The 144,179-nt window shown below is 34.5% G+C and overlaps 6 protein-coding genes across 11 annotated transcripts; 5 read left to right on the plus strand and 1 right to left on the minus strand.

Moving 5' to 3' along the window:
- The first annotated feature begins 662 nt into the window (after window positions 1-662).
- On the plus strand, window positions 663-4,639 carry Nep7 (Neprilysin 7). Its single transcript, XM_014234960.3, has 3 exons — window positions 663-2,153; window positions 3,356-3,973; window positions 4,037-4,639. Exons 1-3 carry the CDS (start codon window positions 825-827, stop codon window positions 4,403-4,405), a joined length of 2,316 nt encoding a protein of 771 aa, XP_014090435.3. The 5' UTR covers window positions 663-824; the 3' UTR covers window positions 4,406-4,639.
- A 5,728-nt stretch (window positions 4,640-10,367) lies between these two features.
- Window positions 10,368-12,236, plus strand: LOC106617638 (mucin-22). Of its 3 annotated transcripts, none has more exons than XM_036368743.2 (3): window positions 10,368-10,461; window positions 10,530-11,778; window positions 11,866-12,236. In XM_036368743.2, the coding sequence occupies exons 2-3, from the start codon at window positions 10,554-10,556 to the stop codon at window positions 12,135-12,137; spliced, it is 1,497 nt and encodes a 498-aa protein (XP_036224636.2). In that variant the 5' UTR covers window positions 10,368-10,461; window positions 10,530-10,553; the 3' UTR covers window positions 12,138-12,236. The 3 variants fall into 3 exon arrangements, with proteins under 3 accessions (XP_036224636.2, XP_036224637.2, XP_014090450.2); XM_036368744.2 differs by having other exon boundaries at window positions 10,530-11,774; window positions 11,866-12,026; XM_014234975.3 differs by having other exon boundaries at window positions 10,369-10,461; window positions 10,530-12,236.
- Window positions 12,237-12,365: 129 nt separating this feature from the next.
- LOC138855691 (uncharacterized) lies at window positions 12,366-13,479 on the plus strand. The gene is made up of 2 exons (XM_070105498.1): window positions 12,366-12,574; window positions 12,637-13,479. Exons 1-2 carry the CDS (start codon window positions 12,486-12,488, stop codon window positions 13,469-13,471), a joined length of 924 nt encoding a protein of 307 aa, XP_069961599.1. The 5' UTR covers window positions 12,366-12,485; the 3' UTR covers window positions 13,472-13,479.
- Window positions 13,480-13,529: 50 nt separating this feature from the next.
- LOC138855729 (mitochondrial transcription rescue factor 1) lies at window positions 13,530-14,405 on the plus strand. Its single transcript, XM_070105499.1, has 3 exons — window positions 13,530-13,941; window positions 13,998-14,070; window positions 14,141-14,405. Exons 1-3 carry the CDS (start codon window positions 13,610-13,612, stop codon window positions 14,342-14,344), a joined length of 609 nt encoding a protein of 202 aa, XP_069961600.1. The 5' UTR covers window positions 13,530-13,609; the 3' UTR covers window positions 14,345-14,405.
- A 1,866-nt stretch (window positions 14,406-16,271) lies between these two features.
- On the plus strand, window positions 16,272-19,859 carry LOC106617641 (116 kDa U5 small nuclear ribonucleoprotein component). 3 transcript variants are annotated; one of them, XM_014234983.3, is made up of 7 exons: window positions 16,272-16,407; window positions 16,492-16,697; window positions 16,752-17,420; window positions 17,479-17,570; window positions 17,630-17,821; window positions 17,887-19,389; window positions 19,451-19,859. In XM_014234983.3, the coding sequence occupies exons 2-7, from the start codon at window positions 16,584-16,586 to the stop codon at window positions 19,806-19,808; spliced, it is 2,928 nt and encodes a 975-aa protein (XP_014090458.1). In that variant the 5' UTR covers window positions 16,272-16,407; window positions 16,492-16,583; the 3' UTR covers window positions 19,809-19,859. The 3 variants fall into 3 exon arrangements, with proteins under 3 accessions (XP_014090458.1, XP_036224633.1, XP_069961601.1); XM_036368740.2 differs by having other exon boundaries at window positions 16,279-16,407; window positions 16,542-16,697; XM_070105500.1 differs by lacking the exon at window positions 16,272-16,407 and having other exon boundaries at window positions 16,476-16,697.
- A 2,810-nt stretch (window positions 19,860-22,669) lies between these two features.
- betaTub97EF (beta-Tubulin at 97EF) lies at window positions 22,670-118,042 on the minus strand. Of its 2 annotated transcripts, none has more exons than XM_036368738.2 (7): window positions 117,573-118,042; window positions 56,166-56,400; window positions 55,742-55,971; window positions 33,348-33,515; window positions 30,959-31,223; window positions 23,363-23,685; window positions 22,670-22,973 (listed from the first exon to the last, which is right to left on the minus strand). In XM_036368738.2, exons 1-7 carry the CDS (start codon window positions 117,627-117,629, stop codon window positions 22,881-22,883), a joined length of 1,371 nt encoding a protein of 456 aa, XP_036224631.1. In that variant the 5' UTR covers window positions 117,630-118,042; the 3' UTR covers window positions 22,670-22,880. The 2 variants fall into 2 exon arrangements, with proteins under 2 accessions (XP_036224631.1, XP_014090445.1); XM_014234970.3 differs by lacking the exon at window positions 33,348-33,515 and adding an exon at window positions 33,938-34,105 and having other exon boundaries at window positions 117,573-118,041.
- Between the last annotated feature and the right edge of the window lie 26,137 nt (window positions 118,043-144,179).

Raw genomic sequence — 144,179 nt, forward strand, 5'->3', positions numbered from 1 at the left:
ACTGGGTCTCTATTCAATCATTTATATGATATAATATATTAATATGTATAATTTTATAAAAATTTATTTATAAATATCATAGAACTTTATATATAAATATTTATAAATATTGTTCCAATTGAAGTTTTCAAATATTTATTCGACCTTTTTCTTCCTTAATACTTTTCATAACATCAAAAACACCACCACAACAAAATAGAGCAATAATCAAATCCCTAAGTATGTACAATAGTTTCTATGGGCAAATATGAATCAAAATTAAGGAACTGAGAAGCAACGATTGGTTCACTAAATAAGATTCCATTTTAACCCCTAAACCTCAACAACGCTCACTTAACGTTGGTTTTTTATTCAAAAACGGATATAATATAATTTATAATATTATATAATCCACACTCGGAAAAGTGTGGTATCTTCATGATTTCAAATTTAAACAACTTACATATGTACAATTTCGACTGACTGCGGATTATCAGAAAGAACATTTATTAAACGATATTTCACTGTAAAATATATATATATAATATTTTATATATGTAGGTATATGTACAAGTATAACATGAGAACAATGTCTGACGATTAGGTACGAGTATTTAATGCGCTTGAGACTTAGGGACGCAAACTGCAAATAATACCGAGCGCAAGTGCTTTGCGATTGATCTGAACCATTAATTTTTCGACAAGCGTATGCTCAGTGTGAAAGCGACTCCACGCACAGACGGAGCGTAGTATTTTAAGTCAGTGTTTAGCAGTTTTGGGGTGCCGAATAAATTAATGCAAGTGCTAAAGTGTTTATTTATTTATGTAATAATATCAATAGGTATATGCGCTTAAGCAATACATATACATACTATATATGTATAAGCAAGATGAAAGTAAAGTGCCCAAGTATATCTTCGACTGAGATCACAATGAAAGTGAAAACATTGTGGCATTCATTTTTACCCATCCTGCTACTACTGCTAAGCGTACTCGCAACGAGCACTGCAAAGCCCGCGAACACAGCTGCCAGCGAAGTCATAGCCGCCAACACCACCGCAGCAAACGACAGTTCACAGCATCCAACCGCAGAACTCATTCTAAGTGCCGATAATGGCACAGCAGCGGTGACAAAAGCGTCTGCAGCGAATGCAGCGGATAATGGACTGAACGAAATCGTAAGCGAATATCGCGCCGAATATGCTAACAAAATGCTCACGTATATGAATCTATCCGTTGAACCGTGCGATGATTTCTACGAATATGCCTGTGGCAATTGGAAGAATGTGATGGTCGAACATCAGTCGAAACATAAACGTAGCAATCTGATTGATATTTTATATAGTTTAGGCGAAGCCATACAACAATTACTCTTGGATGAAAAACAACCGAAAGATGATTTCGCTTATAAATCGGAATTAAATTTGACAAAGCGTATTTATAAAGATTGTCTAGCGGCTGATTTGTATCCGTTGAAAAAGTCCGAAGTATACTTGGAGGTTATCAAGTCGATCGGTGGCTTTCCTGCAGTCGATCCCACATGGAAACCGGATAATTTCAGTTGGTTCAATATGAGTGCACACCTAACTAATTATGGTGGTATCGGCTTGATTAAAGAGGAAATATTGCCACAATACCCATTCCCGCCATATTTCAAACTACCCGATTTGGGCTTTGAATACATCGTGCACTCCGACAATATACACACAAATAGTTCCCAAGAGTTAAATGAGAAACGCATGCGTAATTATCTGCGCTTATATGGTGTTGATGATGAGCAGAAAATCGATCAGATCATTGCCGATATAGTCAACGTTTGGTCAGCAATACTCAATATTACCAACAAGTTTGATGAGGATCTGGCAAAATGTGAAGTACTCTCAACAGTAGTTATGGGAGAAGAAACATTTCCGCTATGGGACAGTTATTTGGAAATAGCTTGGAATGGCACGAAATTCGATCTGGATGATGACGACACTTGGCCATGCAATTACTTTTACAATGCGCTGGATAAAATATGCAATAAAAATAAAGAGGCGATAGCTAATTATTTTGCTTTGAAATTTATCTATTACATGGATGCACGTTTGCAAGATAAGAAATTTCAAACGGAGCATTGCAACATGATGATTCAGTTTGTATTGCCGCATCTGCTGGATGAAATCTATATGGAGGTAAGGAAGACTGATACAAGAACATATTATATTTATTAATTTGTGCACGATTACAAAGCTTATAAAATATATTGGGCTAGGTCAGGGAAGGCTGGGTCGAAAGAAATGGACGACTGTATGCAAATTTTTTAAATGCTACATACTAAACATCGAGTTTTTTCTATCTGTGATAAAATACAGTTACAGTTAAATGTTGTATTCCCCAAAGAATGTTTAGACAATGAGACTGGTTTTACAAGGTAAATTACTATTGAATTGGATGAGAAGTTCTAAAGAGTGGATCATATGAGAGTTTATTTCATCAAAAGTGTTTTTACCCGTCAGATCCATATTTTTGCGTTGATTTTGGAAATCAGCAGTCTCGCCTAAAGGAGCAACGATTTTATGCCTTTAGGCTATTTTTTGGTATAGCAAGGACCGATTTTATATGGTTCCTTATGATTTACGCTGTTAACCCGGGTAGCAAGCCGTAGTTTGGGAAGTAGAGTCGGTTCAAGTTCTTGGAAAACAAGGATAAGTGTAGGAAAATACAAAACACGGCTTTTTATGCAGTGTATTCGATTCCTGCGGATAAAATTAAATACTTAATTTATTTACACTGTACAACACTTGGCTAGGTATTGGACGAAACCGATTTTTTTCGAGAATTCAGTCATAAGTAAAAAAGTTATGTCTTCGAAATTGAAGTTATTAAAAAGATTATTATTAATTAAAATATGTAAACTCGTAAAATATTAAAAATATGGCTATTATCTTCGTTTTTCTCTTATTACAATGGTGTATAACATATTTCGGGCAAGCTTATAAAACAAATGCCATAAATGGTCAAAATCCGACGAGTACTTTTGAATTAGAGAAATTGTTTATTTCGAAGATCCAACTTTGATCCCTTATTGCAACTGTCACATCGATTTGAACGGAAAATATTACACGCTTTTGAAATTAAGGAACAATATAATATGATTAATAGTAATGATTTTCAATGAGTTTTTTTTAAAGCTTCGAAGGCAGGTGCTTTGAATTTGGAGGCTAGCTTTGAAAAATGAAATAATTATCTTTTTACTTATTATTTACATGTTAAGGCTCCCTCGAAAAATAGTTGTTTGGTCCCATGCCAAGAAAAAGAGACGGGTTTATTTGTGATTATAATACTAAGTATATCTTAATGTTTGATAATATTATACATGCATTAATTTTTTTAGGAATACTTTGACAATGAAATCCGTGGCGAAATTAGCGATATCGTCAAAGAGGTGCGCAAGAGTTTGCGTGAAATATTAGAGCAAGCCGAGTGGTTGGATGAGAAAACGCGAGAGCAAGCGCTGCTTAAGGAGGCAGCTATCAAGCCATACATTGGAAGTTACAAGAATAAGAATGTAACAGACCGTTTGATAAAAGAAATGAATGAGTTTAACTATGTGGAAGGCAACTACGAACTAAATTTAGTGAACTTATTCAAATTCAGAACAATGCAGCGACGCTTCAACGGACTACATCACAAAGAATATGACAACTACACAATGAAACCGTTAGAGCTGTTGAAGGGAATCCAAGTGAATTCCTTTTACTACAATGTCGATAATTCTATTTATGTAATGGCTGGCATTTTGCATCCACCCGCTTATCATAAGGCGTGGCCAGCAGCGCTGAAATTCGGTACCATTGGCTATTTGGTGGGACACGAATTCACACATGGCTTCGATTCGGTAGGCGCGCATTACAATAGTGTTGGCGAAGAGAACTACTGGTGGTCGGCGAAGGCTGGCAAGGTGTTCAACGAGCGCGAAGAGTGCTTTGTTAATCAGTACAATGCATTTGAGGTATTTATATACATACATTCTTTAAAATCATACCGGTAAATCATTTCGGTAATCCACTTACAGATATCTGAAATCAAACGTTTTGTGGATGGTAATCAGACCAAGGACGAAAATATTGCCGATAGTGGTGGCTTGCGAGAGGCATTATCTGCATATTACAGGCATGCGAAGGAATTGAATTTATCGCCAAAGGACGAAAAGATGCCCGGACTGGATCTAACGCCCGAACAGCTGTACTTTATGGGCTTCGCACAACTCTGGTGTGCTTCCTATAAGGAGCGGCACTATTGGGAGGAGCTAAAGAATGAGCATACAGTGGATAAATTTCGTGTTTTGGGCGCCGTAACGAATATTGAAGATTTCAGCAAAGCTTACAACTGTCGTGTTGGCAGTAAAATGAATCCAGCTAAGAGCAAATGCCGCGTGTGGTAGCCCTTGATTTAATACTTAGAGCACATGGAATTAATTTAAACTTTAAATATTAAACTAAAAAACTACTTATGTATATGTTTTAATACATGTACATGTGTTTATGTATGCATATAATTCTAAAACTTTCACAACTTTGGGAATTTAAAAAAAATATGTTTAAAAACCGGACAAAAGAGTAAATGCTTATGTGAACGACCGTTAACGCAAATAAACGAACGAACGCTATTGACTTTATATTGAATGTGTCATCAATCTGGTTTTAATAATTAAGCTGCCGATCTTAGAATTTAGTCGGCTACTGGAATTCGTATATATTATTTAAATATGTGCATGTTAGTGGTGTAGATACATATCTAGACTTATTTTTATATAAATAATGAAGTGAGCAAATGTTGCATATTAGCAGCAAAACAACAAAAGTATCCATATTTGAGTTTAATTGTGATGGGTCATAACCCCAGTTCACAGACATGCTTTTTGTTTTTAAATATTTGTGGAATAATACATTCTTATTACGAGGAGATGTGCTAATAGTATCTTACACATTCATACTTATATACAGAGAATAATAAAAGGTCTGTTTACTTTTCAGACGATGATAAAAAACAAGAAAAAACGTTAACTTCGGTTGCGCCGAAGCTATAATACCCTTCACAAAAACAAAGGCCCCTTACAAGAACTTGATTCCGAACGTTCAATTTGGATGGCAGCTATATGATATAGTGATCTGATCTGACCAATTTCTGTGGAGAATAATTTGTTGCCTTAAGCAATAACTCGTGCCTAATTTCGTAAAGATACCTCGTCAAATAAAAAAATGTTCCATGCAAGCACTTTACTCCGATCGTTCAGTTAATATGGCAGCTATATGCTATAGTCATCCGATCTGAATAATTTCTTCGGAGATTACATTGTGGCTTTAACTAATAATTCGTGCCAAATTTCGTGAAGATACCTCGTCAAATGAAAGAGTTTTCCATACCAGCACTTCATTGCGATTGTTCAGTTTGTATGGAAGCTATATGCTATAGTCATCCGATCTGAATAATTTCTTCGGAGATTACATTGTGGCCTTAACTAATAATCCGTGCCAAATTTCGTGAAGATACCTCGTCAAATGAAAGAGTTTCCATACAAGCACTTCATTCCGATTGTTCAATTTGTATGGCAGCTATATGCTATAGTGGTCCGATATCGGCCGTTCCGACAAATGAGCAGCTTCTTGGGGAGAAAAAGAAGTGTTCAAAATTTCAGATCGATATCTCAAAAACTGAGGGAATAGTTCGCGTATATACAGACGGACAGACGGACGGACGGACAGACAGACGGACATGGCTAAATCAACTCAGCTCGTCACGGTGATCATTTATATATATACTTAATATGGTCTCCGACGTTTACTTCTGGGTGTTACAAACTTCGTGGCAAAATTAATATACCCTGTTCAGGGTATAACTAGTTAAAGTACTTTGTCGCTCAAGCGTAAGAGAAATGAATTTTTTTGCAACAATCGCAGCTCCGGCCTATTTACAGCGACTCGCTACGCCATAAATGAATCGAACTGTCATAGTGACTTCCACCCCTTTCGTTCTTAGTGTTAAACGTACTACATAAAGAGCAAAAGGACGAAACTGTCGTAAGCTCTATTCTTCTATTTTTGGCTCCAGTAGAAAGTGTCAACATGTTACGCTTTCTATGACTTATATATGTTTCTTAATATTTCTTACATATTACATTCATTGCTGAGATCGTTGGATTGGTAAACTTTGTTTCATATCAAATACCGACATGAAAAAAACTATTTAAAGTTGGAAATAAATATCGATATTTTAAATTAATTCATATACCACTGAATTCACACATATCTTAGACGAGTTTTAATAGAAAAAAAACGATTTTATGTACTGAAAATTTCATTACAATAGGGGGAAATAGGGATAAGACAGCGTTTTCTCAATGATTTTCATGCATTTTTTATAGTATAAGAAATTGTTATTGTATAATTTAATGGCCCATAATATTAAAACGTATCGAAATTTTTATTCTAAAATTTGGGAACATATTTGTCAAGAGTCTTACTAACAACATGTGAAATAGAAAAGCTATATATTTTTAATTTAACTAGACCGCGTAGAACATGTGATTGTAAGGAAATCTTTAAAGAAAACTAATACATGAAATGTTTTCATGTTTTAAGGATACATTTATATATATATATACTTATACTATTGCTATTTATATTATTTATAAAAAACATGAAATATCCAACGTCCTCCAACGTGGTTGAAAGCAAAACAAAAAAGGATTATTATTAATGTGTAAAGTGTTGCCTATCTAATGACATGCGATTGTTAAAAGAATTTTAATTAAAAATAAACACTATTTGCTCAAAAATTAGATAATTTTTGGTTCGCCCAAATTACATATTTCATACAAACGAAAAAAATCGGAGCAATTAGATTATTTGTTTTCGTGTTAGAACTTCAAATATAGTAGATACATTTAAAGGTAGTATATACATTTAAAGTTAAACTTAATAAGCTGTTAGACTGTTGCTAGCTACACTTTAAAAACTGTAATTAAAAAAGAACATTTGAAATAGTCATTTAAAATGTTAATATGTTTTTTAAGCTATATGCTAAAAAACAAATAATTTTTTTTATTTATTTCGAAATCTCACACAAGGTGTGCCCTTTAATCTAAAACAAATTAAAATACAAAATGCGCGTTACATCACATATATATATTTTTTATGCGATTCTTAGCGTTGCATGCACTTGCGATGAGCAAAAAAAATACATATACATAACTACTGAGTCTTCAATTCCAAGCAGATATTAAATAAAACTGAACTTACGGTACAAACTTTACGAAGCGTTCAAAATATTTAAGGCACACTAATCCGTTCTTCAATTTATTTCAAATGTTGCCAGGGAATCTTTAAAATGTATATACCATATTCGTAAATTGTGAATCGATTGTGTTGAAATCCTTCTTAAGTGGCAGCCTTTAATCGACCAATTATTAAATATTCTGTAACATCTCAAGCAAAAGCACTAACACAAACTTTCTACATTGCCTGCGCAGAGCGCGTACACACAATGCATGAGCGTAGAGATTGCTCTAGCAATATAATTAAATAATATAATATAATAAACAACAAGCCATGCATATACATTTTCACTAAAAACACGCTCACTATCTATGTTTAATACTTAGCACTTTATTCCTAATGATATTTTATGCAAAAGAACACATTTTTCACTAATTTTTACGAACGAATAGGAAGCTGATACGCTACAATTAAATGACGGCGGAAACTGGAGATAAGTACAAAACACCACAGAGTTGCATTTATATCACAAAAGAATTTTAAAGTTTATTTGTAACATCACATAATATGTATGAGTATATTTACAATCATAAAAGATAGTAATAAGTATATGAAAATATATCCGATATTTAAGAAGAAACTGATAAATTTTTATTTTGATAAAGTAATAATATTGCAAATTACATATGTGCGATTATACTCGGTTACGCTAGATGGCACAATATTTCAAAATCTACATATTTGTTGTGAATTTTTACTTTTTTATTTAAATCTTTTTCCTTTATGTATATAATATTAATATAGCATAATATTTCTCATAATGTTTCTCATAATTTCGTCATTTCTACCTATATTTATTTTCAATGTTATACATAATTCTACTGGATTTTTCCTTCAAATAAAAATATTTGTATTAACAAAATATTTTTTGTATGCAGCATTTTAATTTCGTTATACGTGCATCTCTGTGTGCCTTAGTAGATACAATTATATATATTCTCGACATTTTGGAAACTTTGCATATCCCAGTTTCCGGCGCCATTTCCAACGTCGCGTATTAGTTTCCGATTCGCTTGTGAAAAATGCTAAATGTTTGGTGTTAAAAGGGAGAAAATTTAGTGTTGAGTGATTTCGGTATCTAATGTGCAAAATATTTGGTCGATTACCTGTTTTACTAATAAATTATCCACAAGTGTCTGAAATGCAGTTTCTATGCGGTTTGTGCTAGTGCTTGCAGCCGTGTCAATGTGTTACCAGAGAATGTTAATAAATAGAGATGGCGCAAATGTTAAGAAGTACTACAAGTAAATTGAGCTTTTTACAAGAAGGAAAATCGAAAAATAAACCAGAGCAGAGAATGTTAATGAATGAATATTTTACATATGCATTCAACACTGAAGATGATTTCAACATTCGATACAGTCATTAATATGGCTGACGTCCAGACAATGATAGTGAAAATTTGTCAACGGCGGATAGTTGAGTTACATATGTTTAATCTATTGACGTATAGACTGTATAAACAAGAATACGGACAACATAACATAACTTGATTATTTAAAAGTAGAGAATGTATATACAGTTATTTAAAGTAAAATAGAATCAAAATTTTATTCACAACTAAGTGCAAAAAAAAGTGTTACCACAGCTCTTAGGAGGAAACAATTATTTTTTATAGTTAACATAATTTATTTTAAACAGTTCAAAAGCAAAAATAATTTTATATTAATTTCTGTATTTTCAATAGACAACTGTCAGGAACTTCAATTAACAATAAAATAGAATTATCAATCAATAGAATTTTGTTGCAAAACCTTTAGTTGCGAGTACGGCAGTGCACCTTTTTAGCATTGACTGAAGTCGGTACTGAATACCACGCCTCTTGGATTTTTTTCATACTTACCCCTTAGTGGTTTTTTCAAAACAAAAAAAACGTTTTTTTTTAATTTTTTAAACACATGCATTAAAAATAAAAAAATTGTGATACATTAAAATGAATTCCTTTATTTTTTCCGCTGCTGAAAGGAGTTCGGTGCACAAGAAGGCCGCCAATATGGAAAGAAGTTTGACGCGATTGAATTATGAACACCCCGGTGTTGGACCGACCGGGGTTATTTTTTTGAAGTGCGGCCGAAAGCCGCCAGTGCGGAAAGGAGTTCGACGATCTTCAAAATTCGTCCATACCATCAGATCGCGGCACAAAAGTAATTGTGACTGTTACATTTCTTCAATATTTTTTTCACAAGAAAATGTTTGGGGACCTAAACTATACATTTACCTTATTTTAGATTCATCGGACCAAAGGATCTTATGCCACTTTTTTGCATTTGCTTCACCGGTCCAATTGATATGCGCTAAAGCAAAAGCAATCCTATTGTTCGCTGTCTCTTTTGTCAATATTGGAACTTTCCAGGACATTCTTCCGAAGATAAGGTTTTCTAGGAGGCGCAACAGTTCTCGAAGAAATTTCAACATTCAATTCTCTTTGGGTAACTACAGAGAACATTTAATTGTCATCTTGAGACATCGTTTTTGTTGTTATTGTAACGGTTATCTAGTCCCCGCTTGGATGATAAATGATAGTTTGGTTTTCGCCGAGTGATGTTTAAGACGTCGTTTTTCGTGGTTTTATAATTGTTTGGAGGTTTTAAAGTAGTAAACAAAAATTTTTGGGATCTTTTTATAATTTTTGCAATTTTTCTTTGGGTATAACGGTTTTTTGCTAAATTTTTATAGGCTGACTTATTTCTGGCTCATTTATTCTACAAATAAAACTTAATTACAACAAAATGACAAGTTTTAACTACAGATTATATACTTACTATATAATTTTTTACTAAATATCGCCTATAATTTATATTTATATTCCTTGATTCAATTTTTTTCGGCATGACAACAAAAGCACATTTTTGTTGTTTTGTAATTTGAACACAATGATAACAGAAAAAGTAACAGCGCTACCATCATGGTGTTTTAAGAGATAAACATTGTAAGAAACGATTACTGGCAAAACGAATCGGAAATTTATCAAATTTTACAAATAATAGAGATTGTTAATTTTTTCGGAACCATCTATTTGATTCTATTTTATTGCCAGTAACTGTATATATGCATGAATTTAGGGCACGCTCATTTGTTGTAATGAATTCCAGGTATGCAAAAAACATATGTGTGGTTATATCAGGTAAATTTTCAGAGAAGTGGAAACTGCGTGTGCTCGTAGGTAGGCAAATATTCTATTCTTTTTAATATCCTGCTTTGCATTCGGATGACAATTTTATGCCGTTTTAGTCCAATTTTATACTTTAAAACACGATGAGGTTCGTTCTGATCTTCGCGATTTGTACCACAACTTTCACAGCTGTTTCCAGTGCTGTAAATATTGAGGAATATTTGAAACAACATAAGCCAACGAATTGCAGTGATTTACGAGATCATATAGTTAGCTATCCGCCTTATAACTCATGGAAACGAAACTCTGCCACAATAACACGAGCCGAATTCGAAGTATTTGTAAAAGAAAAATTACGACATTACAAAGCACCTGTGCTAAAGAAATATGCACCATACACACCTTTGAGGAAGAAGTATGTTATAACAATGAAGCCTGACGTAACATTTACAATTAAAGTAATCAATAACACGCTTGATATTACGGATTTAACCACAGAGGCAACGCAATTTACAGAAACATCAACGATTAACTCAGAGACTACAGAAATTTCGGATACAACACCAGTATTGGAAAATTACGAAACCACTGAAGAAGATAACTTTCAGGCCACTGATGTGATTGAGTCAACAACGCAAGATTCTGTTAGTACTGTATCGGTTTCCACAGTTCAAACATCAACGGAAATATTTACAACTGAAGCCAAAATAGTTGACACTGCAACTAACAGCTTGTCAACAGTAAAAAATGATTTAACGACATCAACAACATTGGATGATTCTACAACTGAGACGGCTGATTCTACTACAGTAAATAAACAGGACGAGTTAACGGAAAACGAATGTGAGGATAGAATTACAACAAATCAAAAACCCATTACTACCGATGCAACTATTTCCATAACTACAAGTATTTACGGAGTAAGGGAATCGAAGACAACATTGGTCGACTCTACAACTGGGGCGGCTGATTCAAATGTGGTAAATATACAGGACGGGTACACGGAAAATCGAATAGAAGAAAGAAGTACAACAAATCAAGACCCCATTACTACCGATGCAACTATTTCCACAATTTCAAGTATTTATGGCATGACGGAAACTGAATCAACGCCAACAGAGAAACCTGTTACCACAGAAAATACATCAATGACCGAAAATGACTACACAACGACTTCGGAAGAAAGCACAATAGAGAATGCTAATGAATCAACGACAGACTTGGACTCTACAACCACGAACTGGGCGCTTACTGCAAATGGAGCACCAACAATCAACACAGAAATCACCGAAAACATGTTTAACACTGAAATAAGAAGTTTTATAACAGAAAGTTCAACAATTACGTGGGATACTCAGGAGCATGTAAGTACGTTGTCTGATTTTGATAACACCACAGCTATGCAAGTTTCAGAATTTACGATAATTTGTTGTAATACCGATGAAACGACTACAGCAATGTTTGAAAGTGATGAAACTACAACAACAGTGAACACAGGATCTCCAATTTCAACAACCGAAAATAGCATTGAAACAATCACATTATCTGTTATATCGGAGAAACTTTCAGACAGTACAGAAACTAAGACCGATAGTATTTGGAGCACTGCTGAAACGACAGATCATATTGAAAATAATAGTAAAGGCATTGAGTTTGAGGACATTATAAAAACCACTGTCAGATACACTTACGATAGTGACGTGATGCCTTCATTAGATGAATTTTAATTTAATTTAAAAAAATAGTTTAATTTTATAATATTAAATAATAACGAAAAATGTATAATATACGCCCCTGTGCGTATTTAATGTCCGTTTTAATAAATTTAATTTCATTAATTAATAAAACGACTTGTCTAATAGAAAATTAAAAACGATATTCTTATTTATCGATTACACCAAATACTAAGTTCTCTAAAAAAAGCAACCCTGTCTTCTCAAATAATCAGCTGTAAATTTATGTGAATGTGTTATACTTTTACCCGCAATTATAAATTCTTAAATACAATTTAACTTCGACTGTTTATGTATATGTTTAATACCATAATTTAAGTATAAATAAAAAAGGTAAAAAATATGAGTGCAAACACGAATAAACAGAAGGGAAAGCGAAAGGTTTTGCCAAAGTTGAAAACAATTCTGGCAAATCCATTGCAGGAGAAATGGTGTGTAAATAGTTTCATATGTTTTAATGTGTTATTTAATTGGAATACAATTTCTTTTTCAGTCCTTCACTCGAAGATGAAAAATTACTAGCGCTTGTGAATTTACTAAAAAATGCCATCAGCAATAGTGGCCTGAAGCCTCAACCATTTGTGACATCGAGGCATATTCACTTAGGTTTGGAAAGCGGTCTGCGTGCCATTAATAATTCGAAATGTTCATGTGTTCTGATTTCGCGTAGTATTCAGCCACGGATTTTGGTCAGATTAATAGCGCGCAATGTTGAAGCAAAAAATGCAACAGTTCCTGTTTTTGTGCAAAATCAGTTGGAGAATGTCACCAAAGATGTATTTGGTATTAAAGCATTGTGTGTGGTATTTCCAACAGTTGAGGAAATGAAAGAGACTAACATGGATAATTCCGTTATACAGTGGATTACAGCCCACAAGAAGCAACTACAGTCCGAAGCAGAAAAGAAAAAAACAAAACTTGCAAAGAGAAAATTACAAAAAGAGCTTCCAGCAATAGAAGTTTGTAAGGAGTCGCCTGTGGTTGAAGTCCAAAAACCAGAAATTCAAAATATCTCTAAAGACAATGATGGTTTCATTTCATTTATGGGAGGAAAGGACGTTAGTAAAGCTGACGCAGTAGAAGACGAAAAACATTTGGTTGCAGTTTTAAAAAAAGTAGCTGAAGGTATTGAAAAACACGCAACTACAGAGCAAGATGTCGAAATGAGACCTGTGGACGATACACAACAAATGGAGGAAAAACGTGTTGATACATTTAGCGATGCAGATGATTTTCTGCCACATGTTTATCAACCACTTACTGTACATAAAATACAACCAAACCCAAATAGAAAACCTAAAAAGAAAAAGCAAAAAAAGAATAAATAAAATAAAAACTAATTTTTGTCCGACTATTTTTAATTTAAGTATTTCGGATGGTAGCTTTCTCACTCAGCTGTTAATTTTAGGTTATGCTTTGCGCTTTATTTTCATAACATTGTGTCTTGGTTGGTTTTACAATAAAAAATGTTCAAATTACGACACTTAAAAAATTTTAATAAAGTAACTATCGTGCTTCATGCTGCGGCTGTTCCCTGGAGTACAACAATTCATCAAAAAACGACTGATATTGCCAACAAGTTATGTAGCAGTCAACAGCTACCGTTGTGTCGGCAAATTCATATAGGAGAGGTGTTGCAGAAGTACAATAAAAATTTCAGACAAGATGACGATAAAGATAGTGACGACGAGAGGACTACTGAATTTAAAGATGAACGCGATTCTAAAGTATTGAAGGCTAGTGTAAACTCCTTACGCGCGGACTTGCTACTGAAAGCGGGGTTGGGAATGGCTAGGAAGTAAATGTATTCACCAAATAACAAATGATAGATTCTCAAGACTTTTATCATTGCAGTAAAGTAGAGACTATTTTCTATGAAAGCAAAGTACGAGTGAATGGCAAAAAAATTAGCAAGAAAAGTGTGCAGGTATAATATCACAAATGTATATGGGCATGTATTCTGTTGGGTTTCTAACAAATTTATCCCATGAACACAGCTCGATGTAGGAGATGAGATCGACGTGGTGCGTGGTTTTAGTCAGGCGAATTCAACGCATTTGGTGGTCTCCCGTGTAGTTGTTCTCGACGTCAATGAGCGTGATGAAGGATACAGCGTACAGTTGAGACGCTACAAGTCTTTACTAATAGAAAATTATTCTGGCCCCAATGCCTTCAAATCGTCCGAAAGTGCTCAACATTGATAATAATGTTATAAATTAAGTTACAATATTACACTAAGTAAATTAAAGGTTAGCAAACATATATACTGTGTTTATAAATAATTCTCAGTTCCTTTGTATTTTTAACTATAATTTACTATGTATAATATCAACGAATACAGAAATACGAATGTGCTTAGCAAAATTATTTATGTTAATATTTATAATTAAATGAATATTTGAAATGTGAATCTGTAATATCGTTTAAGGTATTGAAAATCTAAAAAGTGCCATTTTCTTAGTCCCTACTGCGAAGTCACGTCGTGACTATGGACAAAGAACGTATATCATAGAGAAGGTTCAATTGCGGACCAGCGTGTGAATTGTCAAAACCTAACAAGATTTTATTAGTGAATTTCATCACATCTGGCTCGGAAGGAGAAAGGGCGAGCGAACAGAGCTGAGCATTCAATGAAAATTATGCTCAGAGACTTGCTTTGATATTACAGCTGCATGTTAGCCTTTTGGATTATATTCTTATACGCTTATATGCAAACATATTTATTGATATGAATATCATTTTGCGAATTTTTATGAATTCATGCAAAACTGATAAATTCTATTAAATTATGGAATTTCGAAATAATATTTATAGTCAATTTGGGCATATAATAATTTTATTTAGTTTTTACCTAATATACATTCCTAATAAATATTTTGTATTATAATAATAGAGATTAAATTTATTACAATATATTTATATGTACATATGTACATATTTTATCATATTAATCTTATATAGTCATATGTATGTACGTATGTATTTGAATGTACGCATTCATAATGTTATCACTTATCAATACACTATATGTGCGCGCATTGATTTATATGTACATGCATATATCTATGCATACATAAAATTGCCGAACAAATAATGCATACACAAACCAACATACATACATATGTATATGCGTACACATGTAAATATGTCACCCCCAAAAACTACAAACATTGTTCTACAAAAACAACAATCGTCACAAGTCAATATGTCAGCCAAATAGGCGAAGCCCAAATTTATAGTAAATTACACAACAACAACATTTTCATTCATGAACGCAGACGTACTTTTAACAAGCAACCTCGCTTCATTCATAAAACAGATACCCTCACATCCCCCGAGTATGCTTTTGCCAACAAGCGTCTTTTCACGAGATGGCTAAAGCTAAAAATCATAAATTGAACAAATTTCTGATATTCCCTCTAGAAGGGAAAAGTGACAACCCCGCAAATATGAGTATTAAAATATTTTAGAATAAAAGTGACAACACAGTATATTTGTCGATTTACAATTCAAGAAATTTTTTTAAAGAAAATATTCAATATTCCTCTGATTTATGTATACAGTAAACCCCGGTTAAGTATCACTCCTCCAATTCCTCTTATCTACCTGTGTCTTGCTGCATCTCACGTTTTTTTTCTTAATTTTTTAAATAAAACGCTAATATTTTTTTAAATACATAGAACATTTTTTTTGGTACCATTCGCTTAAGTACCCCAATCGCTTATGTACTACAAAGCACAAAAAATCTGCATCTTTGGTTTTGGTACTTAACCGGGATTGACTGTATTTGTCAAAAAATGTACGTAAATATTCGAATTTTTTATACACACATCTGCCCGTATATATGCACAAGACTTGTTGACCAGATGTGGAGAAATTCACTAATAAAATCTTGTTAGGTTTTGACAATTCACACGCTGGTCCGTAATTGAACCTTCTCTATGATATACTTTCTCTGCTATGGACTATGTGGAATATCCATATTTTCATGTACCATTAGTTTCCGCTTGATTATTTTAACGTATATGTGGTTAATAATTCATGTTCACCGTAAGGAATATGTTTAAGCCTTTAGATTTAGGGTTGTTGGGCTCGACTAACATTTTGAAATGTGCTTTTAAAAATTGAAATACAACTCTGTAAACAGCCGGTGTTTTTTGCTTAAAATTTGGAAACGCGCAAAGAAAAGTAAATTTTACACATCGTGCGCTAAAATCAAGTATTTATTTTAAACAATATTTAAAACGGCGGGTTTGACTGAGTTGTAAGTAATAACACATTTTCAATTGCTATCAAAAATTGTGCTTTTAAGATTTTAAACCAAATTTTTCTGTTTAATATGACCAAGTGCTGTGCTAACGATTGATAAACGTTTACGAATAAACTTCACTCAAATAGTTGTTGCAGAAGTGTAAAATATCAAATTGGTGAAACGTAAGTATGGATGCTGATTTGTATGATGAGTTCGGCAATTATATTGGGCCCGAGTTGGACAGTGATGAAGATGATGATCACAGTATCTACGGTCAACAAGAACCCCAGGATGAACAAGATGTAAGTGCCTTAAGGTTTTAAGTATCAAAATATTAATACAATAAATTAAAATAGGAAGATGCTATGGATGAGGAAGAGGAGCATCAAGATGACGAGGATAAAGAAGTGACAGCTGTTGTGTTGCATGAAGATAAACGTTACTATCCCACCGCTATCGAAGTGTATGGGCCCGATGTGGAAACTATTGTTCAGGAGGAAGATGCGCAACCACTCGATAAGCCACTCATTGAACCCATTAAGAAACTTAAATTTCAAATTAAAGAGCAAGAGCTTCCCGAAACCACATACAACATGGAATTCATGGCGGATTTGATGGACACACCGCCCTTGATAAGAAATGTCGCATTGGTGGGGCATCTACATCACGGCAAAACAACTTTTGTAGACTGTCTAATACGTCAGACGCATCCACAATTCGAACAAGCTGAAGAGCGCACACTACGCTACACTGATACACTATTTACCGAGCAGGAGCGCGGTTGTAGTATCAAAGCGACACCTGTGACTTTAGTTTTGCAAGATGTGAAGCAAAAAAGCTTTCTGATGAATGTCTTTGATACGCCCGGTCATGTGAATTTTTCGGATGAAGTCACGGCTGCCATGCGTATGTGCGATGGTGTTGTGTTATTTGTGGATGCAGCCGAGGGTGTAATGTTAAACACTGAGCGCTTGTTGAAACATGCAGTACAGGAGAAAATGGCCATAACTGTTTGCATTAATAAGGTTAGTTTTGGGACTGGCATATGATATTGTTGCTTTTGTTAAATATTATATATTTTAGATTGATCGTTTAGTTTTAGAGTTGAAACTACCACCACAGGATGCATATTTCAAGCTTAAACATATTGTGGAAGAAATAAATGCGTTGTTGAGGTAGGCTCCTGAATATAATTGTTTGTGCATATATACAGGGTTAATGTCTGTAATTCCAGCACGTATGGTAATAGCAACGACAATTTGCTAGTGTCACCAGCTTTGGGCAATGTCTGCTTCGCTAGTTCACTGTATGGTTTTTGTTTCACCTTGAAATCCTTTGCCAAGCTTTATGCGGATACTTATGATGGTGTTAATTACGTAGAATTCGCCAAGCGTTTGTGGGGTGATATGTACTTTCACAGCAAATCGTAAGTTTAAACTATATTCATATATACTGATTTGGCCAAGCTAACAAATAAATTTTCTCTCACAGCCGAAAATTTACCAAAAAACCGCCGCACAATTCAGCACAGCGTAGTTTTGTCGAATTTATTTTGGAACCTATGTATAAGGTTATTGCTCAAGTCGTTGGCGATGTTGACACTACACTCTCCGATACCTTGGCTGAGCTGAATGTACGTATCACTAAGGAGGAAATGAAATCGAATATACGCCCACTTCTACGTCTAGTGTGCAATCGTTTTATGGGCGACTTCAATGGTTTTGTTGATATGTGCGTGGAGCACATTAGTTCGCCACTGGATAACGCTAAACGTAAGGTGGATCACATATACACTGGACCGAAAGAAGGCGAAATTTATAAAGACATGATGGAATGCAATCAAAATGGCACTTTAATGGTGCATAGCGCTAAAATGTATCCCACTGACGACTGCACATTTTTCCAAGTTATGGCGCGTGTCATTTCCGGCACGTTACACGCCGGTCAGGAAGTGCGCGTGTTGGGTGAAAATTACACGCTTCAAGATGAAGAAGACTCCCGTGTTTTGCAAGTAGGTCGGCTGTGGGTATATGAAGCACGTTACAAAGTAGAGTTAAATCGTGTACCGGCTGGCAATTGGGTACTAATTGAGGGCATCGATCAGTGTATTGTTAAGACATCCACTATTGTGGACATAAATGCGCCTGAAGACTTGTACATTTTCCGACCGTTGAAATTCAATACACAGAGTATAATAAAAATCGCCGTGGAACCGGTAAATCCTTCGGAGTTGCCGAAAATGTTGGATGGCTTACGTAAAGCTAATAAATCCTATCCATTGCTATCGACACGTGTAGAGGAATCCGGTGAGCATGTAATTCTGGGCACTGGCGAACTTTACTTGGATTGTGTGATGCACGATTTGCGTAAAATGTATTCGGAAATCGACATCAAAGTTGCCGATCCTGTGGTAGCATTCTGCGAGACTGTGGTGGAGACAAGTTCGCTGAAATGTTTCGCAGAGACGCCAAATAAGAAGAACAAGATCACGATGATATCCGAGCCGCTGGAGAAAGGACTCGCTGAAGATATCGAAAATGAAGTCGTGTCAATTAATTGGAATAAAAAGCGACTCGGCGAGTTCTTCCAAGTCAATTATGATTGGGATTTACTGGCCGCACGTTCAATATGGGCGTTCGGACCAGATGCAACTGGACCAAATATTCTTGTCGATGATACACTGCCTTCCGAAGTCGATAAAAATTTGCTGACTTCGGTGAAGGACTCTATAGTACAAGGTTTCCAATGGGGTACGCGTGAGGGACCGCTTTGTGAGGAGCCCATACGCAATGTGAAATTTAAAATATTGGACGCTGTAATAGCTGGTGAAGCACTGCATCGTGGTGGTGGGCAGGTCATACCCACAGCACGTCGTGTTGCATACTCAGCTTTCCTCATGGCCACACCGCGTCTAATGGAGCCGTATTTGTTCGTAGAAGTACAAGCGCCAGCCGATTGCGTGTCGGCTGTGTACACAGTTTTAGCCAGAAGGAGGTTCGCTATTGAGTTAAAACTGGTTGTTTATTTAAAAATAATATTATATTTTGACTTTCAGAGGTCATGTAACACAAGACGCTCCAGTTTCTGGTTCCCCCCTTTACACAATCAAAGCATTTATACCAGCCATTGACTCGTTCGGTTTTGAGACCGATTTACGTACACATACACAGGGACAGGCCTTCTGCTTGTCCGTATTTCATCATTGGCAGATTGTACCAGGCGATCCGCTGGATAAGTCTATAGTGATAAGACCATTAGAACCGCAACAAGCTTCACATTTGGCGCGTGAATTTATGATTAAGACGAGACGTCGCAAGGGCTTGTCAGAAGATGTTTCCATCAACAAATTCTTCGATGATCCTATGTTGTTGGAATTGGCGCGGCAAGATGTGCTTCTCAATTATCCGCTATAAAATATATAGTTTTGATAAGACATTTCAATAAACAAAATTTACTATTTTTAATATTCGTGCTATAAAAAAAATAAACTTTGTAATCGTTTAAGAGGGTGAAAAAGTTTCAAAAGCTAGTAACAGCTTTCAGTAGCTTATAGCCTGACAAAAGCTTTTTAACTTTTTAAAGCTTAATTAATTGGATTAGGCGACGGGAGAGTGCGCTGGTAAACTATTGCTTGGCGGAGCAATAACTTAGTTTTCTAACTAATATTTACATCTGATGGATATGGCGATATTCGACTGTTATTTGGTTGGCTGGTGGTCGCAACTTTGTCGTGAGTATTTTCGAAGCCACAGAAAATACTTCATCAGCGTTTGCTTTATACGAAATTATTTTTTAAAATCCTATACCATAGATTCACAACCTTTATGAGGCAAACTCAAAGCTCACACTACAATTTGAGAAATCAAAATTTATCGACGTAAGCGCTCTATCAATATAATTTGAGATTAATTGATTTCTTAAGCCAATATAATATATATAGCTGTACTACGATTGCAATTCAATTTCGATAACAGTCATAACATTGTCATAGCAATCTGTTATTATAGGCAAAAATGATGGTAAGTCTAATCTAAACAAGAAAAAATGTTAACTTCGCTTGCACCGAAATTAGAATACCCTTTACAATTCAAAAAGTTTCCATTGGTAGCTTGGTGTTTCAGCTATATGTTGAAATAATTTGTTTGGAGATTGTACCGGTGCCTTGGTATCCACGCCAAATTTCGTTTAGATATCTCGTCAAATAAAAAAGTTTTCCATACAAGGACTGGATTTTGATCGATTTGCTTCTTGTGGAAAAAGGACGTGGGAAAAATTTCAGATCGTTAACTGATAAATTACACCCTAATGCTACCCATTATTGATAACAGGCAACCTAGTTGCCAGTAGCCATTTTAGGTAGGCATTTATTCCTTGTTATACAACTATAGTATTGTCAAATTTATGTAACTAGCTTTGAGCAGTGTTCTGCGATTTTTGCAGTACGAATATCTTGAATATCTTTCCAGAAAATATGTAAACTTTTTTGTTTGCGAAGGTTCCTAATTGTATAATATAATTTACACTATACGACAAAAAAAGTTTTATTCTGGATATTGGACCAAACCTATTTTTTCGAGAGATTGAGCCATAAGTAAAAAAGTAACTTCTCCATTTTTAGAGTTAGGTTTAGAAATCGGAATAGTTCTTTGTCCTCTGTAACGCCAGATGGTGGTCACCTGTGACTAAGCCAACAACCGTCCGGCAGTATTTTCGAGACCTTATGAGTAGAAAGCTTGCGTGCTATAAACTTATATATTGATATTCTTTACGTATTTCCATTGTTAGTTATCTCAGTACCTTTCCTGACCGCAAAGACTTCTGCCTGAGATATATTGCAGTATTCCGGCATCTTGAAGACTCTTTTAGCGTAACTTGAAACCTTCTCTCCCAGATAAACCGTGGGGTATGTGGTCGTTTTTATCCACTCACCCCTGCCTATCTAGCTATGTCCGAAGGCAGCTGATGCTGATCGCTGCTGAGCTTTCCACTGCAATGTTAATTGGTGGCAGGTTGAGTAACCTTTCTAGTGCAGACGTTGGAGTCGTTCTTAGTGCTTCCGTTATGTAGAGAGCAGGTTGCCGCTGTATTTGCTCCAACGGTTGCTTGTATGTGATTTTACTGCCAGCGGCCCACCACACTAAGGCACCGTAAACTAAGATTGACTTGACTACTTGGTATGATCCCTAGTAGTTAACTCCTCCTCGTTGACCCTCGGGGGTTTCTATGGCGGTATTTCGTACCTTCTTGTAAAGAGTACCATAACCGTCTTAGCGGCATTTACCTCTAGGTTAGCCGATATTGCTTATTGGTGTATGGCTTTTAGAGCGCTATTGATCACGCTACTTATTGTGTCTAAGAACTTGCCCGTCATTTGTATAACTATGTCGTCTGCATAGGCTATCAGTCTGGGTGCTCTTTCTTCAAAATTTCCTAGAAATTCCTTTGCTGCATGTGACAGTACACCCCCCAGAGGAGTTAATGTTCGCTCTAATCTGAGCAATCTAGCTTAATTAAATGCTGCATTAATGTTCTTGCAGCTCAGTTGATTTTTTATACATTCTATGATGGCGGGCTCTATCCCAGATGCTTCCGCTAATGTCAAGAAACACGCCTACAGCATATTCCTTATGGGGCTCTCTCTATATTTAATACCATGTTCCGACCAAAAATTTCAAGATATTAGATTCAAATCCCCTCGGTGATGAGATTACGAAATATTATTTTTGTATGGCGAAATCTTGATAATTTTAGTACTTACTGAGTTAATCTACTCAACAGTCTTAATCTCGTGATTAAGTGTCGGACGGAACATGGTATAAGGTAAACGAGTAAAGTGCAGTCTCAGTGCATATACCCTTTTTATAGGTGTGCTGAGCCTTCGGCAGGTTAACTGATGGAGTCTTGTCCCTAATGTAGGCATGTAGAATCTTTTCGAGTGTCTTCAGAAAGAATGAGGTTATATTTGTTGGACCATAGTCTTTTTAAAAAAGGGAGATTTCTTTACCCGCCTTTGGTATGAATATGACCCTCGCCTCTTTTAAAAGGCATTAAATATTCTTCATATTTTTAAAATAATATTTATTTCTTTTAATAATTTTTTGGTTGTAAAATATTTATCGGGTTGCCTTCATAAATACTATACCATAAGTAATAAGTTTACTAGCCGAAACCAGCAGCTTCTTCTATTTCTCCGACTAGCTCTTTGGGAGTTAAGAAACGTTTTTTAACACCTTAATTAACTAATACATGCCCATGTTCCAGAATGAAAACAACATTATTACTTTTGGATTGTACAAAATATTTGCAACTTTTATTTTATTTATTTTTTATACTAAATGTTTTATGCTTAACAAAACATTACATGCAAATTACATTGTAAAGTGAACAACAGCAAAAATAATTATTGTTCTGAAAACATTACAGTTGGGCGAACAGTCGATCAACAACACTCCATTTGATTTCGACATTTTCGACGCAGTTGGTCATTAGAGGCCACCATTTTGTATGGCATTATCTTCGTACGCCTCGTGCTCGTCTTGTTCGTCGTCAAATTCAACATCATCCTCGACGCTGGCCTCCTATGGAGTGAAATGAAATGGAAAGAAAAGCAAAAAATGAACGACGATTCGACCACATTCCAATATGATCCAATCTACTCCAAACTGCTATAACTACCAAAGTATTATGAACAACAACCCAAGCAAGTAGTGGTAGCAGGAATCAGCAACGATTTTTAATTAAAAGCAATCGATTCCAGTTGCCGCTTATGCCACGCTGTTCATACAACACATACATACAAACAAATGAGCGCTTTCGCAAACATAAACAACATGCAAGAGTAACTAACATGCTTATCCATTTCCATTTCCACTAACCACAATCATCCTCATGCATTCAGCAACACACATAATCAACAACGAATACTCGAGCGGTCAGTCAGTCGCTGGCAAATGCACAAATTTCTTACCTGATACTGTTGATATTCGGAAATCAAATCGTTCATATTCGATTCGGCTTCGGTGAATTCCATTTCGTCCATGCCCTCGCCGGTGTACCAATGCAGGAACGCCTTACGCCGGAACATGGCCGTAAATTGCTCGGATATACGCTTGAAGATCTCCTGTATGGCTGTGGTGTTGCCAATGAATGTGGCGGACATTTTGAGACCACGCGGTGGTATATCGCAAACAGCTACCTTAACATTATTTGGTATCCATTCGACGAAGTAGCTGCTGTTCTTGCTTTGTATGTTGTACATTTGCATGTCGACCTCCTTCATCGACATTGGGCCTGCGAAATGAAATGAACGCAATTTGAAGAGTTGGTAGTGGTAAGTAATTAAGAATTTTGTAAATAATCTATTCAATCGAAAATGCTTTAGGGGAACTTATAGTTACTCGGAAAATTGAAAATCGTATTAAGCAGCTGTTGATTCAGCTTAATAGCGAAGTTGAGGTGGAAGAAACTTACATAGATATTATAATATATATGACTGGGAAGGAAAGATATATTCGGGGAACATTGTATTGAAGAAGGTCTGCAAAATGTTTGCTTGTAAGCCATTAGGTGCACACAGTAATATTTTGGGTTAAATAGGGGAAATAATGTGGCTGTATTTGGGGAACCCATGAGATGGGTGCGCTCTTTTGCATTAGGTTGGGCGCGTTATTGTTTTTGTAATGCATAATATTTTTATAAATGGCTTCCAAGATAAAATATGATTTCGGAACACTCCTAATAACATAGACCCAACTTTCTCCTATTCTTATGACAGTTGAGTTTTCATAAGCTGTTAGGTCAGTTATGATAGGTAATAAGGCTGACAATCGAGTAGTCACGAATGATCGCTTTTGGTTGTGAACCCAGAACTATTAAGTATGGATCAAAATGAGCGACGCATACCACCAAAGCGTTTTCGTTATGGTGCCTTAAATCAGTTAGAGCCAATTTGCCAGGTACCCTAAATATGGCCATCGACATGCTTCACCCTTGGTCCAGCTCGAAAGCTGGAAAGTGAAGAAGAAAGTATCTAAATGCTTCCACGTCATCTTTTCCCATTAGCTTTGAGAATTGGCGTCCTACAAAGTCTTTAGCATCACCGCAGTAGTACCAATAAGACAGTGCCCAATTATAACTTCTATCATTGCGGTGAGACGGACCTTGATAAGAACAAGTAATTTACTGCATTCCCCTTTAGGCTAGAAGGATTTCGCTGAACTCAAACGAAGTCCACAGATCCAGTGCAAGAACATAGAGGCCGGTACCCATCAGCTTTGCAGTTTCCAACGATTCCGCTGTGACGCGGTACACAGGCCACTTCATAACTGAATTAGCGTCGGGTTTTTCCGACCAAATTTTTAACTCCAAAGCTCCTAAAAAATATTTGAAAAGTTTTTTTTATAGTTTTAGTCATATTTTGAAGCAAAGAGAAGTTTTACGACTTATTTGTATATAATAATGACTTGAGAAGATCTGTGTGCTTTAGTCATGTTTCTCTTTTCCTCTTACCTACTTTCTATAGTATTATCAAGATAAACTAATTAGGTCTAAGGTAGGCATGCTCAGGCTGTAGCTCACTTGGTTCACTGTGGCTCCCAACAACATCACTTACAACAATCACAGCATTATTGGAAAAACAATAAGCAAAATGATCACAGCAAGGAAGTTGATTCGCGCCTGCACCGTCTGGCTTGCGGTCTTTTACTCGGAACTGCCAGGATAATCGTCATTCATTCACTGCTATCTGACATTGGCTGGCATTTAGTTAGGCGTAGTAAACTTTGCTTTGTTGTTAGTTTATTAGAAATATAGTTTTATAGAAATATATTTATAATATATGGGTTGAAATATATTTTTTCGTTTCAGAAAGACATGGCTAGATGGAGTTGGGCTGAAAGGTTTTGTAAGTTATTCTCGCTGAGTTCAACCCACTCGTATATTTATAACAAGCTTCAGACCAAAGGGGTATCTATCCCAATGGTAAAGTTTTAATAACCTTAGAATATTATTCTAAGATTTAGTATTTGTCTCGAGGTAAAAAAAGAAGTCTTAAATAGTAATATGGAAAACTTCTTTGTTCATTTCCTTCTGTAAACTTAGCACTCTGCTATTATTTACTATTTCAAACCCTAGAAATTGATTCAGCTATGGAAAACTTTAAATATGTTTCATAAAATAAGAAGAAATAAAATTCTCGGATCTATGAATCCCAGTAGAGGATATAATTCTAGAATTTATTGAAGTGCTGAGTAGAGGGTACAATAGACCATTGGTGACAGTAAACCTTAACTTCTATGTTTATTTTAAAGGCCTTGAGCAAGTGTATACAAGCATTTGGATCTAAACTAATTTTGTTAAAAAAAAAGGAATGAACATTTTTTAAAAACTAAATGTTTGTTAAAGACCGTACACATATTTTTCGTGCTGGCTTTATGTATTTTGCTCCTACAGAAAGCTTTTAATAACATATACCTATATGTGTGTACATGTGTCGGGAATGAATAAGGCTTAAATTTGGGATATAAAAACCAGTCAAATGTCAGAGCAAAGGCAGCGCAGAAAATCTACAAAAAAAAAAGAATATATATATATAATATAAAGGTATCCCTAATTCCCCAAATATGAAATGTTAAACTGTCGCTAATGTGAGCTTTTACGCTGCCATTTCCGTAGCGCTACTCCGAAGAAGCAAAACAAAAAAAGATAAAAATTTTCCAACCAACAAATTGCCGCTTCATTGCATTTATTTGTGTATTTTCTACGCCGGCTTCTGTGTAATTCCTTCGGGATCGCGTTTAATGTCTTGCACAGCGTGCGATTTGTCTGCGGTTAACTTGACTGACTCGGCAACTTGCTCACCTTTGGAAACCTAACCCCTTCCGTCCACTCTCCTCTCTTTTTGAGTTGCCTGCCAACATCCTTAGCTCGGCTCATCTAGGCTAAGCTCTAGTCACTTGGTGTTTACTTTTGTAAAATTTTACTAGCGCGTGGAAAAAGAAACTGTCGCTTTGCGTGGCGCAAATCTCCGAAGCCAACTGAAATGCTTGTTTGTTGCTATTTCATTTTTATTTTCCACACATATTTTGATTAATTATTTTGCTGCGTCTTAACCAAAAGCGCTGCAACTTTATAGTCATGTTGTGTTTATGGTCACATACATATTAAATACCGGTGCTGTGTGTTAGCTTACGAATCGTAGCAATTGAATTCCCCATGAGTTTTTGAATAATACAAATTCCATTAATGTATAGTCTCTTTGCATACTTTTTCTTTGATTATTCTCTTTGCTGTGTGTTTTGACAATAATTTACTTCGGCGAAGTTTGCTTTAGCTACTCTCAGTGGGTTAGCTCCATACAGGGTTGCTTTTTTAAAGGTTGACTGTTGAATATTTCACAACGGTCGTAAACAGTTATATACTTCCTTATATAAGTCTGAAATTTATGCGATTTTTCATGGGTTCAAAAGCAATGCTAAACTTTATTCAAAAACAATTCTTGGGAGCTTAATGTATTAGTTATGGAAAAGAATTTTAATCGGTATTTTTATGGGTTCAAAATCTTGATTCGATTTTTGGTTATGTTCAGCGCACTCGCCTAATTTACAACTGCTAAAAATCGAACTTGGTGGATTCTTCTTTGACTGCCACGGCTCCGTTTACGTCACTTGACTGGGACTTTCTTGAAATTTGGAATTAGAGATCGTCTGAGTCGATTTCATCAAATTGCGTTTCCTGAACCACACGAGGATTTGACTCGCCTCAATAGCGACAATTTTGTTTGACAAAATTATTAGGCCAGAAATTGGCCTCATCTGAGAAGATGATTTTTAGGTTTTCCCGGAGAATTGAATTTGAGTAATAATCTTGAACATGATGAAATGGAAAATCTTACTGAACACACAAACAAAATTTGACACAAATCCATAATCAAACATGGTCGCCACGAGCTGTCAAAATGACGTCATTGCTATTGGTAGCCGTTGTACTTTTTAGGGGACATAACTGTGTATTTCCTTACAGTACTATCCATTACAAATATCAGTGCGAAACAAGCTTATCGGTGACTGTTATACCTTAGATTAGATCGATCACATGTCCTAAAAGGTCCTAAGATTAAGTTCAGCCATATTTCCCCCTAAAGATCTAAATTCAAGTTCGGTAAAAGGGCAGTTTCGATATGTTCGAACTACGGAGATTAGGGTATCAATAGTATTAAATGTCTTTATAAAGTTTTGCATGCCGGCTATGTTTCCGTACGTTTACAATCTGTTTTAAGTTACAAACAAATTAATTTTGCTTGCTAATTGAAGCGCTGAAGGCGAAAGCAGAGGCATTTCATAAGAGCGTAAACAAAACTAAATATGGGTTAAAAAAACCGATCCCGTCGAAAACCTAATCACCTAACACTTCTCGCTCTAAGATCCGATCTTGTCAAAACAGGCTGATTCCCGAACCATCTGCCCAAAACGTCGATAAAAACACGAACCCATTATAGGTATGTTGGCTTTGCAATATTGCTCAGTTAGCGATGAACGCAAAATATGCACTTTGATCCGCAACATTAACTCGCCGAAATTCCTTGCGGCTGCTTGTTAATTAATTTTGTCAATTCGTTTACTTGTTTTCCCCTAAAACATACAATTTTGTCACATTAATCCGTCGGTTAGCTTAATACGGAGAAAAAGAGTAACAACAAAGAAGGATTACAAAATGCTAGCACACGCACGTGCAACACCTTTTTAACGGCACATTATTAATTATTTCATTTCCACTTTTACTTAATTTTTTTATTTTCGGAATTAGTCTTTTGATCCGGTGGAATGAGAGGCATATGCTTGTTAGCACGGTAGTTTGGCACAAGTCGCACTCTTAAAAACAATAAAAAAAAAAATTCAAACAACGTGCGTGCCGGGCTGGGTGACTGAAGAGCCGCAAGTTTGCTAAAAATTTTCAAATTCATTAATCATTTTTAGTGGCGCCCAAAAGTAGGCTTTGCCTCTTTGGCTGCTTTGTTGGGCTGTCAACGGCGAAACGTGACTGTGGGAGCAACAGAAAGTGACTATTATTTATACTTTCCTTAATATAGAGTGGTATGTGTGTTTTTGTTGTACACTCAAAGAAGACTAAGTGCTAAATGGAATGACAAAGTGGCGAAGTTTCTGTTTGCCTTATTATTATTACATTGCCTACTTTTCGGCTGCCAGACGGGAGTTATGGAAAAAACCGAAAAATATAACAAAAACGCTAAATAAATAAACGAGGTGTTTATGTGTTGTTGTTAAAAACTATTTTTCTAAACGAAATTCCTTTTTTCTTTTCAAGTTTGTATTATCTATTGTGGCGAACCACATTCTGAGTGGCACATGTTGACAACCACAACAAAGTGTGGCGTCGAGTTGAAAAGTCATAGGCCTGAGAGCGCGAAGGGGTAAGTAATGCAACAAAAAAAGAAAATGAATAGACGAGTATTTTTTATTTTTCTTTTGTTTGCTTAAGTGTTCAAAGGGATAACCAAGACTAACCGCACTATAGACGCCAATTTTTGTTTTACTAACCAATGGTCAATTGGATGGTGAAAAACAATGTTGGGGTTAGACAACAAATGTCCGCCACAAATCAGCCGTATAAAAAGAATGAAAGTTGAAATATAACGAAAATGGTTAACGGACCCTTGACAAATCGCCAGCTAATAACGCTAATCAGCTGTGCAGGCACGAACAACAAGTTCTGCGCAACAAGCGTTTTGGCAGATAGTATAGAGCATTTTTCATCCAATACAAGAGGAATATGCTCCAAAAAAAGGGTGTTCACGAATTAGTAGGTTGGTACTCCTACTAATTCGTGAAGATTTTAATCAGCAAAAGCGAGCAGTGACCCGCAGCTAGTAAATGTAAGCTGAGTGCTAAGCTGTCCACGAACCAAAGGAGTATTATACAAATATTCGATGTCATGACATGAGCGTTTGCCAGACGCATAACGTTAATTAATCATTCGCAATGAATTGCATAAATACGCGTGGCATTAAGGCGTCGCTTTAGCGACTGACACGTGGATAAGCCATTGTCAGTGTAAAGGATTTGCATGGCTCATCAAGCAATGGAAAGCAAAGGTATTAAATAAATGTTGAAGGAAATGCAGACATTTATATGTATGAGTCTGTGGGCTTTCCAAATAAATTAATCAGGGTACAACCTGTGCAGTTGAATTAAATGAGAAATTTTGTTGACGCTTCAATTGTCACGCTGCTAAAACGTAAACTATAGGTAATGTACAATATAAGAAAGGGTTAAGTGTGCACGGAATATATGCTGAAAATTTCGCATTCTCTGCGGATACATCTCGTATGGAGGTTTGGATCACAGCTAAAACAGCTTAAAAAGTGAGAGAGGGTGAGCTTAGATGTAACTACTCCAAAACATTAAACATGACCACAGAAGTTGAAGGTTTTGTCTTGGAACTAGGAATCAAGACCACATGGTATGGATACACACGTTTTTTAGCTAGCATAATCAAGTTAGGCCTAAAGCGGTCACAGTAATGGTTAAAATCAATGTAACCATATTGCTTCCTCAAGTCATGAAAATATCCTGAATTTGCCTTCGAAATTTTTTCGCTGCTGCAACAACAAAGTTAGCTCGGTGTTTTTGAAGTTTTGAACGGTTTGTTTTTATTTGAGCTCGACGATTGCGGCTGCAAATAGTTGGTTGAAACTATGCTGCAAAATTTGTTTTGTCTATTTTTTATCATTTTATCTTTTGTAAGACTAAGCTGAGTTCTGATACTTTCATCATTATATATTCTGGCTGCATTAGGCTGTTATAAGTCTCAGGGAAGCTGGGTATACAAGTTGTATGAAGGTTACCGATAGCTTTGTGATAACTTGCACCACTGCATCGCGGAATATTGGCCGAGTGGTTCCTTCTGTGATATATGCGCGGGAAGAAGTCGCAGTAGAAGAGGTGCCGTGAACTTTTCACGGATGAATCGAATATTAGGGGAAAGGAGGAGGCTTCAGACTACCAAAGCACTTAAGTGCCTTTAAAGCTGACGTAAACGTATGCGACTGCGAGGACCTTCCTAACCAAATTGGAACGCATAGGTCCTGTGAGCTACTTGCCTTAACAAGGTTCATCTCACCGCCGTTGTAAGCGTTCTGAAAGGACACTGTCCAATACGCTCGCATGCGGTGAGGCTGCATATCTTGTCAGATACAAATTGCCAAAGCTCTGTGGAAAAAGGAGTTGGAATCATTTAGTCACTATCTTTTCAACTGTCCACTTTTTGCTAGACTCTGGTTAAAACATCTCATCCTACATTATTATAACGGATAATTTCAATATATGGTAGAAGCCACTTACAGTTATTGGGAATTACTAAATTTTAACGAATATAGTAAAGTATATGCTAGTGCTTTCCACTTGCAACATTACGTAAGCCCAACTTTTGCTATGCTGTTACAGACAACTGATAATTTACCTTTTGCCAAACATTGCGCTTGGTTAAAAAAGGTTAGGTAAATACTTAAAAAGTAAGTAAAGATATATCTCTTTTGCACATCACTTACCTCTAAAGATGCACGCCACTGTTAGATAGCGTCCGTGACGGGGATCGCACGCTGTCATCATATTCTTGGCATCGAACATTTGCTGAGTCAGTTCGGATACAGTCAAAGCGCGGTACTGTTGCGAACCCTTGGCGGTGAGTGGCGCAAAGCCGGGCATGAAGAAGTGCAAACGCGGAAACGGCACCATGTTCACGGCCAGTTTGCGCAGATCGGCATTTAGTTGGCCGGGGAAACGGAGGCAGGTTGTCACGCCGGACATTGTGACCTATTTGTGATATTGTTTTTCGACATTTGACGAGGGAGTAGAAAAGGAATAAACGTGAATTTTAATCAGATAGTGGTGTTGGGTTATGTGGTGACTTGCAGGCGTCATTAGGCAGGTGTTAAGTACACGAAAAGGCGGCGGAGATATTAATGAAACGCAGCATTTGGGTATAAAGTTTTTTTAAGATGAATAAGGTGAAGATATTTGGGTGATTGTTATTTCGAAAGAACTGAGAATATATTTAAAGCTTCAAAGTGAATTTTCGGCCTTTTTGACATTTTTTAACTAAAATGCCACCACTTTTATTTTATTTTTAATTTAATGCTTCCTGGTACTTTTCTGAGGTTAACTGAAAATGCTTGTGGAATAGGTTTCCGGAAGCTTCAAACATTTTCTATTTTACTGATAAGAGAGCTTTAAGAGAACCTAGGGTGGTCAAACATGTCTACGAACGTTGAATAATCTTACTTAATCAACTAAAAAGGCGTCCATTTTATTTTTAGAAATCTTCGCCATGTGCGTGGCAAAACGAAAATTTTACTTTTTTTGAGGTTTATCGTTAGATCAGTCCACAATTTAGGTTTTTGGCTTAAAGTACACTTCAGAGTCCTCAAAACAGTATCATATTTGATTGTTAAAAAATTAAAAAAAAAACGTCTGGTCAGAAAGCTTCAATAAGTAAAACCTTAAACACGTTTTCCAGGAAACCGCCTTTTTTTAAATCGGATGATGACTCGAAGACAATGGCATGTTCATCCTGTAGCTTTACAGAAAGATTATCCATTATAGTTAGGTTTTCGGTAGAAAATTGTGTTTTTATTAAAATCACCGTTATTAAAGTTAGCAGCCATTTTGCATCCAATTGTCAATATACACTCGAATATACTTGTATGTTTAATAAAAACCGAAAGAGAGAAATTTGATTCCCCTTTACTTACCCTCTGAATAAATTTTCAAAATTATATGAAACAACGTTCGTAAGAAGAGCAAGCATATATTTTGTCGGCTTTTACATTTGATGAGTAGGAAATATGTATATTCCCTTAAACGCTCTGTATATTCTATGGTAAAAATAATATTAGCTTCATAATAAATCATTTATAAATGTTTTTATATGGCCAATAAGCTACAAAGTTCCTATGCCTGAGTGTTTCAAATATGCTTTATTGCATGCTAAGCAGGAGTTAATAAAAATCAATACCTTTGGGAAATCGCTATGCGCGCTCTTCACAAAGTCCTTGAAATATAAGCAAATTGAAAATTATGTTACGTATACGCCATGGCAGTGCACAAAGCACAAATGTAATATTCTGCAATTTCCAAAAAACTGTCAACAAATGTCAAAATATGACAGCCTTTTGCACCAGAAACCAATTAGAAATTTGTTCAGAAAAACAAAAAAGGTTGACATAAAAACGTGCGCGAATGCAAATAAATTAATTGTACATACATATGTGTGTGTGTGTGCATGAGAATTGACTAAAGAGCACTCAAAATTTGAATAAATTTTCGGAAAAAAATGCTTTTTGCATGCATTATTAAAACGTTGGACGTGGCTCGCAAATTTTAATTGCTACAATTTCAGTGTTGCCACTCAAGAGCACACGGAAAAAATAAATTAGAATTATAGTGACAGAAGAATTAGCTTTTGTGCAATATGCGCATAATTAAAAATGTTGAAACAAATTTATTATGAAGTAATATTTGAAAAAAAAAACCTTTGAAAAAAGGCTTAAAAAATATATATTGAAATGTAAATATTTTGAAAAAAAAATTTAAAACTAATCAAAAAATGAGTTTTATTAAAAAATGTGTTCGAAAAAAATTTGGAAAAAAGAAAATATTTATTAAAAAGGATATATTTAAAAAAATTAAAAAAAAATTTTTTAATATTTTCAAACAAATTTTGAAAAAAATTTGACGAACCTTTTTTGAAATAAAAACATTCGTCACTTAAATGGCATAAGCGTTTATTCATCGTTGTTTATCCATATGCAAATATGTAAATATGCTTTTTGCGGCAGCAGTTGTTGCAATTAATTTTGTGCTTTACAAGCGTTTTCTTGTTTTGCTTTGCTTTGCCAGGCATTTGCACGACCACAAACAATTCTCAATTTTACTTACGGACACCAGATGATTCAAATCCTCATAGGTGGGGCACAGCATACGCAACTTGTGATAACAAATGTCATACAATGCCTCATTATCGATGCAAAATGTTTCATCGGTGTTCTCGCACAGCTGATGTGCCGACAGTGTGGCATTGTAGGGCTCAACAATTACCTCGGATACCTGTGCCACACCGTAGCGGGGCAGAGAGGAAGGGGTGCGGTCACAAGCAAAGGCGAAAATACACCACACATGTATGTATACACAAACATAAGCAAATATAAATGTACATATGTGTGTGTGTATGTGTAATGGACGACAAACGCAACGTATTGCGGTACGCATTGGTAAATGCCATGCAATCGGCATTACCGTTCAGCCATGCAACCGGGTCATCAATTGTGAACGTTGTTATTGTTGTTGATGGTTGTTGGTTCGTTGGTTGGTCGGTTGGTTTCAACGTGCACAGGAAATGTATATGTGACGTGGCGGGGTGTGGGGTAGCGTTAAGGCGAGATAGATAGAGAGAGAAAGAGCGTGCGAGAAAGGGCGAGAGGAAAGAAGAGAAAACCCATTAGTATTGCTTGGTATATTGGTCAACTTACGGATACAAGATGATTCAAATCGCCATAGGTGGGCGATGTCAGCTTCAGTGTGCGGAAGCAGATGTCGTATAAAGCCTCGTTGTCGATGCAGAATGTCTCATCGGTATTCTCGACAAGTTGATGTATGGACAATGTGGCATTGTACGGCTCCACGACGGTATCGGAAACCTGAAAAGCGTCAATGAATCAGCGCAATGTTGCAAGCACACAAATGGACGAGCAGCCAGGCGGGCAAGTAGGCAAGCAAGCAGGGAAGCGAATAGGCAGTTAGTCAGTCGGATCCGCGAGTAGTATTCCCGATTTGGTTGGAAGTGCCACAGATGGTCGGGCAATGGATGGCGTATTGTTGGAGTTTGTTGATTTGTTGTCGTACATACATATATAATGCGCAATTTTTTTTTGGTTGTTATGTGCGGTCAGTGGTATTAGCAGCAGAAGCAGCAAATGTGGCAGCGGCAGTTGCACGTTGCACGGCCGTCCAATCAACAGGCGTTGAAGCATTATGTGGTGCAACAGGCCGCAGGCGTAAACGGGTGTTGAAATTAAGCGTGTGTCAGCATACAGCGCCGTTGTGGCGTAGCATTGTGGCATAGAAGAAAATGAAAAATAAGTGTGGGAAAGCTAAAATTAGTTAAATATAAATAGTAAGAAGTTGAATAGTCATACTTAGTATTTTTAAATGCCTTAGCTTTAAGATAAAAATTATACTTAAATAATAATATATTCATTGAAGTGGCTATTTCTTCGGAGAATGCATCATTGCCTTAGATAATAACTTATGTCAAATTTCGTGAAGATACATATGTATCTCGTGAAAAGCAGAACCATTTAATACAAGCACTGGATTCAAATTGTTCAGTTTGTATGGCAGCTATATACTATCGTCATCCGATATCGGCAGTTTTGTAAAGTGCAAATTTGGATAAAGGCAGGATTTTTCAACTACTAACTGACTTCCGGGTCTCACCTCAAAAGAAGAAAATAATGACGTATTCAGGTGTATGAGGTGAGATATTAGAGTACGTTATCGAGGGTAGAAAGAAAGAGACCGAAATACGAGTTCTAGAGTTTGTTATGCAGATAGGCAAGGGTGATTTCTGAAAATTTTACCAAAAACTCGGTTAACTCCCAGTAGTTTTCAATATCGAGAGAAACATTTGAAAGAATAATACAGAATATCTGATAGCTGATGTTTTGAGCATATTTATGTTATATAGCGAATAGTTCTTCAATCTGAACATGCATCGTGTAACATGGACTGAACAGAATGAAATAGTAATAATTATATTAATTTAAGAATTCTTAAGAATGTCTTCCACAACTTGAACTAAAAAATTTAAATACTATGTTGTAATGACACAACGAACATTCTTTTAATTTAAAAAATATGTTTTGTAACCACTTATGATTCAATTTGTATGGGGTTTTTAAGTCAAAAAGTTCTCTCGTATCTTGCACCAAATAATATTCTCTTATTCTAAAACTCACTTTTAACTGACTCCCTTATTGAAGCAATCATTTGATAACTCAATAGATATATAATAAATTATATTTCATTACCTACATACTTGTGTGCATTTGCCTTAACTCACACATTTAAGAACAAAACAAAAAGTAATAATTTTCAACTACAAGTAGACATTTGTGTTGTTTATAATATGTTGAACTTCAAATACTTGAGTGCAGCAGAGAACTGACATGACAAGTATTTGATTTAATTGAGGCGGAACAATGTCTATAACATTGTTGTTGTGTAACAACTAATACAATTACTGCATTGATAGAAACAAAGTAAGTACACGATTATTCATACACACATACATCTTTATAGATATCCATTTGGCACACAAAAACGAGAACAAACAATAAATTTCCAAGCATTTAGTTTCTGTTAATGAATGCCTTTCATCAAATTGGCCAATGGATATTTGGTTAGTAATGGGAAAACATTAGTAATTTGTTTGTTATAGATCTAACTAAATTTCGCAAGAATATTATTACATACATATGTATATCTATTCATATTTACATATGTACGAGTATGTCAAGCAGAGCAACCCCTTTAGGAAATCGAATGCAGTAAGCTATAGATTCTGTATTTCCAATATAGGGCCAGGTAGTAATAAATCCATTTTTTTCGGTATTTTGCGTTGTCTAAGTGCGATCGGGTTACATTAGAAACTTTTTATACAGTTATTTAATTGTTTGATTCAGTATTATTTGAGCACTAGCTTAAGGATAGACACAAACAATGAGAAAATACTCTATTGTTTGAAATCGCATGCCACGGCTGAAAATGTAAATAGTGTTAATGGTCCTGATACTATAACATTTGTCGATTTCGTTCCGGTAATTTGGATGCGAAGATGCAACTCTCTGGAAGACCAATTGTCGAAAATATCCGTAAAGTAATGTAGTCCGACGATTATAAGCATTGTTACGTTTTCCTAAGAGCTAAACATGGATGTAATTGTATTCCATCTGACAATGCCATACCACATAGGCAGCATAATGACTTGGGAGGTTCCTGTTTCTGTTCGTAGGGAATAATTTTGCTGGTGAAAAATTCACCTCAAGAGAAGCTCGGTAAAATCGACTGTCTTAGCTGTTTGCAAATATATGGTTGGCCGTTATTTCCCTTCCGCTTTTTTGTCTTTTGAATTTTGCGGCTATGTACAAAGCGCTACAGAGCTCGTATCTGGCAATACTATACATAATTTGAAAGGTCTTGACATAACCTACAAAACAACGCTAGGCATGATTAGTTTGGATATTGCGTTCAACAGTTATAGACGTGTAAACATGGAGTTCACTAACGCCGAAATTCGCGCTATTTTAAAGTTTTCCTTCGTTAAAGGCAAATCCGCTAGAGAAACGTTCCGTAAGATTAATGGTGTTTTGGGGGATGGCACTCTATCACTTCGAACCGCGGAGGAATGGTTTCGACGATTCAGAGCCGGTGAAAACGACACCATGGATAAGCCAGCCGGCGGAAGACCTGTGACCACAAATACCGATTAAATCATGGAATACATCGAGTTAGACCGGCATATGGCATCTCGTGACATCGCCCAGGAGATGGGAGTTAGTCACCAAACCATTTTGAACCATCTGCAGAAGGCTGGATACAAAATAAGTTTGATGTTTGGGTGCCGCATAATTTGATGCAAAAAAACCTTCTGGACCGAATCAACGCCTGCGATATGCTGCTGAAACGGAACGAACTCGTCCCATTCTTGAAGCGGATAGTGACTGGCGACGAAAAATGGATCACATACGACAATATCAAGCGAAAACGGTCGTGGTCGAAGGCCGGTGAATCGTCCCAAACAGTGGCCAAGCCGGGATTGACGGCCAGGAAGGTTTTGCTGTGTGTTTGGTGGGATTGGAAGGGAATCATCCACTATGAGCTGCTCCCATATGGCCAGACGCTTAATTCTACCATCTACTGCGAACAACTGGACCGCTTGAAGCAGGCGATCGACCAGAATTGGCCAACAGGAAGGGTGTAATGTTCCACCAGGACAACGCCAGACCACACACTTCGTTGATGACTCGTCAGAAGCTACGGGAGCTCGGATGGGAGGTTTTATCGCATCCACCATATAGCCCGGACCTGGCACCAAGTGATTACCATCTTTTCCTGTCCATGGCGAACGCGCTTAATGGTGAGAAGTTGGCCTCAAGAGAGGCCTGTGAAAATTGGCTCTCCGAGTTTTTTGCCAATAGGGACGCAGCCTTCTACGAGAGGGGTATAATGAAGTTGGCATCTCGTTGGCAACAAGTTTACGAACAAAACGGCGCATATTTTAACTAAATCCGATCACTGTAACACTTTTAATAAAGCATTGAAAGAAGAGCAAAAAAGCGGAAGGGAAATAACGGCCAACCTATACCAGAACCTTACAGACTCAAAGTCAATGCTTAAACCTACCACTGTACTTGCGCTTTTTAAATTGTGTTTTAGAATGGAAATGGTTCAGTTTCAAAGAAATTTTGTACGAAAGAAACTATTTATTCAATTATAAATTATCAATCAGTATAAATCTGAAAGCCTTCCTTCTCAAGAAGCTGCTCTTGTGTTGAACTCTCCAGTATTGTACCATTGTTATCAAAGATGTAAAAAGTACCGCATTCTTATTTTCAAAACTAGTTACAATTTATAAGCTATGATTTTCCAAAATCAAAATTCATTCCGCTGTGCTTTTGTTCATTTCCAAAAGGACATATTCCGTCATTCATTAACGCCTGAAATTACAACTGAATATAACATAAATATATGCAGTCTTATAACTCCACCACAAAACTGCGGATAGTGTACTATTTAGTTAGTTTATATTATATTTGGGTTGCTGGAAAATGCACAGTTGCAAGCTGATGGCGTGATTGGATGGCTCAGCAGCAGCAGCAATAAATGTAGTATTTGCTAGCAGCTGCAAATATATTCAATTGCACGTCTAGCACTGCTTGCCATAGCTTAGTGGAAAGTACAAATTAGCAGTACACGTCCACCAGGACGTATGAGCAACATTTATTGCACTCGCATGCAAATGACCTAAAGGCTGCCGAATATGAACGCAAACGCTTGCATATGTTATATTAATATTTATATAAGTGCTAGTTAGTGTACGCATGCATATTTGTGCATGGGTGTATGTTTGCAACCACCTAGTGTGTGCATATGCTCTTTGATTTATTGCTAATACTTTCCGTACCTGGACTAGCCTTGTTATGGCTCTTGTTTGGTGTCCATTTCCATTTCCAATTCCATTTTCACTTACACCGTTATCTATTATATGTGGTGCATAAGCTAGCATACACACAACGGTTCGGCCATACACAAATCTATCATAATTTGTAAACGCTACGACACGCACGTAATTAGAAATGAATTTCATATACAATAATACTCGGTACACAATTTGACCTCCAGCGATACTCGCTGCATAAGAAAATAAACAATCATACATACAAGTATGTATGTGTGTTTGTGTGAATTTTCGCATACATATCTACGTTTGTTGTTTGTCTGCGTGCTATTAAATATAAATTTGGGCTTGCACTTTGCTCGGCGTGTACACAAAACTTCCTCCTTCCATTTAGCTTTTGAACTCAAACTTTGGAAAATATCATTTACACATACATACATATGGTCACAAAAACGGGCATATTTATTAAGCTTTTGCTGGCATTATTGTACACTTATGTATTAGGCTAGCGGCAGTGCAAATTGTATTTACAGCGCGTTCGTTCCCAAATGGTCTCTATAATATTAATTAATATATTTGTGCATAACTAATTGTGTTAATGCTTGTGCTTATTCCTTTTGGCTACCATAATTGAGACAACGGTCTTATTGTTTTCAATGATCAACTATAATATAATTTGGTACAATATAATAATTACGATGCTACCGAAGTGCAACTTCTTTGGCAATTCCAAAAAATGAGAAGCTTCTTGAGAAGAAAGGGCGTGTGCAACATTTAAGATTGATGCCTCAAAAATTAAGAGAATACTTCGGATATATACAGGCAGACGTGGCTACATCGACTTAGCTTGTCACAATGATCATTTATATATACTTAAACTTAATATACCTTGTTCAGGGTATAGTTTGTTTAGAAATTGCATATGGGCCATGCCATATAATTTAGGATATTCTAAAGATTTCTTGATTATTAGTAAAATACCTCAAGTCTATTATTAAAACTACAATTAAATGACCTTACGACCTTACAACGACTGATCAGTAGTAAAAACACTTCAGCTTGGTCAGTTATGGGGCTAACACTAAGGAGTCTATAACAATAGAGGGTTCTATGAACAATGGCAACTTCATCATATACAAATTTATATATTTGGTATCAAGAATATGGTTTTATTTCATCATCGGAAAATCAGTTTTATGATTTCGAGTTTCAATACTCCAAAATAATTTTTCTTATGAAAGTTATCATTACTTATTTACAGTTGAAGCACACTTGCGGCCGCTGCTTGTATAAAAAATATAGATAAAATTAAAAAATACAGACATGTACACATGTCCTGTGTATTCTTTAATCAAATATGTATCTTTGGAGCTAATGATCACAGGCTACCAAATGGAAATCAAAGAATAATCATCTCATAAAAACCGAGATTAGAAGCTTCAGAAGACGATAGGATCCACACACTACATTTTTGAAAAAACTCGCTAGTAACTTTAGTAATAAGACTGTTCAAACGAAAGTCCAATTCATAGGTATGTTACTTCGATTACCCTGACCAGCTACATAAATCTCCAATGGTAATGTTAATCAGCCCATCTATTTTTGTGGTCTGGTTAGAAAAAACGCATTTTCCACTTGGACTAAGCCAGGTGCTAAAAATTGTTCAGATTCATTGTTATGATAACTTCACGCGCTTGGTTTGATAAATATTTGAAGCTTCATAATATCTAACATAACCTACATTCCACAAGATATATGAGAGCGGTCCGATAAGAACTTCCATTCCCACCATTCGATGGGGATTTAATTTCAAGGGAAATTTACTATTTGAACGAGTATAGTACTACGTTCTCAATTTGGCGATTTTCGTTTGTTAAAAGCTCATACTTCGTTGCTTGCTCGTAAATTCTTGGGAAAAACAATACTGTAACGATACCCCGCGAAATGGCTTCGTGTGATCTTTTCCTATTTCCAAAAATAAAGAGAACTTTAAAGGGCCGTCGTTTTACAATACAGATGAAAAGCTGAAAGAGTTTGAGAGGTGTTTCAGCGATTTGAAGAAGCGCTGGTATTATATCGAACGGGAACTATACTAAAAAGGAGTTATTTTTTGAACACACATCATACGTTCTCCTACACATCCGAATCAGAATCGCAGTTTTGTTTTGACCGCCTTTGGAAGCGAACGTCTTTAGAAGGTTAATAGTGAAGTGAAATGGAAAGCTCTTGGATGCTTTGTACGGTGGCTACCTAGCTTCGAAAGCGACTGTCAAAAATTATTTAACGAATCTCAACTTAATCCTTCTTTAATTTTTGATGAGCTGCGCTCAATTGCCCCAAAAATAGTTACTAAGGAGAATAATTTTATCAGACCACCGATTGAAGTTAGTCGAGACAGCTGAGAAAGAAAGCATGTTAAAAGACCGCGTGGATCATAGGATAGATATCGGCAGGATGCGTCTCGCATTAGCTCACTTCGAATAATTAGCATAATCTATTGCCTTGTTTGGCGTTATTTAAGCACAATCCGAGGGATTGTCTGGTTTCATAAAAATCGACAGAGCATCGTCTTCAGAGAACAAGGAACAGTCGAAAAAGTGAATTTCACTCGGTGAATATACTCCGATGTAGATGAAAACTGTCCTATCTGCCGCAAAGGTTTCCACTGTTTTCTAGCATATACATCTGTTACCTACAACTACCTAAAGAAGGATAAAACTGCCAAACGGATCCACTGTGACAAATAAACCGGTCAATTTGACGGCCTCAAAAATATATTTTTTCTGATACTGACTAAACAGGGAAAAAGAATTTTTGCTAACTAATTAGTAAACTGGTAAGATACGCCTCAGAACGTTTTTTTGTACTGAAAACCAATTTCTGAGGTTAGTTTTGAACAAAACAGATTATTTAAACTATTATTATTTAGTTAATATGTGGATTGATGTTAGCCTCGAACTTTCTATTTATTTACCAAAATTGTGAGGTATGAGTACTTTTGTTTTTGTTTAATCCAAAATTTTGACAACCAATGAAATTTGGTCATTTCAAATGTTAAATAATAAACATTGCCTTGTTAAAACATTCTAAGAAATCTAATTATGTGCCGACTTCTTACACCTTAAACAGAATAAGCGTGTGCTATGTATGCAAATAAGTGCTTTATTATACAAATATATTTGTTTGGTTGCTTTGTTTTTAATATCGTTGCAACATTAGCAAACGCGATTAACTAACGGCATTCTGAAAGATGCCTCTAAATTTCACATTTATATGTAAACGCTTAGGCGCTAACATAAACTAACTGCTAATATTTGCATTTATTTGCAATTAGCCCAAAGCAATGGTCATTTTATGAAGTCCATTAGGGCGTCAAAGCAACTCACTCAATGATCATTAATGTGTCCTTTTTGCTGTGTGTTTATGTACGTTAAATGAAATATTTTCTTAGCCTCACCTGTGCTAATGAAATATTTATACACAGGTTACAACAACAATGCGTATTTATGTGCTGTTATGTTTTGAGTTAAGTATTATTTGTGTGGTGCATAAATTAGGAATAAGGGAGCTATTCTTGCTGTATGCTTTTGCGAATAAGCAAAGATTTGTGTAATGCAGAGACACGCATTATTGCTTTTTTTACGATGTGCTGGACAATCAAAGAGAATAAATTAGTAAGTTTGTAGCATTAATATGCTATTTGTGCATCTTAGATGTACTAAATCCCTCTATTAACTTTATCCATATGAGTTTTGAATAGGTAACTTAGAAGATTCTTAATTATTATTATCTCACAGTGTTTTTTCTACTAAAGAAGTTTCAAATTACTGAACAATTATATTAAAATTTAATGTCCTTATTACTGGAACCTGCAGAGAGATACAGCTATAAACTAGTAATACTCTGAGACAGCGTTTTATAAGAAATGAAGAAAACTAAGTACCAATAATTTCTTCGGTATGAAAACTATACCAGCAACTCTTTATATTATCCGAATGAATCTGGAGAGTCCTTTAAGGATTGTTCGCATGCCAACTTCAAACAAATTCGCTTATCTAACTACCTGTTAGTCCAGAAATAGTACGAGCAGCGTTAATATAAGCTCGAGTATAGTGTACTCTGACAAGGTACCATATTAAATAGTGACCCACATAATACTTTATGTATGTATAATGAAAAAACGGATTCTCTTATTTCCATCGCAAGATAATTCCTCAGGATCTTCCTTTATTAAGTCGGATAAAAAAGAAATGTGAATTGATTTTCAAGATAGTAAAGGGCGTTTTAAATAGATACGAATATAGTTAAGAGGGAAGGTATATGCAAAGTCCTCAGCAAGAGGACTATCGAGAAAGCTATTGTAAAAGTCGTTAGCAGAGTGGTAATCCTTTATTTGGGGCCGAAAGGATCGAGAAATCAGGAAAAATGGTCAGACGATCGGTGCGGCTAGGCTGCTGTTGTCATTGAAGCGAAAATTATTTGTAAAAAGATGCAGAGAGAGTCTGCTTAGTGAGCAACAAAAATAAAAAGTTGGGTCTGATTTGGTCACGATCTAATAACTGATACGATTTAGGCGGCTTGATCTTCCATTTTGACATTGTATGATCATTGTACGTCTTGAACTGTAAACCTAACTCAAACGACTACCATTTATAATATACATAATTAAGCTCCACTTCGTTTAAAGGCGTTAAATTTTTGTTTTTGACAAGATTTTGGTATCTCTTGTCTAGTTGTATGGGCGTCTAAGCCATACCTATTCTTGCTAGATATTTTATAGAAAACCAGGTCCTCTAAACAGATTTTTTTCATACGTTGGGAAGCTTTTCCAGTCAAACATTTCTATTATATGTTTCCCTTTCCTCCAACTCCAACCTCTCAACTTGCCTTGGAAATATCACTGGTCGGAGCAAATACATCAGTTGCAGCTTAAGCAATTGACCAACAAACCAAACCGATTGATTTGAACATGTGCGATAAACCGCAGCCGCGAACGACCGCAGCACAGCAGAATCCCATAATCAGCACAACAGCAACAGCAATACAAGTATAATCGAAAGCATGTTTTACTACAAGCAAATGCGTCCTGACCAATCCAACTTAAATAACAGCAACAACAATAGCAACCTATATACGGTAAACTTATCGCCGCTAGAGAGTAAAATCAACAACAATACCAAATGGGAAAACAGCGCTGGCTAGCACCTTCAACAATAAACGATGCATTATATATGTATATGTATGTAGAGGGCAAACAAGTGCACAAGGCCGAACTGTGTCAGAGTATGCCTAACGGTTGTTGCAGATATATATATTGACAGAGCAACGCGCGGCTTGTGGTGAGGCGCCACGGATTTGGATGAAGATACGCGAATGTGGATCAGATCTGTGTGAACGCAAGCTATTATCATTATGCAATCGCAGCCGCAGGCCTACTAAAACAACACATACACATACGTACATGCATACAAGACTGTGTTTGAATTTAATGCGCGCCAGTGGGAGTGTAGTAAATATGTATTTGCAAACTCATGTTGACTATTGCAGCGTTGTACAAACATAAATAAGACACATTTCGTCATTTAGTGGTGAGCCGCAGCGTCAACGCGGCACTGCCGTTACATAATCAGCAACGCGCGCAACAACACATGTAAATATAATTAACTCTTCTCCACTAAACGCTTGTAAAACAACGGCTGTACTGCCAACTTGGCGATATTCGACCAAGTAATGTGCGCATGCGCCCTGCGTCTCCTACGGTTCAGCGAGTTGAACTGCGCTTTTTGTAAAGAGCAACGGTTCGATTTTTATTTCTCTTAATATTTTCTTTAAGAGCGCGACGAGCCGTGAAATTAGCAACGACACGATTGCAAATTGAACCTGACAGCGCGTCACACAAATGCACAAACACATATATATATATAGACATGACCTAACTTGAAAACATGCTCGGTTTAACGCTTGTGGTTGCCGGCCCCCTTCACTCCCGGCACACATATGTGCGCTCGCACTCTTATTTGCATATGCCACATAAATTTCCGTTTAGCGCAAAATTTTTTTTTTGCTTAAAATCATTGAAAATTTATTGCTGTTTCGCTTGATTGGTTAAGTCGTTTGCATGCTTCAATTGGCATTTTGCTTTTCAAGCACATCAACTAGCGCCCCGCACACCCTCATCGTGCCCGCCTAATGGTGGCTTTCAAATTTCGTAAGCTCATCTCACTACAACTCCCGTTAAGTCGCAGTGAAGTTGGTCGTCGAAGGCGTTATTGCATGCGGTCGCATTTACCGCTAACTTATGCTATAACATGAGCCTTCTCACACCCCAACACCCTCAAAAATGCTAATATATGCTTATATATGCAAATATATGTATATGTGTGTGTGCATACTTAAATGTCTGTTTGTATATTCATATGGTAATAGTTTCATTTGTGTGTGTAATTTATGAGTCGCCTGTATTAATAGGCCGGATAAAATGACTTGCGGTATGGCGGCTTTGTTGTTGTGTAGTACCATGTGTTGGGTGCGGCTGTTCTTGCTATCCTTGCTGCATACTTTGTAGAGTTGCAATTGCAAATTAATATACAGTTGAAAATCTATGAAAATGCAATTGTTCTTTTTTTGGTTTTTATAATTAGAAATGACTTTTAGAATCTCTAATGAAAGACTGTATATGAAAAGAGATACAATCAAGTAGGAAGTATCGAAAGCTCTAACAAACAATGATTACCGTCTAATGTAATTTATAAAAAGAACAAATGAAGACACATTTTTTTATCAAAGCCCCAAGCCCTACATTATGATCAAATATGACCTGGACTGGTACATGTTTAACCGTTCGCGCAAACCGTATCGATAACATTTGTTTTTCCTAGTTAATAACAACTATTTTATCTTATGATATTTTTATGTCAATTAAACTGTGTCGGCAGCTTTTTGTTTACTACGTACCATGGAAAAATAAATTGAGCAACGATTTTGCTTAAATGCTATTTCCAATGGAATCGCGTCTACGTAATCATTGAATATATTGCAGAAGTGTTTTGGGGATTTTAGTTTATCACGAACTCATGTATTTGAGTAGTGGCACAACACATTCAGTAAAGGTCGGGAAGTAATAGAAATCTTGCCTCATGCGAGTTGTCCATCCACCTCTTATACTGACGATAACATCAAATAAGTTAAAGAAACTATTTAAAAATCCTCGTTCTGATGTCAGAGTATTTCAACATCTCTTATGGACCGACTATAAACATTTTAATGTTATGAGAGTGGATGAAGTTCTGCGAAAATAACCGAATCTAATAAAAAGTTGCTGATCATAGTTAAAAATGGGTTTCAAAACAGCAATTTCTTTTTCAAAATTTTGTAGAAAAATATTTCCTAAAGTTGTAGAGAAAACTTAATTTAAAATTTTATAATTCTTCCCAAAGGAGTTGAGCTGTACCCTCTCCGCTGCCATAATCTACTAGTCGTCTGCAAGAAAAACCTTTGAAGAAAAAAAAATTATCTCAAATTGAAAAAAATCTTTTTCATTCAAATTCAAATCGAAATTTATTACTGGGCTTATATTCAAATCCGGTCGATATACCTGTCCCGTAGAGCATAGTTAAATATTTTTGCGCTCAATTTCAAATAACAGATAATTATAACTCGCCTCTTTTTTAGGAGAATCCTATTCAACTTCAAGCTATTGAAATCGAACTATAATCAGGCGGCAGGGCGTATTAGTAATGTAAAATATGGTTGTTACAGTTAAGCGTAATTCGAAACTTTTAGCCATTAAATATTATTGACAAATGCTTTTATTAACAGACTGAGACATATACTTAAAGTTTGTACTTAACTAGCTAAAAAATCGAGCGGTATGTTAATTTTACCTAATATATTTTTCCGAAATCCATCTCATTATGCATAATATCGCTTTAATAAAGAGGTCAAAGTAATGCAATGTCATTATTAAGGTTTTGAAAATTAAAAAAAAAAAAGTTAGATAAGGTCTTGTCTTAATTGCAAATGAAAATTTGAGGTCGTTGGAGTTATTGTGTGTGCAAGAGCTATAATAAACTAATGAAGTAGGTTTTTTGCATACTATAATATTTAAGCCAGAGTTGTCAGCAGGCATATAGACTTGGCAATAAAGTTACTCTTATTGTACAGGGTAAACCCCCTTTTATATCGGTGCGTAATATTTATGAACCTCAATTCAGTAAAAATAGACATTCAGTTGTGCAACGAGCATATCGTCCAAACATTTTGTACTGTGTGAAGGTAATAATAACAAAAATTGAAGTATTGGCGAAACACAAAATTCATTTGAAATCCACATTACATTATTCCTAATTGAGTCATATTTTTTCAAACAATACTAATCAGTCGACGGAATTGGATTGTGACGGCTGATGATATCTCATTAGTTCCATCCAAAAATGCTTGAAAAAGGCTTCATTCGTTACTGTTTTCAACTCGATACACCTTATCATACAACTCGAATCACGTTATTCAGTTTCTGGAACAAAAATACCCTGAACATCTGAAGCGGAATTTAAGTAACACGCTTCAAGTTTTTTATTGTTAAAATACCGACTTCAAAGAATGGGCAACCTCTACTTTTACAAAAAATATTCTGTGCAACAGGGAACCGGAAACAGATGGTTTAATATAATAATATATTTGTTATATCTAAGGGGTTTTATCCAGTTGTTAATTTCAAAAAATCTAAATTGCTTATATATCGATTGTACTTATATTTGAAAATATTTCCCGAAAATTGGAATTTGATCCGGAAAATAGTTTTAGAGATATTATTTTTTAGCTTAGTGTAATGAGAACTCAAAACTTTAAACGGGTTTTATCGAAACGCTGTTTTCAGGTTCAAAAGGCTGAACTGATCGGCTTGAAATTTTCACACGACTTTTTTAAATATATTTGGGTTATGATCGAAGAAATAATAATAATTTCGATTTTTTAAGGCACTCTGAGGTGTGAACTATTTTACGAAAAACGACGAAAATCAACATTTTCACTAGTCCCATGATCATTGCGTGTATTCATCTAAGGTTATAATATACTTTTTTTGTTTTTTGAATCTGAGATAATTTTAAGCAGAAAAATCTTTCTTACCGCCAGACACCTTTTTCGGTGGTTCTTCTGGAGATCGTCTGAAGGAGCAAGGGCACCCAACATTTTTCAAATTAAATCACCAATTATTAAAGTGCATTAAATTCTGTAAAAAAAAGCATTTCTTCTGACCTGCAAGTATTGAATAATTCTGAAGAGCTGTGATCTTTAAAAGATTTATGTACCTTGAAGAAGAAGTTGGGTGCCATGCTGAAAAATATGTTGAGTGGAATAATTTTAATTCAACTCTAACTCCCTGCATACTGTGAACAACGATCTTTAGGGAAATGCTATACTTAATAATAATAAATCGGATATTGTTGATTTGCCTTGCCCACATAATAGATATAAAACACCTATATTACTGTTGTTGTTTTTACAATTCTAAATTATTTAATACGATGGAATTAAAGCGAATGCTGTAAATTAAAATAATATATGTATACAATACATAAACATATATAGTATATTATAAAATTAATATTTTGTGCTCAGTAACCGTAAATAAGACTAATAACATTAAATTTGAGCCTTAAACAGTTAACCAAAACAAAAAAGGAGATTAACAAACAACAACAACAACTTGGTATTTTTTTAATGCGCACGTGAAATCCCACTTAATCCACGTAATTACAATTACACACTCATTTACATGCTTACGCAATGACACATTTGCACCGCATAAAATGCCACGCAAACGCAGTGATGCGCGACTGCATGCATGGCTAATGTGATGCATGTCCGAGGCATAACCGCACACTCACACACACATTCACCCAAGCGATTGCGCACATGTTGCATATGACACGTAAATCATTTGCGATAAGCGCGAGAGCTCAACAAATTACATTGAAGGACAGTTTTTAATCGCATCAGCGGTTGCAATGGGTGTCCAAATGTGGTTAACCGTGTTTTTGTGATACACACACACACCCTCATATGACTTTTGTTTTTTCCTATATACTGCAGGCTAACTAACGGTGTGCGCGTGTATGTGTGCGCCCATTCACACATCAATTACCGCATACACACACACACACACATATATGCACGCATACCGCTGCAAGCTGCTGTTATGCTTGCGGGCTTTTATGCAGTTTTTGCTGTTGTTGTTGTTGTTTAATTTTTTACCGCTGTCACTGCAACTCGCCGCTTATTTGTTTGCGTCCATTCATTTTATTAATATCTTAAAGCAATAATTTACAAATTGCCATTGTGCGCATATTAACAATATTCGATATGATTTCCAATTGAACTGCTGCTCAATGCAAGTGCATGCTGGTAAATAAGAGTCAATTTGTATGCCTTTCAATGCCTGCTTATTTCAGCATTCTACGATATTTGCCGTTAAATGTCCATATGCCAGATGCGTGCGTGTGTGAGCGTGTGTTGCAGTTACGTAAAATAGGCGAATTGCATGATTTTATCATAAAAAGAAAATTATACTTATTATTCCTTGTGTGTATGTGTGTGTTTTTGTGTTAACAGTAAATTAAATGCAAATATTGGTTTGAGTATGTGAAATTGCGAGTGAACTCCAGTCCTTTGCCTCTGCTCCGTGTGATTGCATTTATTATGCGCCAATTGAGGCGCAACGAATGTAAAAATTTTTGACTTGCAACCACTGATTTGTGGCGTCATAAATTGGATAATAAATGCAGCTGGTAAATATGAGAAATTTTCCAATTTTATTTTGTGAATTGTAATGATCTGCTGCCATAAATGCAACCCTGCATACTGGTGTGTATTATTGATATTATAAAATGCAATTGGTAGTTACGGAGGCATAGAAGAAAGCCTTCAGTGAAACTTAAATGGGTTCAGTACTAGATTTTTACTACGAATATATTTCCTCTATATGTATGTTAGCCCCTTAGTGCTTCCGCATATGAATATTATGGCATTTATCCAAAAATATCGCCAAAGGTTTTTTGCAAAAATTGTTTGTGTAATAATATTAACAATTTAGTTTCGAGATTCTCATCGCATTTAAAAGACAATTGATTTAACATTTAAATTTAAAAATGCCGGCTTGAAAAATTTGATGATAAAATTTGAAGTGCAGTCGGAAAAACGCATAAAAAAAATAATTCTAATCCTAACACCAGATTTAAAAAAATTTTAATATAATAAATAATCTCAAATTTACAAGTAAGAAATTAGTTCGAGCTTTACCAAATTTATTTTACTTTTGAAATGAAAGCTTAGTTTTAATAATAATAATAAAAATAGATTAGCACTTTTTGTCTCATTCCCATTTAATTCATCTTAATTGAAGTTTTTCAGTTTTTTTATTGATTTATTTTTAATTAAAAAAATCTCATCTAATATTTCATGTGCGAGCGGAATAAAATTCGAGATGTACTATCTCCTTGCACCACAGTCAGTTCTATATAATTGGAACGGACTCGAAGTTTTATGCCCACAAGGACTGTAGTCGGAAAAAGTTCCCAAAAGTATAAGACAAAATTTCCCCCGCCGCTATAACAACAACAACAACAATATGTATTTTGTATTGGAAAAGTCTACTGAGAAGGTTTGGTTACGGTAGGTTCGATAGCTGATCCTCAAGATGGGATCGCAATCGGACTACTTTATGTAGTCCTTTGTGAAGCCATAAAAATACTCCTGTATCCGATCTTATAAGTCGGAATATTTCTAAATAATCCAAATGCGGGACAATGAAGAAGGAAGCGTTAAGATATTTTCACTTCGTTTTCTTCCATGCAGCTTCTACAACTGAAATCCAGTAAGATACTTAAACTTGTTGTTAGAACCCCCACAACTAGGGACAGGCTAGCCTTATTGAGGTCAAAGAGCTCACTGGATATCCTACGATCAATTTGGGCCAAAAGGATATAGCGACAGCGCAAGAACCACAAAGCTCTGCTAATAAGTAGTAGAACGTACGAAGAGAGCAGAGCAGCTAACCCGTTCCCATTCCACTGATAGCAGAGCTAGGGTGACTTTCCGTGCATGCAATTCCGCTGTGATCTGGCAAAGTTACTGATCTTATCTTATAATGAGGTTAGCCATTCCTTAACCAGTTTTGAACGCAGATTAATTAGCTGAAGTCTAGTACCGTCGCCCTGTTATCAGAGTGGATATCTGAAGGACGCTGCACTTCGGAGCAGTGAATCAACTGCTGGTGCAGGATATGAAACAGTTTATCTAAAAAACATATTAAGTATAATGGAAAGATTGTATTTGTCAAAAAATTTTGAAAGACGTTTGCATGTTTTCAAATTATCGACAAGGTATTTTTTTTTGGTGGTGTGCCTTAGATATGTTATACATTAACAGCCGTCAGTCTTCACATAAAATCTGTTCGGTTATTTATATAAAGTTTCTAGTTGGTTCTTTGCCTTTGATACTACAATTCAACATCTTATTTACTTGGTATCGTAGCCAAGGAAGTAGGTATCCCAAAGAGCAATAACTTTTTTTTGCCACGGGCAAGGTGTTAAGCCAAGATAGCCTAATTGATGGTAGCATCCCCTGCAAAAGCTTTAATTTAACCTTTATTTCAGACTTCAAAGGTATTGAAGGCATCTCTTTCAATACAAAATAAAGTAATAATACACTATTTACGGATTATCAATAATAGGTTTTCAGCTACTCTAATAGGAATGAGCTCATTGAGAGACGTTCTCTGGCGAAAATTTGACTTTGTGAGAGAAATCAGAGAAACGGTGATCAATGCGGTTTTATTATTCTGCTGGTGAATTTCGGGGTTTTATTTTAAAACAACTCGCCACTTGGTCGCCTGCTGTAAGAATCGATCTAAACAATAATAGAACTTTTTACAGAAGTAAATCTAAAAGCAACCTTTAAAAATTCAATTTTTGACATCGCGAAATACGCCTAAATATTGAATTCGATTTGGTAGAGGTCTTTTCTTTCGAACTTATTTATTTCACAATTATACCGTTATTTTGCATATTTCTGATTGCAATTTAAGTAAAAAAAATCTTAATAAAAACAAGAATAAGTGAAAATTAATACAACACAAGCATATGTTTATATAAATAGTAGCACATAACACATACACATCTTGACACATATCAACATATTAATGGGCATATTTTTTCACATGTCAATAGCGGTATTCATGTTATGTTTATTAATTAATATCAAATCGTAATTAAAATTTAAATGATGTGCTTCGTTAGCTATGCTTGCACACATATGTATGCTATTTGATATATACACACACTTAATTACATACGAGACATTGCAAGTCCACTGAAAATACTCACTTCAGCCATGTGTTGGGAAAAAATATTTCAATTTGTTATTTATGGTGATAAAATACAATTTAAGATAATGTGTTTCAATAATTTGCAAACCAAAGTAAATAAAATGAGTTATACACCTACTATACACATATGAAATAAATGAAAATACGTATAAAAGGAAAGCAGTTGCAGAAATTATATTGAAATGGCAGAAGTTAAATTAAATTTTTTAGGCGGCAAGCAAACGATGAAAATAAGCTATAAATAATGCAAAAATTATAATAATTGAGTAATTTTTATTTCATTTAAAGGTCAGGGTGGATATCCGCATAATTTTTTTATGAGATAGGGTTCAAGGACAAAGCATTTTTTCTGTAACTTCATAGCAAATGAATTGGTTTGAAGAGATTTGAAAGAGATTGGAAAGAAGTTTACTTTAAAGTATTGACTTCACACCTTCGGTTTCTTATGGATTCGATAGATTAATTAAATAATTACTACTATGTCTTTTTAAATTGTGCTTTTATTAAATTTTGTTTTAATTGTTTTGTTTAACAGTTTATTGTTGAATTTTTTGCGAATTTTGTAATACCCAGAAAGTTATATAGAAATAATCTGCGTGACGAGTTCAGGCGATTTAGCCATGTCCGTTTGTCTGACAAGAGTATATACGCGAACCAATAACTCAGTTTTTGAGATATCAAGAAATTGACCGTTTTTGTCGGAATCGCCGTTATCGGATAATACTGCCAGGCAAACTGACCAATCAAAATCAAGTTCGTGTATGGAAAACTTTTTTTTTTTGACAAGAAGTCTTTCTTTTCGTCTTATCCGACTCTTATTGCGATCGAAATTCAATTTTGCTGTTGGAAAAGTTTTTTTTCTAAAATTTTATATTCAAACTCAGCAGGAATCTGAACCCACAAATCCTCGTAAGATAGTCGCGATTTTACTCCATTTGTCTAAAGTGTTCATTTGCAAACTTCAAAAAGTCATTCCTATCGTAAAATTCCAGAAATAGTGCACAAATGCAAGTTTGCGCCTTACGATATGCTACAGAAAGTAGTACTGCACTTCAGGGACCCACAAAGAAGTTGTTTATTTTTTAGTTTTCAAACAAATTATGCTCATAATTTGCAATTTTAATAATAAAACTAATTTGCATATTTGCAGAATTCATGCAGCTAAGCGCTAGCCAGCGGGTCGTCATGTCGTATGGGTAACCCCCATTTAATTACTGCATTGTTATTCCTTCACACATTTCGCAGCTAATTAATTTCAATTTTAATTTTTGCAAAACACACTCGACGCTCATTTGCAAGTGCCGGAGCGTAGCATAGCGTATTAAACATAATTAATATGCAAAGCAGGTGTGCAGCTAACGCAGTAACACAAACACAAGAGCATAAAATATGATATCGCTATATATGGGTGTGTGTGTATTTGTGCGTGAGTGGGTGTCGTTGAGTCGTTTAAGCATTTCTCATATTTATGCGCATACGCACTTCAATCAATCAACAGCTAAATTAAGGCCAAAGCTAATGTGCATGCCTTAATTAAATTATGCTGAAAGTATAACAACAACAACGAAAACTTAAATATAAAAAAAATAGCAATTGCGAATCTGTGCACCAAACAACAAGAAATCAATTGGCGGACGAGTGCCGATGTGCGTGTGTGCGTATGTAATTAATTTCAATTACACAGCATATAACAGTTATTGGTATTGCGCATAATTTTTTATGCCCCATACACACATATATATCCGCGCGCATAAGGTGTTTACGTGTGCGCTGACAATTTGTGGTTTTACATTTAATTCAATTTATTTTTGTTTTGCCAGTCAATTGCGTCACACAATAATTAACACATATTTCTATATGTATAATTTAGTTGCATTGCAAGGCCTTAAGTGTGTGAGTGTATGGTTGCTTTTGATGTAGTTTTTGTGCGCTTAAAATTTTCGCGAAACTAATTCAGGCGCGTTGACATTTGTGGTGCATTTGACAATTAGCCGCCGCGTGACCAGCTGGCCCTTCACACATACACAAACACCTATGCACTCTCACACAGCCATACACCTGCATACGCAATTGCTCCCTTTGTTGACACACTAACGGTTAAGCGATTTACAAATATTAGCATTGCTGATTGCTGCCGCCTGAATTGGTAAAGCCGCCAGCGGGCTCATTGCGGCCGAACAATATAAATGTCAATAAATTAAGCAAATTTGTCAAAGAATTTGTAAAAATTAATAATCATCAGAAATTAGGCGCTTTGTACTAATTAGCTGTTAAAATATATATTTTATTGCATTCAATTATGCAATATGTTGGTGTTTTCATTGTTGTACCTTTTTTGCATATTTCACTCGGAATTGCAGCGCGATTAATTTTTCGCACTCAATATTAGACATATTTATTGTAGTTTTCATACAAATTTATTGCTAAGTTAACATTCGACATGACTAATTATGAGAAAATGCAAAGCGGTAAAAGTAATTACAAACTTTGTTTTTAATAAATGTTAGGATGTGTAGTATGGATTGACAATTTGCTTTAAAAGTAAAATAATTACGTGTAATTAATTGTAAATGCCGATCAATAATAAATAATATATCGAGTTTTCTAGTTAAAATATTATTACAATAATTATATGAAATAATTAATGAACGGTTATAAATTTAATAAAATAATTGATTAAGAAAATTGTTTTAGTTTAAATAATTAGTAACAAATAATTAAATTAAATTTATATAGGAAACTAAAAACCAGTAATTAATTAATTTATGAAACATAATTGATTTAACTATGATATAAATGAGTATGTTACTACATTTCTTAAAAGCTTGATCAATTAATTAAATTAATTATTGAAAAAATAAATTTAATCAAGTAATCAATATGTAATAATTTCTTTATTTGAAGTAATTAATAAAAAATTAATTTAAGTAAACCATAAATTAATTTAAAGAATTAGTGATACAGGAATTAGTTTGATAGCTATAAAATAATTGAATAATTAAAAAAACAATAAAAATTTAATTCGATACTTTATCAAAATGTAATTGATTAAGCGAAATAATAATAAAAAAATTAATTATTTTATTAAAATATTTATAAGGAAATAATTAACGTAAATAATTGTTAAAAAATTATTTATTTAATTTAATCAATAAATAATATTTAATTAACTATTATTGGTATAAAGTAATTAATTAAATCAAATTACTTAAACAATTAATTAAAGTGGATAAATAATAAATTATTTAATTAAAGTATATGTGAATAATTAACTTAAATAGTTTACAATAATAATTAATATAAAAGTTATTGACTAAATGTATAAATAATAACTAATTAATTTAAATAATTACTTTAAAGAAATTTATTAAATCAAATTAATAATTAAAAAATAATGTAATTGGATAATAAATTAATAATAAAAATTAGATAATAATAAAAACTGATTCAATTAAAATTATTAATCTGGATAGGTACAAATTAAAAAAATACTTAATTCAATTAAGTTACTAACAAAAAAGTTTATAAAATTAGTTTAAGCAAATTAAAAATAATTTCATTAAAGCTATTTTTTTAATATTTATTTATTTTAAACACCACTTCCACGCATTTAAAAAAATACTCCATTTTCTTCTTTTATTTTTAATTACATTCTCCTTCATCTTTCACCTTAAAAAATTACATAAATAGTTGTATTTTTTTTACACTCACCTTTGGTGATGGCACCACCGAAAATGTATTCATTATCCTGTCGGGGTACTCTTCACGTATTTTGGAAATAAGCAGAGTACCCAAACCGGAGCCGGTACCGCCACCGAGAGAGTGTGCCAATTGGAAGCCTTGTAGGCAATCGCAACCCTCGGACTCTTTACGCAGCACATCCAACACAGAGTCAATTAGCTCGGCGCCCTCTGTGTAATGACCTTTGGCCCAGTTATTGCCTGGAATTAAAAAAATCCACGTATATAAAAAATATTCTTGAACTGATTGCTCTGTATTGAATTCAAATAAATTGAAATTATTAGATATTTTATTTTTTAAAGCGGTGCTTAGCACAAAAATCATTTGGACCAAATTTACTTTCAGTTCAAGTATATTATATTATATAATTACACTTAGCTTGGTAATTACTCACCCGCTCCGGATTGGCCGAACACGAAGTTATCTGGCCTGAATAGCATACCCATTGGCGATTGGCGAACAGCATCCATTGTGCCTGGCTCCAAATCGATGAGTACAGCGCGTGGCACATATTTACCACTGCTGGCCTCATTGTAGTACACATCGATGCGTTCCAATTGCAAATCATTCTCACCAACGTACATGCCATTCGGGTCGATGCCATGCTCATCGGAGATGATTTCCCAGAACTAAAAAGAAAAAAAAATATTAAATTAATTTTAGAAATTTAAGTAAGTATAATTTTTTTAAAATAATGATAGAATAAAATACATAATAATTAGTATGAAAAATATTTGTACAGGGGAAAAGGATAAAATCTGAAATTCATCACAAAAATAATAAAATGGGAAGAAACGTCGTATACCTAAAACAATATATACACAAATAAGTGGCCAGAGTGACATTTGGACATGTCCCTCTGTTCATCCGTCCGACCGTCTGTCTGTCTGACTGTATATACGCGATCTGAAATATACACGTATTACACACGTCCTTTTAATTCCTGCTAATTTATAGCATATATGTAGCTGCCATAAAAGCTAAGCGATCAAAAACGAGTCCTTGTGACAAAAACCTTTTTATTTGACAAGATATCTTAACGAACTTTGGCATGAATTATTGCCGAAAGCAGTGGTAAAATCGTCGAACAAATTTCCACTCTAGCATAAAGCTGCCATACAAACTGAACAATCAAGATCAAATTCTTGCATGAAAACTTTTTTATTTGTAAAGGGTATTATAGATTCTGTACAACCGAAGTTAACGTTTTTATCTTTAGTAGCTTAATAATTTTTCATACATTTTTTTATAATATTTACAAAATTATTCGTTATTTTTTTTTTGTTGTTTGTGAGTTTACAACCCGTTTAACAGCATTGTTGCATACTTCGTGGCGCAAAATAATCATTTCACCTTTTTACAAATAAATAAAAATCTGCTTGGCTACAAAAACATACACATTGTAAATTATTGTATATATACATATATATACTCTAGAAGCGAAGAAAAAACTCACCTTACTCAGTATTCAATTCATGAAAATGCAAATATTTTTGATGGCGCGTGAAAATCATTGAAATAATACATGCAAAAATCAATATATGTGTACAGTGATTGCCAGTTAGTGCAATTTAGCGCAGCCCATAATTGAACGTTCCTACATTTTTGAAAAGGTTTAATTCGGATATCTATAGCTTATAATCTGCTAAATCTATGCCCACCTCTCTCAACTCTCCTTAATTGTAACAATACAGTAAAAAATATCTATAACTGCCAGAAGAATAATATTCGAATATGCAATTAAAAGTATGAAAATCGTTCAGTTATTTGTATGATAATATATATGTATATGGCAACGCCCACTTTTAAGAAAAAATGCATGCCTCACAAATTAACTAAACGACGTTAATAATATTTGTTTCAAAATATTCACATAATGTTCTCTTAAAACTGCTAAAAGATGACAAAATCGGAGTAAAACCACGCCCACATCCATTATAACAGCATTGCGAATCCCACCAGCTTCTTTAATAGATAATATCAAAATTAAAAAAAATTAGAAATCTGTCCTTACTTTCTCTACCCCATACATCGATATCGGTGAATTTTTAAGGTACATTAACGAAACAAAGGAGGCCTCGTTTTTTTAATAATATGAGTTTCTTTAGTTTGTGATAATTTTCACATTTCACATTTCCTCTTTCATAATAATCACAAGATACAATATTTATATTAAAAAAATCTGTCGTAACAATCAGCGCCGTCAGTGTACATATTATATTACATATACTTATATGCACATAAATACAAGCATACGTGCTCATATAACTGTATAAGCGCATAATTCGATCGGTAGCAAAATCGGTAGCGCAAAAATAAAGAAACGTAAAACGAGTGGAATAATTATTTCACGCTGCAGAAATTCATATCCTTGTAAAGTGAAAAAAAGCTTGGAAAAATTGTACACCGCGGGCATTCATTACAAATTCCAAGTAACAAACGTTGTAACACAATGAAAATGTTGCTGGAAAAAATATCATTGCAAAAAATTACGTACACATATAGAGCAAAGAAAAAGAGCGCATAGATCAATGAATTTTAACAAAAATTTCCATTTTGCTCCGCTAAAAACACAGACAACTGCCAGTGAGTTGAGCGGGGCGCGGATTCTCAAGCAATTTCGCCGCCGGCATTTATAGTTCAAACGGTGCTTGCAAATACCCGCACATATGTTTATCCGCTTGCAACACACACACATACTCATATATCTAGCTAGCCCACATACCTCTATTTGATGCTTTGTCGCCAGTTGAAAATGCACGAATTCGCGCCCACAACTATTTTGCCACCATTTCCATGCGGTGTTTCGTTTGGATGCAAGCAATTTATGCAGCTTCGTTATTGGAAATTGATATTCATTTTGTTATTCTATTCTTTGGAATTTTTTCAATTTTTTTTATATTTTTCACTCTCTTTTGCGATAGAAACCAACTTTACGTATTTATGAAAATAGAAATTCCTATTTTGATGCTATTTGTCAGAGGGTATTGTTGCATAGCTTGAGGAGAGAGGCGAAGTGTCCTCCTTTGTTGGAATGAGTTCAATTTTATGCACTCAGAGCTGCAAGTGTGCTTTTAAAGCAAAAACAATACCTACAAATATACCTATACTTTTTTTTTTTTTTTGTATTTGTTCACCCCTAAGTAATCTATGTACAAAACTATAGCTGGTGTATCAGAATTTTGGTTGGCTAAGTGCCTGCTTAACGGGAAACGATCTCTGATTTGAGTGTAAACAATCTTAATTATGTGAAATTATTTGGGAAAATCGTTTCTGATATACTTTGCTTGAGACAAAGTCTAAGGCTCTAAATTTATATAAGTGTTTAGAAACTCAATTTGGAGTTTTGGTATGTGAGTTTTAGAAATGTTTGTGTGCGTTTCAGGTTGTTTTCTTTCCGAAACTGTCTATATCAAACTGATTGCAGATGTGTCGTTGTTTGCATTAAAGTGACAACGGCATTGGTTAACGTGTGAGAACTTCTGATGTACATTACATTCCGAATAGATTAAAGAGTGTGACTATAAAATAGGCATCAATATCATAAATTCCTATTTTTGCATGAGTTCTTGCAGATTCGTGAGATTGAATATCTCTTAAAAAATTGCTAGCTATTCTTATATGATTTGAAACTAGTAGCACTCTCGACTTTGTCGTAATGTTACAGTTTAAGTGTTAGTAAGAGAACCTTCTTATAATTGTTATTAGTTACCTACGGAGGGACCCTATAAAGTATATACAAGTACATAAATGATCAGCGTGACGAGCGAAATAAAATTCTTGAATGAAAATTTTTTTTATTTGACAAGGCATGTTCACGAAATTTGGCATGAATTATTCTCTAAGGCAACAGTACAATCTCCGAAGAAATTGTTCAGATCGGATCAGTATAGCATATAACTGCCATACAAGCTGAAGATAGTTTCACAAAATTTGGTATGGATTATGGTGCAATGTAACAATACAAACTGTCCGATCAAAATAAAGTTTTTGTAAGAAAACTTGAACCTGTGAATTTTTGTTAGAAACCAGTATCTATATAACCAGTTCTGCGGAATATTTTGAGAATTGTCAGAAACTCTTAGATCGTAACATATTTGTAAATCACCTAATATTTTGTTGAAGATCGTTTTATTCGGCTTTTTTTTTATCATAGAAACAGGTTAGGCGACTAGTCAGAGGCAATGTATAGCGTCGTCATATCTAACGTACTTTTTTATATAAATAAGTAGACTAATTATATTAATTCTTAGCCTTTAGAAAATTTGGTTGTTTTGGAGTCTACTTAAGAAGCATATGAATGCGAAAGGGAGTTAATGGTGATTGTGGTCGTTGTTATAGCGATAGCCAACAATCTCCTAAGCATTTTGAGCCCTATTTTTTAGGTAAAAACTGAATTTTCAGGTCTGTTTACAAAAATCAATCAACTCGCGAAATAAAGGACGCCCTACTGTACAGTCAATTGCAAATAAATGTTCTCAGGCGCTCCGTATATATACCTAAATATAATATTATATTATATGTGATATATAAAACTTATATCGATGCTTAAATTTTTTGGTTTCCGGAGTCAAAAAATTCGAGTTATTCTTGATTCTTTAAGTACCAGATAAAGTTTAAAGTGACTAAGGGTTTTTCATTTTTCATTGATCTGGGTAATATGTAAGCTATAAAGGTTTTTGAAATCTCTTCATTGTGAATCAATTAAATAAAAAATATTATGCTTTAGGCCACACACTACACCACAAGATACCACCCTCTTGAATCTGCTGATTCCACTCCACATACATTTATTATTATTTTTTCACAAATTCCATTGTTTTGCTTTTATTTCGGCGACGTATGATTTTCTTGCGCATGAATATGAATGCCGCGCATATATAAATTCGTAAATATTTCGTGAAGCAGCAACAAGTACAACATGTGCGCCACAATTTATACGCGCTTATGTTTTTAACCAATTTTTGCGTTGTTTGTCTTCGTTGCAATGTTATTTTTGTTGATTGTAAGGTTGTATTGTTATGGTTTTCAGCATAACCTTGATGGCTCTTACATTGTTTTTTGTTGTTTTCATTACTAGAAGTAAAAATGTTAATTGTGAGAAAATCGCAAGCTGCTGTGACACGCTTGATTCACTCCATTTTAAACTGTCTTCTTTAGGTTTTTGTTTTTTTTTAGATTACCGTTACCTCTGCACTGAAGTGGAACGATATGGTCGAAAGGATGCGCCTATCCTTTTGCTAATTTGCTTTTAACTTAAGAATTGCAAAAAGGTGCGCTGAAATTGAAGTGCCCCGCACAATCAGCTGTCATCAATAATGTAACGGTGTTATACTGTAATGGTGTAATAATGGAATGGCCGATTTTATGATTCTACATGTGGACGTTAAATGGAGCATATAAAATCGTAAGTAGTTCATAAATATTTAGTGTCAAGCCACTTTGTGGCTCACAGAATATTCTAAAAAAATATGCTGTAAAAAAATTGATATTTATTTTAATACTTAATTGTGCATCCAGCACACTTAGCGTCACTTTACAACTGTCAAAGTATGAAAGAGTTTATGCTGAGTGTTGATAAAAGCGTTTAGAAAATGATTAGGTATTCACAAATAATTCAAGCACATATTTTGTTTGTGTCACTTTATTGTTGTCAGCCGAAATGAAGAAGCCCTCCAAAAATCCTCAACAGTAAAGTGAATGAAAAACTCTTGTCGAACTATGAGCAAAAGGCAGCAGAAAATATGTGAAGGATATGAAATTTACGGAAAAACAAACTTTGCTATGCACATGAGTGTGCGTGTGTTGGTAGAAGTATGTATGTGTGTGTGTAAGTGTGTGCACTTAAAATTTCATAAAACTTTTTCATTGTCAAAACGACAATCATGAAATTCTAAACATTTTCAACTAGTAACTTTTGAATAGCAATAACATAAAATAAAGCAACAAAAACAACAAAAAGCAACAAAAACTGTTAACTTCGGTTGCACCAAAGCTAGAATACCTTTCACAAATAAAGAGTTTCCCATACAAGAACTTGAACGTTTAAGGGTTCAGTTTGTATGACAGCTATGTATTTGCTATAGTGGACCGATCTGGAAAATTTCTTCAGCTATTTTAGCGTTGCTTCGGAAAAATATCTATGCCAAACTTCGCGAATATTACTCGTTAAATAAAAATGTTTTACATACAGTAACTAGATTTTGATTGTTTAGTTTGTATGACAGGTGTATGCTATAGTGATTTTATCTGCCAGATTTTGGGAAGATATCTCTTCAAATAAAAAACAATTTCATAAAAGAACTTAATTTTGATAGTTCAGTTTGAATGGGAGCTATATGCTATAGTGGTCCGATATCGACAGTTTCTACTTTCTCTTGAAGAGAAGAGGATGTGTGCAAAATTTCAGATCGATTTCTCAAAACTGAAGGACTAGTTCGTGTATATACAGACGCACGGACGGACATGGCTAAATCGATTTAGCTCGTCATGCTGATCATTTTGATATATGTATATTTTATAGGCTCTCCGACGTTTCTTTTTGGGTGTTACAAAAATCATGGCAAACTTAATATACCCTGTTCAGGGTATAATAACAAAAAAATAGGAATGTGGGTAAAAAAATGCTCTTCATAGCGGTTGTTGTAGTTTTTGTACGGTTAGTTGAGCTGCAAACTTTCAACGTCTCTTCTTATCTGGGGCACAGCGCGTGAGTTTTAAGGCCAACAGCAAGCGGCTAATATCCTTTACACACATACTCGCGCACACACGTAGTTGTAGTTGTGCATATGCAAATTTGCTTTATTGCCAGTTAAGTGCACAAGTGACCAATTGACTGCCACTTTGTCGCCATGCTTTTACTTCCAAGCAAATCAGTGAGTTTGTATGTCGTCATGCATGCATACATGTGTGTGTTGTCTGTGTATGTGCACGCGTGCGTGGGTGTAGTTTTACCTAACGTTTGCTCATTCATAATTCAACGCGTCTGAGTAATGCAGAAGACGCTTTAGCTGACAGTTGCTCAAGCAGTATCCAAGAAAAGTGTGTAGTGGCAGCAAATTTCTGCTGTTGTTGTTGTTTTATACAAAAGTTTTTTTCTCGTCTTCTTATCAATGTTGCATACTTAAAAGAGTGCTCTTGGTTATAGATATGCACACTTTTTACTTTTATCATATTTGTGAATTATTGAGAAGTTTCAAAGTAAAATTTTTAACAAAACATATTTCATGAAAGAATAATATACAAATAAACAAAAAATGCTGAGAATTTGTAGATATATGGAGAGGCGTTAAGCTATATGGCAGTTTTCAATACGTTGTCTGTTGGATGGTATAGAAAACTTGCTGATTTTTCATATTAATTTATTCATTAAAATACTTATTTGTAATTCTTATAAGGTTTATGTAAAAAGGTCTTAGTCATTCAGCGCTTTATAATGCTATTAAACTGAATAAGTGTTGCAAGGAAAAATATTTGAAAACCTTGGTATGGAGTGCAAATTTATCTTATACCTATAGTGAGAGTAATACTAGCAGTATTTGTTTAAATGGTTTACCTTTAGAGTATCTTAAAGTTCCTCTGGACTCATGTGGTTGGATAAAGATTGAATTGTACTTGAAAAGACAGTTACCCAATTTCTAGATACCGGAAAATTAAGTCTTAAACTAAGCTAGCTCTACGCTCAAAATGCTGATTTTATCTGTGAAGAACACTATGTTTACGGTTTCTCAAACGCCAGACAATTTCGATATTGATAACATTTGCTCTCTTGTCGTTGTTTTAGTATGATTTAGAGACAATTATTAATTGGAAACTGGAATTACTCTCTTAAATTACGTTACTTACTCTGAGCATGCCGACTTTGGCATAGCAAAAAGGCTGCTTGTTTTTGTATAAATTTGTGGTATGGAAGAACCTTTCTAACTTTTCGGAATTATAAAAAAAGAGCTGTGGAAGGTTGACACCCACTGCACAGTTTTAAATTCCAGGGCTACGCCTTTGGAAAAGTACATGGACGCGAGGTGGTAATCGTAATTGGTGCTCCAACCAAATGGAACGGAGAAAACTCTTGTGTATTTTGAAAATTGGAAAATAATCCTACTTTTTTTTTATATGTTGACTATAAATATTTTTGAGTTTGTTCTAGACCTTCCATCATTTTATAATCACAGCCGACTAATATTGTAAGAATTCAGACAATCTGTTAACAGCCTCCACAAAAATTTTACTTAAACTCAGTGTCTTAAAAGACCGTTATATACCCTATATGAGTACTTGCAGAGCAATGAGTAAATAAGCCAATAGGCGCATATAAATCAAAATAAACCACAATATGATAAACAGCCAGCAAAGTATTTTTAAAAAGTAAATTACTTACGTCATTACATATTCCTATATTTTGCCGATGCTCAATTCACACCAAATTCACACCCTCTATTATTAAATAGAAACGCATGGCTTTGAATGCTGCCAATCGTGATTTCCACCTTATATATACGTTTGGATACATATAAATATGTATGAACCAATATATTTATCCTTATATGCCAACAGCCACACTCCCCCTCAACAACTTGCCCACAGAAAAATTGACACAAGCTTACTACCCTCCACCGTCATCGCTCATACGATTATAACGGTGCTTATGGCATACTGCAGAGCTGGATCGGTGCGGTAACCGCATATCTATTTACAACTCTCGTGTTGGGCCGCAAAATGATTTTGTTGAAATCGCTTCCGCTTGACTGTAATAAATAGGCATTTCTATACGTGATTTCAATGCAGGCGTTAAAAATCATCACACACATCCATTGGAAATGCCCATTTATGCGTGCGTGTGTTTATTTGTAGGCATGTGTTTGTTAAGCAAATAAATATCGAATACCGTATACATTTGTTTTCACACTTGTTGGAATGCGTATCCACACATGTATGTTTATGTATGTGTTTATGTAAGTGATAAAAGTTGGTTTGCTTCGTCAATACCCAATACCGTTTTCGGATGCAGGCGCGACTTAACATATGTTGAGCAAGATAAATGAGCTAAGGAAGTGCGCAAAGAATGCGGCTAATTTGACTTAATATATTTGCATAATATTTTGTTGCATTTTATTATGTAAGCTGTGTACAATACGGGCAAAAACACATTCAATAATAAGAAGGATATGGAGTTCATATGGTTTGAGCCTTGTCTTATACAGAAGATATTTTTATCAATCAGTTTTTGGATTGCCGCTTCTTTGTTTTATTTGAAACCGATTTCGACTGCTTCTAATAGTAGTTACAAAAAAATATATTTACAGTAGTAATTTTTAAACTACTTCAGTCGAGATTTAAATGTTCTTGGTACTCTATTATATTATTATATAAAAGCTATGTGAATTATAAGTTGGATTGAAAATAAATATATGTATATTCCTAAGTTAAGTAGTTAGTCTTTGAGACTGCTCCTTTTTACGGAAAATTATGTTCGAAGATTGTAGCGTGGTCTTAGACAATAATCTATGCCAAACTTTGTTAAAATAATTCTTCAAAAAAAGTTTTCCTAATAAAAAAAATATGATTTTTATATGTTAATATGGCAAGTTTACGCTATAGTAGTCCGATCAAAGGAATTTAGTTGAATATTGTAGTGTTGCATTCGAAAATAATATATGCGAAACTTCGTGAAGATATCTTGTCAGATAAAAAAGTTTTCCTTACAAGAACTTCCTTTAGATCGGTCAGATTACATGGCAGCTACTTGCTATAGTGGTCCGATATCACTGGTTCCTTCAAATGAGCAGCTTCTTGTAGAGAAAAGGACGCGTACAAAGTTTCAGATTGATATCTCAAACACTGAGGGACTAGTTCACGTATATACAGACGGACATAGCTAAATTGGGTGCTCAAACTTCGTGACAGACTTAATTCATCCAGATCAGGGTGTAAATATCTGGTCCATAACGCTATATTTTGAGAAGAATCTGGTTTTGTACCAAGAATTCTTTGTAAGTAATCAAAACGAGAAATTAAATTTTTTCTACATATTATTTTATTCTAAGTTTCAAAGGAGTTTGATAACGCAAAAGACTAAAGTCGGGTGGGGTCTTAGGATCAGATGCTGAAACAGAATGTAGACAATAACAAGTGGAATAGTTATTTATAGGAGTCAAAGCTCAACTGATCCAGAAACCACAACCATATATATAATATTTTAAATATTTCATCTTCGGGTTTCAAACCCGACTAACTTAAATTAATTTATTTTGTACATATCCCTATAAGTATAGGGAGTAGTATTTCCAGAAAAAAAAATCCACAAATCCATCCGCCACAACATTAATCGCAGTTTCTTTCCGTATGATGTTGGAAAAAAATTAAAATCGCCCGAAAACCTTTGCTGGCAAATTAAAAGTAAACAAAAATCGCTCTGCCATGCAAACCTAACCGAACTAGGGTCGAAAACCACTCATTTGCAGCGGTCCACTAACTCCTTTGCTCATTGCTATCAGCAAATTGCCGGCCTTGGCTTAACCGGATTCAACCAATTCAGCGCTTTCTACACTGTTTGTTATTGTTATTTTTTGGTTTTTAATTTAGTATGAAATTTTGAAATAAAACTTTTTCAAGCATGCAGCGACCAAAAGTTAAACTTTCCGATCTTTTCTCATTGTTTGTCATTATGCATTTGTTATTTCTATTTTTTTTTCGCTCGTCTTCGCAAGTCGTGACTTTTGTAATTTTTTCGATTGCTTTCTTAGGCCAGCGGCGATGTGGTGAGAGTTCGCATAAATTAATTGCGGTGAAAGAAAAAAACCCGCTCATACACGCAGAGACAATGCGTAATGTGCATTACAATACCGTACTTAAGTTAGTTTGCGGAATAGCTCGTTGTACCTACGAAGTGCATTGAATGCGTTGACAATAAAGTTTAGCAATTTTTTGCTCATTTAGTGCTTTTGGAATGTCAAAAGTAGCAAAACTCCGTAATGAAAGTGGCGAAAAATCTTTTTCGTTTTTTTCGGGATAGAAATAGTGGTGAAAAGGAAGTAATTACAGTGCTGTTGGCGCTGAAGCTTGGAGCGATTTTTGTGGTTCTAAAGGCAAATCATTGTGAAATTGCAATTTTGCTGTGGGTTGCAGAAGAGTGTTATGAAAAATATATGGAACCGCAAGGAGCACTGTAAAATATTTCTGGGTTTTTTTGATGACTTTTTCTATTGAAAAAGTTTAAAAAGATAAGTTAGTTCTTTAGTAGGAACCCTACAAGTCCACATTTTTGTTCTTACATAACAACCAGTTGTAGTCAATCAATTCCTTAGCGTAATGGTTATAATCGGTAAGTACACGTTTATTATGAGTAAATAAGTATGAGATCTCGTGTAAGGAATCACTCATTCACTAGAAACTGAATATCACCTCTGCATTGGAATAGCTCCTACTCTTTCTTGACTAAGATCAGCGATCACGAAGAACTGCTTTTGTACAGAGTCAAAATGGGCATTCGGTTATAGTGGTAACCTAAGTAAGCCCTCGCTCAGTTATTCCGTATATATTCTCCTGAGTATGGTAAATGCTTCCAAATCTGTTTTTTGTAGATATGAAGATAGGAAAGGTAACTTACCGGAGAATAACACTGTGTCAATCTATTTATGTCCTTTGCGGTTCACATCTCTTTACTTTTTCTTCTACCTAAGTTGATATGCATATCCTAAGTAGAGTTAATAGATATAAAAAAGCACTTTAGACTCCTAGAGTAAGTATTTACTCAGCTGTTGAACATCATTAGTGATCTTGTCATCGCCAATAATAAATTCCCACGTCACAAACATTTGCAAAATGCTGTTAGTTACATGTCCAGACAAATGGACATCTCCATATTCTAGGTTTCTTGACAGGTAATCAAAAAGCCAAACATTTCTTAATGAAACTGAGGCGAAGATTTTTGGACATGCATTAGGAACAGTAAGGAGAGATGGTCATCCATATTCACTTATCAGAAAAGGAAGAAGATTTGGTTGTTAAAGCAAATTCATTTTCCTACACCTAATATTTCGTTTTGTGGATTTTGTAAAATATTGAATGCACTTCAAAAAAGAGCAGACATTCAAAATGACTTTGTTTTTATTGGAATATAAAATTCAAAAGACAACAAACGAGTTTGCCTTAAATAGTCAAATCTCAGCCGTGAATATCTTTTACCTTTTTTGAAGACCATTCAATCTCCTTCAAAGTCCACAAAACGAAATATTTTTTCAAGTAGTTGGAAGCGGGATATGAATTTTTCTATCTCATAATAAGAAAAAAGTAAAACACTATTAGGGGAAAAACCTCTCCGTTACAATTAGGAGCTTTACTTTATACTTGGAGAGTCCTTTTAGAGATGTCTTTCAACCAATTTTTCAGAGTACCAAATTTTTTTGACCCACTTGATTATATATATACATCTATGTCAAAACCAAGTTATTTTTTATGCAAATTGGCATTTAAATGCTTTACTTTCAGTGTATTCAACTATTATATAATATCCGATATCGCAATTAAAAATTATAAGAGTAAAGGAAATCCTTACAAAAAACTTAATTGCGGCAAAAATCTGGAACGATCACACAGTGCTGTAGATTCTTGCTCTAGTATTTGCCAAGACACTCCTTTATTCACTGATTTATTTAAGATTCCCCTTTGAGCAAATACAAAAATCCCAAGAAAAAGGCATCGTTCGTTGTTCCTTGTCTACAGAATTTTTCTAGGATCCATTCATATTTTATTATTAAGTAATGCATTTATGATATGCAAAAAAAAAAAGCTCGAATAATAGCCAAAGAAAAACGCTGGAAAGGATATCCTGACAAAGTTTTGTTCTAACAAGAAAATCTAATAATTTAATCGTGCCCAGCTTTTGTGCTCAAAGTGGCTGTCTTTTTAGTGCTCGGAGCAATGCAAAAAAAGTGTAATTGCAAGCATTTACGAGTGTATGGAATTATCCGAGTGAGAATTAAGCGTTCTTTGGTGTTATCCTGCATCCTTTGTCCACATGGATGCGTTGTTCTGAGCTGCATGTGGGGAGCTGAGTATGTATGGAAGCGCAAAGAGTGTAGATGATGACTGGCTTTGTTGCTTTTGAAGTATCTGCTGAGCACTTTTTTCGCATAAGCCGTTGCCTTTGAGATTAAATGATATAGGGGGGCTTTTTTAGAATTTGCCGACAAATAGTCTTACTAATTAATGTTTTGGTTTTCAATTTTTATTGCAAGTTTATTTAGCGACATTTTAACTATATTTTTGTTGTTATTTGCTACAATTATATATATATTTGCATGCTCGTATATCCCACATGTAAATTGGCTGCAAGTTGTGAGCTTTGGGAATGTGTTTAACAGTTTTTTCAGAGTGAAAAATAGCTCTTATTCAATGGCATGCTATGGTCTACCGATTTTTTCTTTTTTCTTTGGTTTTTTTTTCGTGGTCCTCTAAGTGCTACCGCTGTCTCAATTTTATTGTATAATAATTAGTTTTGGATTTATAATCTATAGACCCTATTTGTCGACTATTTCTAGTTTGGCGTCAACTTAAGCTCCACACTTGTATGTAGTTGGTCTCTTTTTATTCATTAAATATCTATCAGCGATTAGAGAGCCATCAAACTTTCATAGTAATTGTAAACAAAACTATGCATTTTTTCGTTAATGACGTCACGAACTAATATATATGCTTTTGTCAAACGCATTCTAAAAAAGTTATATATCATAATTTCCATTTCTAAAATTTTTGCGTAATTTTCCACTCATGCGCTTGATTTCTTCTCTCATCTTAAATTTTTAATACTCGCATAGGGATCGTTTTGCGCTCAATAGTATCTATTGGCTTTTGGTATATGCTTCGAGATTTCTTAGCTACAATATCATAGTTTAATTTCCGAAATAATTGTATCACTCATTTCGCCGAACAGTTATAAAAATACAGCGGAGTATTAGCTTTGTATTTCGTCTGATAGAGATTTGAGGCATATCTTCGTATAACGTGATCGATTTGTCGAATTATTCCATCCGATGTCAACAATTTGAGTCAATATTTTTCAAAACATAAGAATTAAGAAAACAGAGAGAGGCAAAGTGTAATTGTCTAACACTAAACACTGTTTTCAGAGTCGGCGAAGAAAATTTCTCCGAAACGGGTGGACCGATCGACTTGAAATTTTCCCACGACTTTCTTAGATATATTTGTCAGGGAATTATCAAAAGAATAAGATTTTAAGAAGATTTTTTGAGAAAAAATTATCATTTTGGGTAGCCATCATTCTGTCAAAAATCAAAATTTTTCTATTTATTCGGCCATTACCTATATTTATTCCTCTATTGCATTATTATTATTTTTTTATTCTTAGGTCATTTATTCTTAGGTCCTCCTAGAGATACGGGATCAAGTAAATTCAAAATCATCATCATTAAATTCCGTAGATGTGCGTTATTAAACGTTAAATTGTATATTAAGTCTGCCACGAAGTTTGTAACACCCAGAAGGAAATGTCAGCGACCCTACAAAGTATATATATATATATACAAGTATACTTGTATATAATTGATCAACGTGACGAGCTGAGTCGATTTAACCATGTTCGTCTGTATATATACAAACTAGTCCTTCAGTTTTAAGCTATCGACCAGACATTTTGCACACATCTTTTTCTCACCAGTACACTGTTCATTTGTCGGAATCACCAATATCGGACCACTATAGCATATAGCTGCCATATAAACTGGACGAACGGAATCAAGCGCTTGCATGAAAAGCTTTGTCATTTAAGGAGATATCTTCAAGAAATTTGGAATGCATTATTGCCTAAGGCAATCATAGCTTCTGTGCAGCCGAAGTTGACGTTTCATTTTGTTTTTATTTATTTATTAACTAAAATACGTCCACAAAAAAAATTTAAAGCAAAAAGCATTTTTTCTGATTTGCAAGAAAATGTAACCCACTGAGCGTAAAAAAATTTGTATCGGCTGACTTGGGTGTTCTGGAATAATGTGACATCAGGTGTGAATGAGTAATTTGTTGGGTATTCTATTTGAACCGTGGTTTTAAATTTTATGCGGTGCAAAGGATGCAGTTTTACGGACGCTTCTTTCCCACGACAATCAGGTGCATGATACTGATACTGATATCCTTCAGATCCTACTGAATTCTAAGCTCAGCTCGGAATTCATTTTTCTCAAAAATGTTTTACTGCCAATAAATCGTCTTAAGTTGGATGAGTAGCTACTAGAGAGTTCGAACTCGTAGGTGATGGTAGAGTAGGGTTGAATTATCAATTTAATTGATTGAATCAATTTTTTTACTGAAAAATATTCAATCGCTTTCGATACTAATATCTTAGTGCAATATAAGCGATACCAATTTTCATTCATTTCAATATCTCGAAAGAGTCAAATATGATACCACGTTTATGACAGCTCATATCCTTTTGAAATAAACATAACGAGTTTTCCGCTAAAATATTGCCTAAGTGCCTCACTGGTTTCCCTTTGGCAATTCATCAAGCGGAATGCTCGCAGCCTTCTCGTAAATAACACTACATACACATATGTACATACATACTCAGATGTGTCTAGAGCTGCCAAACGAACATAAATAAAGCGCGATTTTTTATTAACACCTAAACCAAAAGTCGAGTGCATTTGTGCGCGTAAAATATTCATATGACTTTGCGAAAAATGTTTATTTTATCGACGAAGCGCGTTGCGTTAGCTCACACACGAACAACGCGGAGTGCGAACAATAAAAATAAAAATAAACAAATAAATGAAAATTGCACACCTTTTCGGTGGACGCATAGTCGCAAAGGATTTTTCATGGCTGGATAGGGTAGGCCGCACCAAAGCCACATATGTCAGCAATCAACGCCACACAACCTCACCCGCCAATTCGGTACGTGTGGCACATGTGGCTGTGCCACATAAACGTTTACACACATAAAAGCAAACACCTGCATTGCTATTTATTTGCAACTGCTGATGGTGGTGGACGCTTAAGGCCCATCGGTTGCATGGCGTCCGGCGGCTTTGTACTCTACCTCCACTGCGCGTCATCTACGGTGCCAATTCGTTTCATTGGTGGCATTCAAGTTGATGCTGTAATTTAGAAGAGTGTCATGCCAGCACCGCAAAAAATAATATGCCAACCAACGCTGTCGGCGTTCAAGTATCAACAACAACAATTTTTAATGTTGCACATTTCGGTGAATGGCTAGAGTGTCAGTGTCGCGCCAAAGGCTCACGTATACACGCACACGGCATTAGGATAACCAAATACAAACGCACGTACACTTCGTGTGTGTGGCGATTCCGCAACATTGAAGTGCCGAAAAGCTGCGTAAAGCATAAATACAACAACAACCAGAGTTTATTGTAACAAAAAAACGAACAACAATAAGTAAGGAAGAATTGAGTTCGGGCGGGAAAAGTATTTGATGATAATTTGTATTTCTCAAATCTCGTGGAATTTTAAGGAATTTTCTACTTTAAGAAGATCTTTCTTCGATTCTGACTTGTGTCTTCAGTTTAGGGAATAGGAAAAGTCTCAACGGTAGTTGAGGCATGATTACGGAACGAATAAGCATTGATATGTGAGCTGGTGCATTATCGTGAAGCAGAATCCACGATTTGTTTTTCCACAATTCGATTTTCCACAAGCCGATTGATATGCCAACATCCTCTGCAACTTCCCTGGCCTATGCGTGGCTCACGAGCCTACCAGAAAAACCTAACCTAACCTACCTAATTGGAGAAAAAACACTTTTGTTTCATATATTTTATCTACTTCCAAAGTGGTCGTTTTTTGGTAAAAAGGGTCTATAAGACCTAATTTTGTCTCCCTGAAGTAAAAAGTTTTGTTTAGTTGTGAATTTGTCATAATAACGGGATTTTTATGAGAATATATTGAAAATGACGAGATCAAATGATTTCAAAATGCATGTTATATACTTTTTCTGAACTTTAAAGTCTTTTCCGAACAACCGATGTTAACTATATGAAGCATTGAGCTGAAAGTTTCGCTTTTGTGTCGTAAACACTCAATTCATCAATGTTAAGGTTAACATTAAGTTAAAATTAAAATATTTGGATTTAAATATAAGTCGATTAAAAAACATACGAATGGAGTGATTTGTTTGTTAAATTGCTTGTTTACGACGCGATCAGTTTGTCAGGCGATTTTTACCATATACAAAAATTAACCAGAATTTGTTTGAAATATAATAGAAATAGCTACGAAATCGTTGAAGATTTGGCAGAAGGGTTTGGGGGAGTCTAGTTTATCATGAACATAAGTATTTGAGTGACATTCAGTGAATTTCGTGAAGTCATAGAAAACTTGCCTTCTGGGGGTCGTCCATTCACCCCTGTTAATTACGTTAACTTTGATCGTATGGACTTCAGAGAGATATCAAAGAGATCTCTTATTAATCGATAAACAATTTTGCTTAATATTTTGGGTATGAATCGTGTCAATGCGAGATGAATACTAAAAGACAGTCATATTCTAGCATGATTGTGACTACTTTTTGACCAAACACGAAACGAGAGTCATCGGTCAGCCATCGCATTCGCTAGATTTGCCTTCCTGTGACTTTTTTTTGTTTTTGAAACTGCAAACTCCATTTCGCGGAACAGTGACAGTGCTGTTTAAACTTTAAGCTACCTCAAAATATTTTCAGCATCTAAATCAAGTGGCAGCTGTTCTCAAAATATATTTTCAATGATAAAAATTGCTGAATAACCTACATGTGTTGTAAGATAATAAAAATGTTTTAAACAAAATTAACTTCTCATTTATTTAATAAAAGAAAATAATTTGTTTTCTTATCGGTCATCATGCTCAAAAAGTGTAACTTGAACAAATATCAAAGAAAAAGAATACTGCATAAAAATAAATAAATAATTATAATTGCATAAGTTGATAAAAAATGCTATGCAATAGCTTTACCGCGGCAGTCTCCGAGTTTGCTAACAAATTTTAAATATGTGGCAACCTTCCTAAAATATTTTTTAACTACAAGCTTTTTTAGCTATTCTCATTTTGATTCCTATTTGAGTGACAGGTGGCAGCCTTTTAACTGAATGTCTTCTAGATATGTATTTCGCTAACCGATGACAAACACTACTGTCAAGAAAATGAATAGTATCAGTAAGATCACTAATAAGGAATGGCTCGTAATACTCCAACTTAAAACATATTGGGCAGCTGGGGTGGAAAAAGATCAGTTTTTTTTTACCAAATCCTCTGAGTTGCTAGGTAAGGCATAATTGGTTACCTCTCTGAAGCTAAGCACAATGTGTCAAATGATGGCGGAATTGTGAACAAAAAATAAAACACCTTATTTGCACATTTCACTCGGGTTCAAAAACAAAATAGAACAGCAAACAGATTTTTGGTTACACCGCTGGTGAGTGGCGAGCTTTATGGGACTTTTAAAAGACACTAACACACTGACGCTTCACCTACAGTATGTCTATCCTATGAGCATAGTATGTATACCTATGAGTAAGTGTTTGTCTGTTTGTGTTTTTAATAAAAGTGCTCTCAAATACTACACTGAATCATGAATTCTTACATATACATGTATGCTTTTATATTACGGCGTATGCGAGTGCGTGTCTGCGTGGCGTATGTGGTTTGTTGACACTTTATGGATGGCCATATTTCGCCCGATGCATCCGCGGCTAGTAAAGTTACTGCGTTTTGGGGTTTGTAAAATTGGCGTAGTTGCAAAGTTTTTCCTTAGCTTTTTTTACATTTTGTGTACTAAAATATATGTGTGCGTGTGTACATGAAGGGTGGTGATTTATTTCTACTATCCTTTGATGACTTTTTTGATAGTAAACGTGAAAGTGGTGTCATTAGATTACATCTATTTGTTTTCTTTAGTGTCTTTATTTTTCATGTTTTCTTATTGACAATTATATTTATTTTATTTCAATGCATTTGTAGTTTAAATGAAATATGATAATCAACATTTAGGTATTTAAGTTAATTAAGGGGAAAGCCGATTGATCTATGAACCAAATTTGGTTGCGGTAGTTTGAAAATACATATTTTTTGTAGAGGGCAAGCTATTTTTGTCGTAATCATTGAATAACTGTAACATATCGGTCTTCCGATTTTAGAGTTCATTCACAACATATACATTCTATCAATCTTTCTGAACTGAATAAATCTATTCGTAGACTATTTAGCCTAATTCAAAGTCAAAGTGAACCTTAATTCGTTGTTGAGAGCATTAAGATGATTTCCAGAGTGCGACTCACTTAAGGAAATGAATACTTGAAGCTTGTTTAGATCTGTTTGCGATTTGACTATATACATAAGAAAATTTTCTAAGCTGAAACTTCATAACGGTCTTTTCCGGTCTTTTGAATTTCTGCTTTTATGAAGCTTAAAATAATAATAGCTGAATGAAGTGTTGCACTATATTTACCGTGTTTGACCATAAAAGCTCGATAGGTTCTTCTTTTTTATTTATTTATACTTTTTTAGGTAAGAAAACGTGAACGTCAATATAAAAATATAAAATTTGCGTATCTTAGCTCTTATTCAGAATATTTTTGCATATAAATATTTTTTATCTAATATTCGGTCTTATAAATTGAGTCCTCTAAATGTAAGTCAATTGAAAATTATGAGTGTTGCTAGCAAACCATTTCCCTTCAATGGGTTTTACAGCTGGTTTGATGACTATTTAATAATTAAAGTGCTATTATCTGAGGCGGTTTAAAGTGGCGAATCTACTTACGGTGACTACTACGACAGGATGTTATTTAGTGTATGACTACTGATTTAGTATACTAGAAAACGGAACAACGATTTGAACAGTCCGTCTCTTCAATCTTCACTCTCGTTGTAATTATTAATTGTTAAAATATGTAGTTTAAGTCGACTTAGTAGCAGTTTGAGTTATTCTGACCAAAGAGTCTCAAAGCCCTATTTCGTCTGGAAAAATTTCTTAGGAACGAAAAGAAGTGCCTAAATTTTTATTTATAATAAAAATACCTTTATACTTGCTGAAGTCGATAAAGGTTTTTAAATTTACTTACTTATTACTTATATTTACTCGTATATATAGCTTAGTGTGGAAGTTTTAAGTTATTACTCTTTGTGTGTACTCTGAATTATAATAAAACACTAAATTGGATAATTTATTTATCTGAAATGCTAAATATAAAATATTTCTAGCATAATTTGGGGAAAAAATCATAGATTGTAAACTTAAAAAGTAGTTTTTTAGAGTATAATGGAATGCCAGCGTTTATTGGTCGATGCTGTTATATTTTAAAATCTTAAATTTTCGTATGAGTTCTAGTCAAAATTTCTTTATACATTGCGATACATTGAAATACGACATGAACGCAATGTAATATTCTGAAGGCATTGTTTCCGGCACACAAAACAAATTTTTCGTAAAAAAAAATGTTAAATATTATACGTTTGTTATTTGCTCGTCAAAGGAATATCTCAACTTATCTTTTTTATTTTCCCTCACTTTTTGTCCAGTTAAATGCAAGTGTTTGTCACTGACAACTGATCCTTCAGATTAAATTCGTATTCAACGGTTACTTAATACATTCGTTGCACTCTGTGTCCTCTGTGCTGACAAAGGGCAAGTGTCCTTACGAATTGCGCAATTGAACACCTTTCAACGCTCAATTGTTACTGCGATTGTTTTTGCTGTAATGTAATGCACAAAGTGCGAAAATATAAATGCACAGTAGTCAATAATAACACAACGATGTTGCAACACGCAGAAGAAACATAGTCACGAGTCATTAAATAAATATGAAAGCAGAGTATATATGTTGACAAGTGTGTACATAATTTTATTCGAAGCGCACTGGACCTTAATGCAGAGTTTAGATATTGGAAAAAGTTGATATGTATTTATAATACACGAGTCCTGAGATAACCATATAAGGACTATGAAATAATGAAAATAATGACAATTGAAAGACCAAGGCAATACTCTGCTCGTTATATTCGTATTATCCATTGAGAAATCTAAATCCTCAAAAGTGAGCACCGCCTTCGAAGCATAATGTGCAGTACTTCGCCTAAAGGGCTTCAATCTTCTTAAAAAGAATCTAGCATGTACAAAAACCTTTACTTACATCTGTAAAGTATATAATCACATGGGATCATGTCAGTATATAGTAGCGATTTGTAGGAGAACGCTTGAAACAACACTTGACAACCCACGAAAAAGTTACAGATACTCTAATCGAAGTTCAGAAGTTAAAAATTTATTCATTTTTTTAGGAGTTGTTCAAGAAGTGCTTTGCTTTAACTGAAATGTTGACTTGAAGACATTGTGGCTTTTATTTTGTTAGCATACTGGTACTTGGATCTATAAGATATATTATACATTATGTAATTATTTCTGAAATTATAAGTCATATGTAAATTCTTTTTTGTCTAACTCAAAGTTTTTGGCCCGATCCTAAGATGAAACTCCCTTGTGATCGTTTGGTGGACCACAGATTCCAATCCCTATCGATACCAAATTATAATTATTAAAAACCTTAGATTCAGTAATATATACATATATAAATATGCCATGCGTCTGCAAGTATCGCATTTCTGATATATCCATACTTTACACTTTGAATTGGTACTAATTCTTATGGAACACTGTTATTATGCTCTAAAGAGCATTATTTTAACAGTGAAAACTATGGAACTATTAAAACTAATAAAATATTCCTAATATCAGGAGACATTTAACATGTAAAAAAGCAGTTCGATAAAAAAACAGCTATGAAGTCGAAGTAAAATATGTGCCCTATAACAAGCAAGATTTCGGTTCGATCTCAGTTTCACATAATATCGCGGTCTGTGTTCGACAAGTAAACCTTTGAGAGCGTTCCTTTCTCCAGAAGGCTTCTCATGAAACTATTTTTTTCTTTGAGCGTCGACTTAAAATTTCTAGGTTCCTATAACGGTGAAATAATATCGAGATACGCACCATAAAAAGGAACGGAAAGCTTGAGACTAACTTTATCAATTATATAAGTATATCAGACCCCTTTCCACAAAACCTAAACCCGCGAAAACCACAAACGAAACCACTCGGACATATTGCAATACTCAAATCACTATAGCAACACTTCCACGCAGCCAGCGCTTTTCACTGTACATCCCAATCCTCCTCTACATCAACGCATTATTATAGGCCGTTCTGGCAAGTGTTCAGCAAATATTTTCATAGTATCGTTGCGTCTACAGTAAAGTGTTCCCTTTCAAAGGCGATCGCTGTCTGTCAGCTTGGGCTGACTTGCAAATGCGATACTCAACGTCCTATTTGTCCAGGTTTTGTGTGAATGCAACGCAGGCTTTTGTTTGTTGACTCAATGCCTTTTGATGTGATATTGATACATCAGCGGTACAGATGTGTAAGCAATTGAATGCGCATGGCTTTATGCTACTGATACGCTTGTGTATGTGCGTAAATATGTTTGCAGTGCTGTGGCGCTGACAGTGACTGATAGCTATGATTTAAGTTTAATTACAATATTTTATGTAACAAATAATGGTAAATAAATAAATGTAAATACTAATTTCCGCGTGTCCTCATGTGGCCTATATGTATTCTTAATAATTACTTACATGGGAAGCGCTTAACACGAGAAAAAGCTGGTTCAGTGCAATTTGCTGATAATGGGAAATCAGGCGTATTAATGCTAAAGCGAGATTTTACTGTCCTTTTATAGCGAAAATAGCTACAATTTTCTTTAAATAATCAAAAATTGATCGAAAATCGGATTTTTTTTTAATATTTACTCCGTAACCTGGGAAATGAGGAATTTGCTACTCTTTTGCATTATATATTTGGTATTTTAGACAAATGTTTATATTATCAAAAGCTGTTGAGCATGCTATTGTATATAGTATCAGAAAAAATCACCTCTTAACTACCAAAGAAAGTCTTCTAGGAAGACCGAAAAATAAAGTGTGTTTAGAGAAATTTATGTTTTGGGTTGATACCCTAAATAATTTTTAATTATAACATTTTATTAGTCAATACATGTATATTCGTTATTCTTAAGCGACTATTAGAAAATTTTAACAGATTTATTGGTCGGTCTATCTTTATCTATATTTTTTTCTATTACATTTTTTTATTACATAAATATTTCTAAAATATCCAGATTTATTTTTTACACTTTACGGATTCATGCTTTCTACAAAGTCTCTTCACAAATAGGATGTAGATTGTATGTAATTGTATAAAAACCTGAAAAATTTTGATTTCAACGTGGACCACTCAATTTATAGGTGCATTTCAGGAATCAGTGAGTCACCGATTAAAGTACAATACACGACAATACACGAAAGTGGTTATAACTCCTTGAGATAGAGAATTATTTTTACATAATTCAACCTTTCTTTACTTCAAAAAAATGCATTGAGAACATTTTTTAAAACTGCTACATATTTTGCTTTAACACTTAAAGCTCATTAGTTACCAGATCCAGTATTCTATCCATATACTTCCCCTCTCCCATCTACTCAACAGTGAAGGACTATTGATGGATGCGTACTAATTGCAGGTGCACATTAAATCATGGATTATTTGTGTGTCAGTGTTCACTCATGGCAATGTGTCTACATGCAAATAAATATTTTCACAATTAATAGTTAGTATTATTTTCAGATTTGCGATTTAAATTTGTTTGGGAATTTGGCATGTTTATGTTTTGTGTTGGTTTGATCGAAAATCCATGGCCGCAATACAAAAACCAGGCTCAAAACCAAATCCGAGAACCCAAAACAAATGATTCGCTCATTTGCAATTGTCCGCAATAAAATATGTAATCAAAATCGCTAAAACCAACAGCAACAGCGGCAACAAAAATAAATAAATAAAGCAAATCACAATTTCTAATGGAAATATATTAGCGAAAATCAACACAATTCGGCGCATGACCGCACACGCACACACACAAGTGCGCACTGGACAGCGCCAACAATCTATTGATAATAAATTAGAATTGCAGGCAGAGGAAATTTATTTTTATTGCAATAATCTATCAGCGAAAAATTGTTTAACACCACCACAAAGCAGGTATTAAATGCTGATTAACTAGTACATATGCAAACCAACAACAACAACAAACACACAAACAGCATTGAAATTCTAAATTAGTGTGCATAGCGTGCAAATAATGTATTGCATTTGTGTGTGTGTGAGTGCGCGTATGTTGGTCACTACACAATTTTATTGGCCACCATGGCGTATGAGTATAGAATTTATTTCCAGCACTAGCATTAAATTGTTCAGCAATTGAAATAAATCTTTTACACTTATTTATTTTTTTTTGCATCCATTAAATTTTTCGCCATTAATATTGTTGAGTGGTGGCGCTATACTAATTTGTGGCAGTACACTCACCGCGAAAAGTATACGTACATGTATATAAAACGCAATTCTTTTGGCAAATGCAGCGAACTGCGTGTGAGAGGGGGGCATGAAAAGAATTATTCAAACACTTAATAAAATATATTGTTGGTAAAAATTTGCGGTAAAATATTTCGCTAAAATTATTGCTTATCTCGTGTATTCAAAATGTTCGATGCTCTCGAGCGTAAATCAACAAAGCCGCGATCTATTTTACTACATCATCTGTTCTAATCAAAATATTATTGTGCGCTAATTGTAACAAAATTCGCTCGGGTTGTGTTGTTGTTGGTGCGCGCTATTGTTTTGTCGAATTTAATTTAATGCACAATGGTAAACGCTGTGCTAAATTAATATTAATACTATTTTATGTGCAATTTTATTGTATTATATATATTTCATTCGCATTTAATAGAAAAATATTCTGTGGCAAAATATTTTTGAAAAACAAGTAACAAATTAAATTTTAAATAAACTGAAAATCTATTGAAAAGGTTATTAGAGCATTAATAGTTCAACAAAATGTTTCTTTTGCAACACGTAACATGCACTCTATTAGATTTTTGTCACAATTTAGTTTAAGTTTTTCAAATAGAATATTATTTTAAATAATATTTCTGAAAAGTAAACAGTTTAATATAGATTATTTTTATGACAATATTTGTATCCAAGAAAACGCATTAAAGCTAAAGACACTGATGGTACAATTTATATGTTGAGTATTTTTATAGGAGAATTTTATTTATAATAGTAGACATTTTTTAGTTGTTATGGAAATTACTTTAACTACTACCAACTTTATCGTAAATCTCTGAAACTTTGAGCAATATTTACAGTTTTTTATATCCAGTATGTGTATGTTGAGTTTGCCACAAAGTTAATAACATACAGTAGGAAATGTTGGATACCCTTTAATGGTTCTGATCGTTCAGTTTATATGGCAGCTATATGCTATAGTAATCCGATCTAAACAATTTCTTCGAAGATTTCATTATTGCCTTAGATAATGATCCGTTTCAAATTTCGTGAAGATATCTCGTGAAAAAGTGTTCCATACAAGCACTTGTTTCTGATCGTTCAGTTTGTATGGCAGCTATATGATATAGTGGTCCGATATCGGCCATTCCGACAAATTTAAATCGATATTGGAACAATGGAATAAAAATCAAGTAATACCATATTTAGGTTAGACTCAATATATAGTCATATTTACTCATTATTTAAATTGAAACACCCTGCACTGTGCTAAATCTGATGGTTCGATGTTGATGTTAACCTTTCTAGAGCTGATAGAAATTCTTTGTATTTGATAAGTAGTATCCAATGTGACTAAGTCAACGCGCGAATTTTTTCAAGAACTGTGAGTAACCCTCAACCTTGTCGAAACCTAGCTGAAACCTAAGTGAAGTTCCCCCAATGAATTTAGAAGTTGGCAACAACCATCCTAGTGTCTCGTGTAATTTTCGTTCACTCGCACTGATGCTACGCTTCTTATAGGGATCCTTTTGGTAAAGGAAAGTTGTAGTGAAGATATATGGTAATCACAACGAACTAAAAACTATGAATATTGGACATCCAGCTGGTACGCCTGATATTAGTATTTCTCTCTATGCATGAAGCTCAAAGGCAAGACAGGCTAATATCTCAGTGGACGAACATGGGGAATGAAAGTTTCTTTATAACGGTACTTTAAGGTGATCTAAAACGCTATTAAAATCATGATAAGGGACTTAAACACTAGAAATTATGAAAGCTATTTCTGGTCCGTCCAAAAAAGTTATAGACAAACAATCTGTTAGCAACAACTAAATATGAAGAAAAATTGGTAATATTTAGCCTAAAGCCATCCTTAAATTTTACATTGTATCTCATCAATGTCTGTGCTGGTGCTATTAACGTTGCAACAGAGTAAAATATTACATTACTTTGGTAAACCGAATTCACACCTAATTGCAATCAAATTAAAATAATAAAACACGCTGTGCAATTTAAGTTTGCTGACAACACAACACTAACAACAAGAACACATTTAAATGTGATGCTTGCAACAAAATTAAGCAATAAATAAATGCAATAGTGTGTGTGTGCAACGGGAATAACAAAGCAGAGATGTGCCGCTAACCGCAAATGGTCAGTTTAACAGCTGTAATGACAAGCGGTGATAGAAGCGTTATTTTAACCAAAAAGTAGGGAAATATGCTTTTTATTGCATACCCTGTAGGAAATGCACCACAGTGCTTAGAACCGAATTGAATTATTTAATGGCTATTGGAACGTCCAATGAAGTTCTTGCTGTCAACGACAGGTTAAAGTAAATGTCTGTCCATTTATGATCTCCTAGTATTATCTTGTTACATTAATTTTCTCTACAAGAGCCACTGCAGGCATACTGTTGAGCAGAGATATGTACACAGTTTCAACTGACTTTATTGAATATAGTATACAAAAGAACAGTCTTAAAGGAAAATTAAATTTATTGATGCCAGATTTATATTATTTCATAACATATACGAATTCATGTGCCTTTGCCAATAAGACAATAATAGAAATTTGTTTAACACTCGTCGCATTCCCGCCATGGAACATATATATATTAGTGATACTACGTATGTGTACATGCCGATATGTACAGATCTTTATTCTTTTAATGCTATACAAATTATTTCAGTTTTAAAGTGGCGACCAACATGGCGTACGACTGACTATTGATATTTGATTTACTAGAATATGTAATCTTTCCAAATGTTAAAATCGAAGCTATGTAGTTATAAACGAAATAAGCAGTTCACTTCAATATTCGGTTAAAAGATGTATAAGGCCCTGCACTGGATTAGAGAACAAAAATAAATATTAAACATTGAAAATAGCTTTATTGTTTTTCAAAATATTATCCATTAAGATCCATACACTTTTGCATGCGTTTGAATCAATTGTCGAAGCACTTTTGCCACTCTGATTGAGGTATGTCAAATGTCAAACTATATGATGAAGCCGAGAGTTGTTAAAAAGCAACACTAGAGTTGCCAACTTCCGAAGTATAAAAGACAACTTACGTATTCTGGTAATAGATATATAAATTTTCTGCATATCGAAGAAGATTTCTAATGCATATAACCACGGTTTTGTATAAAAAAAAACAATGATTTGAAATTAGTATTAGTAAAATAAAGGTTTGTGTAATTATATAATTTAATATTAAAGAACGATGGCAAAAGTAATTGGTTTTTTTCTTGTTTTATTATTCAGAGGACTTATTAAGTATGCAAGGATTTCCTAGTGAGAGCTTGAACTTAAAACTTTAACAAATGCAGGTTTATTCTATGATTTTTAGATTTTGTCTCAAAACAGTTTGTAAGTACTGATTTAGCCGATTTCACTAATTACCATTACAACTAATTACTAGTAAACAGTGAAAATTACAAATTATCACTACATATAAAACTGCAATAATAATTACAATTACCATTATCATTGCAACTGAAATAATAATTATAATTTTAATTACAATAAGGATACTAAGTTAGGTATAAACGTAGTGGGAATAAATATATATGTTATTATTTAAGTGTGCTCGAATAGAAACAATTAAAAATAAGTTACTTAAGATCCATTGGCAGCTCTTGATCTTCGCATTAAATGACCTCGATTTCTTAGTCTCAAAGCTAGGTTATTAAATTATAATATATTATATTCAATATATTTATTCTTAAGTTATATTTAGTTTGATATCTTCGATATATGTATGGATATTTTGGGGAATAAATGTTTTTGCTCTCACACAGATGCCTCTTGGATGGATAAAACCAGAGATGTATATATTCTAGATCAAGTGCAAGTCTGCGTAATGCCATAGGGTTGGTCAAGGATTTTTAAGCTTCGAATTACCATAAACAATTTAAAATTGCATTCAGTTCAAACTTTTCTAGTAACGAAAAGTTTATTATGCCAATTTTCTAATTTTCATTTCCAAGTTTTTGAGGAATGTATTAGTAACATACAACACAATATTGTGATTACCTCTAACATTTAATTGTTGTTGGAGTAATAGATACCTTGGGAGAAAATTTGGGTTCCAATTAGATCAGACTAGACCTTTGCATGACACACTTGCAATATGAAGAAAAGTAATCAATAGGTATGTATTTATACCTAAATCCTTTCCGTTTGGCTGCTACAAAGCAATTAAAATGAAATATCCCATTGAACTATTTAGTAAATGATCCAAATCACTCGAATCCAGCATTATTTATGCTAAACGAACCATAACTAATGACAAAAGAAACAGAGGTTTAGAATGGCAATACAAAGTTTTATTATATCTATTTTACTAATGTTCCAAAAAAATATATTTAAAAAATGTTTCTATTTACTTTATCGCACCAGCGATTTCATTTCATTTCGTTTAAATTTTCAATTAAAATTTTTGTAGTTAGACATTTAAATTAATTTTATCGTGCACGTTGTCAAAGTGTGGCAATCGATTGTTGAACAAAATGCAAATTATATACTCGTACTAACACACAGAGATTGGTATATACATATGTAAGTATTCGGAAGTTCATTTTTTATTTTTTGTGACTTGCGTGGGAATTGAGCGTAAGCGTGTATGACGCTTAATGTGTCAAAGCAAAAATGCAATTTGTAGTTTTCGGTTAACCAATAACGCAAAAAAAGGGGAAATAATAATTAAACACGTGTTTGTATGCGTAAAGGGAATAAAATGCAAAAAAACAAAAATGTTTTTGCTTAAATAGTTTTTACAATTACCCAAGATATAGTATTATATATTTTTTGTAATGCTGGCAGAACTCTAAATGTACCAAATACACGTTGCTTTAAGGGATTATTCACCAATTGTATTTACAATGTTCAAAATATTTTTGATTCGATGAGTTTTTAAAAGAAAGATACTGAAAGATCGTTTAGAATTTTTATTTAATATCTGCTGATTAATTTTTGAAGCTGTTACTTTAGAAAAAGAAGTCGAAAAATATGATAGCTGATGATATCTCAATGTGCTCGAATAGTCATACCGGTACTTCTCAAGCGACTACTAAATGTTTCATTAGGGAACATGAAGGAATTGGAGAAAAAAATAAGCTTGTTTGGAATCTGTAAAGGCTGCTTCAAAACGTTTCTTATACTTAGCACTCATTTTTCTTACTTATATATTAAGGAATCCTTTAAAAAAATGTTTAGTCGGAAGCGAAATTCATTAATACCATTAATAATATTTTCTGTTCCACCTGAGTTTAGCCATTCCTTACTTGCATTCTTTTACTTCGATTCATCATATCAGCTATTTTAAATGCAAACATTGCTTACCGATAAAAATACAAATAATTTTTGTAAGTCTTATTTGAAATAAACTTCAACATGAAAATTAACATTTTATCAGCAATGCTGGAATATTTATCAAAATGAGAAAACTTTAAATAAATTTCAAAAGAATAATTCCAGATGAGCGTTTCAGTTATTTTTAAACAAAATTTTTCTTATATTATTGCGTGCTTTAAATAAAGACTTAAATAACATAAATATGTTACATTATAACTATGTATTCATGTATTTAAATACATACCCACATATCGCAAATAAAATACCTCACTCAGTAAAAATGAATTATGCAGTAACTATTTTTCATTTATCCTCACCAAAATTTATGGTCTATTTGCAGTTTTTGTCATTAATTATACCATTTTTTTAAGTAATTAACTCACCGCAATGAGTTTTAATTACAAATACACATTCATTACATATTTCTCCGCAAATATTTTTCAGCATTTTTTAATTATTATCCTTTTAATTTAAATTTTATTTGCAGTTGTATGACAGTGCGTGTGTGGTGTTGGCCAAATATTTGCTATTTTTCTGTTTCTGGGAAAATATGCTGTGGAAAATATTTTAATGCATTTGTGGTTACCTGCAAATAAAAGTAAAAAAGGAACAAAATGTAAGTTGAGAAATGTATAATTTTACAATCAAATATTCAAATCACTTAGATTACATTAAAATTATTTATTCTGGCAAAAGAATGTGTAAATAATTAAAAGCATACAGTTTTTCGGGTTATTTAGCTAATTTTAAAATAATTAACATAATATTTTATTCAGTGAAACATTTAAAGCTTTCCTAATGAATATTTAATTGGCTACAGAGATAAGGTGAAAAAAAGCATTCGAAAAATTATATGAATATATTATTTAGTAAAAAAAAGTAAAAAAAGAACAGCTTATATGCGAATATGGATCCAAAGTGTAACTGTTGAGGTTATGTTGAATAAACCAGAGTGTTCTTAATGTTCTTTTATTTCTGAGAAAAAATTATATCAACTATTTTATAACTTCAACTATTATATATTATTAAATCACATATTTGGTTCTAATACAAAAATATTTAAGAATTTTTGTATTTTATTGGTTATGAGCCAGAAAGCTTTTAACTTGCATAATAAATAAAAAGCATGTAGCACTGAGAATTTTTTCCGTGAATTAATTTTCTTGAAAAGTAAAATTTTAATCAAAAGTTGTTAGCTCTATTGAAATGTTGCATGTAAGCAAGAAAAGGCTCTGGTCTCCTACAAAATCAAGAAAATCAAAAAAAAAAATATTAACTTCACAGTTGCATTTCTAATAGCATAAAAAGATATTTAACTTGATTTTGACAAAAAGACAGCTAAGGAATTTAAATTGAAGGATGTTTTGGTCATTGCTTGTCCCTCGCTCATCTACTCTTTATATATTTAATAACAATTTTTCCATGATAATGTCTTAAGGTAGAATGCGCATGGTAATTTGATCGGCAACTTTCTCCATAGCCTTTAGAGTTTGTATATTTCAAATTCTTTCGTGCGTTTCATACCCTGAACAAGGTATATAAAGTTTGCCACGAAGTTTGTAACACCCAAAATGAAACGTGTCGATCCGAGTCGATTCAGCCATGTCTGTCTGTATATATGCTAGTATAGGGACTAGAGTTTTCGGGATATCGACCAGAAATTTTGCACACGACTTGTTCGCACCAAGAAGCTGGTCATTTGTCGGAATCGCCGATATATAAACTGAACGATGGGAATCAAATGCTTGTCCGGAAAACTTTGTCATTTGACAAGATATCTTCAAGTAATTTGGCATGCATTATTGCCTAAGGCAATAATAAGGCTGTGAAGGGTATTCACATTGGGAACACCTGTGTGCGTGGCTTATTTGGTTTTAATTAACTTTTGCACATTAATTTAGCCAAAAGCTATTGAGTACATTAATGAAGTTTGCCGTGTATGACGGCCGCCAATGTGTTGAGTGCCTTAATCGCATTTAGTGGGGTCTTGGTTCAAGTCCAGAATGATCTTAAACTTCAGAATCTTGATTTCGGTATCAGGTAGTTTTGTGGTAAGACTTGGAGAGTAAGAATCAAAAAGCTTTAAGCAATTAGTTTTAGTCTTGCCAAATTGAGTTAAAACTTCTTCGAATGATTATATTTTTCATCAGACAGAGCATCTTTTTTCAAATAATGGACTTAGTCTGGTTAAGGTTATAGGTTCTGGGGTAATATAGTTATTAAAAAATGCTACCAGAGCTTCTATCGAACAGCTAGAAATATACCAAAGGGACACAGTTCGTCCACCACCGACTTTTCCATAAGGCAAATCTTTGTTTTTGCCAAGAAATATATGTATGTTTAACGTTTAACCAACCCACCAATTAACCAACCATGCAGGTATCAAACAGCATATTCATCAGCGTGGCATATACAAAATAACCATATAAGTATGTACAACAAAATCAACAAGAACAACTATAAAAGCAGCCGCAGCATCAACATCATCAACGAGACCGCAAAATACTCGGGAATACTTGGCTACCAGGGCTCACATAGCCAACAAGGGGCTTTTGTAACCGATCCCCCTACACACATACTCAAATACATCTGTAAGTATGTGGCATGAGCAGCAACTGCTGTGAATTGTGAGCGATATGCGCACAAAAGTATGCAATATGTGGTTGCTTTTTAATATTCATTCGACCAGCGGATATTTTTCTTCCCATGCCAACAGCCAACGCATGCACACATACCATACACATAGACAAGCTTTGTATTCATATGAAACCATACACTCCTGATTTACATATGAGCTTTTATGGGGTAGTGGCGCCGCTTGGCGTATACCGTTACACTAAATACACCAACCCCAACATCCTCCCGACTGATACTCTACACTGAGGCATAGCGGGCCTCACCGTCAGACACACACACACACACACACACACAAAAATACAATACATAAAAACATTCGTGTAATTGCGCATGTACACAGGTGGGATTGTTAACAACAGCAACAAGAAGAAAAATATATTTTTTGTTTGATGGTGAGGTTGAAAATTGTTAAAAAACTTTCACAACACGGTAAAACAATAATTTGCTTTTCATCATAAAAAATTATTGTTTATTCATAATCACAGTTGTTGCCCCATTGCAATGCAAAACAGCGAGCAGCTGTTCACCCTGGGGGGCTTTGCAAGCGCGTGTATGAAAATATATCAACAAAAATAACATTTTGTGTGTGTGTGCGGTAAAAAAATATAAACAATTAAAAAGAGTTGAAAACAGTATGCAAATTATATGGTGAAAACCGCAGAATAACAATTTGTTGCAGGTATCTACCTTTCGGAACTTTTTGTACGAATATGTATGGAATATTATCTGTGCATTCCCTTAAGTAAGACCAATTATAATGAATTCAATATTAATTGGTAATTGTAACTGATTGTTAGTGTTCTCATGCTCACACACATACATGGACGTACATAAATATGTATGGGTATCTGCAATATGGCGATTTACAAGCTATGATTAAGCTGACCGCTGTGCTAATCACAGCAACCTTCGCCTCATTGAACATTTAAAAACACATAAATTTAAAAATTTAAGCTTTTGGCGAGAGAGAGCTTTTAGAAAGCTTTGAACTTCAAGACATAAATTATTTAGGATAAATTTAATGGTGATTTAGATATACCACTTGATCAGTATAGGCCCTATTTTCAGCCGAGTCTACGCGAACAACCTTTTAGTGGCGAAAACTCATCATTTGGTTTGGTCTTTAAGGGTCCGAGTTGAATAATTATGTATTCTCTGTGATGTCCAGAAATTCCTGAAGATGGCGTAAAACTCCATATCTAATCTCGATAAATCATGACATTCAAGCAGAAATTACTGAGATGATTTTGGCTCCCAATCTTCCAGAGAGCTTTTATGGCCAACTATCGAATCAGGTGATGTTTTAGCTTTGCAGTGATCTTTGATTTGATTTTCTCAATTGTATCTCAGTTTTTTTCGAAAAAGGTAAAGCTTATTTATTTCTGTTCCTACGATATTGGCTTTATATACAAAGTTTTCTCGTTATTTTTAGTCGTAATAATTGTATATTCCAAAATCTAACGCCACAATATTTACCTCCACATTTCTAGAAGACTCTTACTTGAGCTGTTCGGGATTCAGTTATTATCTATCTGAAACATATTCATCCAAAGAATTAAATATCTTTATAAGGTGCTTGGTGGTCAGAAAAAGTTCAAACTTATTGTTCAGATTTTCTTTTCTAACCTTTTGCTATGAGGGAGTAATGTACTCTTAGCAACAAACAATAATATAAAGTAGCCGCTTTGAAATGGAAGTAATCATTCTTATTTGTGTCTTTAATCACACCAATATTTTTGAATTACTGACATTTTTCAATTTTAGTATAGAAAATTTTACTTAGCAGATATTCTCGGAGTTATCGGCCTACGGTAGGGTAAGGTAAGGTAGGGTAAGGTAAGAAAAGTCGAGGTCCCGAATATTTCCGTGAAAGAATATGTTTTGTCTAACTTCTTAAATTTCTTTTCCTATTAGTATTCGAAAGACACTGTTATTGTGACTATATTATAAAACTTACCTATAAGCAATATAGCTCAGCACAGACTGTCTTAAAATATTCTCATTAAGAAAGGTTGTTGGGTGGTTCTCTTAATAAAAGCCGCCATTTACTTGATAGCCTCAAGATAAAAACCATGCAGACGGGTTATGAAGGTTCTAATATTTAGAAATATTTTCTAAATCTCCTGAGCTTTTAAGCTTGTTTCTTCAGTGTGCTTTCCTTTGTCGGTTAACATCGATAACAAACTTCGAAAATGTCCGAGATGATGCAAGCAAATACAACTATGCAAAAATATCTTTACTGTAAGTAATAGCTTCCCCTCAACCAAGCTTTTTTTATGTGAGCTTTTCAGGGATGCTTTCAGAAAAAGGCACTTATGAATACTTTTGAAGTGAAAGTTAGCTATAACATTGATATTGTCCATATTGGAAACCAAGCAAATATTTTGTATTATATTTTTAGTCATTAAGGGGTTAGGGATAGAAATTTTTAGTAATTTTTTTTGCTATTATGTCATGTTATTTTACAATAGTAATAATACTTGTATGACATTATTATACAATGTTTGGACTTGAAGTCACGAAAATTTCAAAAAAAAAAAGTTTTAATTTCCAAAGTTATAGCTGTCTGTCATAAGTCCTTGGAAATTCATCTAAAATCAATCGGACAAATAAAATTTGTTTTATAAATAAATAATCCTGGGCCTGATCGAAGCTTTTTTTTCAAAAATTTACAAAATGGCGGCATCAGGAATTTTTTTTAACAGTTAATTGATCTTAAAAAATTGAAATTTAAAAAAAAAAAGTCCGCCGATCAGGCCCGAGTTAATTATGTATTCTAAAAGCTATATAAATTTCATATTGGAAACCAAGCAAATATTTTGCATTATATTTTTAGTCGTTAAACTATTTTAAAATAAACAATGGTTGTTGGCTTGTGCGCTAAAACCACAGCACACATTTGACTCTATACCTACATATGTATATCTTAAAATTTGCGAGTACACTACTTAACAATTAAGTAAGTTCTACGTTCGGGTGTAACCGAACATTTTATACTCTTGCAACTTGCAACGGAAATTACGTCAGGTGTTGGCAAAATTCTATACTAAAGGAAGTAGTGATCCGATTCAACCCATTTTTGACACAAAGATATACTATTATCGAGAGTTTCATTTATTTTTTTTATTATATGAATTTCAATTATATATCTTACACATTGACCGATATTTTCGGTAAAAAGTAAACTATAGGCATTGGGGTTCACATATTCAGTACCTTAAACAGTTTTGGTTCGATTTAGACAATTTTTGGTCACAAGGTGGCATACTTTAAACGCATTATTCACGCGAAGTTTTACCCCGCTACAAGTGAAAGAATCAGATGGGAAATAGGCGTGGTTGTAATCCGATTTCACCCATTTCCGCACTATAATATAAAATGATGAGAATAATGTTATGCACCGAATTTGGTTGAAATGGGTTAAGTAGATCCCAAGATAACGCGTTTCCTATAAAGTCATCTCACACAGTCCCAGAGATAAAATTTAATGCCTCTGGCGTATTTAGTGCTTGATTTATCGCGCTTTTAGTAGTTATAACAGTACCGTTTTATGGGGAGTGGGCGGGATTGTCACCCGATTTCACGCATTTTCACACTGTCGAAAGAGGCTCTAAAACATTTGTCCTCAGTGAATTTTGTTATTATAGCTTTAGCGGTTTAGGAGGTAGGCACATTAAACCTATTAGGGATCGAGATCATGTCCACTTTTTAAAAAAAATTTAAACTGCAGATAGCCCTCCCTAATGTGATCCTGTGTACCAAATAACAGTCTTGTATCTTATTGCGGAGCTTAGTTGTGGCAATTTATTTGTTTTTTATTAAAGGCGCTTTGTGGGCATGGCAGTGGCTCTTAATCCTGATCATTTATATAGATATAACCCTATATCTAACTCGATTAGTTTTAGGTGATACAAACAACCGTTAGAGGAACAAAACTAATATACTCTGTAGCAACATGTTCCAAGAGTATAAAAATACACCTGAACACATAAAATGCAAACTAATAATCACAGCTAAGTTATTTCCGAGCAATAGGTCAATATTTGCATTTGATTTTGGTCAAATTTTGATTTTTAATTCATTTGCTTTGTAAGTACTATTTATTTACTTTAGATTTGTTTAAGTTATTTTAGCTTAACAAAATATTCCAACCAATAAAGCTCGAAAGCTAGCCGAAAATAAATATAAATGATGTTGTTGCAGTGTAATTAAAATTGGTTCACAATTAAACATTTACCTTGAAATATTAGGGTGTGCACATAATTGTGGATTTTTAAAGCGTATATATGGTTTTAATTAGTGGATCCAATAAATCTACACTTCTGCATATATTTACTTAAAATATAAAATTTAAAAAATACTAAAAATGTCTATGCTGCACTAGAATTTCCCAAGTTAATTACTCTGCTATGAACCGTCCACCCTAATGTGTCCTTACAAGTGTATGTAGATAGTATATCCTCTTCACTATTCAAATTTGTTTCGCTAAAATCATCCCGCGGCGAAAATAATCCAATTAATGCTAATGTTGAGCTTCATTATGATTGGACGCATTTATTTTATTGAGTGTTATTTTAATAAAATCTAATTAATTAGTTTGCAATTATATTATATGTATAGATATAAAAAGAGGTGAGAGTTGAATAAATCATTTTTAATTACTTTAAATATTGATGTCTGTAACGAGATTATAAATTTTTGTTAAATACAAAATTGATAGTTTATAATATCGTCGAGTGCGAAAGGAAGGACGTGCTGAACAAAAATCTCACTTATAGTGTTTAGCAACACCGAAAGTATTTTAACTGTCAACAAATACAGCAGATTTTGTCGATACTCGTACATAAGTAGATTATTGAAGTACATAGTGCTTCGGTTGGCATGAATAACCTGTGAAAGAATTCAATTTTGTTTTGTTAGTTTCACTAGTTGCTTGAATTCATATAAAATATCAATTACGAAATTGGATGATGAGCGTAAAACATGCTCACTTCGTCAAATATCAACAAATAATTTCTGAAGAGTTGGTATTCTCAATTATCACTTATTAGTAAACTCTTTTTAAGAACAACAAAACATTTCGTTATGCGAAATTGAGCAGTTGGCGATTATTATATTATATTGGTTAGTCTATACCGACAAAGTTCAAATTATTAAACTATAAAACTACCATTGCACAAAAGGCTGTGGCCTTGCTTTTGAAAAATGCTGTTGTGTTTAAGAAGTGCCCATACATATATATATATTTCCATCAATTAATTCTTCATGAATAAGAAATAGCTAAGTTCGGATGCAGCCGAATATTTAGTATTCTTAAAAATTTGTAAGGATTGAAAGTGTGAGAATTATTTCGAAGTATCTGTATAGCTTTAATTATTTAATTGAGGTATCTTATACAAGTATATTGACATGCATTTGCGGTTTTCTATAAAATCTTACGGAAAGACAAAAACCTTTAGTTTAAAAGCTAAGAGAAACTGTCGATTTACTTTATAACTTTTTGGCATCAAAATGTGGTAAAATATACATACCCTCTTAATTTCATGAATATAGTACACTTAACTTACGGTTTATGGGAAAGGAGACACTTTTACGTATAATTTGTTGCGTAAATTTTGAATCAAAGTTGTCACATGTTGGGAGCGAGAGTAGTGCTAAGGTTACAATAAGCTGACGGGGTTTTAATTAATGTTCTATTAGAAGTGGACATGTTTCCTTTACTAAATGTCGGTAAATTTCACACTGTTAGGACACACAGGATACGGTAAAACTAAATATTTCATTTGAGTTTAGGGCATAGAAGATTTCCGAAAGTTTTGAAACCATAAATGTTTAATTTTTCTGTCTTCCCTATATTTTAGCCTTTACCCAGACACCTTTTGAACAATGCCTGTTGGTGTGAGTGGCAACGTCCGTAGAGAACTAATTTACCAGATGTTTTAGGGATACGTAAACGAACTTATAAAGAACTAATGAAGAGATTTGAATTTTAACTCAAGTTATCGTGAATAGGGAGTGACGGTCGATGGACAGATTGACATACGGTCAATTGGTTTTAGCATCCTGATCATTTTGATTTATGATATATGTATATACATATTTCGATTAGTTTTCGGTGTTACAAACAACTGTTACTTGAACGAGACTATTATATTGTATGTAGTTCTAGTAAAAAGAAAGCAATTACTTTTAACCAGATGGCTTTAGTAATCTGTATCTCACGTTGCACGACTTTAGAAAAATAATAATTTGTAATAAAAGACAGTTTTAGGATTGCTTGACTCAGTTTTGTTTGAGTGCGCGTCAAAGGAAGAGACTAGTAAAGAGAAAATACACCAAATTTAATAGTTAAATTTTAGTTTACGGTGGCCAAGCCTAAATTGGCGATCAGGAAAGTTTTGCTTTGTGTTTGGTGGGACTGACAAAAATTATCTAAATACTAAAGACTGCTTCCCTACAGTCAAACTCTTAATTCGGAGCTATACTGTCAAAAATTGTACTATTTGCAGGAAATAATCGCCCAGAAGCGGCCAGCTTTAGCCAATATGAGTACTCTTCATGTGTTCCAGTACGATAACACCAGGTAACTTTCATCGATAAGGATTTGCCTTTATGAGCTTGGTTGGGAAGTTCTTATGCATCCACCTTATAGTCCGGACCTGGCACCATTTGCTTACTACCGGTTTCTGTCTGTGGCGAATGATTTGGTTGTTGAAAAATTCGGCTCAAGAGAAGCTTTTGAAAAGCGACTGTCCCAGCGTTTTGTTCATTTTGTGTTACACAGTTGTAGTGAGAGTATAAAAATGTATATAAATTCTCTGAGATATGTCAACTAATTGTAAAATTGCTTAGTGGAGAACTGCTAGTAACTCTAGTAACGAACCAGTTCGGAACTAGTACGTTTTACTGCCGTATACAATTTAAATTCTTAACTGAATTATTAAAAACAAATGTAATTCTTTAGATCATATTGACCGCTTTTTATGAAATTAAAATTTGCAAATCGACTTATTTTATATTATTTAATTATACTCAAAGTATTAATTTTAAACACATACAGATTTACATTGGTGTGGCACTATAATGTGATGTATCCGATTGAATGTCGATAGTTCATTTGAATTCATTATGGATGAAAGCAAAAATATATCGCTTTCAATGGCATACACATGTACACTCATATTATATAAAAACACATACTTATAAATATGTATGATACACACATGTACACAATTAAAAACCAATATACATATGTGCGCTAGTGGAAATGCCTTTAATACGAGTATATTTATGTATGTATTGTATATGCTATGCAATTGTGTATATTATGCGAGTATGCAGCCACTTAAATGCATTTTCCGCTAATGAATATTTTAAATGGCTAAAATAAATCGCACTGTCATAAAAAAATATAGCGGCTTTTTTCGAAACGTTTCACGGCAAGCGCATTACATGCCAGCTTTACCGCAAAGTACATAATACTTTCATTGAATATGCGCGGCCCAAACCCACACAAACATACGTACAAACAGCGAGCAGACGCTCATTGACCGCTCGGCAACATTTGTTGCAGCAACAGCTTACCGCTCTGCAGATAGCCAACATATTGGATGAAATTGAAAATTGAAAAGAAAAACGTACAAACAAATAAACGAATAAAGCTGCACATAATTACACATACAAACGTACACAAACATATTCAAGCTTACTCATGCATCTATACAAACATACATATATAAGCATATTCAAGAATAGCGTAGCATATGCATGCGTTCGCCACCAATATACAATAAGTTGCATTAAAAATCATAAACCACCAATGAGCACCAAAAAATATTCAATTACAATCGCTGTAATAAAATTACGCCAATATAAAATTAACAAAATGCCACAACAACAGCAACACATAGTGGCACATAATTAATACTGCTCGTGTGTGTAAAGCAATGCGCCTGCCTCCCACCTTTCTCTGAGTATGAGTGTGGGCATTTCCCATGCGGCTCATAATGGCAAAAGTCTTGATTGCTGCTGGTCGGCGGCATTTAAAAAGCGTTATGAGAAATTAATGAGCAAACGAAGTGCTATTTAAAATAATGCAAATAAACAAAGTTGTGCAGCAAGGAAACACTTAACGCGCCGCCAATGTGGTCTTACAGGCGATACAATGGAATTTCCACTGCAGCGGCTTTGGTGAGGCAAAAAAATAAATTTAAAAAAACACATATTCTCTGGCGATGTGGCTTGCAAGCCAAAAAAACGTTAATGATGCGCCGTAAAGTGCACAGGAGATTATCGGTTGTGTTTTATACTATGCGCTGCACTTCGTGCATTAATATGCGATGTGTTACATTAAAAGGCTAAGTATACACACATACATACATATATAAATATATGTAGATATAATAAAATTTCTCATTTTGCCTAGATGGCCGAATACTTATAGATGCTCGTAAATGATGGAAAATTCTTCAGGGTTTTTCTTAGGAAATGTGATTCGTACCCACGAGGTCAGTACGACCAAAAAGTGGTTACTACATTACCAATTTGATTGCTGTTGGTTCAAATATAATACTATTATTGCTTCCCTCCCTTTCTTTTAACATATGTATAACAGCGTAAAGATCGAACGAAAAGGTTATTTATCTTGACAGTAAGCTCTTTCAATTAATAGAAAATGTATAATAATTGGTCGAAAATACCACATTTGAGCTGTCAGAACCAGCGGTTGTTGATAAGTTTCAATGAGAGAATTACCAGTATTGAATACAAATAATTTTTGGTTGTACCGAACCTTCAAAAGATACTTGTACAAATTTAATAGCTGTCGAATAATTGATTCGTACGATATGGCATTTTAAGTGACGCAAGTTCGGTATTTCATAAAAACAAATCCGTACTAATCTATACTTTTTGTTTAAGTGTAAACCTTGGTGTAAACTGAAGTTAATATTTTCAATTAGCATTGTATCTTCGGAAGTTTTTCGAAAGCTTCCGTCTATTTCAGCGCGATATATTTCATTTTTAGGGTGTCCCAAAAACTAATGGATGTAAATCAAGGTTAGGTGGCCAGTTAATGTCACTGAGCATATCACTTTTCGGATTATATACATCCAATGTCTTATTTGTAGTGTAATATATATTTGGTGTAACAACGTTCATTGAAAGAAGCAGAGTTCAGTGTCTGGTCTCTTTTTGTCAGGGTTTCAGCAAAGCTCGGACAAGGAATGAATATTTTAGATCCATATGCTTGCATTACTATGTATGATAAAGTCGACCATTAGCAGATAAGTTTGAAAAATTACAGTCAGACAAGTGTTAACTTAACGGATGAATTCCAACTCTTAAGACCAACGTGACGAAGTGATATGAGTACAAATGATTTTTAATCTCTTACACCTGTTGCGTAAAGCATGTAACAAAAAGCTATGAATTGATTGACATGAATTTTGAATGAAACGAATGCAGAAGAAACTAAAGGTTTTAAGTGTGATAAGAATGAAATAAATTAGTGAAAATTATTACTGAGATAAATACACAACAAGAATGTTGTAACAAGTACACTCGTCTAAACAATAAGCCCGCAACCAGTTCGAGTTAGGTGTGAGTAAAAAATATAGACATCGATAGTAATTGAAAGAGACCCAGAAATGTTAAGTATTTTTGATTAGAAACTATCAGTGATATATTTGGAGAATTCATTTGACCGAGGTTCAGCCTAACCAATCATTGGGTAGTAACGTCAATAGCTAAATTGCTATTACTGTCTGTAATTTGGTGTACGTTTACGGTGTTATGATTTCTAGTAATTATTGAATATTCTGAAAATCTCAAAAAGGTTTGATTACTAAATAGAGTCTGTAGCGTGGTAGCAACATAGTTTAAAGTTTTATTTGTAACAACATTTTCGGAAGGAAGACACCGAAACGTGGAATTCGTGAGCAATAGAGAGAGAGAGAGGATACATTTCAGGATTTGTAAGTCTCTGGATTTCTGTGGTGGAAAAGACGCTGGAAAGCATATATACATATAATTTGTTCTATCATTATTGCATCATTTTATACCAATGTATCCCCAATATTAAAGATTTGACTAATCAATAATGTATTCATTCTTCTTCTTAAGTTATAGTTTAGAGTCACCTCTACTTTTTGTTTTTTACACTACTAAAATATTTTACAAGTTTAAATAATTTTTATACCACCAATCATATATGCATTTAATATCGATCTTTTCTCATAATTTTTCTTAACTACACCTTTGATTTTTACTTCATCATTTGCTTATTTAAGGCGTGTGCATATTTATAAGCACATTTCTATATGTACAAGTATATATATATATATATAAATTTGTATGAATGCATAATAGGCATTAAAATAACAGCAGAATATTGGATTATCGCACAAGCGTCGCAAAAACGCCAAAGGATAACGTAATCCTTTGAGAGAATCGCAAAAATAAAAAGCCACACAAATTTGAAATGTATATATGTGTGTGTGTGTGTGGGTGAACACTAGCCAGCTAGTGTATAATTCGTTTATGATTACAAAGTGTAGTGTTGGCAATTTTTCGCGTTGTTACATTATAACAAGCTGATTGAATTTGCCGGTGACTACGTAGCTTTTTTTAATGTCTGAGTGTGTGTGTGTAGATATGAGTACTCTATATCCGACCTGCGCTTATTTATATATGCAAATACAATTATTTCTTGTTCAACTCTTTTTAAAGTTAGGTTGTGATAAAAAGAGCAGCGAGAGAGCCAGTGAAAAATGCATATTCCTGTAAAAATAGCGTATTTGTGCATAAATTGTTAAAATTCCATTCGAGTTGCTCGTGTGACGGACCAGTTGAATGTTGCGCTGGTATTTTGGATATTGTTTTTAAGCTAAAAAGCTGCATTGAGGCTATTTATGTGGCTGTGAGTCTAGTGTTAGCGGTTGCCGGAGCCAAGTGTGTTGAACGTGTGGCTAGTATTCGTTGTGCGTGGGTTCAAAACAAAGCTAAATGTGAGATAAAACCTTTTTAAGACTTTCTCTCTGAGGTGAATAACTGACATCCGAGTATGTTTTCGGCAGGTAAAGGTTTTTCGTAAAAAAAATATTAGACGAGGCGACTTATATTTCTAGGAAGTTAATTAAAAAAGTGGTGCAAATTCGGTCAGTTTTACAAATTTTAAAACAATGGTCAATTTGATTATATGTATGTATACATGTTCTTATAAATTTATACTTCGTGCCTGAAAACGGAGTACTATTCGATTAAAATTCCTTGTATAGTAAAATATGTTTTATTCGAAGTTGTTTTCCTTTTGCATTTACAATTTCTTCGAAAGGTTGAGTGGTATGGAAAAGCTTGAAATAAATATGAGAAATATAAAAAGAAATTTCATTTGAAAAATTTGCTTTTCACTTGAATGCAATCCATATTCATATGTAACTTTAGCAGCACAAAATATCCTTCCTCTTTAGAATTGCCGCCTATCAATTATTTTTGTTGCTTGTAGTTAAAATTCCACACCAAACGCGCTCTGCCTCAACGTTGGTGAGTGTGCATGCTTTGTGGAATGGTAAAGCGTTGCATGTCCTGCTTGGTTTTTCTTTCATTTAGCTGCAGTGGTATTAGTGTGTGGTTTAGATTTGAATTAGGATTTGGATTTAGATTTTTTCTCGACGCAATATGCGCTACACACACCCAGCAGTGAATTGAACTATTTGGGAACTACTTACTTTACAACTAGTGTTAACACAAGTCCAACTAGTGAGCCGATTGTCTCTTTTCCCAAACAATCAACAGGTGTTTAATACATGTTGATGTTCGCAAAGATGATAGTTTTCAGATATTGGACCGAAATATATTCTGGTTCACCTTTTTAATTATTAAAAAAAAATTTATTCGTCGACATAACTTTAGTCCACTGGTATTTTTATGCTCTATACTAGAATGTGCAAAACTTACTAAAACTCGTATTTTTATAAACAATTTTAATTCGAGTTATTTTCAAGCCCTTAATTAAAATTTTTTTTTTAAATTTATCGACTGTCGGAACCAACTTACAAAGAAATTTTTTTAATTTATCGACTATCTGAACCAACTTAAAAAGAAATTAGTAAATCGCTAGTTCTTGTGACTAGCCATAAATCTGTAGTTACTTCTGACTAGTTTGAGTTTTCAATGCAGGGAATGTTTACGGGAAGTAGGTGACTTTGTGTGCCTGCTTAAAGTCTGCCTCGTATACATGCAAAACGATAACGAAATTCCACACAAATATGCAAATTGAGCGTGCGCTTGTTGCCTCGTCCTCATTGCCGTGCACTCCCTCTTACTCTGCTTCTTCGACCATTCCACTTTCACTCCGCCGATGTTGCAATTGTTTTTGCAAGAGAAATATGTTCGATATGAACGATAAAAAGGCGGTGTTTGTGGGCTGCGATATAAAACTTACAATAATATACATATACCATAACTACATTACACATATATGTACATTAAAGTACATATATTTTCCTAGGAAAAAAGCAACAAACAAAATATTGCATGTCATAAATATGGAAATTGCTTGCGCCTTCTACGCTTTCAGTACTGCCACACGGCGCGTCATAGCTTTTGTCACCATACAACATTTTTTGTGTTGTTGTCGTACTCATTTTTTGCACTCAACGGCACTTTTCTCTTGCTCGTATTAAGTTTTAATTTTTCTGCTTCTATTTTGCATTGATAAAATGGCGAAGGGTTTATTTTCTATTTAATTGGATTTTGTTATGCGCTGGGTCCATGTTGGTTTGGACAATTTACCATATTTTTGAGTAGAGTTTTTCGGCAATTTTTAGCCAATTCCAATAGAGAGGGAGAACGAGAATGGTGTGATAGATTGATTCGTTTGGTGTGCATTTTTAGTAAATGACGAATGTATTCGTTTGTTTGGCTGTATTCATATTTCGCGGTCAGCTTCAAATGGTGTGAGAGGACACAAGTGCTTTTTCGTTTTTTCATTGATCTCAGGCAATTAAAATAAGCGACTTCGCGTAAATGATTTTCGCTAAAATAATGTTCCCATCAGCTCTCTGAAAATGTTCTGAATATTTGAATTTGCATGTGGATCATTTTCACCCACAAAATTGGTTTTGATAAGCTTTTACTTGTGAAATAAATTGGGAACTAATTTTTCTTGCTTTATTGGTTGATTTGTTTTGGCAGTGTTGGAGGGGTTAATTCCAAATCCGAGGAATATTTCAGTTCATAAACCAATATAACAACATGACTTTGGCTTTTAGAGAATTTTCACTGGGAATACCCGTTCATTGAACAGAAATTTATTAGAATGGAGATGATATATTGACAAATGCTTCTAACAAATACTGCTTGTAATTTTCCAAAAAAAAATATCTGAAGTGGATTATCTTGATGTATTGAAGAAATATTAAAGAAAATAATCGAGTGCCAGACTACTCTAAACAATAAGGTTTGTTTTTTAAATTATCCAAAGTAAAAGGGTTCTGAATCAATCATTCTATCTCTCAAAATCGAAGTTTTGCCTCCTGTGAGTTGTCCACCCATCTCTGTTGATGACGATAACATCGAAAAGGTTTACGAAACTGTGCTTGAAAATCGCCGTGTTGGCAATAGAGAGATGGCAAACAATCATAACATTTAAATCGTGTTAATGCTAGACTCGTATCAAAAAATTTATTTGTTTTGCAAAAACCAACATCGAAAAGAAGTCGGAAAAAAGAAGATCAAAAGTCGGTTTATGAATAAAAATGACGAAGCTCTCGAACAATCGAGAGAATAGCGTTTCAAAAATGAGCTGAAACCGAAAAAAACAGAATTTTTTGAAGGCAACAAAGCCAATTCCATCATAGGATTATAACAAGTGTATGGAAAATTGGATTAAGCATTGGCAAAGATTTGTATTAAAATACTTGGAAATGTAGTTTTATTTGTGCTAGTCCGAGTAAAATTAGTACATGTATTAGAGGAAGATGATAGAAGCTGCAGCGAAGAAATGAGTGCATCCAACACTTCTTTAGACACAACAAGAAAAAACATTAACTTCGGTTTCACCGAAGCTACAATACCCTTCACAAAAACAAAAGATCAGTTACATGCCAAATATGGTAAATGTATCTCGTCAAATGAAAAAGTTGTCCACACAAACACTTGATTCCGATCGTTCAGTTCTTATGACAGCTATATGCTAAATTAGTCTGATATCGGCGGTTCCGCAGGACGTGTGCAAATTTTCAGATCGATAGCTTAAAAACTGAATGACTAGTTCGCCTATATACAGACAGACGACAGACAGACGGACATGGCTTAATCGACTCAGCTCATCAAGTTGATCATTTATGTATATATTTTATAAGGTCTCCGACGTTTCCTTCTGCGTTTAACATCGTGACAAATTAATAATGCTCAGCGTGTAAAAATATGAATGTATGGTACTTAAATATTGTCTAAAAAGTAGAAAAGCAAATAATATGTGTGGTGTACCCATGCATTATTTCGAAGACAGAACTAAACACTGAACTAAGTGTTCGTATACCGTAAAATCTAGAGAACTAAGTTGTTCACAACGATCAAAGGATCAGGTGCTGGACTATACTTATTAAAGACTTGCAAGTTATTAAAAATAGCATATTCCCATAGCCTTCTTAACAGAAATAGCAGTTTTGGCTAAAACTAAATACCATCACGTACTTTTTACTGTATATTACATATTCATACATAGCCATTTACATTGCTTTCAACAGGGAAATATAAAATTTAAAAGCTTGAAGAATAACCTCTGTAAAAATTACTAAAGCAATATAAGTTCAAACAAAAAATTACATATCTACATATATAATTATTGTTTGCACAAGAGAGGTGAAATAAATTACCGCTATTTGTTATTCAACTAGTTTAACAACGCAACAAGCAATAAGTGGAGGGTTTCACGAAATCAATTCAAGTCGAGAATTATAAAGCTTTTAATGTTTCTTGGTTTTTCGATATTTAGAGAGAAGATTTGTAAGACAAAATTGGCTGATCTAGAGTTTGAAAAGTCAGAAAAAGAAATTATAGGGGTTTAGACGTTAAGAGACAGAAACACAAATTATTTTTTGCCAAGGTCCTGACATTGGTCTATCTGTAGAAACTGTGAGCTTTTCACGCCTTCTAAGTTTGGAGACTGTGTTAGAGAACAAGTTCATCACTATTGAATGGACATCGGGAAAGTTCAGCGAAAGTTGTACTAAGTATAAAACCAGATATGTATTATAAAATTTAGGGTGACCCAGCAGTATACTATTATTTTGAAATTCCCGGCAAATAAGTTTTAATATTCCGGGTATTACAATTATATGAATCACCAACCGACTCTAACCTGAATATAGCGATACGTATATAACTGATGGTGAAAGATAAGTTTTGTATGAAGTTGTCTCTTATAATTTTTTCAAACACCGCGATATGATATGACTCAACATAGCATAAGTTTTATTAATTTAATGCTTATCTTAATTCTCTTCAAAATGAATATCGAATTTTAATAACCCCAAATATGTATATTTCAATAATTTGATTTTATACTCTTGAATTTTTTTTATTTTTGCCACAATTGGTTTTCTGGGACATCGAAAATATTCACAATATTCTGCAAATTAAACACGCATAAAAGTATACTTGTACATACATACTCGTATATATAAATTTTCCACTTTTTTGGCGTGTTTATGACTTTGAAGTACAGAAAAAAATTACTCATTAATTACAATATAATGATAATAATAATAACTTTAAAAAATGAAAATAAAATGCAAATATACAATTTTAAACCCATTTTTACGCTTCACCTACCATATCCAACAAATCAGCCGACAAAAGCGATGAGACCTGGTTGTGGGCTTTGTGTGTGGGAAAATTCATAGAACAGTGCAAAAATAAAGATCCACACACACACTATCAAATTACCTACTATTTATGAAAATTATAATATCAATATTTTAAAATACACACACGTGAACCTATTAAATGCAGCCTCGATAGGAGTACAGGCGTGGCGTGCAAGTTGAGGATGAAAAAATAGACACTAGATGAATAATGTTGTTGACTTGCATTATTTAATATTAATGACGAAATACGAAGCGTATTTTTTTTGAGTTTAAATTTTAATTTAAAATAAATTTATTTTGCTGCATTTTACTTCTCAATAATTTAAACTTAAAGATGGGGGTGTTAAACGATTGAGAGAAAAATAATTTATGGCTGAATGCTGTCGAAATGGACCTGTTTCTTCTAATTTTCTAATTTTCTAATTTTTTTATAACTCTGCCGTTATGAAACTATTTGTGAGATTAATTAAAAGTAGAAGACTGATCACCAAAATTGTAGGAAGAGCTAATATATGCCTGCTGCCTCACAATTTTTATCTGAAATTTCTGCAATTTTTCGAAGGGCATGTTCTAATTTCTTAATCAATCCATCCACATTTTTTAACTTCCCGCTAAGAAAATGGAAAATTTTCTAAAAATCGGGAAGATATTGGTTTCACCCCATTTTGCAAAAATCGAGTTCTCAACAGATCTCGACCTTCTGAGGGTCGAGGAAGCTTCCCCGAACATTTCTACGATGATGTCCGTATGTATGTGTGGATGTATGTGTGTGTGTTTGGATGTATGTGACCCTCTTATAACTATTAAACTGCTCAACCGATTTGAATAAACTAAACGGCATTCCAAAGGGTTTCATTGCACTTGAATGAAAGTTTGGACCCAATCGGACCAGTAGATTTCGAGAAATCTCAAAAATAAAAATTTTGAAAAATCGTTTTTTCCAAACGACTTGACCGATCGACACCAAAAACTAATCAGTTCTAAACCTTGAAGAAACACATCGTTTGCCGCAAACCGGGTCGAAATCGGTTGATTTACTTGCTAGATATCGAAAACGAAAAATTTCGAAGAGCTCAAAAGCAGTGAAAAAAGCGAAATTTGAACGTTAGCGTATGAAATTAGCGGGAAGTTGCAGGGATGGCCCTTGAGGCCAACCGTTTTCCACATTTTTTTATGAAATTCCCTGACTTTTTAAAGATTTTTACAAAAATAACACTTATTTCGCGACTAAAGATATTATATTTCTCTAATTTGTGATTTAACCCTTTTGGGTGTTACACATTTATTTTATCTACTGGACACTTTGACTCTCATTTAGATTTAGTACTTTGTAAAAATAAAATGCTTTTTTTATCCTTGGGTTACATAGACCCAACTGATCGGTATCAATTTATCGTATTTACATCTCGCCTGCAATTTACGAAGCATTTGAATACTATATTTCATATGAAAGTACTCTAAAAAAACCTCGTGGATAATGTTTGTCAGTTATGAACTCTACAAGTGGCAACATCTAAGTGAAAGCTGTTCTTTGTTAAGTTCAATCAATCAACTTCAGCCACAACTAAAAAAAATATTTAAACATCAGCTCCCTAAACCTTAAGTGATGTACTGTCACTATCATTAAAAAATCTGAGTCGAAGATCACTACAACTTTATATATATATTGTAAACCTTTACTTTTAGGATATTCCACACGTCTCTCAAATATATATATATCAATACAAATTTTTATTATCGCTTTCAAAATAGGCTCCTGTTGAGCCAATACAAGCATGACAACGATTTTATTTGTTGATTTTATTATATAAAAAATATACTGGTGTAAAATTAATATTGTGGGTGAAGAGACCATAATTTAAAAAATATTGTGATTTCAAGTCGATATGGTCACTTTTGCTAGTATTTTATTGCATAAGTATTTAATATATACAAATATAAGCACTATGTTTCGGTATTTATACCTACATACAATATATATAGACATCTGTATTTCCATAATTAGCAAAGGGTGAAACTACGAAGTTAAGTCCATTTCCTATTAGTACAAGCACTTTTTAATGACGTGATAGTGGCAGAGCTCTCATTGCTTATAGTTAAGGTATATATTATTTTACAAAACACACGAGTTTGTTCAAAACTATACAAAGTATATGTAATTATAGTTTTAATTACATATATTTGTTAATGTACTCTGTAGGAAAATATTAATCGTATTTTAAAGCTTTTTTTTTCTAATTTTGGAATGTTAACGGAGGTTCTGAAAAGTTCTTCATCATCTTAAAAAGCGAAAACCGAAATTGGTATGTACTTGACACGTTGGCTATGTAGAATATAAAAAAATATACACAATGCTACGTGTTATTCAATATATAACTTTCAAAAAATACAATGGGTAAGAACAAGTGATTCCAAAAATATTTATAATTATAATAGTCGTCTTCGATTTATCAAATCTTGTGGGGTGGCGAATAGAACAACAACTGCTAAAAACAGACATAGTTAAAAACGTTTAACTCCCTTCAAAAGGTATGCGAGAATATATAATGTATTCTGGTATAAAACACAACTGGACTACCTCTGTGTTGATCTAACATGTAAATGTTTAGGTAAGAAAGTAGAGCTAAAACATAGCAAGCCAGGTAGTGCCCTCTGAAAGGCAGAACAGTTTAGAATGGAAAACAGTTTTATGCAAAAAAATTTGAACCATTACAATTTCTGGTAGGGTATTTATAAGTAAATAACATGATGTAAGCAATATAGAAATAATGTGCATACAAAGGGCAAAGACGACAACAAAGCATATATGTACACACGTATGTAAATATGCTATATAGCGTTAGTAGTTTTTATATATATATGTACAGTAATGGTATATCTTTTATTTCAAAATGCAAAGAAAAGCCATAATAAGCCGCATTAAATACTCAGGACAGTAAGTACTAATGCTAGGTACATACACATGTTTGTATGTGTTATTTATAAGTAAAAATATATGTATATTAAATGCGCGCATTATTTGTCATTACTTAAGATAACACTACTTACAGATCAGTGTCGAATAAAATAGCATTACATTTTTCTAAATAAATGTAGTTAATGGTTGAAATTAAATAAGCATGAGCCGATTAGCCACCGCTTAAGGCCCGTTAAATTACTTATTATTACTTACGATCTTAATAGCCAACTTATTTAATGTACTGTACATATGTACAGTAGTTGACCAATAAATTCGAAAGATTCAGCAGCATTTACATTAAAATGCAAAGCTGATTTATTTTAGCAAAATAATGTTGTTAGCCGATAACAGATTTATTTCAAATTATACATGAAACTTACATACCAAAAATAAGTTTGCACAAAATAAGTTTGTACCACATTTTATACCAAAACTATTTAGACCAATTAATACCTGTATTTTACACCACAATTCCTTATGACAAAAATGATTTAAGAAAAAAATGTATTCCAATTTATGTCAATATTTTTTACCATATTTTTTATATCGAACTTTACTTAAGTATTTGAATTTAAAGTCCAAAATTCCGTTATGATAATATGGTAATCCACTGTAAAATTCTCATTTGTTCCAGATGTGCGTCTTCTTTATCTCTCAACGTGTCATATTTTTTTTTGAGTATACTCTTGATAATTCTGCTTTGTGGCACCAGAAACAAGTTTGCTTGCGCAAATGATGACGTCGACGAAAATGTGTAAAATTAGTCGTGTAAAACTACACATTTGCAACAATAGCAATAAGTGTACAAATAAAGGCATAATTGATGTTTATGAACAAATAAGCAACGTTTTAAGGTCAAAAATTACGTTCTAGCGCATTCGATCATTCTATAAAGTGTGCGAAAATATTCATAAACAAGAAGAAACGTTATTTTCGGTTGCACCGAAGTTACCATATAAAACCTTTCACAGGTGCATTTTATTATTGCATGTAGGGGTATAAAATAATCTTTATCTTAATTCTGACCGATCAGTTTATATGGCAGCTATATGAACCGATCTGTACAATTTCTTCGGAGATTGTAGCGATGCTTTAAATAATAATCTATCCCGTAATGATACCTTGTCAATTATAATAAAAAAGTATTCCATACGTCTTGAGTTCGATTAGTCAGTTTGTATAACAGAAGATATTGCAGATATCTGAACTGAACAATTTCATTGGAGATTGCAGTATTGTCTTAGGCAATAATCTATATCGTGAAGATATCTCGTCAAATAAAAAATTTTTTCATACAAGAACTTAATTTGAATCGTTCAACTTCTTGGTGAGAAAAGGGCGTGAAATGTGTTTCAGATCGATATCTCAAAAACTGAGGGACTAGATCGTGTATATACGGACAACTCAGATCTGATAATTTATATATATACTTTGTGTAATCTCCGACGATTCCTTTTCGGTGTTACAAACTGCATGGCAAACTTAATATACCCTGTTCAGGGGTATACTCTATAGAGTATATTTAGAACTCAGTCGAAATACGGAAAATGATAAGGAACAGTTAATGCAACCCTGTGAATGAATGGTTCACATTTAACCTTTTCTTCGCTTTGTTTTGACAGATAGGATCGATTTATGCTTTTGTATCACTTCGTGCACATTAAAGCGAAGCAAAGTGTTGGGCAACTCTCATCTTTTTATGCATTGACAAGCAGTAGTCGCCATTTTTATTAGACAGCAGAACGAAGAAAAACGTTCATTCTTATACATCCAATGTTTTCTTCGCTTCGTTGTTAAAGCATGAACTGTCAAACAAAGCGGGAAAAATTTCATATGACTTAGCTCTTAGAAATTTGACAGAGACTGCCGAGGGATAAGCGCCGGTTAAATAATTTTTAACTAAGCGTTCAAGTTTTTGCTTATGGTTATTACGCAAGCAACTTGTTCGGGCAAAATAGCAAACAATGTATTTTACATTGGTGAGTAACATTTATTGTAGCTATCCACGCACTACCTATATGAGGTATATTAAATTCTTAATCATAACTCTCTTAACGTTCCACTAGAGCCACTAGCATTAATTGAAATTCATTAAGAAATTTAGAAGCTTTTAATCAAATTTGCGGCCATCAAGGAAATAAAGTCTTTTCGAAATTCTACGCTTGATTATTATATATATTTTTTTGCTTTAATAATGACGATGCGATTTGCAGTTTTCAATTATGCAAGAATATGGGCACACGTATGGGTGCGTTCGGCCACCTAATTGTATGATAAATAAGCTGGGGTAAATATGTATCTATGATTATATATAAAAAGAACTTAAATCATTTTAAGTTAAGATTTACTCTGAACAAGTTATGTAAGATTAAAGTAGTTTTTATCTGAAGTAATACTTCGAATGCATTCGTTTACCAAATTCACAGTAAATGTAGTTAAAGGGTGTGTTCAGCTTTTTATTAAAAATCAAAAAATATACATTAATGTAAGTCAAATTATGCTATTTTTATTTTGTTGCCATATAGTGTATGCATTAATTCGTGCGGTTTTCTAAGAGAGGGCTCTACTAGTATTATATCGCGTCGTATTCATCTGTGGCTATATTCATTTCAAAGGTACTGCCATTTCGCGTCGTTTTCAGTAGATATAAATTGTTTGAGCGTGAACATCAATTTGTTTCATTCATTTGAAAATGTCGAAATTTGTACCAGATAAAGTGTTTTTGCGGGGAGTTCTTCTTCATTATTTTAACATGAAGAAAAGTGCTGCCGAAAGCCATCGTATTTTACTGGACGTTTATGGTGACCATGCTTTAGCCGAAAGCCGTTTAAAAGTGGCAATTTCGACTTAGACGACGGAGAACGACTCGGACAGCCAAACAAACTTCAAGACGAAGAATTGGAGATATTGCTCGACGCAGATGCATGCCAGACGCAAGAAGAACTTGCAAAAGTATTAGGAGTTGATCAAGCAACCGTTTCCAGATGATTAAAATCATTAGGATTCATCCAGAAGCTTGGAAATTGGGTGCCTTATGAATTAAAGCCAAGAGACGTCGAACGTCGATTCTGCATGTCGGAAATGTTGCTTCAACGCCACCAAAAGAAGTCGTTTTTGCATCGGATTGTCACTGGCGATGAAAAATGGATTCATTATGATAACACAAAGCGCAAGAAATCGTATGTGAAGCCCGGCCAACCATCAACATCCACGGCAAAGCCGAATATCCATGCTGCTAAGGTTATGCTATGTATTTGGTGGGACCACAAGGGTGTGCTCTATTATGAGGTATTGAAATCGGGTCAGACGATCAATGGGGACCTCTACCGAAAACAATTGATTCGTTTGAAAAAGGCCATCGCGGAAAAACGACCAGAATATGCAACCAGACACGAATCAATAATTTTTCATCATGACAACGCTCGGCCACATGTTGCAAGGCCAGTTAAAAACTATTTGGAAAACTGTGGGTGGGAAGTTCTACTTCACCCGCCTTATAGCCCAGACATAGCACCTTTCGATTACCACTTGTTCAGATCAATGCAGAATGCCCTCACCGGAGTGCGCTTCTCTTCAGAACAGGGTATCAGAAATTGGATTGATTCTTTCTTGACCTCCAAGCCGGAGAAGTTCTTTTGGGATGGGATCCACAAACTGCCAGAAAGATGGGAAAACATCATAGCTTCCGATGGGCAATACTTTGAACATTAAATGTATAACAATTTTTTCACAATAAAGTCTTAATTTTCGTAAAAAAAACCGCACGAATTAATGCATACACCTTTAATAAAATAATATTATATAATAATTAAGCTAGTATCTTAAAATTAACGTTTGAAGATATAGCTGTATTCTGACTACAGTATATATGTATGCACAGGGTATATGTTTGTACCTCAGGTATAGACCTCCTAATCATATTATTACTGTTATCACCGGAGAGGCTCTATGCAGCGCACCGTGCGATAGCTTATCACCGAAAAAAAAAAAATATAAATATATATTAAGTTTATGATACAAATGAAATATGAATAAAATTATTACTCTGATTAGTGGTGAACAATATTTGAATTCATTTCACGCACACACACATACACACAAAGGGGTAGAAAGATAGAGCAAAACGACTTTTAATAGCTTGATAGTCTGTATATGTATGATAGTTGTAACGAAAATGTCGTAATCATGAAAATAATTGGAGCGATGTTTAGTCATAACAAAAATAGTAATATTTTTACCTATGTATGTCGATTTACACATACACATACGCTCGAATTTATACACATATCACGATCTGACGCTTAGCTGCGTGCGACAATTGCTCCATTGGCAAGGTTAAAACTGCTGCTGACACATCATACGGTGAGTACAGCAACAAGTTCGTGTAAATTGTGTGTATGTTTATGCGCTTAAAAAATTAAATAAATATGTATTATATGTATATATAACATATAAGGAAATCTGGGTATATAATAAGTTTTTAAATATGTGTGTTAGCGGCAAATGATGTCAGCTTAATTCATTATTGTATTACAGCTTACAAACGTACAATTTATGTTATCACACTTATACATATGCACAAATTATTTTAAATTCCTACAAATAAACGAATTATAGGGCGTATCGAACACATATATTTCCTATATTAGTCGTGTCAACAAAAGGTGAGCACAATTTCATGCGTCAGCCATTACTGCTTGTGTACATTTTTTACTGTTTTATCAAAAAAATTCCGATTGTTTAAAGCGCCATAAATATTTTCATACTTTGAGTCATTTTCTATTATACTTCACATTTAATAATGTAGTTTACTTGAAATAAATATGATGATTTGAAGGTAAAAGAGTTCCTGTTTCAAGGCTATTTTAATAAAATTTGTTAAAGTATTTTCGAGTTTATTTAAATTTGTGGTTGAGAGTAATTTCATATTTGTTACTTTTCGCTTTTAAATGTCTTTCAACATTATTTCTAAATCATTAAATAGCTTATAATACCCAAAAAAAAAAAACCGAATAGAAAGGTCGACCATGCTGGAGTAGAAATAAAAAAAGTAACTTCGCAGAAATTTGTAGCTGGTTAATCTGGTTTAATATTTTCGTTTTTCACAATTCAAAATCAATTTTATTGAAAAGGGTACCGTTAGAGACACTAAATGAGAAAACGTTAAAGTTGCTGAGTAACTTTTATGGAGATATTCGTAATAAAGGATAACGAGCCTATTTGTCTTCTTGTGTCATATATACCATTAAAATTATTTTAGATCGCTAAAAATTCAACGCCAGTTAGTTGTCTTGAAGGTTTATAGAAGCTGGAAAACTATTTCGAGTAAATATCTGTATAGAGACATTTGGGCTCTGTGAGAAATTTGAAAAATTGCATGTATTCACCGGAAAGAGTATAGTCATAGTGTCTTATAAGCTTAAGTTATGATCTGTTGATTCTAAATTTATTTTAAAAAAATATTAGGGAATATATCAATATACAGTGCGTTCAAAAAGTGTTTCCTTTGCGAGATAAATTTGCAAAATATTGTTTTAATTTTTTTTTCAAATTAACACATGTTCAATTGTGATCATTGACGGATACAATTCGGTCAGTTTTTTTTCGATCCTCTTAATGTGTCAACTCGCGCCATGAAATGAGAAAAATGAGTGCTCAGTAAAAAATAATTTAAAGCAGCCTTTCTAAAGAAGCATCCTAAAGGTCCCAAATGGATTATTAAAAATCTGCAAAGTATTTAAATACGAGTTGTACATTTACTGGAAACGTAGATAACAAACCAGGAAAAGGGGGGAATAACGTGACGACTAGAAGTGAGGACAAACCTATTGTTTTCCTTTTTGAAAAGAAACTCAGTCTAAGAGAAGCTAAAAAAAATTTTGGTTTAAAAGGGATTAGATATATCCCTAAATACAATGCGGGGTTGACTTCAGAGGTCTGACTTCAAACGGAGTACTGCTGCTATATATGCGTTTGTTTGTTGTACGTATAATCAAACCCCTACTTTCAAAAACACACATTGAAAAAAAGTTGTATTGGGCCCAGCAAATCATTAACCGTGATTGGAGCAGTGTAATATATACATATGCGTCAACTCTTGCATTGTTCAACCCCTACGATACTTGTTTGGCTAAAAAAAAGACAAAGGAGGATATTGTTTATGGATTCTTCTCTACTCATGGATCTGGGGTTTTGAGATGCTTCACAGATAATTATACGAAACATTGTATCGGAAAATTTAGTTTCCAGTTAAACAAACGTCAGCCATAATAAAACAATGTATTTTCTATAATTAGAACCTTTTTTTGCCAATAAAAGCTTTGGAAAACGAAATTTTTATTTTTTGAAAGCACTGTATTTGCAAAATAAGGGAACTGGGATTATAGGGAATCGTATATATACTCGTATCTTAATTAAATTTTATATATATGTGTATCTTTTATACTATATATATGTGTATCATTATACACAGATCTTAGTTAATTTTTCGTAAATTTATTCGGCTAGTTGTTTTGGTAAATTGAGAGGAAGGATGCAATTTTTATGCCATACCTTTGCAGAAGTTTAAATAAACGATATAGATTTCCCATATATCAAACTGCTTCAGTTTTAGCATACATCATGAGTGCCTTACGCTTTAGGAGCAAAGGATTAATACTATTGTACTTTTAATTTGTATTGTAAATTATCTTATTGCAATGCGAGTTCCTTTGAATAATTCTACGAGATATACTGGTGCTTCCCAAGAAAGCGCTATGCCATTTGGGTTTTCTTCAATAAATGAATTTAACTCCAGGATTTCTGTGTTATTATATATTTTTCACTATCATCGAAGGGAGATGTTCAACATAAAATCAAAACCGAAAAACGTCTAGTGTCAAGATCCCCCATTATCTCAAAAGCAAGCTATTTGATATTTAACACTTGATATTCCCCTTATGCTCTGATTTCTAAATGATAATAAACAAAGCGGTCCAATTACAAATATTTTTTATTTGGATCTTGAAAATACATATTTTTACCCATACAGCTGAATGTAGATAGTAGTGCGAACATAGCACGAAAACAAATTTTTTTTTGAAAAGTGAATAGCATTGATATTAAACACTAGTTCTTTCTATATATAATATTATGTATTAAAATTTTTGCAAACACAGCTTTGCAAAAGTTGAATTTAGGTACAGTTTCTCTTTTCATCAATATTGAGACTGCTTTGAGTAATTGTTAAACCTTGAAACTTAAGAACATTGCAAGAAAATGCTTACTCCGGTTCCTTTTTTATTATATTGCATAATGTATATCGATTACCATATAACCAAGTAGAATATTACGGTAGAAGTACTATAACTAGTCGACTGTTGCTAGTTTCCGTGAAAGTCCTGGCATAGACCTTACCACTATTTTGCAGTAATTAAAAAATCTGAACAAGTTTACCTTTTTAGTGAGAAGAAAGTTTTAAAGTTGATTTGTCAATAAGAAGGGCTAAGTTCGGATGTAACCGAACATTTTATACTCTCGCAAAGTCAAATGGTATACTCGTTTGAGATTTCTTTGTGGATTGGCTGATATTTTCGGTAAAAGGTCAACTATGGGCACTGGGGTCCACATATGCAGTACCTAGGGGTTTGAACAGTTTTGGTTCGATTTAGACAATTTTTGGTCACAAGGTGGCATACTTTAAAAGTATTATTCACGCAAAGTTTTACCCCGATATAATCATTGTCGCTTGATTTGCATAGTGGAAAGTGAAAGAATCAGATGGAATTGAAAATGGTGTTATATGGAAAATAGGCGTCGTTGTGATTCGATTACGCCCATTTTCGCACCATAACATAGAAATATGAAAATAATGTTATGTACTGAATTTGGTTGAAAGCGGTTAAGCAGATCCCAAGATATGGATTTTCACCTAAAAGTGGGCGGTGCGACGTCCACTATCTAATTTTGAACACAGTTCCTATAAAGTCATCTTATACCATCCCAGAGATACAATTTAATGTCTCTGGCTTGTTTAGTGCTTGATTTATCGCGCTTTTAGTAGTTTTTAACAGTACCGTTATATGGGGAGTGGGCGGGGTTGTCACCCGATTTCACCCATTTTCACACCGTCGATAGAGGTACTAAAAACATTTGTTTCCAGTGAATTTTGTTATTATAGCTTCAGTGGTATAGGAGATATGCACATTAAACTTATTAGAGGGCGGGACCACGCCCACTTTTAATTAAAATTTTAAACTGCAGATGCCCCTCCTTAATGTGATCCTGTATACCAAATAAGAGTCTTGTATCTTGTTGTGGAGCTTAGTTATGGCAATTTATTTGTTTTTGAATAATGGCGTTTTGTGAGCGTGGCAGTGGTCTGATTATGCCCATCTGCAATACCAACCGTCTCACGGTACCAGGAAACATGTCTACCAAGTTTCATAAAGATATCTCAATTTTTACTCAAGTTAGAGCTTGCACGGACGGACAGACATTCACCCGGATTTCAACTCGTCTCTTCATCCTGATCATTTATATATACATAACCCTATATCTAACTCGATTAGTTTTAGGTGTTACAAACAACCGTTAGTTGAACAAAACTATTATACTCTGTAGCAACAAGTTGCGAGTGTATAAAAAGTTCTGGAGTACCGTAACTATCGGAGTTTTTCTGAGATTGTTGCTTACGTTTTCAAGTATACTGAGATCAGTGGTAATACGTAATAAAAAGTTGATATAGTAGACACATTAGACAAAATACTGACGAAAATTCACCAGTTGTCTTACACAATACGGGTGTTAATTAATTGATCCATTCATGTCGATATTTTATTCCAGTAGAATTTTGAATTAACTAAAAACAATTTTCCCCATGTCTGCCTAGACATTTTATAGCGCCGTAATAATTCAACAAAAGCCTGGGTCATTGTACTGCCGGCTTTCAAAATGAATAAGAACGGTCTCTAATTGGAGTTAATTGCCCAAACAACAACAAAAAATTACGAGTAAGGCGATTAAGGTAGCATTCATATTTATTTACGAGTTGAAAAATAAATCTGTGGAAATCTTAATAAAGTAGAGAGACAGGGAAAAACAGAACTTTCCAAATACACAGTAAAAGAAAAACACTTGTTGGTGTAACATGTAATGAGGAAAGCAGTGAGATGACGGCGAGTGACGTCCGCATGACCGGCGAGAATCACTTACGTGCCATTAGAAAGCAAGCAAAATGCATACACATCGACATACACACACACGCAAACGTATATCTGTGTACTCGGGCAGCTGTTTTCCACTAAAAATCGGTATCTTTTGCTGTTAGTCATTTGACGCGACCAAACGAAAGATAGTGCAAAGCAAAATTATGCGCTTAGCGATAACATACAAATGCACGATTTCACTCATTTTTACTCATATAATTTTTTCACCTCATGATTTTCACATGACAAACAAGGTGGATGGGTAATAATACAAAATAAGAGCGCTCTTTCATATAATTGAAAGAGTGTAGCAGCAGCGATGCCGGCTTTGTTGGCTTACAAATCTTCTTTTTTATTTCTTATTATTTTTCGCAACAACTATACTTTTATATTTGCTTCGGCTGCAGCTGCTTCTCGTAATTTTATAATAATTAATTTTTGAGGTTAGAAATGGCGCTTTCCATGTGTGCGGCAAACGGGTGGTCGACCTCGTGTGCACACAAAAACAGAGAAAAGTAAAAAACAAACAACAACGAAATATGAGCGAAAGCAATTCGAAAAAGAATTTCTCATTTTTTGTTATTGTTTATAAATAGTACTAGCATTAGAGAGTAAAAATAGTACAATATAAAGGGAAGTATAAAATAGAAGACATACGTCACTTATTGTGGTGAAATGACTTGCCAAGTATTTGCAAAGCCACGAATACAAAAACAAAAATATTTAAAAAAAAATTTATGAAATAGAAATGTTTGAAATTCTTTCGGATTCGATGGAGATTTTTAAGAAAGATTAGGAAGTATTAATAAATAAAAATAAGTAAATAAAGATTAAACATTTTTTGAAGATGGAAGTGGTGGTGGTTATTTTTTAAATATTTAAATATAAATTTTGAATTAACTTTTTTCGTATTCACTATGCTCTACTGGCATATGGTATATATTTATATATTTTTGTAACTATATGCTGTGTAAGTAATATGGTTCAAAGTATAAAAAGTACTAAGTTTTTTTAGCTGGCTTAGTAAAGTATAAGTATATTCAAACAAATATACAAAAAAGTAAATTTAAAAAAAAAATATTTTTTATGCATTCACAATAGTTTTCTGGCATATTATACAGTGCGAATATTTTTCAAAATTTTATTTTATTTTTCAAATATATGTACATATCTATAACGGTATATTATAGTTCACTATATTTAAAATAATAAATTTTTCGTTTAGGATGTGCATTCACAATTGCCTTAAGGCATACAAAACAAAGTAGTTTCGTTAGAAATGAATTTTTTTCACTGTATACCTGCTACAGACTGTTTTATATGATACTATATATAAGTACATAGTATACATATACTAAATATAAAAAAATCAGTTCGCGCCACGCACCTTTGAGCCAATTTGATTGCCGCATTGACCAGCTTGCAAGTGAACGATTTCCCTCATTTTGAATTGGTTGTGCTAAAGACACTATTTTCACCACAAAACAAAAACAAAAACACTGGCAAATTGAATGCAATTGATTTTTCCTAGTGGCTTTAGCTGTTGTTGTTTTTGTTGCACTACAACGCCTTTTTAACAGCCTGTTAAAAATTGTATATAGGTTCGCGTGTAAGTATGTCTAGTATGAGGGGGCACTCGCGTGTCACGCGTCCACTGTTCGTCGCAAAACACACGTACAAACGCACAAACAAATTGATAGCGCAAAAAGTATAAGCTAAAACAATTATTTTCTTTATTTTGCTTATATGCTTGTATGTATGTATGTATGTATGTGACCGCGTGTGAATATCACTGTGTAAAGCGTAGAACCGTACGACCGAGTATCTCGAAGATGCGACCAACTACTGAAACGAAATTCTCAATGAACAGGCATTGCACGGGGCGACTGGCTTGCTTTGGGCTTGACGGGCAACAGTGGCTAGTGCCGCCGCAGAGCGGAGAGCGTTTATTATATGAATAGTGTAGAATTGTATGTGCAAGTATGTGTGTATGTATGTTCGAGCATACGTGTATAGCGGACAAGTTGACAAGGTGAAGGCAAGAGGAGAATTGAAATTTCTGCGAGCGGTCTGGTGATCGGGTTAGTGTGCTACATTTAGCACGTGTGTTTGTATGTATGTCTGTAGCTCGTGATTTGTTGTAACGAAAGTGTTGGGCCTGAGTGTTGCAGCAGCATATACATACTTACTTACGTTAGTTGTGAAGAAGGTTCTAGAATATCGACTAGTTGCAAGGTTTCAGATGAACAAATGAAGAGAAGTTAATAAAATCCAAATGTGTCTTTTAAAATACTTCTTTTGAATATCAGCGCTCTTCTTGATCAATTTTAATTAAATAATTTCGATTTTAAGACACTCTGCAGAGTAAATTTTTTGTAAAAAAAAAACAATTTTTGTCAAAAATTAAAACGTTCATTAGACCTTCATCTATAATAATAATAATATTTATTTTGGTTTCTGGATTTGAGATAATTTTAAGTAGACAAATCTTTCTCACCTCCAGACAATTTTTTGGAGGTTTTTATGAAGATCGGCTACGGGATCAAAGGAATACAAAATCTTTCAAATTTAATCTCCAAGAAAAAATATATGCTTTTTCCCCATTTTCTTACCAATATTTGAAAAAATGGTCGTTTTGTACTATATTTAATTAACATTTACACACACTAGGCAACTCTTGGAAAGAAATTTATTCAACGTAAGATTTCTTCAATATTTTTCGATTATTTCCTCTACCACTCTACCCAAGCTTTATAAACAACCTTTTTGGTTTATAACCCATATTGTTTTGATATCTTTTTAGTTTCTTACTAAATTTTAATTTAGTTGGTAACTCTAGCCAAAAAATGGTTAAATAATGCATACATAAGCATTCGAAGATAGATTCCTTATTATATTATATTGCTTATTTTCTATAGTAATTATGGTTATATGACTTACTTCTGTTCAACAATTCCTTTACCCGGGCAACCACAACTCCGCGGAATCCACTCCTGCCTATTACTATGCTGTGCTTCAATGCGCTCAATTTTTGGTTATTTCTTGTTTTTGTATATCTGGTTTATTTGGCCCTGTTTGCCACAAACACATATTAGTGTGCTATCGGTGTGATAAGAGCGCGAGCATTTGTAGTAAAAGCGAACAAAGCGAACACGATCAGCGTGTGATATATTGTCGACGCCAGCAACGACTGGCACATACACAGCCTGACACACATAACGGCAGAAAAACATTTCTATATATGTATATACATTTATTATGCGCGCATAGATACATGCATAAATATGTATGTATGTATGTAGGAATGTTTTTTGTTGTTGCTAAATGCCGGTTTGTTGGTTGGCTTTCATGCGGCACGATCACTCAGCGCTTAAGCTCTTGGCAAACTGCTGCACCAACCCGCCTGATTTGTTTTGATGAGTAATTGTGGATGCAGAGCGTCAATTGCTAAAGAATCTCAGAAATGTGCTTGGTAGAGCAAGTTAGAAACGTGAATAATTTATTTGTAAAATTGCTCAATCACAATCTAACTGTTTATTGAATGTGATGCTTTTACGTAGAAATATTAATTTGAAGGGCCCCGAGATCGAAGCAGACATCAAGTGCTGCTATAATTTTTGGAATCCATTAGCTAGTGAAGAAATATTCACAGAAATACCGTATATTTTTATATATTGGTTGGAAAAGAATATCGGAGCAAAGTTGGGAAGGATGACATTTATTATTATCATTTTATATTTGTATACAAATTTCTATTTATATTTTCTAAAGCATTAAAAAAAGAGAAGCCTATAAAGAAAATTAAAACTTCCAACTCGCTTGGTTTCTGTGAATCTTCAGAGTAAACTTTATACCTATACATACTCATGTATGTATGTAAGTAAGTATATATACTTATTTATCCATAATTGTCATTGCCGGCGATCCCTATTATCAGTATATGGAGTATTAAGGAAGTTAGGGACCGATTTAGAATATTTTTGGGCGACAGTTGCCTCACATTACATGCAAATTTTGTGCTGAATTTTATATTTATCTTAACTTTTGTTGTTACCTAAGCCATCTACTGTTAAGGCAGATAAGCTGCCGATAAGGAAAATTGTATTTTGTGGAAAGTGGGATTGTTTTTAATGCCATGTTGATCATTTTCACACCACAATTGTCAATTGCTTTGGTCCCAAAAGATTTAGTAGGCAAAGTTTTATTAGTTTACCAATATGTACATATGTACTTATGTACAATTTCTTATGTACAATAATCCTATTAAAGAGCGCATGCAGGCCCTGTTTTACTAATTATGCTCCTACTTTATCGAAAATTTTGTGGGTCTTCACCTCTATCTATTAGTAGCCTCTTCAAAGCTATGAATTTTCCCATGGACAGTTGGATGGATGTGCCGATTCAAATAACTGTTATTTGAATAAAACTATTATACTCTGGGTAACATATAGCGAGTTTATAAAAAATATTTCATTTATTCGACAGTCTCTTATTGTATATAAGGCCAAATAACGCTTTGTAAAATTTCAAAAACATAAAAAGTTACGAATCAAACAAACAACTGGCATAAATGGATTAGACTGGAATAATAAAATAGCTATAACTATCCTCGATTCTCCAAACAAGTTCATAATGACAGATACCTACATACATATGTAAATATGTATATGCACATAGAATCATGCATTAATAGTGTGATTACTCTTTGCTACTTAAAGAATATAAAATCCTTTCATAGCTTAGCAATTAACACACACTTTAGCTGGGAGGACGCGGAGTCGGATAAAAAGTGATAAGCCGTTTACAACGAATATACTCACATATGTACTCGTAACTGGTATATACATGAATACATGTGTATGTATGGTATGTATATACACAAACATATGTAATATAAAAATGTACATCAATTTTTCAATCAGAATTACTTTTCGTAATAGCTTTGTTAAAATAGTAAACTCAGCGTCTTAGTGAAAGTTCGTTAAAAGCGTGGACTTGATTAACGTTTTTTCTTAGTACTAAAAAACTCTTCCAAAATTTTCATAATAGTATATTTGGATAATTAAGTGCTTGCGCTAGGCAAAGGCGCGTCGTTGACTATTTGCTTGGCTCTTGGCGTGTGACATGCAGTTTCAATATTTACTATTATTATTATCAATATTATCACAATTATCTCTTCGCCTCAATTGCTCTTATTTATACCCATATTATTCAGCGGTATTTTGCTCTCTCTGTGGCTAGTTTTAGTGGTTCTCTTTAGTTATTACGTAGCTTTGTACATTTATATGTGTTTGTGTGTGATAAAGTTAGTTGACACATATGCCTAAAAGTATGCAATGCTTAATTTTTTAAGATGAAAATTTGGTTAGGCTACGGTACCTTGTTGAAAATTTTGCGATCTATACAAATTATTTTATATAACACCAATGTTTTCGATCTTTTTGAAAGTGTATTATATTCTTGAGTTAAGAATCTCAAACAAACAATACACAAGATATAAATTTAGGAATTCTTCCATATCCATTTGTTTTAATGGTCAATCACGCGAGCCGCGTTTTGCCTGAAATTCAATTAAAAAAAAAAAATTCTTATACAATTTTGACCAAATTTTATGAATAACTTCCCCACGAAGCGAGGGGAGAAATTAGTATAAATTTTCCACCACCTCTGAGATCTAACATCTTTCTCTAGATAAAAATAGGAAATACCTACATATGAGATACCTTAGTAAAATTTTGAAAAAAAAAATCAATTGGTTCATTTGCAGAAAGCAGCAAGGCTCCGGGGGTTACATATCCTTACGTAAGTCAGCACCCGCCGTAGTCTTGAGGGATCTAGCTAAGGTCAGATTTCTTACCTGTGTGTTCGTTGTTCCTCAATATCACGGATAAGAAGCCTTACCATGGTCGGGTGTAATATAAAGGGCTGGGGGCCTTTAAATAGCCCAGTATCGAACGGAGCTTACGGACACCTGGCGCCCTCCGTAATAAAAAAGCCTTACTTGCGTAGCGGGGGCTATGCGCAAGCGGACATACTTCCCCCCACACTCGTGGGACCTGTTATGAACCTTAATACTAACAAAAATAATAATAATAAAAAATACAAATGAGCCGGGGTCTCCATTAAGTAAACCGGAGAGAGCTAGTTACTCACATAAAAGAGCAGCGTTTGGAAGAGCTCGGAAACAACCAGCAAGAGGACACGAGCAAAGCTTGGTCCTGATGATAAGGCAAGCATAAGAAAAGTTGCAGAAATCTAAAGGTAGCCCCAAGAAAGCAAAAGCGAAAGAGGCAGCCAGACCCTGCAGCTAAAGCACGGCTGCAAAGCAGGGCAAGGGGGAGATGCCAAAGGGGCTGCTGCTGGAAGTGCATCTGTCAGAGAGTGGCGTGTTTTTAATATTCAGGACCCGGCAAAGGCAAAGTATGCGCCGCATACCTACTAAGGAAAGTAGAGATGCAACCGCCAACTAAAGAGAAGCTAACGAAGGGTTCACTGCGCGAGAGCAGTCATACCAAATTTCAAGCTGGAACCGCCAGTAAAGGTAGTCAAGCGACAGAGGTCAACTGAAGAGGCTAAGCCGTCAGCCAAGAGACCGAAGACAAAGAGCGTAACGCCCGCAAAATTATTTGCAGATATGGCCCGAAACCGAATTGTCACCGTTCTGGATGAAGTGGATTCCGAAGGAGGAATACCAAAGCCCAATGGAAATGGGTGCAGGCTGCGCTGATAAATGTGGCGCTGGAAGTGCTACTAAGCAATCCGGGTCGGTGGTGGGACTTTAGGGCGGCCTCGAATCCTACCAAGATGGTCAGTGTGCCCCTACACACTGGCCACTGGTAACCAAATAAATACTTGCAAATAGCTTGAATTATTTAGGGCGCTGATCAACGCATTGGCTTGATACGCTGTGCTTTTGAGCACCGTGAGGTAAGGTCGTCGTAGGCAGGTACTCACGTAAAACACACCGGACGTTCACGATAAACCTTTGATGGGTTTCAGGGCATAGTGATATCCCTGTTAATTGCAGATGAACTAGCCAGAACAGGTACCACTTTACAATTACCCTCTGAAAAAGAGAGAATTTTTATGCATCTGGCAACTTGTAAACACTTAATCAGCGAACATGTTCTTGCTCAACTAGCAGACAAACGTGGCAGGAATGGAGCAAGATTCGCACAAACCGACTATTAAAATTCAAAAGGAATGACATAAGAACTTTGATAGGTGTACTAACAGGTCACTGTCTAATTGGTAGGCATGCCAACAGGCTAGCTGTACTTTACAACGACTATTGTAGAAGAATAGGAGACTGTAAAACATCTTCTATGCGAATGTAAGGCTCTATACAGGAAAAGAATGACAACTATCGGTCGATGGTTCCTTGACAACGTATCGGAAGTTGCTCATATAAAACTATTTATACTGATGAGCTTCATCAGAAGCACAGGTTGGTTCAGAGAGGAGACAATAGAGTGAGGGAACATTTACCCCGGTAGTAACGCAATGGGCTTCCAGTAGGACTAGGTGCGTCGTCAAATAGCCATTCTACCTACCCTACCTACCCTACTTACCCTAGCTTTATGCCTTAGTGAACTTAGACTCTCCGAGGTGTATCTGTGGTCCTCTTTCAAATTAAAACGCGGACATGACTAAGTAACAGCAAACTTGAAACTGTTCACTCTTCACCTTTCCAATGTAAGAAAGCGCTTTTTACAAAACCCAAGTCACCGAAATGTTTCTTTTTGTTTAATGCTTTTGAAGTTACTCGATAGATTTCGACTAAGGTATCGAAACGTATTGAAAGTTATGCTAACAGCCAATTTTTTTTTGGGTTTCTATTCAAACTGTAGAAGTATATTTCGTAACAATCTAAGAATGGAGGTGCTAGCAACATTTTAAGACCTTTTTTTCCATTTAAGTAATTTACACGGACCTGAATTTTTTAAAATTATGAGGAATATTTTGTGCTGTTACATTAATAATAACAGTTACTTACTGTATTTTTAAATTGCTGATGATGAAAATGATGAAAAATGAGGCTTGTGGTTCTGTTATGACCATATGGTAGAGAGGGCGTGCACCGATTTTAAAAGTGGAAAAGAAGTTATAGGTCAGTGATTCGTGTCTTAACGCTGTTTACCTGTCCGGAATAGTGCCAATCAATATTTTCTTCATAAGGTGGGATCTACAACAACAGAAAGAGCAGAAAAGCTATTTTTCAAAAGTTGGTGAATTTCTGGGTCCAGCGTATCGAGCTGAAATACTTGTCTATTATTCTTGCCAGAGAGAGTGGTAGTAAAAACCGAGTGGCTAACCGGCCTTGCAATAAAACCGAACTTACAAATTAACTTATTTATTTTGTTAATTTTTATTTTTATTTATTCCTTTGTCAACATCGAAAGAATTTAAAGCAACAAAGTTTATAATTTTTACTAAAATATACTTATCTTTAAAAATTGAGCCATTTAAAGCTCTAACTGCACATTTAACGCTTTCCAGTTTGTTTGCGCACAATATTTATGCATGCTTACGCATGTGTGTGTGTGTGTGCATTTGTTTGCATTCACTTACCACATTGACAGGTGTTGAGGTTTTCAAATCGTTGACACTTAAATAATTTATAACGCCGAAAAAATGGACTAATATTTTATAAGCGAGCGAGAAAAAAATGTTTTCAGGTGTTAACACACAGCTACACAGTTGGCTGCTGCATTGTTTGCATTACGGTGTATGGTATATTTGTGGCTAAACACAATTGCCACACGGGCGGCTAAATATTTATTTTCGCGTTGATGCCTGCTGTTGACATCACATGCCCACACATGGCATGCTGCTGCTGTTGTTTTTGCTATTATATGCTATTTTATTGTTATTGTTGTTAAAAAAAAGTAAAAGCAAATATTATCAAATGATATATTATTAGTTATGTGCTTGCCACCACATATGCTAGCTTACCGCAACATGCCACAATGCAATTGACAGACAACAGAATTTGAATGTTTGTGTCAGGTTTTTTGCCAACTGGGCAGCATGGAGCGGCACAGCTGCTGCAGTGGTTATGCGATTTAGCATTGTTGTTGTTGTTGTAATATCACTTGTGTTTAAGTTAGAACAGAATAACTGCAATAAAAATCCTTCAAAACAACAATAACAACAAATTTTATTACAACAACAATACATATTATTACAACAATAAAAGTTCAGTATGTAACTTTGTAGCGCCAGTCAATAAAATTTATGTAATACATTTGCTCGCATTGGTGGCATGCCGCAAAAATGTATGCATTTGTCATGTTGCATCAATGATGTTGGTAATGCAGCAGAATTATGCAATTTTGTGGTGGGTTTGAATTTTCTAAAATTTATATAACTAACTGATTGTGGCACAAACGCACACATCGATATTAATACATGTACATATGTATGTACTTATTTATAATAACCGTTAGTATTTCTGAAATGCTCCATGCAGCCGCTGCTTGTATTGATGAGCTATGTTGCTGCGCGTGCCGTGCGCCATTTGTGGCATGTGTGGCGCCGATATGTCTAAGTTCATACAGCTGCTTTTTAAGCAATTTTGTGGCATATCTCGAATGCTGCTAAGCAAAAATTAACATTTGCTATTGTTGCCGCATGCAATACAGTCTCATTTCGTATGCCGTACGCGGGCCCTCATCCCAAAACGTACACTTGCCACAACACGTGCTCATATGCTCATATAAACACACATACATTTGTATTTGTAGGTTCTCTCACTCGTTACCAATATTTTAGCGATTTTAATGCCGCCACGTCTGCCAGCCGCAAATGCCTCTTTTATTTGTGTTTATTCGATTTTGCAGCTGTTCTGCATTTTCAAGTACATCGACAGTTGAAATTTCCTTCTTTTGTGGCCAATCATTTTGTTATGTGTTCATTTCCTTCAAACTTTTTCTCTTAACCCTCACCATGTGGCAACACGCCGCTGTTTATGTGGCATGTTGCATTTGTAGCCAGTTCACGCTCGCCATTTCGAGTTATGTCTTTTATTTTCGCGCACTTCTTGACAACTGCCCAAAGGGGGCGAGTGTTGAAATGGGCGAAGTTGCTTGGCGTAATTCCCCACACTTCCCATTTTTTTTTGCCATCGCGTAGCTTGTTTTGCGTATCATGTAAATTACTTGCCACATATTTGCTCTTGCTCTTGATTTGTTTTTATTCATATGCCTATATATCCTTTATATCTAAAAACTTAATAAAAACGGCTGCATTTCAGTTTATTGCGATGCTAAAAATGTTGCAGAAGTTTCACTGTTGAACGCAGTTATTTGAATTTTACGATGTGCAATTGATTTGTCACGTTTCCTCTGCAAAAAGAAAGGGGTAAATTGATTCACAGCTGACTGAAGAATCCGATAATTTTTGTTCATAAATGCAAGTTACCTTTTCTGCTCTCATTTGTGTTGTGCAACTCGATGTTATTCTAGAATGGTCTAGAAGTTTCTAAGCGATTCCGAAGGGCTAATAAAGTGAATGAGCCCAGGAGACTTCTTCTTGTACTTTTGTGAAGCTTATATCAAAAATCCCTCAATTATTATTGTTCCAGCTTTGAAGACATTTTGTTGTAGGAGCCTAAACTAAACGCTCAATGTCAAGTCTGTTAATAATGAGCTAGACCTAACCCGAATTGTACATCCATGGATGCATCCGATAAATACCGAGTCCACATAGCGAGCAGCGATAACGAAAGCCACTTTCAAATAAGTTGTTTATGTTTTTATGTGTCTTTTGTTTGGATCTGGTCCGCACCTGAAGTTTCATTCGGAACATTTGTTCTTCTATAATTTCTACAGAAATTTACTACACTGCAGCCCCTGCCGCGAGCTCATGTTAAGATCACTTTTCAAACCCTGGAAGCTTGCGTAGGTATGTAATCGTTTTGATTGGTAGTATCTCCGGAGGAAAGTAATCTTTTAGAATATTGGAACTTATTGTGTTCGCATTCTGGTGTTTTAAATAACCTTGTTTTTAAGTCCAGCTAGACTGACCTCTTGCTATTTGATTCCGATCATGAGTCGAGTAATTTCTTATTTGTACACCATAACATGTTTATTTCATCAATTAATTCGGCAACTCTTTGCATTTGCGTGCTTTATCTGGTAGCCATAGCAAGTTACGCATGTTTTATTGTCTTTCTCTTTTTATACTCTCGCAACTTGTTGCCACAGAGTATAATAGTTTTGTTCACCTAACTGTTTTTTGTATCACCTAAAACTAATCGAGCTAGATATAGTTATGTATATGATCAGGATGAAGAGAGGAGTTGATTTCCGGGTCCGTCTGTCCGTCGGTGCAAGCTGTAACTTGAGTAAACATTGAGATATATTTATGAAACTTGGTACATATGTTTCTTGATACCGTAAGAGGGTTGCTATTGCAGATGGGCGAAAAGCCACGCCGACAAAACGCCATTGATCAAAAACAAAAAAATTGCCATAACTAAGCTCCACAACAAGATGCAAGACTCTTATTTGGTATACAGGAACACACTAGGGAGGGGCATCTGCGGTTTAAAATTCGTTTAAAAAGTGGGCATGGTCCCGCCTCCTAATAGATTTAATGTGAATATCTCCTATACCATTGCAGCTATAATAATAAAATTCACTGCAAACAAATGTTTTTAGCATCTCTACGGTGAGAAAATGGGTGAAATCGGGTAACAACCCCGCCCACTTCCCATATAACGGTACTGTTAAAAACTACTAAAAGCACGATAAATCAAGCACTAAACAAGCCAGAGACATTAAATTTTATCTCTGGGACTGTATGATATGACTTTATAGGAACCGCGTTCAAAATTAGATAGTGGACGTGGCGCCGCTCACTTTTAGGTGAAAACCCAGATCTTGGGATCTGCTTAACCGATTTAAACCAAATTCGGACATAATATTCTTCTCATCATTTTATATTATAGTGCGGAAATCGGGGAAATTGGATTACAACCACGCCTATTTCCCATATAACATCATTATAGATTCCCTCTTATTCTTTCACTTTCTACTATGCGTGAATAATACGTTCAAAGTATGCCACCTTGTGATCAAAAATTATCTAAATTGAACCAAAACTATTCAAGCTCCTTGGTACTGAGTATGTGGATCCCAGTGCCTATAGTCAATATATATTATAAGCAATCTAAAACGAGTATAACATTTGACTTTGCGAGAGTATAAAATGTTCGGTTACATCCGAGCTTAGAGCTTCCTTACTTGTTATCGAATATTTTATGTGGTGGTGATGCTAGTTTTGGCCTTCCAGAAGACAACAACCTGTATTGTAGAGACCCTATTCTCGTAGAGGGATTGAATATTTAAAGTGAATCCAAAGCAAAAACAATGGGAGAGAACTCCTTCACTATCTGAGCTGAGCCGAACACCATCACAGTTTCCGTTGAGTGCACATCACCACCATAGCACTTAGCATCCTGATGACTCTCTCCGTCGAGAGCTTGTTGAAAGCTTTTGACACAGTCAACCATACAACGATGCTTGTTATTGAACGTACTTGTTATTAAGTACGCTCCCTCCAGGACTGAAGAGGTGGACCATGAAATATTGGAGCGGTTAACAGTCATATTACTGATGAGGTACTACAACAAAATTTTAAATTAAAGATAATTAAATAGGGGATTCCGCATGATTGTGCAATCTCCCCGCTATTGTTTAATAACTATATTCCGAAGCTCCCATAATCACCAGAAGGAATTTCTATTACCTCAAACGACAATGACGTTGGGCAATGTAATTGATGGCATGTGTTCAAAAGTGAACGCCTATCTCTTAGAACTTTCTCGCCTCTCCACTGTAGGACAGAGCCGCAACAAAATTATCAAGTCACTAACCGGCAGCACGTGGGGCAAGGATAAAGAGACGTTGTTGGCAACGTACAAAACAATCGGAAACCCGGTCATTAACCACGCAGTTCCAATTTGGTCGTCTGGGCATAGCAGGACGTAGATGGAGAAGATACGGTTCTGCCACAACACCGCACTCTGAATTATAACAGACGTGCAAACCCTATGTGTTGTGATCATAAGTGTGGAGGCTTATGTTATATTTATTCCCAGTCTATGACACAAAACTGTCTACCGTATCTATCGGTTTTTCTACCAATGCGAAGATACCACGCCGGTTGGAAGCAACTTCAGATTATATGTAGCGAGCTATCAACCTAGTTACGAGTTTTCTTATTTAATTGGTATACATTAGAATTTCGATAAAAAATCGACTTATTTTTCTTTTTTCTTGCTCTTGATTGCAAGTTTAGAATATGTAAGCCATTTAAAGTGACATTTGGTCATCTACACTACAAATTTATCCACTCACATTTTAACATTTAAAATTCACATGTGTTCCGCAGTATGGGCAGATGTGACGACCAAGTCAATACCACCCCAGGGCAATGTAAATTCCGAATAAATATTTCGGTTGCTCAGCTGCCTAGTGACCGAAAGCACTCAGTAAATGCTCGAAAATAGTCAACTTCCAAGTGTGAACTTTTTACAATATTTTGCTTTCAGCTCAAGCACACACTTACACTCACACACATACGAATTAGAGTATGTATGTGTGTGTGTGTGCGTTGGTTATTTACCGATGTGGTGGTAATGCCTATTGTTATAACAATGGCTATTGTTATTGCTTGGGCTATTGTTATTTTTCGCATGCATTTGTAAAATAAATACACCAATGAATGGGTGACCAGTGTCACTGGTGTCAACGCTGTTGGTTGCACTTCATCCGCTGTGCTGTTGCTGTGTTGTTGTGTATTGTTGTAAAGTGAATAAAATAAAATATTGTAAATGGCACAACAGTTTCATATCCGCACCTACGAACAGCGAAATATCATCAAGTCATGTTGTTGTTACCGCTGTTGCATCCTCAATGCTGTCACATACAAACACACACACACACGCATTCCCACAATTATTGTTGGTATGCTTGTTATTGTTGTGCAGTGTCCAGTCGGCAGCTGCTAACAACCGTTGCTTTGTGTCACTGTATTTGTGGTTCTTTGTTTATACAGTTATTATTCCACGTTGTTGTTATTTTAGCTCAACGCTCAGCTATCTCGTTTGGCTAACGGAAAATTGCCGCCTGGAAATATACTCGCAATAAAATTGTTTTGCACAAATGGCACATTTGACTGACCACATTGTGACACCCGCAAAATGCTTCGGTGGACTTTTGACAAATAATGAAAATATACAAAATATCAAAATTCACACACGCACACAAACTCATTCAATATAACAGTCGTATATTTTAATTCGTTTTTGCGTCAGTGTAAATATTTTAGTTCAAGTGACTGCAGAACCGGTGGAAGCTGTGATTTTCCTCTTCGAATGAAAAGTAAATAAAGCGCTGAAATGAAGCCGACGTTCGGCGAAGTTAGTAAAGTTTGTAACAGTTATGAACCTTATAGAGTTTCCAATAACGACCTGACAAGGACAGATAAGCAAAAGGAATAGTACCTATGTATAATATTCTACGAAGTATGCCACTTAACTGATTACGATTGCAGTTTTAACAATAACGATAAATGTATGTAATCTAGCTACAAAAGAACGTTGCAAATTTGTTAAAATTTCGGTATTTTGTGGATGGAAACTACACTGCTCTCTAAACTATTTTTATACCTTGCTAAAGGTATATAAAGTTTGCTACGAAATTTTTAACACTCAGAAAGAAACGTCGGAGTCTCTTTAAAAAATATATATATAAATGATCCGCGAGATGAGGAGAGGAGATTGAGCCATGTCCGTCTACCTATCTGCATGTACACGAAACAGTCCCTTATAACACTTCTCCCAGTCACTATTCTGTGGAGTAAGATTATAAGAACTTGTTACATTTGGCATGACAGTGTCTATATTTTATTTAATACATATTATCAGCGATCAGATCAGAATCAAAAAACCAAGCAGACAAGAGAGCCGACATGTTCGAGAGTGCCCTAGAAGGAGTAATTGGTGAGATGGCTGTAATACAGCCAAAAATACATAATGTTACCATTATGTGCAAAGACCTAGACGAGATAACCACTCCCGAAGAAATCTGTGACGCATTAAAAAAGGAGTGTGGGATTCAAAATCTGGTGAAAGAAAATGTTAAAAGCATGCGAAAAACCCGAAGCGGCACACAAATAGCCCTTATATGCCTGCGTGCCGAGGATGCTAAGACCGTACTTAAGTAAGGCAAAGTAAAGATCGGGTGGTCTATCTGTCGCCCCCGGGAATACTCATCTATCACTCGCTGCTTTAGGTGTTTCGAAGTGGGGCATTTGGCGCATAAATGTCGCAACCCCATTGACAGGTCACTCCTTTGTACACGCTGCGGAACCTCAGGACAAGTCGCAAAAGTATGCACCAATGCCCCGAGCTGTATGCTTTGTGAAAGGAAACACTTTGTCTTGAGTATCGACCTGTCCTAAGTATCTAGAGATGAAAAACTTAAGGGAAAAATGAAGATGTTACAATTAAATCTTAATCATTGCGCTGTAGCACAAGACCTGCTAAAACAGACGGTGCTAGAAGAAAACATAGATGTCGCACGGCTAAGTGATATATACAATACTTAGGTTTCGGAAAGCACTTGGATTAAAGATATGAGTGGCAAGGCAGCAATATGATCATGCAAAGGACAAGCTATCACATCGTGCTCCAGATGAGCCCAAAACGGCTTCACATGGGTGAATATACAGGAAATATATGTTGTAAGCTGCTATGCTCGTCCAAGCGCCAATAAATGAATTCGAAGACTTTCTCCTTAAGCTGTTTCTAGAGACTAGAAGCAAACCTCCGATAATAATAGCGGGAGATTTTAATGCAGGGTCTACTGCTTGGGGTAGCGGACGCATGAACGTCTTGGCGTGTGGACGTCTTATCCTAGAATTCTTGAGCCAAACGAACCTTACAATAATAAAAACACCTATCAAAATCGCAATAAAGGTTCCGTAATAGACCTAATGTTTGCTAACGACGCACTTAGCAGGCACATTAGGTGGGAGGTGTCAGACATTTACACAAATACCGACCACATGGCCATAATTGCTGAAGTTTTGTTCTCCCGAGAAACGGAACCGATCAGCAGAAACACCTCTCGAAAACGAGGTTGAAGACAAAAGGAGTTCGATACTGACGTTTTCGAGGGCGTCTGGAGTGCAGCAAAGGCACCAGGCGACGACGCCTTGGTATCCGCTGTGCAAAAGGAACCAGTTGCAGCATGCGACGCAACTATGCGCAAAATCACCTCAGAGATGCATTTAAACGCAAAAAAAAGCTCCTGAAGTCAGCAATCACGCGTAGCAAAAGAGGCTGTTTCGAAAAGCTTTGTGAAGAAGCAAACATAAACCCCTGGGGAACCGCGTACAAAATATGTACAATAACGCATCATTTATGAGGAAAGTCGTTGACGCATTATTTCCAACACATGAGCCCATTTCCTATGCTATGCGAAACGATGTTACAGAGTCCCCTCTACTTGTATTAGTCACAAATGAAGAAATATTGGATATCGCGAAAAAAATTAAAAACTCCAAAGCGCCTGGAATAGATGGTATACCAAATAGAGCCCTAAAAGAAGCCATGACTCTGAGAACCAGTTTGCTCGTTAAAATGTACAATGCGTGTATATTGGAACCCGACCAGTGGAAGGTGCAGCATTTGGTTCTACTCCCAAAACCTAAAAAGCCACTGGTTGAACCTTCATCTTATCGACCATTGTGCATGCTCGACACGATTGGTAAATTGTACGAAAGCATTGTAAGAAAACACTTGGAGTTTGCAATCCAAAAAGCCGACGGATTATCAGAAAGACAATACGGTTTTATAAAAAAGAGGCCCTCTATTGACGCACTAAGCGAAATCGTTGATACTGCAAAATGTGCAGTAAGTGGCAAAAGATGGAAAGGTGGCACAAAAAAGTATTGCGCGCTAATTACTCTGGACGTGAAGAATCCGTTTAACTTCGCAAAGTGGGCAAATATAATCAAAGCTCTATACGAAATACGCGCTCCCCAATATCTCGTAAATATTATAGTGAGCTATTTTAAAAATCGCATATTGTTATTCGACTCTGACGAGGATACTCAGAGCTACACTATCTCGAGTGGAGTACCGCAAGGCTCGGACTTAGGCCCTCTACTATGGAACTTGATGTACGACGGGTTACTAAGAATACATCAACCAAAAAACTTGAAAACTATAGCGTATGCGGATGATCTCATAGTGGTAGCAGTGGCTACCATCAGATGACCTCAGGCTCAAATGCAACGATTGCATAAATGGTCTGCGCCAATGGTTTTCTACCATGAGTTTAGAGCTGACTGAGCAGAAAACGGAAGTCTTGCTCAAAAGCACAAGGAAGGTGGAAGGAAGGTTATCACCTACCATAGGGGGTGCGAAATTACTTCACAGCCGCAGCTGAAGTATCTGGGAGTAATACTAGACTCCAAATTAAAATTTAAAGAACACCTGGTGCATACTTCCAGTAAAGCAAACAAAATTTATAATGCTCTATCGAGAATGATGGCCAATAGAGGCTGCGTGCGTTCCAGCTGGTGTTTTTTAATATCAACAGCAATGAGTTCAGTAATATTGTATGCAGCAACAATATGATATCAAGTGATGCTGCTGAAGTACTAGCAAGCATACCACCTATTGATATCCAGGAGGACGAATTCGCGCGACTGTACCAGCTGTCAGTGCCGTCTTCAGGAATAAAAAAAGAGTAGAGAACCAAGAGCCTAACAATGTGGCAGCAACGGTGGCAAACCTCATCTAAAGGACGATGGACTCATAGACTGATTCCGGACATTCTTTCGTGGAAAGACAGACGACATGGCCCTGAATTTCCACCTAACCCAAATACTGAGTGGGCATGGATGCTTTAGAAAGTATCTATTCCAATTTCATTATGATGTTAGTCCGTTTTGTTCGACGTGTACAGAGTGCATAGAAGATTCTGAACACGTATTTTTTCAGTGCCCCCGTTTTTTTAAATATTAGGGAAAAGTTAAAATCTTTACTCGGTAGTCTAACGGTGGAAACTCTGACAACACATATGTGTCAGTCTTCTGATAAATGGAAAGCTATCAGCGAAGCGGCAGCTCTAATTATGACAAACCTGAAATACTTGCAACAGATTAGGAATCAGTCAGTCCGTGCCGTAGAGGAGACTTTAATGTCATTTTCTTTGCCATAAAGTAATACTTAATCCAGTGCTTCCGTGGGAGAGATATGAGATGGGAATAGGTTAGATTTAGCGGATTAAAGTTCCGCACTTCGGCTTTCGATGCTTTCCCCTACTATAAAAAAACAGAAAGCCGAATGCACGTGAACTTTTCAAAGCCAACAATATTCTTCCAGCTCTTAGTCACTAGTCACACCGTCATCATTTTTGACTATTCATATTGAAGGAAGATACCTATAAGACGCCATGCTTAAGTCTAATGCGACATTAATTTGACAATCAGATGGTTCGGATTCTAAGCTCTGCATCCGATTTTTAGCTAAATACTTATTACTATTCTCCAATCTTCAATCAAAGAAAGAAATGCCTTAAACCTGCAACATTTACGTGTTGTACCAAGATTTGATAAAATCATTTATAGGATATTATTTATAGAATTATGTCATACATATATGAACAAAAAACTGGCTATGACAGTAAAAGATAAACACATCTACAAAAGAAGCAATCTAATTTCTCTAAGCCTTCTTTAGTTATTACTTCTTAATATAGAAAACTCCTAATAAATTCCGTTAGTTTTTAAGTAACAAGCCCATCAAAGACCTGCTGGGTATTTGTGAAAGCTTTTGCAAGCCAAAAATATTCCCGTGCAAATATTGGGGTTAATATCGTTGAAAACAAATAAAAAAAATTACATATACAATTTTTTTTGCATTTACATTGAAAATACAATAGTACGGCGAAAATTGCTATTGGCGGCAATTTTTGAACCAATCAACCGGCGCAAGTTTACTTGATTTAGCAATGCAATCGAAAGCAAAATGCACAAATATAATAGAAACTAACGATATGGCAGGACAACAATAACAACTACAACAAAATACGCTAACTGCTGTACTAACAGCAGTGTTAACATAACTATGTGCGCATGTGTGTGTATGTGTGTACTCATACAACAATGAATGCAATAATGGCGGCTATACAAACAATAAGAACACCAACAATTGCATCAATTACAATTCGGAATTGGTACAACAATAAAATGTTGGCTGATGTCAGTCAATATACGTATACATACATATGTACCTACTACATACATATTTGAACAACAACAACAAAATACACTCATTTTAACAAACAACAACTACAAGACAAATACCTAAACATTTATTGGAAAATTTGGATGTGTTTGCGTGAGTTTATAAAAGCGTATGTGTATGAATGAGTAAAGTAGTATGTGTGTGAGTGCTTGTGAGCGAATGTGTGTTTATATTTAACAATGCAAGTGTGTGTCTGCCTATGTTATGTGGTTGCTCTGTGGTTTATTAAGCGAGTTTTTGCAGAACGTGTGAAATTTTTGAGTGTGTGTGTGTGTGTGTGGAAAATTGCCATAGTATTGGCAATATGCGATACTTTACATATTCAAAAGCACAGCGGAAATCACATTTTCTGCATTTATTTTATTTGAACGCAGCAATTTAAATTGCACCAAAATGCGCCACGTCGGTGTAATCAAATGGTAGCAGCAGCCATGTGGCCATGTGTAGAAAGTAATATAAAATCGCTGTACAGCTATGCGGCTTACGTAAATAGAAACACACACTATTTGGTTTTTATGAGAGTATTGGTGTGTGTGAGCAAACCAGCAATTGACCATAAATTTCCTTTGATTTTGTTGATTTAACGGATATATAATACGACGAATAGCTAAAGGGTATAGTAATTCAAGGGATGGAGAGAAAAATGGGAATAGGTAATGTGTCAGAGCTGAGGCTAGTGAGGGGAGAAGACATTGGTTAACGGGATCACTTTATTGCGTGATCTGTCTATCACCTGCTCATTCTTTCGTTAGTATAACGGATAACTTGAGTGTCCTAAACCAAATTGGTAACCGCTTGAAGAAATAGGCCATATTCATATATTTTTATATCCTGAGTAGGGTATGTTAACTTTGCCACGAAGTTTTGTAACACTTAGAAGGAAACGTTGGAGACTTTATAAAATACTAGCGTACCCAGCCCGCTAAATTTTGCTTTATTTTTCTTAACCAACAAAATTACAACATTAAATATTTAATTCATCTCTTAAATATATTAAATTATTCATTTATTTTTATAAATAGAACAAAAAGATAGAAATTATAAATATATACAATATGAGCGATGACCATTTCACAGAGCAGACTCATTAGTTTGTTAAAACTCCTCATAAACTTCTTTTGAGATGTGTTCCATGTGTAATATTTAGTTAAGTCAGGGTATAATAAAGTCTTGGCAAAATCGTCGTTGTGCATTTTTAGTGTGGCTATGTATCCACCTTCATAAGGCTGTCTAAGACGATTTCTCGTCTTACTTCAGTACTGATTGCGCAACGCTGATCAGCTTCTGCTGCTTCATTACCGGTGAAATAAATTTGTAAAAACTTGGGATCCTCATCTTGAACTGGAAGCAATGATTAAATTCTGTGGTAAATTTGACCTTGTACTTTAAAAGTGGGCATGTAACCGGCATTGTTCACTATGTTGGTTGCTCCACAGGACGTCATTTGGAAGCATGAATTATACTTTCGGAAGTTTTGAAAAAAATTTTGGAAGTTGGAGTGCACTTAGAAACATAACTAAGAACTTTACTGTTCGAACAGCACGTAAAGGCGTAAACCCACCGTCCTGTCATAAGTGCTATTTCGAGTTCAGGCCGTTATAAAAATGAAACTCTAATATATTTTTTTATTAAGGTTAATTTTATTTAATAATCAATATACTAAATGAGCGATGTAAAAAAAATGATAACTTTTGGATTTTACACAAGCCCCAAACGATACAGCCATTGATCAATAACACGCACGTACAGCTTTTATTGGTATTGAAGCGCTGCTCCAACCAAATAATTTGAGACTCATAAAATTTCTGTGCGATATTCGACAAGCCAAGATTAAAGCCTGGACTTCCAAATCAGTCAACCAACTGCACCAATGAAACCAGAAATATTGCTTTTAAGCCACTGCTGGGTAGTTATAAATTGTCTTGTGGGAAAATCCAATTCTCTCCATCGAAAAGATTATTGCTCAACTGCTTTATTGCCTTGACTATGTAATCACATTTTTTTTTTGTTGCGAGTGTTGCAAAAGTTGCAACAGAGAGTATAACAGTTTTGTTGAGTAATGAAAGTTTCCTACCACTAATAAATGAACAAATATAATTAAATTCATATACTTTTACAATAAAAATTTTATAAATGCTTAATTAACCATGCACATTGCCAAAAGAAGCCGGGAATACTCTTCCACATGCTTTCACTTGTGAATATGAAAGCTTACGATTAGCCTTTGATTAAATATGCTAGTCTTTGCTTCAATCAAAGGATACTAGTAGATTACAGCTCGAAGTTAGGAGGTAAGGAAATTTTGATCGGATTACGATGCATGTGATAATATGCACAAAATATTTTAGAAATTGCATTAGCTATTATTGCCTTCAACAGCAACTATATTTCTTTGGTTAAAAGTCTTCAAAAATTAATCAGCTGAAGTGCGCCTTGGCGTATGAGTAACGTTTTGCTAGGAAAATTTAATCAATCTATAAAATTCGTATATTAGTAGCAACAAATATATTCAGTGAGTAAGAATATTTTAAATATAAAAAACCAAAAGCGTTTGGTAAGTAGAAAAATGGTTTTATACACTTTTACAGTATTTATGATGAACAATGATAAAATGTTAGAAAAGGTTTCGGTGATAAAAAATTACAAAGCCATGTTAGCAAACTTATCGATATTATTTTGGTAGTACGATATATTTTCTATTCCAAACACGACACATTTTCGTTTCATTTAATGTGTTCTCTTACGTTCATTGAAACAGGACTTTCTCCATCTTCAGATTGGGTTGTTCTTCAACAATTTCTTTAAAACAACGTTAGTTTTTTTCTCTCAATTAAAATATAGTTGCTATAACTCCAAAAGTGGACTGTTTAGTCTATTAGACTTTTGATTCAATTTATGGTTTCCAATCGGATTATTGTGTATTGAATTTCGAAGAATAATTATGCAGCTATGTTTTATTTGTTCTAACATATCGATACGAAAACGACAACGACTTGTTACGATTTAATAGATCCAAGCGCCGTTGATTCGTTGTTGTTATACCCTGAACATATACCCTGAATATCGATATAAAATTTGTCACGAGTCCTTTTCTCATCATGAAGCTGCTCATTTGTCGGAATCGTCGATATCGGATCACTATAGCAAATAGCTGCCAGACAAACTGAACGATCGGAATAAAGTGCTTGCTTGGAAACCTTTTTTATTTGACTAGGTATCTTCACGAAATTAGATCGGAACCAAGTTCTTGTAAGGAACTTTTGTATTTGCGAAGGGTAATATAGCTTCGGTGCAACCGAAATTAACGTTTTTTCTTGTTTCTGTTTTTGATTAATTTTGAGTTCGTGGTTTGCACCATCTGGAGACATTAAATCTGATTATAATTTTAGTTGTATGAATAGAAATAATGAAAATAATTTTCAAAATATGTTCTAATAAATTCATAAAATAATGTTGGTAATTATGTTTTTGCATGGTTAACTTATAGGTTCTCGGACTCCTTGAAGCCTTCAAAATAGTCTGATGCTAAATGAAATTAACTTTCTGAAAAAAGAGAGAGTCCAATTGTGTGATAATTAATTGTATTGTGCATGCATGTGTGCGCTCCGTTTCATCATTGCATTAATTAAGTCTGTGAAAAAAAGGATTATATTCCTCATATGCGAATATATCCGTCAGCATATATACATATAGGTATATATGAATATATATATACATATATGACTTATAAGTAAAAACAAAAAGCAGCATATTTCATGCATAACAGTAATGATATTTCGCAAAAATTGCCTATAGCCCCGGCAAAGCAAAAGCCATTAACAAGTATACACAAAAACGAAAAGAGAAGAAGAAGAAGAAGGAACGGAAAAGGTACATCAACTGGCTTATTCTGATGTTAGTTACTCTCTACTTGCCACGCATGCATATCTGTTGTCATTCTGTGTTTCTTTTATATGAATTACCCCTCGTAAATGGCTTCCTGTTGGCCTTTGGCAATTTTGCTGGAATGAGAATTCATTCGAGCATAACGAACTGAAATAAACTATTTAAGAAAGCAATTTTTAGTTAATTAAACGACAAAGACATGAAAAGACGACAGATAATTTCCTTGGGAAAGACATTACAAATACATAAATACACGTATGTATGCATATGCCAGCCTATTTGGGGTTATGGTTATAGGCAGATGCAGTTATGCCTCTTTGTATGTATGCGTTTGTTCGGGTTTTTTTGTGGGGCTTGTGTAACTTGTTCAACATTTACTTTTGTATTTTCTTGTAATTTTTCTGTGTGCTTTTTTGTAGTTAGGCGCATTTATGTTTATATTTAGGGTTGTATGCATATTAAGGTGGATATTAAAAGTTCTAAGAAATTTTAGATATTCATTATATTTGCTAAAACTCGGTTAAACATTGAAAGATCTATTAGAGTCTGAGATGTCATGTAAATATTTGAGTTCAGTTTGGAAATGATAAAAATTATTGGTAGAAGATCAAATTAGCCCAAGTAATAATAATCGATAATGAATCGTATGAGAAATCTTCACTAGAAAAAAATTAACGCATATCTCAAGCTTGATCCGCAGCAAAATGTATACAAAATTTAAATTTTTGACAATATTATCAATTTTAAGCCTTATATGATATATTTCAACGACAAAGCAAGCTTTATATGTTATATCAATAACTAGCTTAGTATCATTTGCATAACTGAGAGTCAAAAAATTCTCGATCTGGTAACTTAGAGACCACTCTAATGTACATATTTATATTTTTTATTCAAAGTGATTTTCCTTCGAGCAACAAATACAATCCATATCAAAAGTCAATTGCACGTAAAATTGATATTGTTGTCAGGGTGAGAGAGAATGGAAAAGATGCGTGAAGTAAGTATCGAGAAGACCAGTATATATTTGTATATATAAATATATTATACATATATATTTCTTGAATATCGTGCAACAGGCGATTCTAATCAAGTTCAATAATTTAAGATGATTTCACCATAAATGCTCACGCAAAATTTTTCTATTAATAATTCAATTATTATATAATTTAATTATAATATTTTGTTTGCCAATAATATTCTGCAGAAGTCTTTTATCTTATAGAAATATAATGCAAAGTAAATCTGTTTAATATTTACAGTTATGATTAAAAATTACTTGAACAAAAAAATTTCCTAAGCATTCTCGTGAATTTGACAAATTAATCAGATATAAAAGCAAATAGATTTTATTATTTCGCGAAAGTAAACTTCCATACTCACATTATGTTATACGCAGATGTATGTTTTTCACGCATCATCGACTAAAACGAAGTAGCAATACCCTAGTCCAAAGCTTTTATATCGCTTTACAGCAGTCACTCTTTGAGTGGTTTGCAATTTAGATAGGTTATAGTAAGGAAAGTTCTATTGAATTCTGTTTATTAAAAATTTACAAAACCACTGGAAATGAGCAATGTCCAATATGAACGAATATGTTATAAACCGTTAAATTCGAAGTTGTGTCAATTTTCACATCGAACGAAAGGTCAGAAAATATATACCGATATAAGTGATCAACGTGATGAGCTGAGCCGATTACTCGTATGTAGCCATTACGGTCTGTCCGTCTGTCTGCATATCTGCTAACTAGTCGCTCAGTTTTTTAGATATCGATCTGAAATTTTGCTCACGTTCATTTCTCCCCAATATGTGGCTCATTAATCGGACCCGCTGATATCGAACCACTACAGCTCCCGTATGAACTGATCTATCCAAATCAAGCTCATGTAAGAAAGCCCGCTTTTTGTTAAACAAGATATATTCATGAAATTTTTCATGGATAATTGTCCAATGTTACGGTACAATCTTCGAAAAAATTAGCAATCAAATTGTGGAGGGTATTATAACATCGACGCAACCGAATTTAACGTATTTTCTTATTATAGATTTTTACCAACCCTTTTAAATGGTTTATTCTGAAACTAATAAAAGTGCTAGGTAAAAGTTAATATAACCAAAGTAATAGAAAAATATTTAGTAAATATCCTCTGTAATGATTTGCCATTTAAGAGCTTTAATGTCAACTCATAACTTGTATGACGTTGAGCATTTTCCGAAAAACCTTTCATACTATTGCAACACCAAATAGTTATATCAATTCGGATGACATAACGACTTTATTTGAAAATGTCTGTTTAGCCATCTGGTCATGTTGGTGAAAACTTGGGCAATAATTTAATTAGCAATTAAGCTGCAAACCTCAAATTTCCCAAATAAAGTAACAAAAAGAGCGACATGTTTGATTAAAAGTTTTTTGAAGTGGACATAGTCCACTCTTCATTAAGTTTTATAAACATAGGTATCTTTAAAACTTCCACAGCCACACAACTAATTATAATTTTCGTAGAACGTAATTTTGTACCACTCATACAAAACTTGCTTTTGCTTTACAATACAAGGTGTATTTCAAAAGTTCCAGGACTTTTTAAACAACGCGGCTTCTAGTGGCGCCATCTATCTGAAATTGTTATCCCTCAATTGTGTATTCTTCAGTGTTGTCGTATAAAATTTATATAACAGCTGACTTGTATAACAGCTGAGATATCGCGCTACAAGTGACATTACATTTGTAGTGTCGGTCGGAAAATGAGCATCGAACAAAGAGCCAACATTAAGTTTTGTTTTAAACTTGGTAAAACTTTTACCAAAACTGAAACAAGTTTATAGTGATGATTGTCTATCCCGTAGCCGTATTCACGAGTGGTTTAAACGTTTTCAAGAGGGACGGGAGGACTTGGAAGACGACGAATGTTCGGGCCGGCCAAAAGATGTTGTGAACGAAAAAAACACGGAAATTGTGCGTGAATTCATTAAAAAAGAGCCGAAATCATCGCTTAAATATATGGAATCGGAATTATCAATATCCGAAGCGTCGATTTATCGTATTTTGACAGAAAATTTGGTCCTCAGAAAGGTTTGTGCTCGATTTGTCCCGCACACTTTGAAACAACACGAAAAAGACCTCAGAGTTCGACACTCACGACAGATTTTTTGACCAAAAATCGCATTCATATCATCAACGGTGCCAAAAGGCCACGACCGCCATCCTCAACGCTATACCGACAAATGACCTAAAAAAGTCATTCGATAACCTTCTTGAACGTGCAAAACGTTGTATTCAGGCGGAAGGAGACTATTTTGAAGGCGACCAATAAATTTTTCAAAAAAGAACAAATAAAATTCGTTTTTAAATAAAAGCCCTGAAACTTTTGAATTGCACCTTGTATATAACTAAAGCGAAATTTAAGTTATCGAATCAGAATTTCACAAATAAAGGGCCCCTTCTCATATGTGACATCTATTATCTTAAAAAGGTTTAGTTCCGATATCCGAATAAAAACTAATCGGATAAAAGGTTAACTAAATCTGGAAACTTAACCGACTTACGATTTGCATACAACGGACAACATTTTGCTAGTTCCTTCTAGCCACATTGTTTGATATAAGTAACCTTCCAGTCGAATTAAAGTTCCTTAACAAGGAAAAATTATCTTTATGAAGTTATTTATCTTAATTTTGATTGATTTATTTGTATGGCAGCTTTATACACGGTATATCGTATATAGGTCTGAGGTAAGAAATTCCATGAATAGCTTCATGGTGAGAAAAGGACCTGTGCAAACTTTTAGATCGATACATCATAAACTGAGGGCCTAATTCGCTGTTTTAGTTGGTTTATTCTATTATTACAATATAATATAAATAGATATAAGAAATTTATTTATATGCTATCAAGTTAAAATTGTCTAAGAAATATCAACAAGGTGTTGCATTTTGCAGCAGTTGAATTTCTTTAAATTCGAAATACTAAGCTGGCCTAATACCCTCTTCATTGTGTTTTCAATCAGTCTTCGGAATAGAACTCCATACAAGGCACCTTAGCATTCAGCTATTAATTCTTGGGCTTAATAAGTGCTGGAAGCCAAAAGGCTTGGAAAGTCTGGAATGTAGTTTCAGCTTAAAGATATTTTAGAGTCTTGAATTTTTTGTGAGACTCAGTTTTAACAACTCTATGCATACAACTTAAGGATAAAAATGCAAAAGCTTCCACCGATTGGAATATTTGACTTAAATTTTTAATTATATTACAAAAATTTTCATACGAATTTCCACAAACACAATTCTCGAGTCGCAGCTAATAGTGTAATGGATGTGAGAGTATGGGCTGCGCCATCTTGTTGACCTCGTTGGTCTTTACCGCGCTTACGAATGTATGTGCAGCACCGATGTGGCCATAAAACGAAGCACCAAAGCAGTATTGTCTACCCATTGCACACACCCCGATCGCCCCGCTGTCGTTGCAGCTTTGGTACATCAACGTAAATGGACAGGCACCATGCCTTACGGCGCATAGAGCTTTTAGTAGAGACTACAATTTTTCGGAACATTTTTCAGGGCAAAACGAAAAAAAGAATGAATTTTACTTTCTCACTTTTTGCACTTTTTTGCTTTTAGTGAAGTAGCATAAATAAAAATGCAAATCCTCCGCATGAAATCCCCTGTAATTAACATACATTAGCAGTGAAAAGTAGAGTGTGACGAGGAGTTGGGTGGGGGGAGCGAGAGTAAGAGAGGGGTATAAAAAAAGCTGCTGCTACTGCCATAAGTCACAAACAC

This window comes from Bactrocera oleae, chromosome 2, assembly GCF_042242935.1.
Source record: "Bactrocera oleae isolate idBacOlea1 chromosome 2, idBacOlea1, whole genome shotgun sequence".
NCBI classification, from domain to species: Eukaryota; Metazoa; Arthropoda; class Insecta; order Diptera; family Tephritidae; genus Bactrocera; species Bactrocera oleae.

Coding starts and splice junctions, on each gene's coding strand:
- betaTub97EF (XM_036368738.2), bottom strand. CDS start 117,629: ATGAGGGAAATCGTTCACTTGCAAGCTGGTCAATGCGGCAATCAAATT. Junction 56,401..117,572: donor GCAATCAAATTGGCTCAAAG/GTGCGTGGCGCG, acceptor TTTTCTTTTTAG/TTCTGGGAAATCATCTCCGA. Junction 23,686..30,958: donor AGTGGCGTGCATCTTTAGAG/GTAAGTGATGTG, acceptor TTCATTTCGCAG/GCCCAATGTCGATGAAGGAG.
- LOC138855691 (XM_070105498.1), top strand. CDS start 12,486: ATGAGTGCAAACACGAATAAACAGAAGGGAAAGCGAAAGGTTTTGCCA. Junction 12,575..12,636: donor AATCCATTGCAGGAGAAATG/GTGTGTAAATAG, acceptor TTTCTTTTTCAG/TCCTTCACTCGAAGATGAAA.
- LOC106617638 (XM_014234975.3), top strand. CDS start 10,554: ATGAGGTTCGTTCTGATCTTCGCGATTTGTACCACAACTTTCACAGCT.
- LOC106617641 (XM_014234983.3), top strand. CDS start 16,584: ATGGATGCTGATTTGTATGATGAGTTCGGCAATTATATTGGGCCCGAG. Junction 16,698..16,751: donor AACCCCAGGATGAACAAGAT/GTAAGTGCCTTA, acceptor AAATTAAAATAG/GAAGATGCTATGGATGAGGA. Junction 17,822..17,886: donor ATGTACTTTCACAGCAAATC/GTAAGTTTAAAC, acceptor TTTCTCTCACAG/CCGAAAATTTACCAAAAAAC.
- Nep7 (XM_014234960.3), top strand. CDS start 825: ATGCGCTTAAGCAATACATATACATACTATATATGTATAAGCAAGATG. Junction 2,154..3,355: donor TGGATGAAATCTATATGGAG/GTAAGGAAGACT, acceptor TAATTTTTTTAG/GAATACTTTGACAATGAAAT. Junction 3,974..4,036: donor ATCAGTACAATGCATTTGAG/GTATTTATATAC, acceptor ATCCACTTACAG/ATATCTGAAATCAAACGTTT.
- LOC138855729 (XM_070105499.1), top strand. CDS start 13,610: ATGTTCAAATTACGACACTTAAAAAATTTTAATAAAGTAACTATCGTG. Junction 13,942..13,997: donor GGGTTGGGAATGGCTAGGAA/GTAAATGTATTC, acceptor TTATCATTGCAG/TAAAGTAGAGACTATTTTCT. Junction 14,071..14,140: donor TTAGCAAGAAAAGTGTGCAG/GTATAATATCAC, acceptor CCATGAACACAG/CTCGATGTAGGAGATGAGAT.